We start from the raw sequence: 121,896 nt of genomic DNA, 5'->3' as shown, positions 1-121,896 counted from the left end.
ATCAAACTCGAATTTTATAGTGGTTCAGCACTTTCTTGCCTACGTCCACTTTCCTCAATCTCCTAACTGAGTGAGGGTTCCACTAGCTTGAATCTTCAACCAATCTTCTAATCTCCTTTACACTTGGATTCCGGCTCTAATGGGCTCTTACACATTATTTTCAAGATTCACTCACTTGAAGGCTTTAACACTCAATTAACAAGAATGAATTTTTCTCAACCTAGCTCAATAATAGCTCAAATACAAATCAAAGGCTAGGACGAATCACAAAGGTGCACTAAAATATATGCAAGTGAAGATTTAATGCACCAAGAAATAAGTAAGAGCTTTGAAGACAAGAACAAGTGGGTAGACAAAAAAATGCAGGTGTTTTTTTATCTCATAAATGAAGTGGAACTATCTATTTATAAGTTTCTAACCTCGGGAGCTAAGAAAATAAAAAAGTAGCCTCAACAAGTCGAGCTAGAGGTCGACCGGATCACTAGTCGCTGGAGCATTTAATGTTTTTGACAGGTTACTGTTACTTCAACCAGACCTTGACCGGAGGTTGACTGGGAGGGAAAGACTACTGAAAGAGAGAGTGTGTATGTTTTTTGCACTCCTCGACCTGTCAAAGGGAATCGATCAATTGGTACCTTGGACGGTTGAGCCGGTTGGCCTAATGCCTCGACCGGTTCAACATTTTAGCCTCGAAAACTTATATTTTTACGTTCTTTTATTTTCTAACACTTAGGCAAAGTCTTTAGGTAAATTGATATGCCAATTTTGAAACGTTTTACCTAAGGTACATTTGATAAAACTCGGGCTTTAATGAAATTGTAACTTTAAAAAATAAATCGAGTTTTCCAAAGATGCATGAAATGATATGTAAAACCTAAGTGCACCCATGCGTTCATCTTACATTTGTTTCCTATGATTAAATGTTTTCCAAATGTCTTGATCTTGTATCCATTAGGTCATTTGATGAATTTCCAAATTAACACCTGAGATTCTTTACAAATCAAACAAATTAGTAACTTAATCATGGTTTGTTATCATCAAAACCTAATTAGGAGAACCATTGGGCTAACAATCTCCCACTTTTTTATGATAACAAACCTTGGTTATCTAAGAGAAGAAGAATCTCCCCCTCAAACCAATCATGGATCAACAAGACAATCAAGACATGCTAGAGAGAATGAATTGTCAATAAGAAACAGTATAAGTCATGAAACATACAACATATCATATATAAGTTAAATGTACACGAAACATATAAGCCTTTCATATATACGATCCAAACAAATGATATGACAATGATATGCATGTGAGTCTCCTAAATCCTAAATATCTTTCCCTTTTGACAACGTAAAAAATAAACAAAGGGGGTCTCTATGAAATCAAGGTTGAGAAGGTGGAGGTGAAAACACAGAGCGTAGGTAAGTCATCATCTCCTCATGCTGACTCTCCAAACAACCCTCAATGTGCTCAATCATCTGTTGGAAATGTTCAAACACAGCCTGATGCTGATCCATGTGAGCCTCAAGACTATCAAACCATGAGGTGAAGCCAGCATGCTGCTGATTCATGTGATCCTCCATAGAGTATAACCGAGTATCACTGACTACAACAAGTTCCTCCATGTGAGTGTCTAGAAAGCTAATCTGAGCAGATAGATCCATCCAAGGAGCATGATCAGGAGCGTGAGGTGTCTGATGAGGTGGTATCTCTGTGTGAGGAGGCTCAGTGAATGATGGTTGAGAAGATGGTCCCACTGTAGATACTTAAACTGAGAGGTGAAACCAGTCTGATACTGATCCATGCGATCTTCCATGGAATAGAACCGAGTATCACTGACTACAGCAAGCTCCTTCATGCGAGTGCCTAGAGAGCTAATCTGAGCAGATAGATCCATCAAAAACGCATAATCAGGAGCGTGAGGTGCCTGATGAGGTGGTATCTCTGTGTGAGGAGGCTTAGTGAATGATGGTTGAGAAGATGGTCCCGTTGTGTAAGTCGACTGGAGTGGATGAATGTCAAGCTCAGGCTTTCTTTATTGAAAGTCTCTCTGAGGGTCTACTCCAGCCTCCATCTCTTGTATCTCGGCCTCTTCATCTACTCCGGGATGTGCCTCTCCCTGTCTTCGAACCTGTGCTGGTGGTCTCTCTGCTCGTCTAACCCAAGAACCATCGGGGGCCTTCTCAAATTCATCCGCCCCATCGATAGATCATCATACGTGTCATAACTGTTGGGAGCCTCGAAATCTGTCTCTCGGATCAAATCAACCTCGATATCTTTGAACACTCTGGTGAGGAAGTGGTCATAGGGGAGTACTTAGGTCGTGCTCTCGCAACATGAGATCATGTGCATCATTATCAGGTACCCAAGTTGGATTCGTCTCCCCGTCAAAATAAAGTCCATGAGGAATGCCTCATAATAGGAGACTTCGACTCAGTGTTCGCCCCATGGTAGCAGGATAGAGCAAATCATGTGGTGTAGTATTCTAGTAATCACGGTCAAGTTGTGAGCCAATGGTTTGCCCATCCCCTAGGCGTCTGCAAGTCCGTAAATCCTCTGAACGACCTCTCTAAGCTCGAATCCCGACACAGTGGGCCAAATATTAGACTCATACACCCTAAGTCCAACCGGAGCAATATCTTTATGCTCTTAATCTAATATTGTTGGCATTAAAGCTTCCACTTGCACAACAAATTGGTATTAGAGTTTCGGGTTGAAGATTTATGGAAAAACAAAATATTACAAATCACACAAGAATTTCAATTAAAGGTAGATTCGATTGTTCTCTCATGGTGATATGATATTGTGCTATGGAGAGATTAAAGATTAACTTCATGGAATTTGGTACAAGGTAGAGATTGTTGGGAAGTGTCACAAATTCCTAATAGTAATTTTTTTTTTTTTAAAGAATAATGTATAAAATATTTCTTAAGTTGATATATTATTGTAATACTATATTTCATTATAGAATAAAAAAAGTTGTTGAAAATATCTCTGAAGGGAAAAAGTCATGAGATGAAGATGATCTCGTAAAGACTATATGAGAAATGATAGAGATGTAAGAAAAAATGGGAGATACTACGTGGAGCAAGAGGGCTTGTGGTAGGGTATGGATACAAGGAGTGTGGAAACATGGAATGTTTCGAAAACCTAATAGTTGTATATGATTTTGTCTTTTGTAATAGTCTCTATTGTATAATGGAATAATTATCTATCATACGTGGACGTAAGTATGGTTGACCGAATCACGTTAAAACCTCGTATATCGTATATGTCATTGTTTTATTTTTGTGTTATTGAATTAATCTCACTTGTGTTAAAGCTTTCATTGGCACAACAAACTTATTTTTGTGTTTTTTAATTAACCTTATTTGTATTAAAGCTTCCACTTGCACAAAAAATTTGTATTAAAGCTTCAGGTTGGAGATTTCTAGAAAAACAAAAGATTACAAAGCACACAAAACGAAAACAAAAAGAATTTTAGTTGTTGAAGGTGGAGTTGATTGCTCTCTTGCGGTGATATGATACAAATAGCCTGTGTCATGGAAAAATGAAAAATTAACTTGATGAAATTTGATTAAAGGTGGAGATTGTTGAGAAATGTCCCAAATCCCTAAATAGTGAAGATTTATTTTTGTAAAGAATATTATATAGATTATTTTCTTAGTTGATATATTATTGTAATATTAGATTTTTATTTTTTATATTTTTATAAAATAAGGAAAGTTATTAAAAATATCTCTATATAAATATTTTAGGTTATGAGAGAAAAAAAATCATACAATGGAGATGACCTTGTAGAAACTATATGAGATGTGAGGAATAATGAGAGATACTTGACGGAGTAAGAGGGTTCGTGGTAAGGTATAAATACAAAGAGTGGGAAACATGAGATTCATCTATAAATGTAGGCATGGTTGATTAAATCACATTAAAACCTCGTGTATCTTTGTATTAATTATTTTATTTTTGTGTTCTTTATCTAATGTTGTTGGTATTAAAGTTTCCATTGACAACAATTATCAATAATTTAATAATCTTAAAATAATAAAATTATGCTAATAAACAAGATAAAATAAAAAATAAAATCTAAAATCGTAAAAAAACATGTAAAAATGTAAAGTTAGAAGTGTAAAAAAAATTAAAAAATGAAATTGTATTTCGTATAAAATACGAAATTAAAATGAGATGGCTTTGAAAATAATAATAATAATAATTTAAATATTAATTTGTTAAAGCACGAATCTGGCCCAAAACCATATATTTCAATGCAAGCCTCAATGGTACAAGGAACACAACCTCGAGACTGTCATGTGCACTCACCGGAACCTTTTCCCTTTTAAGAGACTTGAATACTGAAAAAGTAATTTCCAAGGATATGATTCATGCTAACTTTCTATGAAGAATAAAGTAAAGGTAATATTAAATATCTTTATATAAAGATTATCAAATATTTTATTTTACATGGTAGATGTTGTCAAATATCATTATATGCCCAGTTCCTTAACATTAAACAAGTTAGAATTCAGTTATAAAGGTGTATTTGGTTGCTGTTCTTTAAAACGAAAAATAGTTTTTGATATTTTCATAAAAAAAAATTGTGTTTGGGAACCAAATTTTAGAAAATAGTTTTTGTTCTCAAAAATAGAAAAACATATTAGATTAAGTTAATAAAAACGTTTTTTTACAACAAATAAAACAAAAAATATGTTTGAAAGTTATTTTTTAAAAAAAAAATTAATAAAGTGTTTTCTTTAGTTAACTTGATATTATAAATATATAAATAATTTTTATATTTACAATTTATTTAAATTAAAAAAATGATTCATTTTAATTTTTTTTACACCAATTATAATTTTTCTAAATAAATGATAACTTTATAATCATGTTAGTATATTAATTTTAATAATTTAAGGAAGAAGAAAAGAGTTGGGGGCGTGGTTATTGGGTGGAGCTCATTTTCGTGGAAACACGATAAGCAGTTAGGGGAACACAAAAATAATGAAGAGAAGATACGAGAATAATCTATTATTTAAATAGTGAAAAAACAATGAAAATATGTTTTTATTATTATAAAAAAAAAGTGGTTTTTGAAAACACAAAAATACAAAAAACAAAAACATATCCATTTTTTCTAAACATGTTTTTAGTGTTTTTGTTTTCAAAAATAAAAAATAATTCTTAAAAACAGTCACCAATAAGACTCAAAATATTATAGAAAAATGTATTTTTAAAAAATATTAGATATTTAATAAAATTTAAAAAATCATTTATAATATTAAAAACTTATTTAAAATATTAAAAAAAAAACATTTACTTATTAATGCTTTTTCCTAAAAACACTTTAAAAAAAACATACTTCCCTTAAAAATATAAAACAGAACGCATTCTTCGTGGCGAAGGCCAAATGGTGACATACTTGGTTGAAATTGGGGGTCACGTGACTCTCACGTGCAAAAGGATGGCGGGAAATATTGCTTCTCTCACACGCTTCCTTCCCAGCCCGCGATTTTCCTTCGTACGCGCCACTGACCTCGTCTTCTTCACTTCAAAGTTCAAGCCACTCCAACAGAGGCCCTAGCGCATTATAGCACAAGGGCTTCCAACTCCATTATTCTTAACCTCTTCTCGGACCTAGGGTTTCACGGTTCTCCTGTGACTCCGCGCTCCAATATATACTGGTGGAATTAGGGTTAGGGTTTCATCGGATATGGGCAAGAAGGTCACGGATGAACTGTTATCGACCGTCCGTTCCGTAATTGGCCTGAACTACTCCGATATGGACATCATCCGTGCGCTTCACATGGCCAACAACGACGTCACCGCCGCGATCAACATCATCTTCGATACTCCAAATTTCGGAACTAAAATGGGAAAAAATACGGAAACTTTTCGCCGCAATTCGAGCTCCGTGAGTGGAATTGTCGTCTCAGATTCGTATCGAAACGAGGATGAGGCGAAGAAGTGTTCTTTAGGCAATGGAACTGTCGTCTCAGATTCGAATCGAAATAATAACGAGGCAAAGAAGTGTTCTTTAGGGTCTAATGAAAATGATACTCCAACTCCTAGCCATTTGGTTGATAATAGTTTTGAAGCTTCGAGTCGGTGCTCGGGTTCCATTGGGAGTGAGTGGTGGTTTTTGAATTGCAGTGAACTCGCGGGATTGTCAACTTGTAAAGGGAGGAGGATGAAATCTGGGGATGAAGTGTTTTTCACATTTCCATTGAAGAAGAGCCCAAATTCTCCTTCTCCAGGGAAGCTTACTGGACGAGGACGACAGATGGGGGCTTGCTCGGAGATTGTGAGGTTCTCCACGAAAGAGTCCGGGGAGGTAATTTGACAAGGCTTGCGTTTGGCTGTGAATAGTTTGTGGAGTAAGAAGGACCCACTTCCAAATGTCTGGTTTGGTTAATTTATGGACCATTAAATCAAATTTTACAGAAACCAAAGATATAAAGAATTTAAAAAACTTGTACTCTGCAGAATTGAATTTATTGAATTCTGGATTAAATCCAATTCCTTGAGATAAATGCAGCTGTGATTATTTAAAAGAATTCAAAATAATGGTTATAATATTCTGATTTTCTTTTAATATCTTTATGGTGTTTATGGCAGGTAGGTCGCATCCCAAATGAGTGGGCTCGGTGCCTTTTGCCGCTTGTGAGGGATAAGAAGGTTAAGATTGAGGGGTTTTGTAAAGCTGCTCCTGATGTGTTGGGCATCATGGACACTATTCTTTTATCAATCAGGTGTGCATATTGTCTAGAAATAATGTCTTTTTCAAAATTATTAGTTACTTTTTGAGTGGCATTGTCTGATTCAGCAATTGCCAAAGGGCTCTTCAAGTGCACCCTTTAAACCAGGCTTGTGATTAATCCTGAGCCTTGGATTGGACCTGGATAAGGCTGTCAGGTGAACCAATCTACTGAAGCATGGCTTTACCAGAGGCTTGTTTAAGGTCTGTTTGAGATGAAAAGGCTGTCAAGATTGTGCTTTTGGAGCTCCTTTGTCTTTTATGTGAAGCTTGGGCAGCCTACCATTTGGCTTGCTTGGCTTGCGTGCAGTCAATGACTTTCAAGACAAATGGAGCTTCATGAGTTCAGCCTGACTATATACTTGAGATCAGTTGTGTGATAACCAAGCCAATTGAATTTTTTGCTTGTGGAAATTGCAAGCCAACTCAAGTGGCCTGCCGCTTGTCTTTGCTCAACCCATTTACCACACTGGAACTAGATGTCTTTGTTCTCATTTAGATCTAGAAGCCTTTGTGAAAATGCTTTCTGCTGTGTTTATTGTATAGGATTACATATGAATATATAGAGAATAATTGTATAAAAATAGCCTAGGAAATAATGCCTATCATCATGCCATCAAAGATAAATAACATAAGTGAAGAATGCTAAGAAAGGAAAGAATCCTAGAAGATTCTGTGTACAACTATACAATTGTTACAACTCATATGGGCTGGAAAAATATTCAATAATCTGCCACCCAAGTTGGCTGGATTCCAATTGACAGATTTTACAACACTCCCCCTCAAGCTGAGGAATAAATGTTTCTCATTCCTAGCTTACTTAAAATAGTTTGGAATGACTGGGTGGGAAGCCCCTTTGTTAGAATATCAGCCAACTGGCCCTTTGTAGGAATATAAGGAGTACAAATCAACCCATTTTCAAGTTTCTCTTTTATAAAATGTTGGTCCACTTCCACATGCTTAGTTTGATCATGTTGCATTAGATTGTGTGCAATGCTGATGGCTGACTTGTTGTCACAGTAGAGTTTCATAGGTTCTTCCCATTTGATTCCAAGGTCATTTAGTATTATCTTGATCCAAAGAAGCTTACAGATTCCATGTGCCATGGTTTTGAATCCTGATTCTACACTAGACCTTGCTACCACCTATTGCTTCTTACTTCTCCAAGTCACTAAGTTTCCTCCTTAAAACATTCAATACCTTGATGTTGATCTTTAGTCTATTATTGACCCGACCCAATCAACATTCGTGTATGCTTCTAGGATTGAACTCCCTCCCCTTTTAAAATGAATGCCTTAGCTAGGTGAAAACTTTAGGTACTTTAGCACTTTAAATACCATTTCCATGTGCACTTCTCTAGGATCATGCATGAACTGGCTTACCACATTCACAGCATAGGCTATGTTATGTTTTGTGTGAGCTAAGTATATCAATTTCCCCACTAGGTGTTGATATATTTTTTTTTTAATTCACTGGAGTGCTTCCTTCTCCTTATTTAGCTTGTGAGATTGTTCCATTGGAGTCTCTGTTGGTTTGCAACCACTAATTCCTGTCTCATTTAGTAGATCTAGAATGCATATCTGTTGTGAGATTACTATTCCTTCATTAGAGTGTGCAACTTCAATCCTTAGGAAGTATTTGAGCTTTCCTGGGTCTTTGATTTCAAATTCCTTAGCTAGTTGCCTTTTCAATTTCTCCATTTTTGCGGGATCATTTTTGTGAAGACTATGTCATCAACATATATAATAAGGGCTATTACCTTGTTCATTTTTGTTTGTTTGAAGAATAAGGTATGATCCCTTTGACTTTGGTTGTATCCCATTCTCTTCATTGCCTTTGTAAATCTTCCGAACCAGGCTCTTGGTGATTGTTTAAGTCCATAAAGAGCCTTCTTGGGCCTGCACACTTTGCCTTTTTCAAATTTTTCTTCCAACCCCAATGACACTTCCATATAGACTTCCTTTTTTAAGTCTCCATGTAGAAAAACACTCTTAACATCTAGTTGTTGCAATGGCCAATCAAGATTAGCAGCCTAAGGATAGTAGAATCTGAATAGTGTTCATCTTTGCCATAGGTGCAAAGGCTTCATGGTAATCAATTCCATGAGTTTGTGCATACCCCTTTGCAACTAGTCTTGTTTTGTATCTTTCTAGTGTGCCATTAGCCCTAAACTTTGTGGTAAACACCCATTTGCAAGCCACCTTCCTTTCATGTGTTATTTTTTTATTAGTGCACTCATTTCTTCCATCATTGCTTTCCCCCCAATTGTCATTTCTAAGTGCCTCTTGGACAGTTTTTGGTGTCTCTATAGAATTTAGCTTTGAGAGAAAGGCTTGGTAAGAAGGTGATAGTTTTTCAAGGGAAACAAAATGGATCAAAGGGTGTTGAGTACATTGTCTTTTTTCTTTTGTAAGGGCAATAGGCAAATCAAGATCATTAAGGCTAAGGAAATCATTGCCTTTTTTTTGTGTATCAGGATCAATTGAATTAGTACCTTTTTTTGGTTGAATGATTGGGACATATGGAGTTTCTAGGGCCAGTTGCTTCCTCCTTGAATAGACCTTGAGTGACACTTGAAAATCCTTCCCCTTTGAACTTTGCAAATAGGATTCAAATCTGGGTAAGTCAGGGACAGCTTCTGGTACAATTTTTTAGGTGTTCTTTGGGGCAATTGCTTGGGTATTTTCTGAAGTCACAGCTATAGAAAAATCTGGCATGACTGGTAAAGTGTTTGAGGCATTTCTGGGGCTTTTTTTTTGGTATTTTCTGGAGTGACGACTATGGAAAAATCTGATCCCTTAGTTTGGACAAGTTTGGTGGAGTTCTCCAAGATAGGAAGAGTAGATAGGCTAGGAAAGAATTCCTTATCTTTGGCAAAAGGTTCCCCCTGAAGATAATGATTGGGGGAAAAGGTTGTTTTTTATTGAAGGATACATCCATAGTGACAAAAAACCTTTTAGAAGCTGGGTAATAACACTTGTACCCTTTTAAGGGCCCTTGGGTCAAGTTTACTCCTTTGGTGAGCATGGATATGTACAAAGGCCACACACCAAAAGATCCTTGGGGAAAGGCGGTTGAAACTGTCAAATTTTGGAAAAAAATCTAGAAAGTGCCTCAATAGGGCTAGAATAGTTAAGAATCCGAGAGGGTGACTATTTATGAGGTATGTAGTAGTTAGGACAGCTTCTCCCTAAGATGACTTTGGAACATTCATTTGAAAAATCAGTGCTCTAGTGATCTCCAATAGATGCTTATTTTTATGCTCTACTATCCCATTTTGTTGGGGAGTATAATTATAGGAGGTATAATGAATGATTCCTTCTTTTTGGAATAAGATGTAAGGTATTGATTGAAGTACTCTTTTCCATTGTCTGACCTTATTCCTAGGACCTTGACATCATTCTTATTTTTTAGCATGTTATGAAAATGAGGAAGATTGTGCTAACCTCAGATTCTTGTTTCATGAGATATACCTAAGCAAACCGAGTGCAATCATCAACAAACAAAACAAATCAACTTACCCCAAAATGCTATGAACTTTGGTAGGTCCCCAAACATCCATATGGATCAAACTAAATGAAACAAAGCTTTTCTTATTACTTAAAGAAAAAGACACACAGTGATTTCTAGCATACTCACAAACATCACAATGGAAGTTTTGAACATTTAGTTTTTCAAACATATTAGAAAATATTTTTTCAATAATAAAAAAGGTGGATGACCAAGACGAAAATGGGATGATCAAACTTGTTCCTCGGCTGGAGGATGATGTTATGATAAATAGGTATGAGGAGTAGGACATGTTGTGCCACTTTGAGCTTGAAGGAGAAACAACCCCCTTTCTTCTCTAGCATGCCCAATCACTTTCCCTATGAGAAGGCCCTGAAAATAACATCCAGATTGTGTAAAGTTGACTAAGCAATTTAGGTCCTTAGTAATTTGAGGAATAGACAATAAATTTACTGAGAGTTTTGGAACATGTAAGATATTTCTTAATGTTAGAGAAGATGTTAAGAAGACATCTCCTTGACCAGTCACAATTGCTATAGTACCATCAACAATTTTGATCTTTTGATTTCTTGGGCATGGAATGTAACTAGAAAAGACTTTTGAAAAATTGGTCATATGGTCTAGTGCCCCTGAATCAAAATGATCCAAGGGCTGGAAAACCTAATTTTAGAGGTACTCACGGAGATGGAATACTTACCTGTCTAAGCAAAATGACTATGTCCCTCAGGTTTTTCCAACTTGAAAATGAATCATTTGAGTTTGTCAATTTCCTCCTTGTTGAGCTCCATTTCTTGGCCAAAGCTTTCTTCCTGCTGTTTTCCTCAATTTTCAGCAAGATTGACTTGTGATTTATAGCCAGAATTAACCCCTTTATCCCCATTCCCCTTAAAAAAATTTAGGGGCTTGCCATGGAGCTTCCAACATGTCTCCCTTGTGTGCCTAGTTTTCTTGCAATAGCTGTACCATAAAGAGTCTTTCTCACTTGTTTTCTTACCTTTGCTTGTACCAGAGTTTGCAACATTAGTCGCAGCACTTCCTTCATTTCCACTTTGTTTTGAGATGGCTAAAGCAGATCTGTCCATGGTGCTTCCCTTTTCTAACATTATATTTCTCCTTTCTTCTTCTCTTCTAACGATTGCAAAGGCTTCGTTTAGAGATAGCAGTGGCTCTTTGTACTCTAGTTTCTTTGTAAATGCCAATGGATTTGGAATTGAATTTATATTCCATAAACTCCAAATCCATGGTATAAGCAACATCTCTTTTGCGTCGATTCCAGCTTCCAAGTTCAATCAAATTGCATGCAACAAAATCTGGCCTTATGGAATTGAATACTTTTTGTGGCTTGATAGAAGGGTAAAATAGAATTTTTCAGTGATCTTGATCTTGTATTTCTAGTTAACTCATTGAGTATTTGATGAATTTTAATTTTGTTTACATTTCAGTGTATATATCAATAGTTCTATGTTCCGAAAGTGCCAGCAGACCTCCCTTAGAGCAGCCAGCAATTCTTCTGAGGAGTCAGTTGTTCATGCTCTCCCAACCTTGTTTAGGTTGCTGGGATTAACCCCTTTTAAAAAGGTGATAGTTTATCCTTTTAGTTGCAAACCCTTTTTTTTGTGAGCCTATTTCTCTCCTTTGATTATGTCACTAACTTGTATAGTTGATATGAAATTTTGACTTTGGATCTATTTCAGAGCCGGATTGTTTTGTTGTTTATGCTAGCTTCTTTTAGAATGCAATTGATACTTTGTTTTCGTTATTGCTTGATTATAATTAGGCAGAATTCAGTCCTGATGATCTGTATACGAGGAAGCGGCCTTTAGAATCAAAGGTACAATAACGAATTTATTTGATTCTTTAGTTACGTTCTTAGTGGATTTAGCATTGAAACTTGCTTGAACAGGACAATTCTGGTATTCCTGGCTTACTGTCACATGTCAAGTTTAAGAATCCATCTCCAAATGGCAATGAAGTTGAAAATGAGGAGTCCATTTCAGACACTGATCTTGACAATATTGTTGGCGTCGGAGACAACTCTTATCTTGAGGTATTGTAATTTCTTAGAATATTTTCTTGTACTTTTGGAGCTTACATGTGCATTTTTCTTCATCCCCTTCCCCCACCCCTCACCATGCTTTGTGCAGTTGAAGTACTCCAGATTTTTTTGTATTTCAGGAAAGGGATCCCCCTAGCACCCTTCAGTGTGAACTTCGCCCCTATCAGAGGCAGGCTCTTCACTGGATGATCCAGCTGGAGAAGGGACCATGCATGGATGAGGCAGGAACAACCCTTCACCCCTGTTGGGATGCGTATCGCCTTGCAGACAAGTATGTGGGACGAGCATAACTTTTTATGCTTTATGCTTGCTTTGAGTCTGGAACCTCATACAGGTGTTTGTGTACACAGGAGGGAGCTTGTCATCTATTTGAATGCATTTACAGGTGATGCCACAACAGAATTTCCAAGCACCCTTAAAATGGCCAGAGGAGGAGTATGTGTTATATATATCTTTGATATCCATCAGTTGTTATCAAAAAACCGCTTTACAGTATTTTGACTTGACTACATTTGAAGATTCTGGCAGATGCAATGGGGCTTGGGAAGACAATTATGACCATAGCTCTCCTTCTTGCTCATTCAGAAAAAGGTCTACTAGCCAGTAGTCAATCTACAAGTCAGCACTATCATGAAAGTAGTGAAATCAGCAGTATTTCAGATCAATCTCCAGATCTTTCAAAGAAAGCAGCTAAATTTTCAGGTTTCCATAAGCTGAAGAAGCAAGAGAATACCCTTACTAGTGGGGGCAATCTGATCATATGCCCTATGACACTTCTAGGCCAGTGGAAGGTAGCCATTTTCCCATAATGATCTTTACTTTTCTTAGATATACTTATTGCCATTTTCCACTGCTTATTAAAGGAGTTGGTAATTTAATGGGTATCACAGGCTCACCAGCAATCATGTACTTCTCCATTTCTGAGATTATTCTAAACATCTGTGTGTTGACAGGCAGAGATTGAAACTCATGCTCAACCTGGTTCTTTGTCTGTTTATGTTCATTATGGACAAGGTAGATTGAAGGATGCAAAAATTCTAGCCCAAAATGATGTTGTAATCACCACATATGGAGTGTTAGCCTCAGAATTTTCACCTGAGGTAGCTTTGAAATGCTCTTGTTTGATTTTATGGGAATTTGCTGTGTGCTTTGCATTGGATGTCCTTGCATAGGTTAAAGGTTATTCTCTATTCTCTTTCCATTCATGTGTTCCATTCGTAGCATGCTGAAGACAATGGGGGACTTTACTCGGTTCATTGGTTTAGAGTAGTGCTTGATGAGGCGCATACTATAAAATCCTCTAAAAGCCAAATTTCTATGGCGGCGGCTGCTCTAATTGCTGATCGCCGATGGTGTCTTACTGGTACTCCTATCCAGGTGAGTTTAGTGGAAAATTTTTGTGATGCCATCCTTACGTTTAAATGATTGTCCCTTTTGTTTTCTTCTGGACAAATTTTTTAGGTAAGTTTTTTGGATTTTTTTGTCGTCTGCATTATCTGACGGATAGCATGTTTTGTGAGACTGCCCTGTATTATTTGATAAAAGCCACAATAGTTTTCTGTGATTTGATGTTACATTGTGTTATTCCAATGAACACATTACTACACTGAATGACAAACCCACATGTAAATTGGTTTTATTCATTGCATTAACTCCTTGCTCTTATACAATTAATGTTGTTGCATGCATCATATCCTAAATAGTTTGAAGGAATTTGTACTACTTGCAAGTTACATCCGATGGATTTTTGTCTTTGCAGCTGTTATTCCTTGACATTTATTTTTTCCATCACAGAACAACCTGGAGGACATTTACAGCCTTCTTCGGTTTTTGAGGGTGGAACCTTGGGGAAACTGGGCATGGTGTGTTCTCCCTTGTTTTATATTGTGATTATACATTATATTAGGTGCTTCTTAATATATCTCTTGCTTGCCACCAAAAAAATTGTCATTATAAATTATTTTAGTTTTTTTAAATTTGAGTTTTTGTTATCCATATGTTTCAGACATACACCTTGAGTGTCATTGCTGTTTCAGGAGCAACAAAGTTGCTTCTGACCATTTCTCTATAATGTTATTCAGATTTCTCATAGTTATGGTCCAAGCTTCTTGGGATGAATTTTGGATTTTAACATATTAAAGTGTTAGTCAGACTGAACCATATTGTTCTCTCATGCCTAATAGCTTAAGCTTTTGGGCTGAATGGTAGTTTAAACTTTAATATGATATCAGAGCTCTATTTTTGGAGATGCTGGGTTCAAGATCTCTATTGTTTATCCCCCCATTTGGTCATCTCTGAAAGGAAGCTGTTAGGGTGGAATGTTGAATGTTAACCAACTTGGTATACATTTATGTTTGTAGGAAAACAAACATTCTATTAACAGAGCCCATAAAAAAAAGACAAAGTTGGCCTATTTTGTAACAAGTTATGATTTTGTGCCAATTGGTGGTTTAGGCAAATATGTTTAGGTTTCAATTGCCCAGAGTTTGATATATATATATATATATATATATATATATATATATATATATATTTTGATCAGTCCCAGAGTTTGATATTTATCTTAATTCATTTCCCTGTGGACCAAGTTTTGCTTTGCCAAATTAATAGATTGGTTTGTCATCTTTTAGCTTTCTTCCGGAATTTGACATCCCAGTATATTGTTGGGTACTTGGTGGGTAGGCACTCATTTTGGCACCTGATGTTCCATCCAGGGTTAGTGTAGGCCTGGAAAAAAAAAAAATCAATGCCTAAGTGGTCTGCTTTACATAAGATGTAGGCTTTCTTGAAGTGAAGTGCATGTTTTGGTGTCTGTTTTCCACCCTGGATAGTATAACCCTGAAAACAAGGTGTCTTAATGGTTTACATGGCACACAATGTAGGTTTTCTTCAAGTGAAGGGGGTGATTTAGATCTGGAAAATATAACAGACAGCCAATGCTTTGCATTTCTGGAAAAAAGTTAGTTTTAGTGTTGAATAAGTGAAGCTTAATGGTGATACATGTTAAGGGATGAGGTGCAGTTGAGACACATATTGCAGCAGTGGGGGAGGGTAACGAAGGTGGCGAGGAAATCTTTAAAGCTTGTTGATCTGATGAAGGTAACATTGTGGGTGGAGATGCTTCCATATGTAGTGCTTCCAGCGCTATTAGAGGTAGAAGATGGAGAGTGGACACACATGGTTGCAGTTACAGTCACCGGAGAAGATGACGGAGAAGACTCTATCAGGCCTGAGTCGAATCACAACAAGGACGAGCTGAGGTCAGCCGGGGGTTGCGTCTTTCAGAAGCCACAGAACGCTGAGGGGCTACGAGCTATTGACAGGACCTTTGAGAGCCATAGCTGGTTGCCTCGTCATCGTTCCCATTTTCGTTCTTCAGATTCAAAATCGGCTAAGGGGGAGAAAGGAAAGGGAAGGTGGAGGCTGGGCCCAATGGCGGGAAGCAATATTGGGCCAACTCCAGACGCCCTTGAAGCCCGTTGTGAACGGGCCCAACTTGAGGCACAAGATTTTGGGCCCCTAGCGGGTCCAGCCCATAAAGGATCCTCTAATGGCGGCCCAGGTGCATCTTCGTCTTCAAAGCTCCTAAGACCAGGGCTCACTGCAAAGAATAAAATGTCGGAAGCTCTTCTTCACGTGTCGGCAAAGCCGAAAGGATCTTCAGTCTCCGTAAGGCGCAGAGCAAGAAGTGGGCCGCCGAGTTTTGAGGAGGCGTCTTCTACCCCGAAGCGAAACTTAGAAGGAGGTGGCTCACTGGAGACAAATCGAGACGCTTCTCGGGGCAAATCTCACTCCAGAAAGAGCGATCTCTCCACTGGTTTTGAAACACCCAAAGATTCTACCGGCGAGGCAGAGGGAGAAGAGGGGATTTTGCAATGCGATTTGTTCAATGAGGTGCGTACCCCTTTCTCAGCTGTTTCTGAGCGAGATCTTCCTCTGTCTGGGGCTTTTGAGCCAAATCTTTTTCCCGAAACCTCTGTCTCTTTGGTTCATCCTTCTCGCTATCAGTCTTTCTCTTCGATTCCGTTGGAGTCAAGCTACGCCGTTCAGCGTGGTTCCGTTTCTATCTCTCCTGTGGTGTATAATAACCATCGTGGTGGTGCGTCCTGTTCGGAAGGTGTGGTGGTGCCCCTAGAAACCTCTAACCGTAAATTTAAAGACCAGCCTCTCCTTAGGGAAACTCTTAGCAACCCTGAGGTGCGTGGTGTCTCAGGTGAGGCCTCGTTCCCAGTGCTAGAACCTTCCACCCTCCATTTGGAAGGTTTTCAGGTTGAGGGGCTTACGCCTCGGAAGATGATCAAGGTTCAGTCGGTTCTGGAGAGTTTGAGGGTTAGAATTGTCAGGGATAATGGAAAAGGTATGGAAGGAGAGAGCAAGAGTGCTTTTTCTGAGGACAAGGTTTATTCCAGAAGAAAGAAGAAAAAGGACTTTGGAACTGGAGGAGAGGATTAGTTCTGGGTGTGGGTTGTGTTGGGTTGTTTTTGTTTTCATGAAGATCTTAAGTTGGAATACAAGAGGTTTAGGATCTAGGAAGAAAAGGAGGACTGTGAGAAGGTTTTTAAGTACTCAAAACCCAGATGTGGTGATGCTTCAGGAAACAAAGCGTGAAATTTGGGATAGGAGGTTTGTGAGTAGTGTTTGGAAAGGTAAAAGTCTGGATTTGGTTGCTCTTCCTGCTTGTGGGGCGTGGGGGGGGATTGTGATATTGTGGGATTCAATTAAGTTCAAGTGTTCAGAGAAGGTGTTAGGATCTTTCTCTGTTACTATAAAATTGAACTCTGATGAGGAAGGGTTTTTTTGGTTAACCTCAGTGTATGGCCCAAATAAGGCTGTGTGGAGGAAGGACTTTTGGATGGAGCTTCAAGACCTGCATGGTCTGACTTTCCCAAGGTGGTGCGTAGGAGGGGATTTTAATGTGATCAGGAGGTTATCTGAGAAGATGGGTGACTCTAGGTTAATAGCCAACATGAGGTGTTTTGACGAGTTTATAAGGGAAAGTGGTTTGTTGGATCCCCCTCTTAGGAATGCGGCTTTTACATGGTCAAACATGCAAGTCGATCCTATTTGCAAGAGGTTAGATAGGTTTTTGTTCTCTTCTGAGTGGGATTCTTTTTTCTCTCAAAGTATTCAAGAGGCCCTTCCTAGATGGACCTCTGACCATAGCCCAATTTGTTTGGAAACTAATCCTTTAAAATGGGGGCCGACTCCTTTTAGGTTTGAGAATATGTGGTTGCTCCATCCTGAGTTTAAAGAGAAGTTTAGAGATTGGTGGCAAGAGTGTACAGTTGAAGGTTGGGAAGGTTACAAGTTTATGAGGAAATTAAAGTTTATTAAATCAAAGTTGAAAGAGTGGAATGTAGTGGTCTTTGGAGATTTAAGAGAGAGGAAAAAGCTCATTCTTACGGACTTAGGCAGAATTGATCGAATCGAACAAGAAGGGAATTTAAATCTTGATCTGGTTTCGGAAAGGACCTTAAGAAGGAAGGAGTTAGAGGATTTGTTATTGAAGGAAGAGGTACAATGGAGACAAAAATCTAGGGTTAAGTGGATTAAAGAAGGGGACTGCAACTCTAAGTTTTTTCACAGAGTGGCCACTGGAAGAAGAAGCAGGAAGTTCATAAAGTCTCTGATTTCTGAGAGGGGGGAGACTTTAAATAACATTGAGATTATTTCTGAGGAGATTGTAAATTTCTTTGGGAATCTCTACTCCAAACCCGAAGGTGAATCTTGGAAGATTGAAGGGATTGATTGGGCCCCTATTTCTGAAGAGAGTGCAATTTGGTTGGATAGACCGTTTTCTGAAGAGGAGGTTCGAATGGCAGTTTTCCAATTGAATAAGGAAAAGGCCCCTGACCCTGATGGCTTTACTATAGCAGTTTATCAAGAGTGTTGGGATGTGATAAAAGAGGATCTTATGAGGGTGTTTTTTGAGTTCCACACTAAGGGGGTAATAAATCAAAGTACAAATGCGACATTCATTGCTATGGTGCCAAAGAGAAGCCAAACTTTTAAAATCTCAGATTATAGACCTATTAGTTTGGTTACAAGTTTATATAAGATAATTGCTAAGGTCTTATCAGGGCGTTTACGCAAAGTTCTTCATGAAACAATTTTTGGCTCTCAAGGAGCCTTTGTGGAAGGGAGACAAATTTTGGATGCTGTATTGATAGCCAATGAAGTGGTGGATGAGAAAAGAAGGTCAGGGGAGGAAGAGGTTGTCTTCAAAATTGATTTTGAGAAGGCCTATGATCATGTGGATTGGGGCTTTTTAGATCATGTGCTTCAAAGGAAGGGGTTCAGCCAGAAATGGAGATTTTGGATGAGGGGCTGTTTATCTTCTTCTAGTTTTGCTATCCTAGTTAATGGGAATGCAAAGGGTTGGGTTAAGGCCTCTAGAGGTTTGAGACAGGGAGATCCTCTTTCTCCTTTCCTTTTTACTCTAGTAGCAGATGTTCTAAGTAAGTTGATGATTAGAGCTGAGGAAACTGGGTTAACTGAGGGTTCTTAGTGGGGAGGGATAGGACTAGAGTGTCCTTGTTACAGTTTGCTGATGATACCATATTTTTCTCTAAAGCCTCTTTGGACCTTCTTCAAAACCTTAAGATTATCCTTTTGGTTTTTGGGCAAGTATCTGGTTTAAAAATCAACTTAGAGAAAAGCTCCATTTCAGGTATTAACACTAGGCAGGAGGTGTTGTCTAGTTTGGCTTTGGTTTTGGAGTGCAGAGTATCAGAGTGGCCTTTGTCTTATTTAGGCCTCCCTTTGGGAGGGAACCTAAAGACAATAGGCTTTTGGGATCCAGTGATTGAGAGAATTTCGAGGAGGCTGGATGGGTGGAAAAAGGCCTATTTGTCTTTGGGAGGGAGGACTACTTTAATTCAGTCTTGTCTGTCTCACATCCCTAGCTACTTCCTCTCCCTTTTTAAAATCCCTGTATCTATAGCTTCAAAGATTGAGAAGATGCAAAGGGATTTTCTTTGGTCTGGTGCCGGGGAAGGGAAGAAAGATCACCTAATCAGATGAGAGGTTGTTAGTAGACCAAAGGAGATGGGAGGTTTGGGCTTTGGGAAGACTTCTATGAGAAATATTGCCCTCTTAGGGAAATGGCTTTGGAGGTTCCCTAGAGAAAGGAGCGGTCTTTGGCATAAGGTTATTGCGAGTATATATGGGACACATCCTAATGGATGGGACGCCAACATGGTGGTTAGATGGTCTCACAGATGTCCTTGGAAGGCTATTGCTCAAGTTTTCCAGGAGTTCTCCCCTTTTGTCCGCCTAGTGGTGGGCAATGGGGAGAGAATTCGGTTTTGGGAAGATCTTTGGTGGGGAAACCAAACTTTGTGTTCTCAATTTGTTGATCTCTACAGAGTTATTTCTGTGAAAAACCTCACTATTTCAAATGTTCTTGGCAATTCCTTACCATTGTCTTGGAATTTTAACTTTCGCCGCAATCTAACGGATTCAGAAATTGATCTCCTTCAGAGATTAATGTCCTCCCTAAATTCTGTGCTTCTTTCCCCTTCTTCATCAGACTCAAGAGCGTGGTCTTTGTCTTCGTCAGACTCGTTTTCAGTGAAATTTTTTTTCTATGCCTTGTCAAGAGTTTCAAGTCCTTTAATGTTCCTTCCGGCCAAGTTTTTATGGAGCTCAAAAGTCCCTTCAAAGGTTAAGGCTCTCGCTTGGTTAGTAGCTCATGGGAAGGTAAACACTAATGACAAGTTGCAATTGAGAAGACCCTACAAAGCCCTTTGTCCTCAATGGTGCATTCTTTGCAAAGGAAATGGAGAGTCGGTTGATCACCTTTTCCTTCATTGTCCCATTACCATTGGACTTTGGCACAGGTTGTTCAATCTAGTAGGTATGATTTGGGTCCCTCCAAGGAGCCTTGAAGACATGTTGGTTATTTCTTTTAAAGGCTTGGGGAAATCATTAAGAGGCAAGACACTTTGGCAGATTGCTTGCCTTACTTTGATTTGGATGGTGTGGCAAGAAAGAAACAACAGGATCTTTGAGGATAAAGGGAGAACGGAAGAGACGATTTGGGATTTGATCCGGTTTTATTCTTCTCTTTGGGCTTCTTGTACTGAAGCCTTTAGAGGAGTTCCTCTAAGCATTCTACAACTCAATTGGATTGGGGTTTGCGTTTCAAGAGTTTGAAGATTGTTGGGGTTTCTTTTGTTTTTAGGTTTCTATTGTTGGGTGTTTTCTTTGGTATTTGTGTAGGAAGGACCTCTCATCCTTCCCTTGGTTTTTTTCTTTCTTTTGTCTCTTTTTCCCTCATGTATTTGTTCTTTTATTAATATAATCTTCTTTGTTTCTGATCAAAAAAAAAAAAAAAAAAAAAAGTGAATATCTTTAAATTTCTGGAAATTATTGACAATATTAGCCTCAAGTAGTGGAGTTTCATAATGCCTAAATGATAAACTATGAAAAGGTGAATTCCCCTTCTCAGTTTTTGTCTTGAATGACTCAATGTGGCATGGTAGTGATGTGGTGGTTCTATTTTCTTACCTAATCTAGGTGGAATAAACTCATTCAAAAACCATTTGACGAGGGTGATGAGAGAGGATTAAAGTTGGTCCAATCCATCTTAAAGCCAATCATGTTAAGAAGAACAAAGTTTAGCACTGATCGAGAAGGCAGGTGAGTAAGCTAGCTGAGGACATTATCCCATTACAATTTTTTTTTCTTTTTTTAATGTTTTCTGATCCTTTTGCTCTTTCGTTGTCCCAGGCCAATTCTAGTTCTCCCTCCAGCTGACATTCAAGTGATTTATTGTGAACTTACTTCAGCTGAAAAAGACTTTTATGAGGCTCTATTTAAAAGATCCAAGGTATTCCCTGACTTAAATGATTGTATTGACTGCATTTTTCTGATTTTAGTATGACACCTTTTCTTTAATTTGATTGAAACATTCTTCAGGTGAAGTTTGATCAATTTGTTGAGCAAGGACGGGTTCTTCATAATTATGCTTCTATTTTGGAGTTGCTTTTACGTCTTCGCCAATGTTGTGATCATCCATTTCTTGTGATGAGGTTTGTCTCTTACTTGGGTTTGCTCCATTAGTGATGGATTCATGCCCTAGTGCAGTGGTTCTGGTGATGATGCTGTTGATAATAACAATGATGGTGGTGCTAAACAATGGACAGTGGTCTTGATTGACTGTAGTAGCTAGATTTGTGCTACTTATAAGATTCAATATATGCCTTTGTCGTTTCCAATCAAAAAAAAAAAAAAGATTCGTTTATGTTTAAATCATTTTTTGTTGAAATTGATCGGTTAGCTTAAATAGTGTTTTTATTAAATTTTATTTTGCAAAGAGAACAATTATTGACTAAGGATGTAAAGGTCATCATAGACAAGAAGTGACCCCTGAGGCGTGGCTCAAGTGGTGAGGGGTTGGGGTGGGGATGTGGGAGGTTTGAATTTCTCTTCTAAACAGGGGAAAAGTTTCCAATCAAAAATAAAAAAAAGAAGCAAAGATAAAAGCCAAACATCAAGCATAAAGAGGAAAAAGGACCATTTGTAGATGGATTATTCCTGCAAAAAATTTTATGACAAGCTTTAAGATGCCAATTTTAGAAGAACAAATAGTGCTAAAATTTATCAAGAAGCCTTCAGTTTCTTATACATACATACATAGGTCAGAACTCAACCTGATCATCATCATCATCCCTTATGGCCTTTGTTGTCTGGGGCTATTCACTATACTTATTTTTCTACTGTCCCTGAAATGCAGCCGCTACTCACTAAAAATATATATATATATATCAAACAGCTTGAAGGATTCATTATCTCTTCATTCTCATAGCAACCTATAGATTGCGATCATATAGTTTTCTTGACGTCCTCTTTTGTAGTGTTTTACCATTGCAATGATTGGTAATGGGAGGTTTTGATGTGTCCAGTCGAGGTGATACACAGGAATTCTCTGATCTGAATAAGCTAGCTAAGCATTTCCTAAAAGGTGGCCAGAATGCCCTGGAAGGAGAAACCAAAGATCTGCCTTCATGTGCTTATATTCAAGAGGTTGTGGAGGAGCTGCGTAAGGGGGAGCAAGGAGAATGCCCTATATGTCTTGAAGCATTTGAAGATGCAGTGTTGACTCCTTGTGCTCATCGTTTATGCCGAGAGTGTCTCTTGGCTAGTTGGCGAAATCCCACTTCTGGATTTTGCCCTGTTTGTAGGTACCTTTTAGTTAATGTCAGTGGTTTTATTATTTGGCTTTTAATGCATTTTATTTTTGTACTACTTATATTTTATTTTTGTTTTTTGTTGTCCTTTTTATAATGGAGTTTTATACTATCTTTGAACATGATCTCTCTCTTTACAGGAAGACCATCAGTAGGCAAGATCTTATTACAGCTCCGACTGGAAGTCGATTCCAGATTGATGTTGAGAAAAATTGGATGGAATCATCCAAAGTTGCTGCTCTCTTGCTCGAACTAGAAAATCTCTGCTCTGTGGGCTCCAAAAGTATTTTATTTAGCCAGTGGACTGCCTTTCTCGACCTCTTGCAGATTCCCCTTTCTCGGTAACTATCAGTTGCTGTTAAATGCTTTCTGACAAATTTATTTGGTTTTTATGAAGGCATCTTGTTTGTTGGGTTAGCGTTTCTTTTCTAGGATTTCTAAATTAGTATACGCTATAAATAATACTGAGGTCATGCAGGTGCTGCTGGGATTGGCTCACCATTACTAAAAATGTCTTGCCACCCCTCTTATCAAAATTGATAGAGAAATGTCCTGATAGAACTATTTGTCAGCTTTTTCCTTATGTGGCAAAGGAAAATGCTTTAAGAAAACCCAAAAAGGATTCCACCTATGTAGACCTGGAGGTATACAAGCAACACCCAAATGGAAAGAAAGAGACACAAAAACAAATCTGCACCAGCAAAACATGACAGAAAAGAGAAAGCAACAGAATACAAACAGAAGTCAATCCTTCCCAGCTTATCAATGAAGTCCTATAAAGCCAATGCCTCTTTCCTGGAGAATCCTCTGATCCAATGAACAAAGATCTAAGGGCAAATTCCATTTGTCTAAGTTTAAACACCTGCATCCCTTCACAAGTCCTGCTATTCTGTTCCTTATAGAGACACCATGTTTAGTATCATGAGGCTGTCCTTCACACCTTTCTCTTCTGATGACAAACCTACTATGCCATCTTGCTAAAACTCCTTGAACAACCTTGACATGACCCAAGCCACCTCAAATTGAAAACATGCTAAAGACCTACAAATGCTGAGCCACAGAACAGTTGATTAATGAATGGCTTGTTAGCTCCTATTCTCTCTTGCAAAAGTAAACATCATTTCACAAGTGTCCTTCCCTCTCTTCTGTGCTGACCAATAGTTTAACATTCTCCCATCCAGCAGAGTATGCAGAAAGGGCTCCTTTCGAAGGAGCACAAGGTCCTCACAAATTTAGAACTGGAAAACTGTCTTGGCCCTAGAAGTTAAAGCCTTGAAAAAGAATTTAGTTAATTAACAGAAGATTGACCATACTTCATTGCCTTGCACCACAAACTATCCCCCCTATTCCTTGAAAGCTGCAAATCAACATGGCAGCCCATGAAATAATCCACCATCTCCAATTCCTAGTTATGAAATTTTGTAACAAAGCTATGGTTCCAATGCTTCTGGCCCTCCTCAATACTCCAGTACCTTGCTAAAATTGTATGGGTTTGTTAAATCTTTGTGCAAGTTGATTTTCACCTTAAGGATCTTCACTTTGGCAAAATCTGGATCACAGAATTTAAATTCTTAAACGTGGTTTTCTTTTTTTCATTTTTGTCCTTTGTTCCTTGTTCTGTCATTCCCTGGATCAGTGCCTTGGGAGTTCATATGTTTGTCATGGAAATCCCAGTGACACCAGATCCTAGGTATGTGTACTTTCCATCAAATGCAACAATATGTTGGAGTTCACCATCTTGGCAATCTGTTGCATATGCCATTGATATCAGTAGTTTTTCATCTTCTGAACAGGAGTAACATTTCATTTGTTCGTCTGGATGGAACTCTGAATCAGCAGCAACGGGAAAAAGTAATTAAACAATTCTCAGAGGAAAGCAACATCCTGGTTTGTCAGAAAAAATGTGGCCTTTTTTTTTTTTTTTTGTCCCTTTCTCTGAAGAGAAAGGAGGTGTGGGGAAGAGAGGGTTTGGGTTTAATAGTTGACGCACATTTTTGGTGTTTGTTACATAGGTCTTGCTAATGTCGTTGAAGGCTGGTGGAGTTGGAATAAACCTAACGGCTGCATCCAATGCCTTTGTTTTGGTATGTACCGAAGATCCAAACTTTTCACCTTTTTAATTGTGACATGATATAGTGCCTAGTTGTGGGCACTATATACAATAGTAGAAAGCATTGGCATTAGTGTTATACATTTTATGGAATAAGCAGCAACTTTTAGTTTTAGGCTTCTCTTTCAGCAAGTTGTAGACAATTTTTGTATTGATCATTGGAAGCTTGTTTAGTCAAGTAAAATTTTTCTGGAGTATCGGCCAAATAGGTAAAATCGTATACAATGAGCATCAGAAAGGGCGCAACCCGTGTACATTTTTGGGAGTATTAACACCCTTCTATCTTGTTTGAAATTGGGGATCCTTGCAACTTCCCAAAATTGAATTGACATTGTATACTAGTATGATGTAGGTGGTGTTTGTTTTTTTAGCTTTTTACTTGAAACAATTTGTTTTCAGAATTTAGGTTGTTTGTTTTTCTATTTTTTCATGACTTAATATAAACTTTTTATTAAATAGAAAAAGCCAAAATATGTAGTTTTTCCTAAATAGAAAAAATGACATATTGGTTTTTTTTACTTTTTAATACTTAATAGAAATAAAATACTATAAAAACAAACAACCTAATATTTAATACTATTAAGCATTAAGGTTCTATTTAGAATTAAGTAAAAAAACAAACACCACCATAGTGTAAGAGCACCTTAGATAATAATCAGGGATCTACCTTGTACCATCCAATAGCACACAATTATAATCAACCTAACTAATCAAATGCACAGAGAGCGTAAACTCTTAATAAAATATATAAAAAACAAAGGGTTTATTACAATAAAGTCGCATATCATTGAATTTAACACTTATAATATCCTTTCCTAATAAATTAAATATAATATAGGTTACAGTCATTCTCTTATGATTCCATAGCATCTTGGATTGTCCTCCTGTTTGGCTTTTGTTAAACTTTTGGGTGATACAACTATATATAGTTAACCTCAAGTTGTAAAGTTTATATCGTAGGCACGTCATACATGTTGTCTAAAAATAGTAAGTTGATCAAGATTGTATCTTGAGTTGCCATGATGGGGGGGATCGGTGTCAGCATGATGGCATGGATGAGGTGCAATTGTTGGTTTCCCATACTATTAAAGGCCTGTATGAAAGGTTTGTCATTAAAATATTATCTAGTAGGCCTTGGATTTGGATGTTCTTGAACAACATTTTGATCAAAATGATCCAGAAAATCATGCTTTAAGAGTGCCTGTAAGATTTCAGTCTTTTCAGCTTGTAAGGGCAGATTTTCTGTTAAATAAATGAATTAATAAAAAATAAAAATAAAACTAAGAATAAAAAGAAACAAGGAAAAGAACCAGTAGTATTCCGTCTCTCACTGTTCTGTTTCCATGTTCAATATGTTTCTTGTTAAGTAACTGAGTGTTTGATAATAATTTCTCATGGGCATTTTCTTTGAAGGATCCATGGTGGAATCCAGCTGTAGAGGAACAAGCTGTTATGCGGATTCATCGTATTGGACAAACAAAAAGGGTAATGATCAAGCGGTTCATTGTGAAGGTAACATCATTCTCCTTGGCTTGCAGACCATTCAGATGGAGCTTTTCTGCCCCAACCCCCCTAATATCCCCTCTGGTCATTCACTAGTAAGAGTAGTAATGGCTGGAAGAAGCTAGAGTGTCTGAGCTGCATGTTCAGAACTTAGATGGATAATAGTATAAATCTGATTAAAAACCTTATAACCTTGAAATTTCATAATCAAAGCTATGAAAAAAATGCATAGTGAACATTTAAATTGGGATAACAATTACACAGGCATATGGCTAATTATGACATTTGGACATTTCTCTAAGATGAGTAGAACTTTGCAACAACCTAGTAAAAATATCTTGGATGGCAGGGAACGGTGGAGGAAAGGATGCTGGCAGTGCAAGCTCGTAAGCAGCGAATGATATCTGGTGCCTTGACTGATCAAGAAGTCCGAAGTGCACGCATTGAGGAACTGAAGATGCTTTTCACTTAAGAGCATCAAGTAAAGCTTGGATTAAATCACCATGCTGAAGATGGGTTTTTGCTTTGGCTTCCAGAGCTCTTGAAATCTTGATGTTCAGGACTAAGGAAACTCAAAAGCCGTCCAACCAGCCTGGATCTCTAACTGAGTAGTTGAGGTGGTCCTCTTATTTATGGCACTGGGCAGAAGCTAAGTGGAGGCTGAAGAGATTTTAACCATTCAATCACATTATTTTTGTAACTTGTTCAAACCTGAAGTAGTGTTCAAAGCGGAAGTATAGAGTGGTGCAAGCAAAGTAGATGATGTCCCTGACCTCCAGTCAAAAATTGAGACAGGTCTGTTCAGGGCTAAGTCACCAGCTGACTCCCAGGTGTGTTAAAGATTTTACTTCCAAATGTAGCCCTTAAAAGAAATGGAGAAATGTTAATAGATTTCCTGCAATATAAGCTTCATTAATCAGGAATAATACTCTTCAATTTAATGTAAGGATACATCACATTTTGTTGTTAGGGTTGTAAACGCCAATCTTTCTCAATTTTTTTTAATTTTATATATAGATATATGCATGTATGTGCTTGACAGTTATAAACTAGGGTGTTTGATAAAATTTAATTCTTATTACTCAATGACTTAAGTTGATTTTAAGTTAAATTATATTTAAGTTGTTAATTTAAAATTTATTATTTAATTTTTACTTTAAGTTTTAAGGTTGCATGATAAAATTTATTTTAAATTATTAAATGATATATTTATTCTTATAAATTATAGTTAGGGTAAAGAAGATTGTAGAATAGTAAAAGAGATTATTGAGGTAATTATGACAAATACGAATAAAAAGTTAAAATTAAAGTATGAAATTAAGAATAAGTTAATTATTTTTATCTATTATTTAAAGTTGTTATTGATCTTAAGTCATATTATTAAGTTATTTTGTCAATCATATTTAATTTAGTTTAAATTAAGTTATTAAGTCATTTTAATTCATTAAGTTGGTTTATGTCTAGTTATTTACTCCAATTAACAAGTGGAATAAGCACATTCCTGTTTTAGATTTCACTTGATGACTTATTGGGTGAGTTGTTCAATTTCATAAAAGCCTTACTATAAAGAAGCCCAATTTCATAGGTATTTATGATCTAATTGGCTGTCCCTGAATAAATTCTTATATACTAATGAAGGAATGTATTTAGAGAAAATAATTATAAATACATATATTTATTATTCAAATGGTAAATGCTTAGCACTCATACCTCCATTAATATACTCCATCACATATGTTTGGAATGGGTACATGTGCTTTTTATCATTGTGTTTTTTTCTTAATATTTATTGTAATTATCTGCTCAATTATTTTTTAGTTCAAATCCATTGCGTTGGAACAATGTAAACCATTATTTCAAAATAAAAATAAGTACAAGTAAATATTAAAGATTTTCATCTAATTATGTGCTAAAATTGAACTTATGGCTTTTAATTAAATAACATTGTGCTCTTTTTAGAGTAATGCTAAATAATTGGACTATAATCAAATAAGTGAATGATAATTTTCTATTTTTAAATTTTTTATAATTTTTAAATATTATAAAAGAACATACCTAGAGATGGTGAATGTCTTTTAAAATAATAATTATTTAGGTAAAGTAATGCTTAACACTCATTAAAATATCTGTAATTTTTATACTCAAAATAAGATCATCGGTAAGGGGATGTTTAGTAAAACTTAATACTTAATGATTTAAGTTGACTTGAAATTAAATTATACTTAAGTTGTTAATTTAATTTTTTTTACTTAATTATTACTTTTAAGTATTAAACTTGTTTAATAAAATGAATTTAAAACTTATTTTAAATTATCAAATTGAAATATTTATTATCATAAATTATAATTATGATAAATAAGAAAAAAATATAAAATGAAGATAAGAAGTTAAAAGTAAGTTAAATATTTTTACTTATTACTAAAAGTTATTTATTTAATGACTTAAAAATTATTAAGTCACTTTAAGTTATTAAGTTATAAATTTCATATTTTTAATATTTTCTTATTATTTTTCCTTAGATAGCTAGATTTCTAATGAAATCCAATTGAATCCAAATTGATCATCTTTCCATCATTGTCATCACATTTTGAGTTAGGAAAATTCAAAATTCAAAATTTGACTTTTACAATGGTCAAACTTTCTCACTATTAATAAATATATTAGCATACCTTCATTTGTTTTTCAACCCTCTATAATGTAAAATTCTCAATTTTAGTAATTTTTCATTTTTAGAAAAGTATTTTTTTACTAAATCTATCGGAAGGAATACATTACTCTTCCTACAATAATATTATTTTTATTTAATTTATAAATATTTATATAATATAAGAATAAAAATAAGAATGAAAATAAATCATAACAATAACAGATGTAAAGTGTGTCTTGGTTTTTCCGAGAATAATTTTTTTTCTTTAATTTTTTATTCTAATAAATAACCTAATTATAAATAATAAATTAAAAAAGAAATAAAATTTTCATTGCGGGGGGCCGGTGGCAAGAGTGAAAGTAATAGAAAAATCAGAAATAGAAAAAAATAATTTTTTTTCTATATAGAAATTTGAAATGGAAAAGGGTATTATTGGAATATAGAAAAATGGTGCACACGCATCCTGTCGATATATAAATCATACAGGAGTTCAACCTTCCATGAACGTACGGAAGGAGGTAGAGCAAATCTGCGTGCTGTGGCAGGTGCGATTCTTCTCTTCTTTCACTACCAAGTTCCAACCAAACGATATCTTTTGTACTTTCTCCACTCTTTCTTTTTAGTAATCTCTTCTGAGTTTCTCATTTCTTTCTTCTATCAGTGATACTGCTGTTGTATTGTAGGGAATTCGTTCGGGAAAGTTTTCGGTTGATTCAATGGAGGATTTGTCTTCTAACTCCCTCTCCGATTTCTCTGATGACTGGGTGATGGACCAGCCGGCGGAGAAGGAGACGGCTGTTGACCAGAGCCTCCCCGAAGTTGTGACATTCCCGGCCGGTGACATTGCCGGTCCTGCGGTTGTTGTCGCAGAAGAGGTGTTTGGAGATGGAGATAAGGCGGCCGAGGAGGTTGGCGAAGGAGAGTTGGAAGAAGTGGTGGTGGTTGAGGAAGCGGTTCCGAAGAGGAGGAGGAGGAGGAGAACGGGGAAGAGGAAGGCGGTCGAGAAGTCGGAGGTTCCGACTTCGCCGGCGGAGGTGTTGCAGAGACGGAGTAGAGGGCGGCAGAGACGTGCCGGCAGAGCGGAGGTTTCTCCTCCTTTTGGTGAGTTCTCTTTGATCAGTACAAGTAAAATTTTGGCTTGGGAATTAGCTTTTTATATATTGATTTTGATTTTCTTTTATGTATAGTTGTTGTTGTTATTATTATGTCAGTTTGATTGATTTGCTTTCTGAAGATTTGATTTGTTGTCGGAGATAAGTCATTAGTGTTTTAAGTGGTCTTGCACTTCTACAAGTTAACCGGCACAGGTTGTCCGATTTCATTTTCCCGCTTATACAACGGCTTGATTGGTATGTTAGAAAAAAGTGGATGTAGTTACGTCTACTTGGAAGCCTAAATTCTATTCCGACCTTTAATCCGAGTATCTCATTTCTCTAAACTTGGGTTATTTATGCTAGATTTGGGTTGGTTGGATTAAATTTGAGTTAGTCGGTTTCATAATTCAAAATCTATTTATGATATTTTTTACAAAACCTTTTTTGTGTATTTGTAAATAGTAATAGTACAAAATTTCAATATAGTAATAATATATATATATATATATATATATATATATATATATATATATATATATATATATATATTTAAAATATAAAAAGTATATGATATAATACAATTTGATTTTTTTAAATATAAAAATAAAATAAATATTATCATATACAATAGTATGCCTTATAAATATTATAAAAACATTATATTAGGTTAGACTTAACAAACTTGGTTCGAGTATAATCTAAATTGAACTCAGGTTGAAAAAACCTAATCAAACTCAATTCCGAGTGTTGAAAATGTTGTCCAAACTCACTCAAACTTCAGATTGAGTTCAGATTGAGTCGGCTAACCCATTCAAGTTGCACCCCTAGCTGCTTACCACATCTTCTAAACATTATTAATCCCAATAATTCTAAATGCATCTATTTGAATAATTCCAATATATCTAAATAGTATTATTATAGCTCTCTTCCACACCATACTTTCTTCTATTTTCTTTTCTTTTTTTGCTTTTTTCCTAACAAAATTTTAAATGCATAAATTATATACTTCCAAGCTTCTTTGACAAACAAAAAAATTGTTTTGGAAAAGTCAATTCTAATCTCTTGTTTTCTATTTTTTTTTAGAAATCATATAATAATATTATTTGTGTTTCATATGAATGTATTTAAGACTTATTATTTATATAAATTTTCACAAATATTTAATTAAGAAACATTTAGTAATAATGTAGGAGAGATTTGGAGGTGAAAGGTAATTGAAAAAATAAAAAATTGAAAAAAAGAAAATGTTTTGCAACCTACTAGTCAGACACCAAGATTGTGTTTGACATGCATGTGTTGAACACCTTCCTGATATATCTGGCCCTTCGGTTCTGCACCTGCACCTTCTTTTTTTTTTTTTCTTTGTTTGTTTTATTTATTATATATATATGAAATTTTAAAGTGACAATTTTAATTTACAAGTATAAATTTGCTTTTTAAAAGTCCACTTTCTTATTTTTATTTTATTAAAAGTTTTAGATTTGAATGAAATTATGTGTTTTAATTTTTAATTTAATGAATGTTTTAAATTTGAATAATTCATTGTTTCACTTAGATGTTTCTTTCATAGTACTTATGGTTAGATGATCTCCTATATTATTTGAAGATGTCACTTTTGACACAATGTTCCAATGCTAATTTGCCTATTCAAGTCGGGAGTGGGTTTGAGAGGTCCAAAATGGATTTTATGCATCTTCGTGGTGGAGTTAATTCTTGAACCAGGAAGTATTTTGAAATTGACTTGAACATCTTTGTCGAGATGGAATTACTACTTACTCAATTGGTCTAAACCAAAGTCAGAGAAACAATGCAAGAGTTATCATTTTGAATCACCGGAAGAAGGCTCCATCTCGCATCAAGTAAGAGGAGGATTTTCTTTCCTTACTTTCTTTGTTCCACAATCGCTCTCTCCAACCTTTTCTAGCCCTCACTTTGCTTCTTTCTCCTCTTAAACTTTTGTCACTTGACTGTTCCACATGATTGACCTCTAACAGTACATCACTGGGTTTAGAAAAGCACAAGGGTCTTTCAGAATATCATAGCTTAGATAAATCATTTCAGGTATAATGGCATTTTTTTAGAGTTCGATGAAAGTTTCTAGTGGTCCTTTTGTTGATAATGGATTATTCTCTATCAACGATTAAGGTAATCTTGTTGAACCATGTAAATCTGATGCTCCTTTTGTGTTTAATTTTCTTTGACTGTGATTGCAAAAGTTAACAATGGTTTAATAGAGCTTTTCAGCTACTATAATTTTTGTTCCATGTTTAAAAGGTGAGATTGATATTTAATTTATGTGAGGTAGATTAGTTATGGATTTTGTTTTTATTGAATGAATTTGTTGTTTTATTGTCTCCTATATATAGAAACAAAGGGTGTTTGCCTGATTAAAATTTGTGTGGGCATGCTGGAACCTTTGGGCTCAAACCTATTGTCACCATTTACCCTGATGCCTTCTGGGCAGAGAAGGCGAAGTAACTAATCTCTGGTTCACTTACTGGCTATCACTAAGCTGGTCAGAGAAGTTAGAGTGAAGAGAGGGTTTGTCCCTCCATCAGTTCTTTCTACCTCAGAGCTTAAGATACGTTTCAATTTTTTTTAATTGTTGTGGGGCTGCAGTAAAATAGCATTTTGAAAATTTTGATTTTAATCTAATACCACAATTTGAAAGTATTATTTGTGTTTTTAATGCAAATCTATTCTAAAATGTGGATTTAGTTTTGACAATGCTGTTTTAGGTCAACGTAAAGGAAGTTGCAAATTAGGGAAGAGAACTTCTTTCGCTTGTGTATCAACACAGTATAAGAAGACTTGATTTCTTACCAAATAAAAAAAATGCTTCAAAAGATCTAATAATTGATTGGATAATCTTCTTCCTAAACTTTCCAGGCCAGCCATTCTTCTCCTGTAGCATCCTCAATCAATATATTTTGTGACAATATCTGCTATAAATTGCCTGACTGGAAACCAGAAAAGTAATATCTTCTGTATTTGCAGGATATCTAAATAGATGAAAGTCTTCACAAAATCAGTGGTTCTTCATGTTCAGCTGATGTGACAGTACAAAACAATTTCTCGCCTTTGAGGAGCTCATCAACCATGAGTCCTGATGCATTGTTTGATGCTTTAAAGATGTGGGAAATTTTAGAAACTTGATCCTTAATATTCTCTAGCTTCTTAGATTACTCTTGATTGAAAAATCACCTCAAGTACCGTGGGCTGACTTCTATTGTTGATTTCATTTCTTGTCTTGATGGGGTAGAGTTTTTGATTTTAGCTTGCTACCTTTCTTCACTTTTGTTTATTAAATCATGTCGTTGGTCCACATGCCCACAAGTGCACTTATTTAATCATCTATTCCTATTAATGTCACATTCACCAATTCGCACTCGTCTCTCAGTCACAGCTCAATCCCTTCCTCATGGTGTTACCTAAAATTCTTTAGCAGAAAGAGAAGCTTCTCAAAACCTTTTTCCAATCCAAGGTGAAGATCTCTTGTTCAGCAGGGTGTTTGTACCAAAGAAAACAGAAAAGCTAAAGTTCTTGACAAACACATTTCTAGGATGGGAGCCTCTGCCTCTTTGGAGCAACAATCATGGATCTTCCTTACTCAATCTACATTCTTATTCCCAATCAACCTAATAACCATGGTTTAGAAGCTACAAGTGAAAACCCTTAATGAAAATGGAAACCAAGAAGCAAAGCATTGACAATAAAAGTGGGATTATTCATGATTCTCCTCTTCTGACCATGGATTCCTTAATTTCTGTGAACAAGAGTCAGGTCCTCTATTCATCAATTGTGCTGTCTTGGTGAATTGGGTTAACCAGGTAAGCCTCTTTCTACTTTGGATCCTGCAACTTCCAAGGTGAATCCACTCACTGTTGATGTAGACCACTATAGGATCAAATTGAAAGAACTTCTTTCCGTGAAGTTTGAAGAAATCTGCTTTTCAGGAATAGTCATTGATCTTCTCTAGGTGTCTGGAATACTCTAATCTTGTACTAACCTTGCTTCTAGCATCAAGCAGAAGTTTCCTAAACTTGCTCGTTCCGATAAACTCAAGATTTTGGGTCTGCTTCCAAGGTTCAGTAAGAAGTTCTCAATTTATTTAAGATTTGAGAAACCATTAAACTTGCCCTTGGAACTTCATACATATTAGTTTACTACCAAACCGAGAATGAAGAATTTGTTCTTAACCTGATATTGATCAAGGGAACATTGGCATTGCTACCATTAAAGCCTGAATCAAGGATGTCATCGAGAAGATGAAGTCAAGTAAGGCTCTTTTGGACCAAAAGGTTGTGGAGAAAACTATGTCATTGATGCAAAAAATTGAAGAAGGAAAATTTGATGATAACCTCCTAAAAGTATCAACTTAAAATGATTGAAGTTCTTCTATTGGAGAAAAGCAACAGTCCTTAGCCTCAGTCTTTGGTGGCATGAAGCACCAATAGGCTATGATTGTCACATCTAATTCCATTTATTGGGTCAATGATTGGGCAATAGATTTTTAATCATTTCATTGATCATTTAATTTCAGTTTCTTATTTACTTTGGTCTCTTCTTTGTCTTTAATTGCTTTGGTACCTTTTGGGTTTTATGTTCTGTTTTGTCAAGATCAATGAGCTTTTTTACTCCCTTGTGGCCTGTTGAACCAGCAATCTGATTTTTGCTCCATTACTGGTTATCCTCCTATTAATAAGGAAGTTAGTGTTGGGTTGCTTCCTACTCTGGTGTTGCGTTTGCGCCAAAGGTGCTACCATTGCCCATATACTTGTCCTTTAGTGAATAGAAGACTGGAGCCAATGTTAGTAGTGAATAACATTGTGCCTTTATATTCATGTAGCTTTGCAAGTTCATTTTTATTTCCCTTATGGTAGAATAATTACACATAAATTTATAAATGCATAGCAATCAAATTGTCCTCCAGCCAAATCCAACATCATTCAGTTTGATGTGATGGCAACTTTATTATCATAATACAACTTCATGAGCTCATTAGTCAAGAACCCAATTCTCGTGACAAAATTGTCAATTGAAGCATTGCAAGAGCTAATAAGTCTTCTATTGCTCTAAACTCCACTAATAAACCGGAGCCAATAGCAACTAATTGTTTCTTGCTCTGCTATGTTTCCAAGTTAACCCCGGCAAAAGTACAGTAGTATGAACTTGATCTCTTATTAATAATGACATCAGCCTAGTTTGCATCTCTATCCTTAAATGATCCTGTTTACATAAGATAGCTGAATTCAAGTATCCCATAATTATATGGATTACCTCCATATATACCACAATGTATTCAGAAGCACTAATGATTGAGAGAGAGGTAGATCAATTTTTCCTCAAGCCTCTAGTATGGCCCCAGATCAACAGTAGAGCTTTCACTACTATGGCAGACAGTAATTCTGAATGCAGTGTCCACAAGCTTAAGCTGTGGCATCCATCTCCTTTAAGAGGTTTAGGACATGCTTTTACTGAGAGGTAAGTATGCCATTCTTAGACTTTGTTATACTACTGAACTCCTTGATCTTGAACTCCACTAATTGAATCCTTGGGGTCCTCCTTTTGTACATCTCATTTCTGGTCATGATATTGTCATACACAAAACAAGCATTAATTTTCCCCGAAAAGCACTTAAGGAAAAAGGTGTTTTTGCTTGACTAAGCGTAATCAAGATTTTGATACTACTTTTTTCTAAAGCATTCCAACGACGCTTGATGAGACTATTTTAGGGCATCCAGGGCCCTCTTAACCAGGAAATGTTGTTATGGTAGTGGTGACATAAAAATTATAATGGTGGATACAATTGATCCTTTTAGCCAAACCATTCCACTGTATGTGCCTGGGCATGTTAATTTTTGTTGAATTTTATATTCTTTTGTAACTTGAGGATTCGTTTGACACATCCCATCTCATCATATGTACATGTGCATTTAATCTCCCTTGCTTCGCTTTGGACCTCATTTTAAAATCTATTAGATTTGCTTAAAAATTCCTACTTTGTTTTAAAAAATATACTATAAATAAAAAAGAATATTCCACTAACTGATGCTTGCTTTATCTAGCTGAACACATTTGTGTGTATAAGCACTAAGGATGGTTTGGATCTAAACATCAAATCTTCATATGAAATTGATGTGTTTACAATATTGACATCCAAATATAAATTGTATTTCGGTTGAGGAAGACCCTTAAGCATTAACCTGTGACTGCTAACATGTCCAAGGAATGCAACCCACTAATCCACAATTTTTTTTTTCTGTATCTTGTTTATGTATTCTGATTCTATGCAATTGATGTGTTAGCCATATTGACATCCAAATATTGTTTGTATTTTGATTGAGGGAGACCCTTAAGCATTAACCTGTGACTGCTAACACGTCCAAGGCATGCAACCCACTGATCCACAGTTTCTTTTTTCTGTATCTTGTTTATGTATACTGATTCTACTGATATCACATAGGACTCTAGCCTTTCTCATTCTGTGATTGGCACCCTTGATGATTTAAGGCTTTGATACGCCTTGATATTGTTTGGACCAAACACCATGTTAGTTACCAGACTTCCTCTATTATGATATTGGCATCTGATTTTCCTTCATCCAAGGAAAATTGAAGCCTTACTTAACAAGGACTAAAGTGGGGCATGATAGCTTTCTAACTTATGTGAGTCTAGAAGCCGTGACTTCTTAGTAGTCATTAGTCACTACCATTCCATCTACTTTATATTTAGACATACTAGATGGTTTTGACTTGTCACTCATCATGTGATTGGAGCCAGAAATTTTGGTGGGTAGGCAAAATATAAAATTTGTGTATTATAATAAATATAAATAAATTTTAATATTTTAGAAATGGTAGTATCAGTATCATTCAATAAAATAAGTAATTATTGATATTAGCTATAAAAGAAAAGAAGAATTTATAATATGATAAATTAATTAACAAAAATACTAAAAATATTGACAAGAGAGTCTTGGATTTTATTAAAAGTTTATAAAAAAAATTCAAATAATATTTGCGAATTTTTTTTAAAAGATAGTAAGAGATTTGACCAAAACATTTTTAATAATTTTTAGAAATATTTTGCTATAGAGCTTTTAAAAAAATTTAATAATTTAACTAATAATTTTTTTTTGGATTTTTTAAAATAATTAAATATAAATCACTTGATAGTGATAAATTTTTTATTGAAAGTTATCTATGATGTAGGTATAATGTCATTATTAAAACTTAGGTTGTCAACTATAAATTAATAAATGCTGGATTAAATCTAAAAATCTAAAGAATTATAAAAACTTTGAATTGAACTAAAAATAATCTACCAATAAAAAAGATATTTGATAAAATATCAAATATTTAAACAAAATTAAATTTTATCAACAATTAAATAACATATATTTGAATAATTGTGTACGTATTCATGAATTAACAACTACTTGATTAAACCTAAAAGTCTAAATATTTACAAAATTTCAAATTTAAACAAAACATAGCCCACAAACAAAAAAATATTTAATAAAATATCAAATACAAAATTGTAAAAAAATTTATTTTGTTAAATTTATTTTATGTATATTAGGATTTATATAAATTTACTTTTATTAACATTAAATAAAATTAAAAATGCTAACAAACCAATATTTTATAAAATCTATTCAATATTCATGCTTATCTAATTTTTTATTCTATCTATTTTATTTCACACACAAAATTAGTTTTTTAGAAGGGGCAAACTTGCATTTTTATTTTTTTAACTTTCTAAAATCCCTAAATCAACAAAAGAAAATTTTTAGTTTTAAAATTTGAGGGGGCATGTGCCCTCCTTGAGCCTATGGTGGCTCCGCTCCTCCTGATTGGAGCACCATGGCTGACAATTTTCTGAATGGATAAAAGGGGTCTTTAGGTGTTTATTCAAATGGGGCAAGACAGAAGCCTCAAGGCAGTATAAGGTCTAATCCTCAACTCAAACAATAAAATTTCAAACAATAAAAAAAATACTAATAAGTTCACATAAAATGAAGTAATAAGAAAACCATAACAATCTTAATAAGGTAATTCATTTTTTTCATTGTAGTTTCTAATTTAGCTTTTTTTCTCTCTTCCAAAATCTAACTCTCTATATTGTGGTGGCTCCATCAAATTTGTCTTCACTCTTTTGTATCATCATCATTATCAATTATAGGATCATTTGACGAATCATCGTTATATCTAATTGTTCCATCATTCTCTTTATTAATGTCAATGTCCACCTATTTTTCTTCATTCACCAATTGCAGTGGTACAGGTTCAAGCTTTAAGCAAAGTAGTGACTATAAGGAGGTGGTACAACAACTTCAACAGTAGCAACTGACAATTCCAATATCAAAGTAGTTCTCGTCCAAAAACAAAAACCCAACACCCGATGACCAACAACTCTTCTTTTCTCCTTCTGAATCTTTATTTATTTTATTCTTTTTTGAGGGCTAATAGAATCCAATCAAGCATTTTTTTTAACTAACCAAGAAATTGACCTAAAACCCAAGTCCAGGACCCAAAATGTACAAAATAGAATACCAAAAAGCCCAAAGACATTGAAACATGTTGGATATGGATGCCCAAAAGACCTAGGACTCATAAAAAAGCCATAACTGTCTGAGGCTTAAGTCTTAACAATCCAGTAACCTTAAGTTGTGCACATTGGTAGGGTGAGGCTTAAGCCTCAATGTGGAGTACTTGAGGCTTAAGCCTCAATATGGAGTACTTAAGGCTTAAGCCTCCTTAAGGCTTAACCCTCCTTAAGGCTTAAGCCTCAATAAACAGTACTTCAGGCTAAAGCCTCAAGGCTATTTCCTAGCACCTCGTCTTGAGGTCAGCTTGAGGTGTAATCCATGAAAGCCTTTTAAAATATTAGTGAATGGTGGATGTCAACAAGTTACTTTTGACTGACTTTTTTCATAATCTTTGGCACAGTAAGCTTTCTTACTGTCATTGTATCATTTCATTGTCATTTGAATCCTTTGCATCGTTTTTGTCTTGAGTTTGTTGAGCTCTCTGCCTGCTAGCTTTTCTACACTGGGATATTGATTTTACACTCCTCTTCCATTTGTTTTTGTCCTTGTAGCTGAATGCCTTCTCATCACACTTTCATGAGATCCCAGCAATAAGCTTAGCCAAACTCTTGGTTGGCCAATGTTCCACCTCTAAGAGAGATGGTTGAGTTGGTCAACCATAAATTTTTGCAATCAATCCATTATATTGAGGTTGTAACCCATTATTATTTCCTTATGCTTTACTCACACTTTACGCTTTACTCAATTTTTATGGTTTAAAAATCTAATTGTGAGGTATGTAACAAAGAGAGTTTACCTTGCTATCATCTTGCCTTGTGAAAATGAATGGAGTCTAACACATTTGTTCTTTCAGAGAGAGATGCAAAGGCGCTCCATGCTACTTTAGGTCTGACCTCACTCGGTTTAGACTTTGAACAAACATCTTGATTCAATTTCATGGCTTAAACTGCCCCAATCTCAAATTCAGCAAAGTGATCTAAACCTAAGAAAGTTTGTGTCAGTATGAGTGCGACAGTGCATGCGTATATGTGTTAATAAAGAAAGTGGTTTATTTGAATTGCATTTGGAAACTCTCAACTCTAAGTGCCAGATCAAGGAGTTCAGGAACTGTTTATTGGAGGTTGTTGTGTTTAGGAACCAATTTTTCTAGCTGCTATAGTGTCAGGAACCAGTTAGTACTACACAGTTGGGACCTAGCTGTTATTGGTGCTATCTTGAGATTGTGATCATACATAGTTAAAGGTCAATGTTGATCTCAATAGATGCATTGGTTAAATCTGATTGCTTCTCAACTGCCCTGGGCACCTATTTAAGAGGGAGATCTGGAGCTTGGAAAGCCTGCTTCTTAAGTGGTCACACTACTGGAAATTGGGGACTTAGGCAGCTAGCGTTTCTCCCCAATAGGGTCCTTACTTAGTTTTGGTGAAGGAATTTTAGATAAAGGAGCATCTTCTGTTTATGGTGTATCCCTCTGAATTGTTGTTGTGGCAATGTTCCCACTGAAATTCATTCTTGGACTTTCATCTTTGCCACATGTGCCACATTTCCTTCCTTGTTTATCCCATCTCCCAATGTTCAAGGCATGACTTTGTTTTCTGTTCATAGTCTGCTTGGAACATGATCGAGCTTCAAGTTTGACTTTCGTGGATGCTGTTACTGCTAGTATGCTTCATACAGTATCTAAATGTTGCAAACAATTAGGAGAGAGAAACTTGTAAAAATTCAATTTGTTAGAGGCTCCAAAAAGAGGCACTAACTGAGTATATGCAAGATGTTTGCTTTTCAATTTAAAATATGATTTTTTTTTTTGGCTAGATATATTTTTTTTCTGCAGAAAAGCATATTGTTTCTTTCATATAAAACTTCTTATTTGTCATTTTGGGCTTGCTGCAGGCACTGTAAAAGGAAGACTCAATGCTTATATATTGACTGTAAATATAGGAGAGGTAATATTAGATGCACGAGAAGAAAGTTTGATTTGTTGCACCAGTGAAGTTATTATTGTTTCTATTGCATGAAGAGATTTTATTCTATATTTGCAGGATGTCGTCAACCAGATATTATCATTTTCCAAATTTGGTCCTCAAGCAATCTGTACTATTCTCTCTGCCACTGGCATTGTATCCAGTGTTACTATTAGCCAACCTAGTCATCCTGGCGAACTTGAAAGTTTTGAGGCATGATCTCAGATGGACCCCATCTTATGTTTATTATTTCTAAATTTATTTGTCATGGCAGTGTAGATATCTTTTTAATATTCATGCTTAAAATTGAGATCTTCCCTGTTTGTTCTACTTGTGAATTCATGTCCCTGTCATCTTGGCTATCTAGTACAGAAGAAGGAATGCACAACTTACTACCCCAATAGAAAAGTGCTACCTGCCTTTGGGTCATTTGAGGGAACCTAAAAATGGACATTTTTTTTCCAAAATTAGTTAGCATCTTGTTCTCAGTTTTCTTTATATTATAAACTCTAAATTAGCTTGTTTAGCGGCTTCACTTTCGGTTTTTTATCTTCCCCTCAAGTGACCTTCTACCAAGTTATAATGATTATGTCTCATTGTCCTAATTGCCTTTAAAGTCAGAGTTGATTGAATTAAGGGGTCAAAGTACGGTTTATAGAACATGCTGAAATTAGGCAGCCGATGAACAATGACATATACTATCAAGGGGACCACTTTCCGCAAGATAGAGGAAATTATGGTTGAGAGTGTAAGTTGGGAATCAACTGTTGATAGAAGAAGTTCTTGAGCTAGATTATGGCAGATATTGCAGAAGAAAGTAATGTCGTGAAGGAGTTGATGGGTGCAAGGACCAAACAATCGAAGATCTCCCATATTCCCTGTTAATGTGGTGGAAGATATAAATAGAAAAAAGATCTCTTAATCATAATATCCTTGATTTTCAGATATTTCCATGATATTTATTGAGGTTTCCATAATTGTCCTCATGTCAGCCTTTGTATGAGGAATTCATGAGATATCCTTAAGATATCTTCAAAGTTTCTATAATCTCTCTACTATATCTGAAACCATTTTTTATAATTTCTCTGTACTATATCTGAAACCATTTATCCTTTAAGATAATTGTCACAAACATACTAGACATAATACCATAAATACAATGCAACCGATTTCATTTAAATTGATACTAGGTAGGTATAGCCTTTAAAATATTTACCATTCAAGTGCATTTGACTATCTTTAGTATATATTCTTTTAAGAGGACTCAAATTTGAAATATTTTCTCTTAAACAATTTTTTTTTTATTTTATTTTTTATTTTTCTTTAGATTGTATTTAAGATTAGAATATTTCTTTTGGTAGGGCAGATAATGCCAAGAAGTTTCATTTGGTCCATTGTTTGTGCCTCATCAAAGGATGAAGATTTTGGTTTTAGAAATTTGCTTGCTCTCAACAAATCATTGTTTGCTTATGATCATAGAGACTTGCGATTGAAAGAGATAAATTATGGAGGCACATGATAAAGGAAAAATGTATGGTTTTAGAAATGAGTTGTGCTTGAGAACGGGGGGAGCTTGATTAGCCATGGTACATGGAAAACAATTTAGAAGAATAAGATGTCTTTGAAGTTTCACTAGTATGTTGATTGAAAATTGACTGAAAACTAAATTTTGGTTTCATTTTTTATGTGGGGAAAAGCCTCAAGTATCGATTTTCAGGCATCTTTCTGTTTTGGTAGTTGATAAACCCTTCTATTCCAAATTGATTAAACTTGAAAGTTGCTAAAAAGTTTCCAAGATTGGGAACTCGAGAAGATGGTAACTTGCATGACCTGGATTTAAGTCTTTGGCCTTTGGAGATGATGAAGAGGGCCCTATTCCCTGGACATCTTTGAAAAAAGAAGTGCTTCTTTATAGAATCCTTTTCTATGGTACTATTTCCTATTACCTTGTCTTCCTTTTCCATTGTTAGGGTGTGGCATTTTGTGGCCCATACCAATGTGGGGCTTTTGCATGGAAAGTAGGGGGCTATGGTGAATTGGTGTAGGTTGTTTCGATTGGTTAAAGAGTCTACAAACTATATACTCTTTCCTTCCAAAGGTAGCTAGATTTTTGTTATCTTCATTATTCTCTTTGTTTGACATGTTATATGTAACGACCCGCACCCAATCATGTAGATATTGTCCGCTTTGGGCCCAAGAGGGCCCTCACGGCTTTAAAACGCGTCTACTTGGTTAAGAAGAGCCTTTACATATATAGCGCCAGGAACTTCCTCCCCTATCCGATGTGGGACATCACAAACACCCCCCCATGCAGACACAACGTCCTCGTTGTGTCCCATGGGATTGCGGTGCCAAACAGGCAAACACCCCTTACGAGGCCAAACAAACCCCCACACCAGGGTCGGGGATCGGCTCTGATACCATTTGTAACGACCCGCACCCAACCATGTAGATATTGTCCGCTTTGGGCCCAAGAGGGCCTTCACGGCTTTAAAACGCGTCTACTTGGTTAAGAGGAGCCTCTACATATATAGCGCCAGGAACTTCCTCCCCTATCCGATGTGGGACATCACATTATAGGTGTTGTCTTTTGTCTAATGGAAGTTTCAACATGTTAGCTTGGGTCTTTGTTCATAAAAGGCTGAGGAAAGCATGGAAGATCACACTTTTAAGTATGTTTGAGTTTGTTTGGAAGGAAAAATAAGAGGAGCTTTCAAGAGACGGAAGGTGCTACTTATTTACATTTGAAATCCTTATTCTTGTGGTGTGTTTTTAGTGGAAGTGGAATATCTTATATAATGCTTTTATTTTCTTTGCTCTAATGATTCTTTGTATACTCTTTATGTGCAAGGCTTCACCCCTTTCATGGAACTTTCTTTTATATATCTATCCATAATTACCCATAAAAGTTTGATGACAAAAGAAAAAGAAGTAAGAGAAAAATACCATGTTAAAAAAATGTACCCCTATTGGATCTTAAATGTAGTTCCTAAGAAAATTGAAGGGGCATTGGGCTTGATCTAGGGTGCTCAATTTAAGTCTTTATAGGTGTGGGTCCCTATTGAGGAAAGCTTTAAAAAGAATTTTGTTTGATCCATGGAAATGACAATATCTTTCAAATGACATAAGGCTTACTTTGAATAAGAGCACACTTTCCAGTTTATCAATATATTTCTTATCGGTCTTTTTAATTCCAAGGAGGTTGAGGACCAATTGAAAAGGATTATATGGAAATTACCTTGGAGAGGAGGTTATTTAGACAAGAAGATTTATTTAGTAAGTTGGTTCACTGTTTCTTTGGTAAGTGGGTTGGGATCTTAGGTAAGATATCTTGATCCTTGTAATAAGACTTTATTGGGCAAGTGATTTTGGAGATTTCCTTTTCGATGTAGAAACTCTTAGAGAAAGGTGATTACGGGGAAGTGCGTGGAATTGGAGGGATTTGGTTTTCTAGAGGTGGTAAGGATACATGTGGTTCAAATTTACGGAAAGCCATTAGGGCATATGAAGTTGATTTTTTCTTAAGGACAAGTTTTGATATTGGTAATGGTCTAATGGTCAAGTTTTGGCAACATCCTTACTGCAATAGGGACCCTTTGATTGTTTTTCTGGGTTTATTCAATCTTGTGGTCCACAAAGAGGCTTGGGTGGCAAATTATGAGATGGTAGTTTATTCAATCTTTGGTGGATTCCTTGTTGTAGCTATTGGCCTATTCTTTATTTCTGGTAAGTTAGAGGACAAGTTGGTTTGGAAGATTGCTAAGGACTCCTACATCAGACCCCATTACCTGTTGGGTGATGTCTCTACCTTCTCTACTAAGCCAATTTTAAATTTAAGAGTGAATTCCAAGTTTATTATGTTTTATTTTTTGTTAAAAGTAGAATGAGAGAATTCTGATTATTGATCAGCTTATGAGGAGAGGTTGGAGTATTGTTAAACAATGGCTTTGCAATGAATATTTATTGATCTACTGACTACATACTCATCCACTAAAAATGGACTTCTGGGTCATAGACTTTGGTGTTCTTCTTCTTGTTTGGCGTTTCTAGGGTATTTCCTCTTTGGTTGGAGATGTTCTCTAAGTCTCATGGTGCCTTGGGAGAACTAAGTGTAAGGCAATTTGGAGGTTGATTCCTTTGTCTTTTTTTGAATCACTTGGAAAGAGCTCAATAGTAGACCTTTGGAAGGTGTGGAATGGTCTTTACTTGGGGATAAAAGATGTTCAACTTCAGACCTTTTTTGTGGACTACTAAGGGTTTAGCCATTAAGGTTCTCCCTTTTTGTCCTTTTTGTGAATTTTCTGATGGTATGAGGATTAGTTTGCTAGGCAGAGATATTGTTTATTCTTTTTTGTGTTTGCTTGTATACATTGTGTGTCCATGGATTGAGCCGCTCCTTTTTGGTGAAGGTAGTATTTTCAGAGTGAAACATATGAGAAATATAATTTGAATATTTTTATTGATGATGATGATGGATGAAAAATGAAGTCGCTAAAGATTATAGTTTTTTCTTTTTGAGTTTTTTCCCGATTGGAGGGTTATAATGAAATCGAAATATTTATATGTCAATAGTCCATACAAGAACATATTTATAGTTGTATATCATGGTAGATTCTTATCATATCGGTTGGGAACTATTGGAGCTTAGAACTTTTGGCACAATAATATTAGTGGCAGACTAATTGGATTGGAACAAACAAATTATAGTTAAAAGAATAGAAAATATATTTTGTGCATTATCTATGCATTAAATATCATATTTAAATTGATTTCATATGCACTTCGATGATCAATATTTTTGAATTTATGATATTGATGAATACCTATGTTTTCCTCTTTTAAACTTGTCATCAAGTGATTATATAATACTTTATACTTCATTCTTGTAGTATATATATATATATATGAAAACACACACACACAGAGATACATATATATATATATATTTATTTATTTGTTCCTCAATATGTAAAAAGGGAAAGCAAAACATGATATGATTCATGAGTTGTCACTTTAGTGTTCCAAATTATACTTCTTTCTCTGCAAGTCATTTATATCTATCAATGAGTTTTCACTTAAACATCACACACTAGCCATGTGGGTATTTTCTTTTGGTAACATGTTTAAATTCCCAATGATGTTTTTCTGTTTGTCTTAACAAATTCCTGAAACTTTCTTAATAGTATCATGTTCTGGTAGTAATTTTCATCATCAATCTACGAATCCCTGATAATTGATATTTGTTTCATATTTCTGTACCTTTATATAATAATTTTATCCTTGGATGGGTGCCTTAGCAAAATGACCTTTTGTCAACATGAATTAATAACTATATATGCTCAATATGCCTTCAATTGCTGCAACTCCATGTTCACTTGTAATATCCTACTCTTTTGTCACTTGTCATTATGGTCTAATCCAATTCATGCTCGGTGTTCTCTTTTTCTCAGGTTATCCTGTCTATTTATCTTGTTGATGGTCTACTTATTTATCTTCTGGTGGTTGTTTCTCCCTTCAAAGCCATAGACCTTTTCTTAAGCTTCCATGTGACCCAACCATTCTCTTGTATTTGGTTGGAAAATCCTGGTATAAACATAGTGAGGAACAATTGTGGTCGAAGTGCCATTGTAAAAGTTAGGGATGAATACTTTTATCATACTTTTTGAGTGCAACAATGCCGCTCTTGAGCTTGGGGCATGGGTCACCCAAATGATGGTGGATATGATGTCAAATGACATAGAAGATTTGACCTATCGTTGTTGAACACCAAGATTTTCAAATAAGATGGTTAAAGATCGATCTAAGAATTGGTATTGGAGCCAAGGGTTATGGCAGCATCATGATGGGGGAGGGGTTGTTGGGGTGTAACAATGCCATTCTTCAGCCTAAGGGATAGGTCGTCCAAATGATGACTTAGAATAGACCCACGAGGTATGGTGTCCAATGCCATACAAGGTTTGACCTATCTTTGACACCAAGTAGTTTTCAAATGACATGGTTAAAGCTTGATCCAAGACATTTGAATATCTAGAAGATGGAGCATACCATTATAGAGTATTGAAATGAGTGAGTCTTAAGTGCATTTTCTAGAAATTGGCTTATGAAACAAAAGAATGATTTTCAAACTAGCTTATCCAAAAGAGAATGGTTTCTATACTGGTGTTGCTTTCAACTGTGGATAAGTATAGATGAAGACAACAAGTTTTGTGCTTCCTTATGGAGTAAGGTGGAAGATATAGATATCTCAAATTTCTCAAATTTATTGTCAAAAATATATATATACAAGGATCAAATAGAGCTTTTCCTCTACCTATGATTTTCCAAATATTTTGTCATAAAATCTGAAGATAACTTGTTTTTTTTGTAATTTGTATTTTATCTTAAGATGGATAAATTTGGAAGGGAGATTTCCTTTTCTGAGCTTTTCACTTGAAAGAAGGCTGGGGCTTCAAGCCTATGATTAGATATGTAACATGAATAGAATGGTAAAGTAGCCCTTAGTTGGATCCATCCGAGGAGATTGTCTTGCCTAAAATTAGAGTAGTAGTCTGATTTAGTGGAACTCAGCATCAAAAGGGGGTTAAGCATATATTTGTACCATTTTGGGTTGTTATCATGCAGATCTCTTAGGACATGCCTGCTTTCTGGGTATTTTAACTAGGAAATTGATCTTTCATTCTCAAATGTGAGATGACCCTACTTAGAAAATTTTAATCTCCTTGAGTACGAGATTTTTCCATATTAGGTAGGATCTTTTCTAATATAGCAAAAAAGAGTTATTTGTTCATTTAGAAATAAATCTAACTTTTATAACTACTGTTTGAAGAGTTACTTCGTAAATTTGCATTAGTTCAAAGACAACTTCTAAGATAACCAAGTGTTGTCATGGAAATTATAGCAATTTCTTGACCTATTGAAGTGAGAATTTAATAGCTATTCCATTTTGGGGGACCTTTTTTACAAATAGGATTCCCATTCTTGTACAAAATCAATAGGTATCATCTCATAAGTTACTAGTTCATTATTCCTCATTACAAGTCATGCAAACAACATATAAGGGCTAGTAAAGGCTTAATCAGATCTTAGGTCGTACTTCAACCACACAATTGCCTTTTCTTTTTTCCTTCTCTTTCTAAATTTCTTCTTATTTCATTTTCTAGGGCAAGGGCTGCCAATGGACAAGTGTAAAAGGAACTCCTTTTTCCAGACCTTAATCCTTTAATGGAATGGTGTACCCCATTTCTGTCCTAATGCCAAATTAGGATAGGGTAGGAGAGGCAGCCTGGAATAGAAATCTTCTTGCCTTTATGCCTAAGGGTGTCAACTAGGTAGGCTTGAGAAGGGTAGCAACCTTCTCAACCCTTTTCCTATTAAGAATCATTGACTTTACTCTAACTCAAATTTGGGATGAGTTGGGATCATGAATCCCATCCCTCCATTGGGATGGGGCAGGTCAGGACTGGTGTCTGGGTATCTAGGTATCCATCATAAGAATGGTCTTCAGTGGATTAAATGAGAGTGGAGGATATCTTCAAGCATCACTTTGATGGCCGAGGGAACATCTTGTATTCAATATGTACTCAAAAGGACTAATTGAAGGCCTCAAGGATGGAAGGTAGGGTGTTCAGGCTCTCTAGGGGCAACTGGTGACTTCAATAATGTAGAAATAGGACTTAATCTTCAATTAAAACTAACTGTTGAATATAATGTATTTATAGTATATAATTTTTCCTTGTTAATATAGGTCACATGTATGGTAGTTAGGACTCCTAGCCTTGTATATATATATTTCTCAATTGTAAATAGATAACACATGAATGAGAATTAAGGTTTTTCTTCTTTCTCTCTCTCTCAACATGGTATCAGAGCTAAGGGAGAAAACCTAATTCTTTCCTGTTTCCCGTGTCATCAACTTCGGGAAACCTTCCGGTGACCGTGTTTCATTCCGGTCACCTTCCCCATCTCCCAATACTTTCCGGTCAGTCGGATCGTCGTTAGAAAACACTCACCGCCGGCAAAATTTTCCAGCGAACTTTCCGATGACGTCTTTTTCCGACACCGACCATACCAGAAGAGCGCCTGGAGGAGATCTCCAACTTTTGTGAAGGCACCGGAACCAAAAGATCATCCACACGCCGGCCACGCGCAATTTTCAGGCCGGCGACTGCATCTCACGCGCCGGCGCGTGAGGACTTTTCCGGCCACGCGCCTCCTCCTCCAGCCTCGCCTGACGCCGACTAGCCTTCCTTCATCCCTGGTTCTGCCATCCGAGCCCTGCACGTACCTCTTTTTGGGTTTTTTGCCTCCGCATACCCTCCAAACAGTTTTTCCGGCGAGCTTCGGCTACTTTTTCTCCATCCTAATCCCTGCACGTGCCTAAGGAAGTGTTCTTCTACCTTTCCGGTGGTGCCACGCCGCGATCTGCAGCCGCATTAGGGCTCTCTTCAATCCAAATATACTTCATTCTCCAGATAAGTAGATATGGCTACTAAAACTTCCATTTTTTCCTCTGTTATATCTGGATCTCCTATGATTACTTCGGAGAAATTGGTTGGCAGTGACAATTATCTTTCCTGGTATGCTTCTGTTGAACTTTGGTTTATGGGTCAAGGATATGAGGATCACTTGATTACACAGGAGGCAGATATCCCTGAGGTTGACCGCGTACAGTGGAGAAAGATAGATGCACAGTTATGTAGTGTATTATGGCAATCGGTTGATCCCAAGATTCTTCTTCATCTTCGGGCCTACAAAACTTGTTTTAAATTTTGGACTCAGGCCAAAGGATTATACACGAATGATATCCAGCGTCTTTATAAGGTGGCTTCTGCTATTGTCCATATCAGCCAACAGGACTTGGATCTATCTACTTATATTGGCCAGATTGCCTCTCTTAAGGAGGAGTTCTTGACTGTGATGCCTCTTACTCCTGATGTTGGGGCTCAACAAACACAGCTTGACAAGTTCTTCATGGTTCTTACTCTTATTGGCCTCCGTCCGGATCTTGAGCCTGTCCGTGATCAGATTCTTGGTAGTTCATCAGTTCCGTCCTTGGATGATGTGTTTGCTCGCCTCCTTCGTATCTCCTCCACTCTGACTTTGCCATTTGATAGCACTTCAGATTCTTCTGTGTTAGTTTCTCAAACTAGCTCTAGAGGAGGCCGCAGTGGTACCCGAGGTAGTGGTCAATGTCCTCATTGCACCTATTGCAATAAACTTGGCCACACTCGCGATCGTTGTTATCAGTTACATGGACGGCCTCCTCGCACTGCTCATGTGGCCCAGTCCTCTGATTCTCTGCTGCCTTAGCCTCCGAGCTCTTCCGCATCTCAGGCTTCTGTTGCCTCTGTTGCCCAGCCTGGTAATGCCTCTACCTGCCTTATCCACACATCTTCTCTTGGACCCTGGATTCTAGATTCTGGAGCTTTTGATCACCTATCTGGTAATAAGGATCTTTTCTCCTCTATTACTACTACCTTTGCTTTACCTAATGTTACCTTAGCTAATGGTTCTCAAATTGTGGCTAAAGGTATTGGTTTGGCCCTTCCTCTGCCTTCTCTACCTCTCACTTCTGTCCTTTATACTCCTGAATGTCCTTTTAATCTTATTTCCATCAGCAAAATCACTCGTACCCTTAATTGCTCTATTACCTTTTCTGATAAATTTGTGACCTTGCAGGACCGGAGTACGGGGAAGACGATTGGCATAGGACGTGAGTCTCAAGGCCTCTATCACCTCACCTCGGATTCATCTTTTGCAGTTTGCATTTCCACTGATGCTCCTCTCCTTATTCACAATCGTCTGGGCCACCCTAGTCTCTCCAAGTTCCAGAAGATGGTCCCTCGTTTTTCCACTTTGTCGTCGCTTCCGTGTGAGTCATGTCAGCTTGGGAAACATACTCGTGTCTCGTTCCCAAAGCATTTGAATAATCGGGCAAAGTCTCCTTTTGAGCTTGTCCACACTGATGTTTGGGGTCCTTGTCGGACTGCGTCTACTTTAGGATTTCAGTATTTTGTCACTTTCATTGATGACTATTCTCGATGTACTTGGTTATTTTTAATGAAAAATCGAGCTGAGTTATTTTCTATTTTCCAGAAATTTTATGCTGAAATCCAAACCCAGTTCAATATTTCTATTCGTGTGTTACGCAGTGACAATGCCAGAGAATATTTTTCAGCCCCATTTACTTTGTTTATGTCTCATCATGGGATTCTTCATTAGTCTTTTTGTGCTCATACTCCTCAACAAAATGGGGTAGCTGAACACAAGAATCGACATCTTGTTGAGACAGCTCGTGCTATCCTCCTCCATAGTAATGTTCCTTTTCGTTTTTGGGGGGACGCTGTTCTTACCGCTTGTTATTTGATTAATCGTATGCCCTCCTCTGTCTTACACGATCAGATTCCTCACTCTCTTCTCTTTCCTGACCAACCACTTTATTTCCTTCCTCCTCGTGTCTTTGGTTGTACTTGCTTTGTTCATATTCTCACTCCTGGACAGGACAAGCTTTCCGCCAAAGCCATGAAGTGCCTCTTCGTGGGATATTCCAGACTTCAGAAGGGTTATCGTTGTTATTCCCTTGAGACTCATCGATACTTTATCTCCGCTGATGTCACCTTCTCTAACCAAATCTCAGAAACAAAATTTGAAGTTCCAAAGAAACCAAATCTCAGAAGCATAATTTGAGAAGCAAAAACAAACTCAAACCACACCAACCACGGACTGCAAAGGATGTGAGAAAGGCAGCACAAGGAGGTTGTGCCAGAACATTTGCAACAACTGATGCTAATATTTTCTTTTCTGTGTTTCTGAACAACATAAAGGAAAGATTGAGAATGAATTAAAAGCTTTGGGCCCACATATTGAATAGAATGGGAATGGCCTTTGATTTGTAAAACAAGAGGCTGGTTATGGAGATGGCAGCACCAGTAATCAGAGAGGAGAATAAAGAGAGAAAATGAAGAAGGTTGTGTTTGTGATGTGGGAAGGAGAGAATTTATAATTTTAAGGGTTTGGGAGACGCTGAAATGGCAGAAAACTGTGTCCTAACCCGAACCCATTTAGGGTGCCAAACCTTCCCCTTCTTTGTGGGTCTCCTTTTTCCAACCCCATCGCCTATACAGGGAAAATTTAGAAGATTAAACCTGTCCTAACTCGAACCCATTTAGGGCCCAAACCTGCCTCTTCTTTGTTTATCTCTTTTTTCCTACCCCATGCAGGGAAAATTTAGAAGGTTAAACCAAAAACCCTACTCCATTACCATCATTGATTGTCATGTTCTGTCCTATCCCAGTTTTTAGAAACAAAAAACAAATGTAAAAGAGAAAAAAAAAAGAAACACTACCTTCCCATTTTCATAATATGTTTACAATCTAAGGTTTATATTTTTAAATCAATTTTTTATCACCTCTCATTCAAAAGATTGTCTCAGTTGTGTTCAATTCAAAGAAAAAAAAGTTTCAATTCCTCTCTTTCATTTCTCACATCTCCTCAGCAACTAAGTTGATATAGATTACTGCTTTGCCAGCTCCTCTACGCCTTAAACAATGGAGGAATAGCTCAGGAAGGAGAGGGAAAACTTTAGAGGAATGGTGGTGGAGGTGATGACTAGTGGGATTGAAGATTAGAGTTAAGGTATCGAAGTAGGTTGTTTATATAGGATTATATATTTTTTTTCTTTTTTTTTTTGTAATTAATTGTAAATGTAAGGGTAGAGGAGGAGCATATCCTAGAGTAATAGTGTCAGTGGTGATGGCTAGCAGGAATGGTGTTAGAGGCAACAACTTGCAGGATTGGAGTTCAAAGTTAGGGTATGAGAGTAAGAGATGTTTATATAGGGTGTCATTTTGTAATTATCTGTCCATATAAATGTAGAGGAGGAAGCCCTAAAGGAATGGCTGTAGTGGAAGTAACTAGCAAAACTCAAGATTACGGTTAGGTTATGAAGAGTTGGTGATGTTTATATAGGATAAAAATTTTGTAATTAATTCTAAATTAATGGAAGTAAGGTAAACTAATAGTGTATCTGAGGTTGGGTGGGATAGGGCAGGGTGCGGCTTTCCTGTACCTCTCTTTAGCCTGAAACCAAGTCAGATTTTGGTTTCTTATCAAAATGTTTCCAACTGTTAAAAATCCCTCAGGCTCATCATAATAGGGTCAGGTCAGTTCAGGGTTGGTTACCTGGTAAATAAAAAAGTTACCATCTCTAGGCATGGTGAAGCTACTCATGCATCCACTGGGAAATGCGACTAGTCCATAGAGCCTCTGCTGAACCCACTCCTGCAAATTCCCATAATAACAGGGAATGACAATACAACCATTTTACAAGTACAGTTGTAAAAATTCTTATTTAGATCCATTCTTTTCTACAATCTGGGATTAGTCCATAATGTCAGTTCTTCATCTAGGTATCTGGTATGTTGTGGTTTAGACATCTAATATGAGAAGATTAGTTGAGCCCATTCGATTGCAGCTTTTTGTTTTTTGAGAATTTGGTTGGTAGGAAATTACTATCACAGAACTTAGTTAAATGGAGGTATTGAGTTTCCAGATGATGATTACATTTATGCAGTTGTAGCTTCAATCCTCTAGAATTAACTTTTGTTTCTTGCAGTTGTTTCAATACACATGAGATCACTGTATTTTGGACTACACTGCATCTATATTTCTGGAAAGACTTTGACCAGGCAACCAGCAGAGTCACCAGTGTTGTGGTTGGAAATGGGAAGAATCATCCAATGGAAGGAGAAAAGAAAGGCAAAAAAAGAAAAAAAAAAAGAGAGAAAGACTGCATTGGATGACTGACAGTGGATAAAAAATTTCAAGTAGTGGAAACCTGTTCTTTGGTATCTTATGCAAAAAAATAAAAGAAAGAAAAGAAAAGAAATTATTATCCCATCCATATATTCTTTGTAAGAATAAAAAACTGAAAATTTCATTCTTTATGTGATCCCTGGTATAATCATAAAGCTGCAAATCCTTTTGTCATAAGATCATTAATATCTCAAATGTTTCTTGGTATGGATTTTTTCATAATTTCTCTTTATTGCCCTTTTTTATGACAGTTCATGAAACATACATCATAAATGTTTATTTTTTTTACAATTCTTGTTATTTCTCTGAAGTTTTCATGATTTCTCTTTATTTATAGTCATATGTGCATTCTTCCATAACATTCTATGCTAAATTGAAGTATTATTGTCAGGATTAGTAACTCTTATTTTTTCAATTCAAATTTCTATGTTTGGTACTAAATCCATCATTTCTTTAAATTTTTCAATGCTGTTTTGTAAATGTTTTCATTGTCCAATCAGTAGATATTTCCATCAGTGCTGGTGTTTGGTGCTAGATTACTATTAGAAAATAAATGTTTTTAGTTCTGTTTTCTATTCTCCTTTGTGCAGGGACGCTTTGAGATCATATCTTTATCCGGCTCATTTACAGCTGGTGAAATTATTGGTGGGCCTGAAGATGGTGGCATGTTAAACATTCTCCTGGGGAATTCTGATGGGGGAGTTTTTGGTGGTGGACTTGCAGGCTCGTTGATAGCAGCTAGTCCAATTCAAGTAAGGACTTGATTTCCTATAACCACATGAATGTCCTTGCTAAATGCCCTGTCTTACTGTTTTAAATTACATCTGTTGAACTCTTACTAGTCCAATTCACTTAGGAAAGCTACCAAAGTGAGGAAGTCAGCCTCACTTCCATCTATAAGACTAAAAAATAAAAAGTACCGTCTCAGAAATGATTTTGAAGGACCATTATTGGTTTTTTCATTTATCCCATGCATAGAGGAATATGGTGTTTGGTTGAGCTGCTGACTGTAACTGTACATTATAAACATCAGTGCAGTACAGCAAATATTATATTTTCAGCATGAGAATCAGGTAATTTTTCAGGTATGGTTTGAATTTAAGCTAAGGGCAAGACTTGAAAGCATAAAAAGTTTGATCCAAGTGTGATAGCATATTCTAGTATGACATCGAGCAATCTCTGTTCATATTATTCCTGAAACAAGCTTGTGTGACCTCTTCTTGGAGCCATGGAGAGATGTATGTTTTGCAGCTTTTGGAGAAATACTTTTCTCTTAAAGTTACATGCCAAATTGCTGTAGTTTCAACTTCATCCTTTTTATTAAGACATCTCAATATAATTGTAGTTGCCATTACATAAACATCCTTCAGATGCACTGCACCTGTTACTTGGTCTCTGCTGAATTTTTGATGCTGTTACTCATTGGTTAAGTTACATCCAAGTTTATGTGGCACTTGGAGTGGCAACTTGAATTGGCCATTGTTACTGGCATAATTTGGCATATAGTTTGCTCTAGCAATCTATCTGGTCAGGGATTGCAAAGACACTTGTTCAACAGGTTCCAATTGCTCTTGTACTGATATCTATTGTAGGACTCATGTTGTGCTCTTTTTTATTTACCAGCTTGTGTGTGGGGGCTTAGAGAAGAAACAGACACATCGAGGACCTAAAAGGAGGCGTGGTGCCAAATCTTCAGTGGCTGCTAGTATGCCTGGTAATTTGAAGGCAGAAAGAGTCCTTAAGCCAATGCTGAACCGGCAGATGGGGACAAGAGCTCAATGACCCTGGCATCTGCTGTCTCTGAACTGACCAATGGAGCAGGTGATGCTACTTTTGTTGGCCAGAGTATGATCCTCACTTGTCTTGACAGTGTTGATGAGAATACCTCACAGTCCATTTTAGACCAAAGGACATCTACCAATAATTGAAAAGGAATAGGGCATGGGAACCGATATCAGCACCAGTATCCCTTCTTTATCAGAGTATCTATCTCCCTCCCCTCAGTTTTTTATGGGGAATAAAGTGACCTTTTTTCTGCCTTCTATGGGATGGCTGGAGCAGCTAAATCATGGCTGATTGTGCAAGACCTTTAGCTGCAACTTTTGAACTTTGGAAGCTATCATTGTTGTTAGTGTGTTTGTTTTGTTTAGATAAAAACCCTGCACTTAAAGGTCATAACTTATAAAATTCGTTTTTGGGGAATTGCTGCCCGAAATTGCAAGGTTTTGGTATGTTGGTGCTGCAGGTGAATTCTTCAGTATGGAACTTATGACCATCTGTATCATATTCATGGCATATGGAAAGATGTCAAGGGCAATGCACCATCATATTATGTTTTGAAATGACTTACAGTAACAGAAGCAGCCATTTTGGCTTCAGAACCTCATTTCCTTGGCTTTATTGCAACGGCTAGGTTATTTCTGCACTATCTCTTGTTTTAGTTCTGCAATATGATGACAACACCCTCTTCCATGGGCAAACGACAAGCTTGGCTGGTATTGTTTTTATTATTATTATTTTATTTTTCGGCATAGGGCAGACCAAATCAGAATGCAAGATAATGTGCTCTCTTTGGATCATATTTTTCCTAATAACTGATTTTTTTTTTTGCATTAAAGACTTATTTTCTGAATTGCTGCTATGATCTCCTCCCCCCCACCACACAACTGTGAAAACGTTGCTCATGATACTGAACTATTTTGGCACCAAGGCTTTGCCATTGCCTAAGAAGTTGCTCAGGATGGTAAAAAATGTTTGAAGTGGTATAAAAAACAATTTCTTAATTTAAAGTCTATTCTTTATTTTTCTTTACTTTTTTTTTTCTTTCTATTCTTTTTTCTCAAAATTTTCTAGGACCAAATATAGCGTTAAATTTTCTATTCAATTTTTTTTTTAAAATTTAATACTATTTTTTCAATATTTCCATATATCCAACTATTGTTATTTCCATCACCAATAATGCTTAGTCTTGATTAGTATTAGAAATTTTTTTGAAAACTATTGTTGAAAATATATTTAAAAAACTTATGATAGAATATTTTTCAAAAAATATTTTAAAAATAAGTCATATTTTAGAATAAATTTGAGGGTTATGTGTAACTGTTTTCAAGAACACTTATTTATTTATTTTTTTAAATATAAAAACACGTTTAGTTGTCAATTATTCACAAAACAAGTTTTTTGAGAGTTGTTCTAAAAATAGAGTATTTTGTGATAATATATTATAATTATTTTCAATTTTTTCACATTTTTTTTGAACTATTTTAGAAAATTATTATTATAGTTAATTTTAAGAAATACTTGTAAAAAAAGAAAAAAAAAAGTTGAGAGCATTTCAAGGTTATTCTAATAAGGGTAAAAAGAATTACTTTTGAGAATTGTTTTTAAAAGCTACTTTTTGATTAATGTTTTTGAAAAAACTTTGAGTTTTTTTGTATAATATTTTAAGCAAAAATTGAAAAGATAGAAACTGCTTTAAAAACTTTTGCATTAGTGTTATTTACAAAAACTATTTTTCACATTTGACTTTTTTTTGAGATTATATCTTTATCTGGTTCATTTACATTTAGTGATTAATGCCTGCATGTTAAGCATTTGCATAATTTTTTTTGTTAAGCTAATTGCCATTGAACTGATCTCTATTGTAAGACTCATGTTGGATTTTTTTTTTTTTTTTTTTTTTCATTTACCAGATTGGCTGTCATCCAGGAACCTCATAGGACGTGTATGCTGCCAAATCTTCAGCTGCTGTAAGTACATACACCTGATACTTCAAATGCAAAAAGAGTCTCAACATGAGCAATAGCTGAACCAACAGACGGGGACAACGTACAACTTCATGACTCTGGTAGCTGATCGGAGCAGTTGATAAAATGACAATAGTGCAAGACTTTTACTAGTGACGGTTGAATTTGGAATTTATTAGTGTTGTTTGTGGAGTGCTATGTGTTTCATTTAGACAAAACCCCTGGATTTGAAGTCTAACTTACCATATCGGATTGCCTTAGTACCTAAAATTGCAAGGTTTTGATAGGATAGTGTTGCAGTTGAATAATTATAATTAGTGTGGAACTTGGAACCATCTGTATTATAGCAGATGGAATCACTGAATGTAATTAAATTACTTACTTTTTGTCTAGAACCTCATTTCAATGCCTATATCCTAAAAGGTTGGTTATTTCTGCCTTATCCCTTGTTTTATTTCTGTAATATATGATAACTCTCTTCCATGAGCAGCTGACAAGCTTCATAGGTATTGTGTTCTATATTTTCAACTTAAGACGGACCAAATCAAAGTGTAAAACAATCACCTAACCTAACCAAACAGGCTCTCTCTTTTAATCATACGTTAGCAAATAACCGATAATTTTTTATATCAATGACTTATTTGCCAAACTGCTACTACTGCTGCGATAACCCCCAATGTTGAGAAAAGCACAGTGACAGTAACATTTAGCCAGAAAATGAGACCTCGTTTTGAAGGCTTAAATGTCAAGTTGAAGAAAACCACATGTAGGACAAAGTCGAGGGGTGTGAAACCAAAAGCTCCAATCATTGAATTGATGTCTCCATAGAATGGAAGCACAACTACAATAGTCGTGGTTGTAACTATGGACAGTGATCAAGTAATCATCCTATTGGAACGTGCATGTGGGAGGTTGTGTTGGATTGCATAAGCTAAAGTGGACAATCCCTAGCTAATTCAAAGTGGACAATCTCACATCAGAAATGGATTGAACACTTTTGGTGCCTTATATTATGGATCATTTCCTAAGTCTCATGGGCTTGTGAAAAGGGAAGTAGAAACCTCATGAGCCTATAACCCAAGCTAATTTCAATAGCCAAGTAGAGTAGTAACATTGCAATATCTAGCACATATCAATGGAGACTAGTAAACACTAGACTAGTATTCATGACAAAAGCTCTATAACATCAAGTGCGATTTGGTTAATATAGTGAGTGATGGCTCCAAAGGTTGTTGTAAACTTCTATAATGGAAGAACCAAAACTGGGAGACTAAATAGCAGTACCCAATGTAGTGGAATAGGGTGACTCCCCAAGTGAATTAGCCCATATGTAATTTTTTATAGTACTATGATATGATTTTTAATGCTTATGGTTTAATTATGGGTAACTTTTTCATAATTATTGATTTAGAAAAAAAAATTCTTAGTGCACTATTTTAAAATTTGAAGGTAATTTGATCATGTTTAATTTCCATAACAAACTTAGAAAGTATATGGTTTTAAGTGTTGCAATGAATGAAAAATATTAAAATTAGAAATGACTTAGGTGTAGAATATAAGGAAATAAAGAAGGCAAACCCTAATAGGGTCTTGTTTTGGAGAGAGGTTATAAATTCTTAGCAGGTAAACGATGGACTCTCAGAGATGCAGGAGCCTACAAGGTCATTTTCAAGTGAACTTCTTCAAGATCTTTTAGTTATTCTTGTGGAAAACTCATCCAATAAGGTAAAGTATTTTTCCAAGTAAATGCTTAGTTCTTTGCATGAAGATAATCTTTTTCCATAGGATTAGATATAACTATTTTGCATCCATCTAATATAATTATAGATGCAATTTTATCTAGTGATGATTTGATTGTTTTAAAATCCTAACTTACTATTCTTCATAACTAGAGCTCAATTTTGTTATATTTGATGTTTTAATCAAAACCTTCATTTAACTTGCAAAGAAGGCGTAATGAAAATAGACAAGTGTAGAGTGAGTGAGTTATAACTAGAAAACCCAATCTCTCGTACTTTCAAAACAATCATTAGTTATTAAGGATTTACTCCCTAAATCGTTGTTTTTGACAACAATTAATCACAAGGCTTATTGATAAAAAACAAGTTTAGAGTGAGTTGTAACCTCGAACATCCCAATCTCTCATACTATCAAAGGAGTCACTTATCGAGAAATTAAACCCCTAAATTGTTATATTTGACAAATTTGTAAAACCTAATGATAAAAGTTGTGTAGAATGAGTTGTAAACTTAAAAATCTCAATCTCTCATAGTGCCAAAACACTCACTTAACAAGGATTTACCCACTCGGGGAGAGAGAGAATCCCAATTCTTTGTTGAGAAAATTTTCGATATAATTTTTCCCTTGTACGAGAAACTTTTCTCATGACTTGTCTTGGCTTGTTTTTTTTTCCTTTATTAGGGAACAGTTTTCTCCTAAAGTCTAAGTTTAAAGAGGCAATCTTAGCATTATCAAAGTTCAACATAATTTTGATACCATCAAAGTTTTGTTAAAGATCCAACAACAACTTCTTATATAAGCTAAAAAAGATCTATTAGTCAAACTTCCTTGTATTAAATTTACCGATTATAAATTAAAGTTTTTATTGGACTGTAAAAGAAGCTTCTAATGTAGGAAAAGCCAATTTGAGGTCCATATCATCTGTAATTGTTATTTTTCTATTTAAATGATTAAACTTCTAAATTAGTATTTAATTAATCTAATTACATCAATTATGGTGCATACTATTGGATCAATTGGTAAAATCCTAAAATACTATTGAAGATGCTATTGGGCCTTATTAATCTTTAGATTAGGAATTATCATGATGTACCATATATGTTTTAAAATGTATACATGAAGATACCGTGTTGTAACTAGGAGAGGAATTATTATTCAATTGGTTTAGTCATCTTGTTAAAATGGTCTTTCATTGTGAATGATTATTTTCTCTATATATTGTCATGCCCTAATTTTGAATAAATACCATGGTATATACTATCATTGCCATTAATTAGCAAACTTTGCTTTCTAATGCTTTTGTATTGAATTATTTATGTGGTGAAAAATATTGGTAGCTAAGACTATCTATAGAACGATAAGTATTGAAAATCATACAATAATATATTGACTTTTTTTTTTATTTATAATAAATAGTTACTTGGAGGAGAAATAAAAGCAGTTCACATGCAAAGAATTTCTCGATTGAGTCAATGATTTAGCAAAATGATTCAAAAGGCTTGCACGGTGAGAACATTATTTGGGTTTCTGTATATGTATTTTCCTTTCATAACATCATTGTTATATGTATATTGTTCTCTACTAATCACTATTTGCACTCACGAAAAAAAAAGAAGAAGAAAAACATGAAAATTTATACTAAAGAAAATGATTTTCTCATCTTCTGATTTATTATATAAATAAATAATTAAAATTAATTAAAAATTATACATTTTTAAATTATTTAATATTTTTTTAGAAGAAGTTAAAATAAGTGAAAAAGATTTAAAGTAGCATAAAAAATTAATATATTAACTTTAAACCTTTTATATATATATATATATATATATTTCCTTTTATTATATTTTTTTTTTCTTGCATTATCTCTCAAATTTTCTGAAACAAACATAGCAACAAAAGTTTTCATTCAAATCATTTGTTTTAATTTTTTAATCCTATTTTTTCAATATATCCATGTATCCAAACTATCTATTTCCATCATCATTGATGAATGTTTAGCATATTAGAAATTGTTCTTGAAAATATGTTTGAAAAACTTTTGATAGAATTTTTTTTTTTGAAATTTTGTTTAAATAATAAGTTGTTGTTTAGAATAGATTTGAGTGGTATATGTAACTATTTTTAAGAACTGTTATTTGTTTTTTAGAAGGAAAAAAATATGAAAACATATTTGATTGTCAATTGTTCTCAAAACAAGTTTTTGAGAAGTGTACTAAAAACAAAGTATTTTGTGATATATGTATTTCAATTATTTTGAGTCTTTTTAGAACTATTTTAGAAAATGATTATGTAAATATGAAGAAGGATTAAAAATAAAATATTATAGTTATTTTTAGAAATTAAAAGAAAAAGTTAAGAACATTCCAAATTTTCAAACAGATTTATATTATAAAAGAATATATATGAAAAAAAAAACAATTTAAAAAACAGCTTTTTGAGGTGTTGTTTTGGAAAATACTTCCAAATAAAATCCTAGGTGTTTTTGTATAATATTCTGAGCTAGAATCGAAAAGATGGAAAGTGCTTTGAAAACTTCTGCATTAGTATCATTTATAAAAACCTGCATTAGTACTTTGATATAGGGTAGCTTGCATGTTAAGCATTGTACTGGGAAATTCTGATGGGGGGTTGTGTTTTGGTGGTGGACTTGCAGGTTCCTTAATGGCAGCTAGTCCAATTCAAGTAAGGCCTTGATTTCCTGTAACTGCTTGTGGGCTTGTTAAATATATCTTTTATTGTGAATTATACTCCTAGTTCTCCTCAAAATTCCATGAAAGCTAGGCAACTAAAACTAAGAAAATGGGGTCTCTAAGAAGCGCCAAGGAAACATCCTAGAATCAGTTTAAGCCAATTACAATTGAACTGATCTCTATTGTGGGACTCATGTTGTGTTCTTTTTCTATGGTGGTTTAGAGAAACAGAATCATCCGGGGTAACCTAAAAGGACATGTATGCTGCCAAATATTCTTCAGTTGCTGCAAGTACTTCCGCCTGGTAATTCAAAAGCAGAAAGAGTCCCAAGTCCCAACTCCAACAGCGGAAGCAGCAGATGGGGACAAGAACTTCATGACTCTGGCATCTGCTGTCTCAGAACTAAGCTATCTGGATGATGCTACTTTTGCTGACCTTTATCAGTGACGGTTGAATTTGGAATTATCATTGCTATTTGTAGAATGTGGGTTTCATGCAGACAAAACCCCCGGACTTGAAGGTTACAACTTACGGTATCAGATTGCCTTAATACCTGAAATTGCAAGGTATTGGTAGGGTGGTGTTGCTGTTGAATAATTATAATTGGTATGGAACTTGGAACCATCTGTATCATAGCATATGGAATCACTAAATGTAATGAAAGAAGCTATTTTTGCACTAGAACCTCATTTCCTTGGCTATTTCTGCCCTACACCCTGTTTTATTTCTGCAATATATGATAACCCTCTTCCATGAGCAGATGACAAGCTTCACAGGTATTATAGTGTATATTATCAACTTAAGACAGACCAAATCAGAATGTAAAACAATCATAACAATCTCTCTCTCTCTCTCTCTCTCTCTCTCTAATCATAAATTAGCAAATAACCGATAATTTTTTGCATCAAGACTTATTTGCCGAACTGCTGCAACAGCTGCTATAACCCCCAATGCTGAGAAAACCACAGCGATAGTAACATTTACCCAGAAAAGGAGACTTCGTTTTGAAGGCTTAAATGTCAAGTTGAAGAAAACCACAGGGAGGACAAAGTCGAGGGGCATGAAACCAAAAGCTCCAATCACTGAATTGATGTCTCCAAAGAATGGAAGCATTGCTGCAATAGTTGTTGCTGAAACAACGGATAGTGATCGAGCTATGACCCTTGGGATGACATTGCGGGCAGAGAACTCATCGCTTGTTGGGTCTCCAAACGTTTTTTCAAGCACTTCATTTGTGGGCTGCAGGTAAACCTGTGAATGAAACCATGTAGTTAGCTATAGTTGTTGGTCAATCTTATAATGGGCATGAGGGAGAAAGATTCAATTCTCACCACCCCAACTGCTGAAAGTTGGATGATTGTGAACATGTTACTCATCAAAATAAACCATTTTGGCACCAAGGCTTTGCCATTGTCCAAGAAGTTGCTCAAGATGAGACTGTCGGATTGGTTGCCGAATGCCCAGTAGCCAGAAATGGCGACACTAAAGAAAGTCACTGTAACCACTGTATAACAAATGCACAGTCCCTTGAACATCTTCCCCTTCACTGGTGGTGCCAGCGTTGCCTGCAACCAAGAAATCCATTACATCCCAACAATTATCATTGGAATAGGACTTGAAAAATATAATCAAGGGGATGGAGCTAGTTAACCACAAACCTGAATTTCAGGGATGATACCATTCCCAAATGTTGTGGCAATGATAGCAATGGCGTTGAAGATCCCAAAAAGGCGATCTTCAGCGTCACCATTCACGGAGTAGTCTTTCTTTGGCCCCTTGGATGAATTTCCTAGGGAAAGTGATCAATGCTTTAACAAAACTTTGTGCAATTATAAACAATGCTCTAAATGTAATATTTCTTTTCTGTGTGTGTTTTTTACCGATATAAATGGAACCGCCTGTGGCACAAGCACTGTAGGCGAGGCAAAGGACCAGGGAAACCATGTTGATGTGCCTGAGTGAGTGAAAAGATGGGAGTTGAGCTAAAATCAGCATTAGGCCTCCAAATATGATCACAAATTCGAAAAGTTTCATACTCCCATCTGGTTGTGACAGCAAATAAATTGTCTGTAAAAACATACATTACAAAACTCTCAATTTAGATGTTGCATCAAACATGCACAAATTGGCAAAAAAGAAGAATTGGGGTAGCTTAGAAAGTAAATGTAATTTTTAGTTTCTGGCAAAATGAAAAATGATCAAGCGCTTAGAGTAGGAATGACCTTCAGGCATTGTCCTCCTAGCAGAGTAGAGGCAACAACGGCACCATAACAGACCAAGAATTGAATTGGCCCCACATAATATTGACCCCATCTTGGCCCTGCCAAATCCAACGTGTTAATCAAAACCAAAATAAATGAAAATAAATGCACCCAGAATGCTTAACTTCTCATCTCGCATGTTTGTTTCCCTTAATTTTCTCCTTTCAGCCAGCTTGGCCACAGAATCATAACATGATCTCATAAATTGGGTGTTTGGTACGTCAGAATAGGAAATGGAAATGAATATTTTGTTTCTATATCTTAGTGGATAGAAATAAATTTGATAATTCAATTTTTAGCATTTGAATGAACTTAGGAATGCAAAATTGGAATAATTATTTGTTTCCATTCCAATGTTTGATAATAATAGAAATGGAAATGAAAAAGAAATAAATTTACAATAATATCATTCCATATAATTTAAAATAAATTTTTTATTTTTATTTTAAAAAAATAAATTTGAGAGTTTTTTTGTTATTAAATAATAAGACTAAATATATATATATATATATATATATATATATATATATATATATATATATATATATATATACTCAATAAATAAAAAATTAATCATATGAATGATGAATGAGTCTCTAATCTTGCAAAGAAGATAAGCATCGGGTTTAAAGAATGAGATAAGAGAGTAAAATAATAAATTTAGGTTATTTTATATTATCAAATAGGTTTAATGAATCATAATACCACCAATTTTTAATAAATTCAAATCCAACTTATAAGTTGGATTTGATTTTTACCTAAATAATTTTTTATTCCATTTATATCTTCTTAATATTTATTTAAACATAGGAATAAAAGAGAAAATAAAAGAGATATTTATTTTCAATCACCATACACTTTCTTTACCAATTTGGTTGGTTTGAACGGTAGTCGAAAGCAACTTCAAAATTTTCGGCCACATATGCTCCACCTAAAAGTGGATCCCACCTCCCCTTGCCCATGATACGGATATCTGTAAGCCACGAATGCAGGCAAGGCACTGGGAGTTGGTGGTGTCGAACATGGAATAGTCATCGCCCACCACTTCTAATAGTCAATTCAAATGTGTGGATAGATGAAAAAGGAAAAGCATTTTACAGTTTACACAGTACTTATGTATTGCTGTATTGATACGTAGAGATTCATACCTAAAATGTCATGAGCCATGTCGCGGAAGCGGAGGTGTCTGCGGCCCATGTTGGCATTGTGTTCAAGAACCAGGGAGATCAAATTGTAAGAATAGAAAGTGACGAGAGCCCCCACCACTAGACAGAGGATTCCAGCTGCCCATCCCAAGAATGTAAATGCATATGGGAGACTCAAGAGAGGTGGAGCAACAATTGAAGTTGTCAAGTGGTACCCACAGTGCACCCACGATCCTGCATTTCATAATCGTATTCACATCCCACCAATCATATGATATTTCTGTTCTGTATATGTGTGTGTCAGCATTAGTCTACTAGTCAATTATTGGAATGCCATTTATTCCGGGTCTAAGCAATCAAACCCACATGGCCAGGGCCAAAGATTATGTGGTAGCAATTTTTCTTTTTTAAAAAATAAAAATAAAAATTTAGAAAAGTGAAGTTAATAAATATTATTTTAATTTCTTACATAGTTTTTTTTCAAAATTACTTCTACTTTTACAACATATAAATTATTAAAAAAAAAAAGAGTTTAAGATTTCTTTCCAAGCTTTTTTTTTCCATTATTTCTCCTAATTTCAATGTAGCCCAAAAATATCTGGAATCTCATGAAAAAAAGATATTTTAAGGAAGTATTCCCACCAACCCTTTGTGGAGGTTTTGCTGTAGACTTGTAGTTGCAACTAGGATTAATGCTGTTGGGTGTGGTAAGGTGTGTTTGTAGGAGGAAGGATACATGCTGAAGAATATGGGATGAGATGAGAGAGAGAGAGAGAGAGAGAGAGAGATTCATACAAACACAAGAAAACAACACCCACCAAAGCTTCAAATCCCATCCGTTATTTGTCTAGATATGTGAAGTAAAGCAAGAAAAGGAGGAAGAGTGGGATGATAGAGTATGCAGCAAATACCTTTGGATTTAAGAACGAAGAGAGCACCGGCATCAAGGTCCTTTTGCTGCTGAGGAGCGGCTGCCTCTTCTCCTTCATCCGCTGCAGTTGAGCCTGTATTAAATACACCCATCTCTCTTTTCTTGAAGCAGAAATGAGAAGCGGAGCCAAATGAATATGGGATGGTCATATACATATATATGTAGTATCAGCCCCCTCTAAAATTTAAGTTGGCAACGACATCAAAGCCCATGTTTTTTGACAATTCCCACTTAACATTCAACCCAATCTTCCTCCCTTCTCACACGTGGAGTCAAGTGTTATGGTCTAATCAAATGCTAACTTAAGAATTCAATCCCAATTTTTATGCATCGTGGACATCCACCAAGTTGGATTACTCATCGATTGCGTGTTGAAAAAAGTCACCCTAATAATTCTTCCTATTTTTAGTCATTGTACAAAACACACTACGAAAAATAATTAGAAGTGTTCCAAATTTTATCCAAAGTTTGTTAGCCTTGTTTTCTAAAAAAAGAAGTACGGTATCCAAACAGAACTTACACCTTGAGATATGACTTGCATGATTTGGGTGGAAAAGAAAGACAAAAATGATTTATTGAACTAAAGTTTTATACATATTTTATACAATCATTGGAGCAACCACGTGCAACCATAATTATTTCTTAATAATTAACCGTTGGAAGTTGTGTTCGCAAGTTTTGGAAGTTCATTTTATACTCGAAGGACCTAAAAGTCTTTTACGTAAAGTGGAAGATAAAGTATTGAGTAAGAAAAAAAAATTGTTATATACCAATAACAACCTGTTTTACACAAAGACTAATGATAAGTTCATACGTAAGATTGACGCAATTCAACCTCACGTGAAGCAATCATTTTTAATATTGGGGTTAAGTTTTTTTAATTCAAACTTAATTTGAGTTGAGTTTGGGTTAAGATTCAAACCTATTTAATATTTTTGTAATATTTATAATGTTTATTATCTTAAATAATAATATTTATGTTTTTTTTTCTATTTTTAAGAACAATATATAAATTTATATTTATTCTTTTATTACTATCTATAGATTTTATCATATTTACTATTTAAATTTTCATATAAATATATTTTAAAAAATTAAAAATATTATAGATGAATTTTAAATTATGTAACCCAATCAATCTGAAATAAACCCCATTAACCTGAATTTAACCCGACCAACTTGAAACTAATTTGAACAATTCAAATTAAACTTAAGTTTTAGATTTGAGTTGAATATTTCACATTAGAGTTCGAGTTGGGTTGAACTCAGGTTGATTGTTTCATAAATCGGGTTAAGCTTGGGTTAGTCATCAATCCAACCAAACCCCAAGTTGCAACCCTAAAAATGGAAAGTTCTTAATTTGGAAGATTTAAAATTGATTATTTGTACCATTAAATATGATTCAACTAGGAAGTTTCATACATATGAAATAAGCATATGTTTTTCATAAACTCTCATTATTGGGTCTGATTGACAATAAATCCAAAACCCAATTCGCATATAAGCTTATTTCCCAATACACCATATCAATGGAAAATCATATAAAACTTGAGTTAGTAAGTATATGTATATATATATATATATATATATATTAATTACCAACCAAAACGGTTTAAAAAATAATTAATGGTAATTAATTAACCCATTCGGGTCAAACCACCAAGTATCCAGCATCCACCGACTCTCTCTCTCTGCCCTTTACGGAGCCTGAGGTTTTACCAGAGAATTTCCTCAGAAAAAGAGAAACCACTTTTGAAGAAACGTTTCGAAGTTTATCTTGGGGCATTTCCTCCTTTAACAGTAGAGAGATCTCAGCGGGGAATTGCTCTCATTCAGGTGAACAGATTAACCCATTTCCCTCTCTCTTTCTCTCTGATTTTGAATGGATTTTACATTGGCATTTGTACATTGTTATGTCTTAGAGCTTCATTCTTGTAATCATTTTGATATTAATACGTATGTTTTGGTTGGAAACTCAAAAGAGGAAACCCTTTATAGATTTAGGAGAAGAAGTATAATTTTACATTATTGCCTTAATTTTATTCCCTGGTTGATTCTGTCGTAATTCTCCCTAAAGAAAAAAAAAATCCCTCTTTTTTATACTCTAATGAGTGGATGCTTATGGTGAATTGTGTTTAAAATCAAGTGCCCGAACACACTGAAAAAGTTAGATTTTTGATCCCTGAGATGAGTGAGGGGAATTAGGGAAACGCAGTTTGCTTATGCAGCAAGTGAAATTCTGCTAGTTGAACCAGAAAATGTGAGGAAAATTATGCGGGAACTAATGTAGGTGTATCTTCTGTTGTGTGGGCTTGTATTGATGACCCAGATGGGTAGTGGGGGCATTTGTTAAAACTTAATTGTAGTCTTGCTTGTTTCAGCATGAATTCTGAAGAATGTTTAATGTCATATGCACAGCTGTTATCAGTGTCAACTGTCTGTGTATAGTGTTCTTTTTACCAAATTATTTAGGCTAAGTTTTATTTTTGGAAAATTGTTAGGAAATAAAATAAAAGGGAAATGAAGAAGGAAAGAAAAAGTAAAGGAAATAAAATCTAAATTTAAAGTCAATAATTAATTTTTATATGCTATTTGAAACTCTTTTTAGTTATTTTGATTCTTTCATATAAAGATTAAATAAGTATAAGTTTCTAATTAATTTTAATTATATTTTATTTTCTTTCATATTTTCCATGATAAAATCAAATATGAGAAAATCATTTTCCTTTATAATTTTTTCTTTCCTTAGTACTTTCCTCGAACCAAAAATATCATAAAATGATAAAATTTTGGGATTCCCATTCCTTCTCAAGTATGCTGAAATTTATTTACATAAACTGCAAACAAACCAAACGTTAATCTCCATGGCCCTTACCTGGGTAGCAATGGTTGATGCCATATTGTTAAGCTCAATAAGAATGGTTAGTTTCATGCATACTTATCTTTCAGTACCTCAAGTTATAAAGTTACCTAGATAAAATGGTGACAATATAGGATTAATTGAAGTTACTTGAAAGTCAAAGCATTGTGTTTTGTCTTCACTTATGTAGATTACAGGATTTTGATATCTTAGTAGTAACCTTGATTCATTAGTCACTTAAGATGGAGTTTATTTTACATCTTCTATAAATGTATTTATTGTAGACCAGGAGCTCATTTGTACTGGCTTTTATAAAACACTTGTAGCATAAAAAGCGCTTTTGAAGAAAAATCAAGCATTTGGCAAAATTTATACGACACATTTAAAAAGTTGAAAAATCACTTGTAGCGTTTCCTAGAGAAAATTTGATATGTGATTCTCCCGGAAAAGTTTCTTGAAAAAACATTTCAATTAAAAGCACTTAAAATAGTAACACTCCCAAACTCACTCTAGGAGTTCCTTTGGGAGAGATTCTTGGAGGGTTGGAAGCATTTTCTAATGCTTTGAAAAAAATAGTTGTTTGGAAAAGTTTTACAAATATTATTTAAAAGTCTAGAGAATCACTTGACGTGATTTTTGGACCAGCACTTGGTAGGTGCTTCTTCCAAAATTCACTTACACTTTGTGACTCATATCTAAACACTAACTAATACTCTATTGAAAAGAAAATTAAGTTTCCGAGTGTTTCATATATTTCAAAAACAAAAAAGATTACAAGGAAATATATAAACAAGCTGTACAGAAAAATAGGAATCCAAATAGATCTTAAAAATATGCAATACCTAAAATTACTTACAAATCTAAGACTTGCCTAGAGTATAGAATATAATAAGATTTGAGAAAATAAAGAGAAATATGGTCAAATCTACAAAATCAACCACATATTCTAACACTCCCCCTCAAGTTAGGGCATAGATATCATGCATTCCCAGCTTCCAACAATATAATCAAATGTGATACTTGGGATTCCTTTTGTGACAATTTCTTCTAATTGTTGTTTGGTAGTCACAAAAGGTGTAGAAATCTTTCCACTTTCAATCTTCTCCTTTATGAAATGCCTATCCACCTCAACATGTTTAGTCCGATTATGTTGAACTAGATTATGTGCAATGTTGATAGTTGCTTTATTATCACAATAATCTTCATTGGGTCTTTAGGCTCTATATGCAATTCTTTGAGTAGGATCTTAATCCATATTATTTCATATTTGCCTTGTGTTAATGCTTGAAAATCAACTTCAATGCTTGATCTAGCTACAACAGGTTGTTTTTTACTCCTCCATGTCATAGATTTTCTCCCACGAAAGTGCAATAATTTGATGTTGATCATTAATCCCTTTTAGAACTTACCCAATCTATATCTGTGTATACTTCATATCATTTTCTTAACAACAATCCTTTTCTAGGAGTAGCCTTTAAGTATCTAAGAATCCCTTGAACAACATCCATGTGTCATTTCCTTGGTGCATGCTAATTGGCTCACCGCACTTACTACGTTTGCTATATCGGGCCTGATATGTAACAAATAAATAAGCTTTCCCCCTAGCCTCTTGTATCTCCCTTTATCAACAAGATTTTCATCAACATCAGATCCTAATTTATGATTGGGATCAATAGGTGTGTTCATAGGTTTACAACCTATCATCCCGGTCTCTTTAAGCAAATTCAATACATATTTTCTTTGAGAAATGACTAGACCTTGCTTTAATCTTGCTACCTCCTTACCAATAAAATAACTCAAATTTCCCAATTCTTTTTTCTAAACTCCTTTGCTAGAAGATTTTTCACACTTTTAATTTTTTTACATCATCACCTGTAACAATGATATCATCTACATAGACAATAAGAATTATGATTTTCTTGAGTGATGAGTGTTTAATGAATAAAGTATGATCCCCTTGACTTTGAATAAAGTCATGTGTTTTCAAGAACTTCGTGAATCTCTCAAACTATGCTTTAGGTGATTGCTTGAGCCCATTCAAAGGCTTCTTTAACCTACACACCTTATTGTTGGACAAATTCTCAAATCTTGGAGGAAAGTCCAAGTATATTTCTTGCTCTAAATTCCCATGCAAAAAAAGTATTTTTCACATCGAGTGAAGACACCGATCTAGATTAACAGCTAGAGATAAAAGGATTCTCATGGAATTCAGTTTTGCCACGTGAGTGAATGTCTCTTCATAATCAATTCTAAGAGTTTGTGTCTCTTTGTAATCAACTTCCAACATGTCTCCTTTGTGTATTTTGATTTATGGCAATATTCATACCATCTATTATCTTTGTCTCTAGCCTTCTTTTGCCATGGTTTGAAGGAACCCAAAGGACAAGTAGGGTTACCATCTTGACCAACTTTGAGGGCAAAATTTTGTTGAGAGGCTAGTGCTAACATGACACTTCTCCTACTTTCTTTACTATGTACATAAGAATAAACTTCAGTTAAGCATGAAAGAGGTTCTTTTTAAAGTCCTCTACTTCTTACCTCATCCAATTCGAGCTTAAGACCAGTATGAAAGTCAAATACACGATCTCATTCCAACATCTCAGCCAACATTGACACATTTGTTGCAGATTCCATCTCAAAGTGTTTATGAAGATCCAACTCTTGCTATAACATTTTTAGGGTGTTGTAGTAGGTGGTTACTGTTAGATCTTTCTTCTTTGTCTTGTGAATCGTAGTCTTCAACTCATAAATCCGAGTGACATTTCCTTTCTTTGAATAGGTTTGTAAGACAACATCCCAAATTTCTTTGGCTACGGAGAGATATAAGATTGGTTTTCCAATTTCTAGTAGCATAGAATTTAGCAACCATGACATAATCATGGAAGTCTTAGCTTCCCACGATTCATAAGATAAATCGAAGTTCTCTGGTTCCTTAATGGTACCGCGTAAATAGTTCATTTTCTTCTACTTATGAAAAAAAGTTCGGCTGATTGGGACTGCTTAAAGAAATTTCTCCATTCAATTTTTATGTTTTGATCTGCAACGTTGAATTATCTAGATGAGTGATAACTTTAATTTGAGATGAAGAGACATTAGGAAGGGTATTTTTAAAGATTTCTGACATGATCAAGGAAGATAATGGACAAAAAAAAGGGTATGAAAAACTGATGGCAATGAAGGCCAAAAAAAACAAGAATTTAATCTTGGCAATGAAGACCAAGAAAGAAGATTTTGCTTCAAGGCCGCAATTTTTTTTTCAAGCTCTAATACCATGAAAAGAAATGAAGTTTTTGAATGATTCATATATTTCAAAAACAGAGAGATTACAAGGAAATATATATAAAACTTGCCTATGTGTTACAATGAAATAGGAAACTAAATCAGATCCTAAAAATATACAATCCCCAAAATTACTCCAAAATCTAAGACTTGCCTAGAGTACAAAATATAATAAGATATGAGAAAATAAAGGGAAATATAATCAAATCTACAAAATCAACCACATATTCTAACATCTATAAAAGTTTTTTGATAGAAGTGTTATAGACAAAAGCGCTGTGTTAAAAGTGCTTTCACAAGAATCACTCCCAAACGGGTCCTAACATTGGTTATAGAACTATGAAAGTTTTTACTTTGTTCATATGATAAGAATGGCATTTCATTGTTTTCCTCACTTGTTTTAATAGACATTGATTTGTTCCTATTCTTTTTGGTTTGTAGGTTATGGTATTTCGGTCTTCAAAGTATGCCATCAGAATCTGATAAATGGGGATGGAAACATGTTAGTGTGTTTGGTGGGTTTGACAAGGGAAGTGGTACAAAAAGATGGAAATGCAATCACTGTAATCTACGATATAATGGATCTTATTCACGTGTTAGAGCACACCTTCTTGGGTTCACAGGTGTAGGGGTTAAAAGCTGCCCAGCAATAGACCGGTCTCTGAGAGAAGCTTTTCAGATCCTTGAGGAGGAACGCCTTGCTCGGAAAAAGAAAAGAACTTCTGGAAGTGGAAAGACTGGCAAGCGTATCCGGACTTCACAACCAAGTGTTACTTGTGTCTGGAAAACTATTGCAAAAGAAGATGTAGATGACATAGTAGCCAGATTTTTTTATGCTGATGGGTTGGATTTCAATATTGTCAATTCCCCCTACTTTCTTGAAATGACCAAAGCAATTGCTGCTTTTGGCCCTGGATACGAACCACCAACAACGGAGAAGTTGTCTGATTTGTTTCTGAGTAAAGAGAAGGCTAAGATAGAGAAAGCCATGGCTCTAGTTAGGGAGTCCTGGCCTCACACAGGCTGCACGATACTCTGTGTCAATCGGTTATGTCGTACGCAAGGCAGGTACTATACTAATATCTTTGTCTCAAGTCCAAGAGGGCTTATGTTCTTGAAAGCACTAGATATAAATGATGGTGATGGGATGGACAACATGTTTGTTGATGTTCTTAGTGATGCAATCATGGAAGTTGAGCCTACAAATGTGCTTCAGATAATCTCAAATCTAGGCCATGCCAGTGAATCTTTTGAATCCCTTATATTGTCAAAGTTCCCTCATCTATTTTGGTCCCCTTGCACTTCACATTCTATCTGTGTGTTGATGGAGGACATAACTAAACTGGATTGGATAAAACCCATTGTGTTATGTGCTAAGGAAATAGATGAATGCATCCTGACGTATCAACGTTCCTCTCTGTGTGTTCTCGCTCTAGAGAGCTCTGATCCACTTTCCACCAAGTTTGCCCCTTCATATTGTATAGTCGAGCGAATTTTTGAGCTAAAGCAAGCGCTCCTAGGTGTAGTTGTTAGTGAAGAGTGGAAACAATGGAAGCTTACTATTCAAGAGGATGTCCTCAATGTTGAGACCGCCATTTTAGGGGACAATTTCTGGAGCAGGGCCTGTTCATTGTTGCAGTTTTTTGAGCCCTTTGTAAGATTACTTACTACACTTGATATTGAAAAATCTGTCATGGGTGATGTTTTTAATTGGCGGGTTCAGGCACTGGAAGCTGTGAAGAGTAAGGGAGTCGATGACATTCTGTTGAATCAACTGGAATTGCTGATAGAGAGCAAATGGGACATGTTATTTTCCCCTCTTCATGCTTCAGGTTATATACTTAACCCTAAATATTTTGGGAAAGGGCAATCCAAGGATAAAACTATAATGAGGGGTTGGAAGGCCACTCTAGATAGGTACGAGTCTGACAGTGCCACCAGAAGGGTTCTTAGAGAGCAGCTGAGCTCTTACTGGCGACTAGAGGGATCCTTTGGGGAGGAAGATGCTGTGGATTGTAGAGACAAAATGGACCCAGTTGCATGGTGGGAGAATTTTGGTTTTGAAACACCCCATCTACAAACACTAGCTATAAAAATTCTGAGTCAGGTTTCAAGTGTTTCCATGTATCAAGAGACTTGGCAAGATAATGAGTTTTTGTGTCAAACAGCAGTCAACAGGTTGGGAGTGGAGAGGGTGGAAGATCTAGTGTTTGTTCGAAACAACCTTAGACTTCATAGTCAAAGAAATGGGAATTCAAGCTCTTCACCCGGCAACAGGAATCAAAGTTCAAGCCCAGCATCTGGAGATAAGACATGGGAGAGTGTTCATATTGATCAAATGAAGGGGATAGTAAATGTCCATAATATATTGTAAATAGAAACTACTTCTATATCATCACTCTACTTGAAACCTGGAAGAGAATTACAGCAGAAATAGTGATGCATTGAAGTCATGAATTAGAAAGCTTAGTTTTTTGCTTCTGTGGACAACATACAATAAAACCTGGCACTGGAGAACAGAAAAAAGCCGGTTTGTTTATGATATAGGCTCAATTGATGTGTCCTACGTTTCCATCTAATGCAGGTGTCTTTCTAGCACTTTTTCAGGTTGTCTTTCTATGTATGTAAATTGAAATGTATTTCCTCTGTGTATAAGAAAAACATTAGGAAAAAAAGTAACCCAATTTTAGTTCAATTAATACTTCTAATTGTCATTATTAGGGAGAGTACCGTCAAGATGAGTGCTGACTTTACACCTGTATTCCATTTTGAGAGTTCTTGTGTGCCTTGAACACAATTACACCAACTCCTTGTAAAAAGTGCTTGTCTATGGTGATTACAGGGCTAACTTCTATGTTGTCTTTGTTTGTCATGTTCTTTTATAGTTCCCAGGCAGCTGTTTCTTCAGCATACTTTTTTCTCAATTTGTGTCTAAAAAAATCGTGGTTTTTTGTATCCCTAATTATTGCAGCAAATTAAAATTTTGAATTCAAAAGAATTTCAGAAGATGGGAGGCTGGACTTGATGGGACAGAGTGAAGGAACTTCGATAAAAAGGTATAGTTTTCAATCTTGAGTTCTTTCCATAAGTATTTTCAGTTACAAAGCTGTGCCTTTATTGTTACTTGGCTCCGAAATCAAGATTCACTTTGTTATCCCAGGCAGAATAGGCAAAAGATGAAATTATGAATTTAGCTGGTGACATTATTATCATATACCAGCATCATCATTTGAATGTCTTTTACCCGCATTGAATAGGAATGAGCAAATGGCATCTAGTTGGTGAATAACCTTAATGAGCTAGGTCCACTTATCTGAGAGTCAATAACTCCCAAGTGAGACTTAATTTGGCTGCAATGATATGCAATCCTCAATTGCCCAAAATGATAACTGCATCCCTCTTCTATGCGTACTGTCATATAAATAAATGTATCGGTATGAAATTTGCCAATACAGAATGTGAACTGACTGTTGTTTGGTTTGTTTTGTAGGTTATTTTAACATCTGGGTGTAGCTATAAAGGCAACCCACATCCTAAAAGGAATTCAATGGCACGTTTCAAGTGCAGCATGTGAATGGGTTTATGTTTTCAATGCAGAGAAAGATGCGTCAACTGACATTACTCTACTTAAAGATTTGACTTATATCCGAGGCAACTCTACCTTCTGACTGATGCTGAGCAACTCGAAGAGGGTTCCCAGCTGGATTTTGCAGTGAAAATAAAACCTTTGGCTGATGGTACAGCAAGTTGTGGTGATGAAGTTGCTGCAACAGTGTCTTACTTTACCCATTGAAGATTTCGAGAATTAAGGCCAAATCAAGTGTCATTTGGACCCAATGACACATGGGTAAGTTACCTTTCTATGGCTATAACATCTTAGTCTGAGAAAATTCCTTGTTTCTTTATTGTGAGGTGGAGAACTAAATGACACCAATTTTACTAGGATGGAGCAGCTGATGTGTCCAGAAATTGAGCAGTAGGAAACCTTTCATGGGAATGGATGATGGATCAATCCATAATGTGTGTGTCCACACTCCTTGGGTTGGAGAGTGCTTTATACTGAACACCTTTTATAGTGGTGCACTCACCATGAATCTTTGTAGCAATGTATAATGTATTTGTTTTTTTTTTTTTCCTTTTTCTAGTGGGAAAGCAAAGTGTTAGGAGTAGATTATTGCAGCTGCTTAGAGAGGAGAGGGGTATCTACTTTATGGGAGTTAAGTACACTACAGGATATATCAGCTGGTCATGGTCAAACCTCATTTGGAACATGCAATTAAAAAGACAGAACAAATCCACCTAAGAAAAAGGAAAGATTGAATAAGTGGACTTAAAAGGAAGAAAGAAGGGATTATAAAGAAGATTCGTATACATGACAAATACAAATAAAGGCCTAAAGGTGACATTAAGAAGATGGTATAAAGGCAAAGGAAGCTATTGGGTAAGTGTGTTTACACTTAAAGACAATTTTGGGGGATAAAATATGTTAGAAGCCCAACTTGCGTTAGCTCCATGGAAATTAATAAAAGACATTGATTAAAAGCACACAAGTTGGGAAATAAAAAAAGAAGAGAAAAGAGAAAAGAGCATATCTTGAAAGATCTGTTATGGGATGTGAAAATTGACTTGAATAGCTGATAAATTAGGTGTAGTGATCAAAAATAAAAAAATAAATAAATAAATAAAACCCTCTCTCCTTGGATTTGTAGTTGGAACTACTGATGCAAATACACATGTTCTCACAGAAATATACCAAGAAACGGTACCCCAATACAATTGTGCTAGGTACCTCCTCATATCACAGTTGATTAGTCTGGAAAGGAAAATGGACTTTTGTTGGCCACCAGGGTTCAGACCCCATCAATTATTTTCCTCACCATGTTGATGATGAGAACTACCCAGGAAATTGCCCTTAAAAGTGGTTCCTTTAAAAAGCAGGTGGCATATGTTTTCTTTTTTCTTTTTCTCATTCTTTTTAGTCAGGAATTTATAGGGTCTGTGTCAAAAGTTGTAGGGGAAGTATCCCTTTGAAAAAGAAGAACAGAATCCATTCCCACGAAGTGTGTTTATCTTTAAACCAGGCCTCATAAGAGGAAGACCCTCAGAAAGCAGGAGTGTAGCAGTCACAACCCACAACCCACAACTTTCCTTTTCTCCCCATGTCATGAATAAATGCCCATCAAAGGATTCGAAACGAATCGTGGGCACTTCCTTAAAACATGCGAATTGATTAAAAAAAATCATATATTTTTAATACATTTTTCTTGCTTCCATGGATCCTTTGTTTCACCAAAATGTGGGTAACAATAGAAAATAGTAATCAAGCGAACATAAATTTCATCTTTGTTATTAATTTAGGAAAAAAAAAAACAAATGGTAGGGCCTGGCTATCAGCCATTTTCCCAACATGGTGAGGCAACATGTACTTTTTGATTAGGCATCATAGAATGGTGCAAAAATTGGAAGGGGTCACGTGGAATCACTGCCAAAGCCTCGTGGGTCATCAGTCATCAGTCATCACCTCCCTTGTACCTAAAATTCATGCCTTCATCAAATTAGATGCAGTTACGTGTATCTACCTCTATCACACTTTCCGTTTGTTTATTCCCACAATCACCCCTATTTTGTTTTGTTTTATTTTTCTATTGATTTACTAATTGTAGTTAGATGCTGAGTACATTCTTAGTGTCCAAACAGACTCGTGAGAGTACATTTACAAGGTCAAGCTATTGGCTATTTGAATAATCTTACTCGTCTCATAGAAGCAAGGATGGGCATGCAATTAATGTTTGAGACTTCACATAATAGATAGACAGATGACTTCTAACATTGAGTATTTGCTACTCCAACAAATTAATGGAGAATAAGTCCATGGTCCATACAATGGCATATGATCACAAGGCCAAAAATGAATAGAGAAATAGCATTGGATAACATGAAATAACTTTGTTTGATTCTTGAAAAGTATTATATATATATATATATATATTAAATCTCGTATAAAATTTAAAAAATAAATAAAATAAAATTAGAATTAATTAGAAACTTGTGTATTTTTTTATTATATAATTTTTATATTCATGGGTTAAAATAAATAAAATGAATTTAAAATAATAAATAAAACAATTTATCAATTTTAACTCTATTTTTTATTTTTCTTCTACTTTATTTTTCTATTTTTCTTTCCTTACATTTTTTTTCAAATTTTTTGAGAACCAAACATAATCCACATTTGATTTTGGGACCACTCAAGAAAAGGAAAGTGTGGAAAAGAAGTTTTAAAAATTGATATTTTTATTTAAAAAGTGATTGATGTGAGATCGAGATTAAAAAATTATTGAAGGGGTAATTCCAATTATATTTCATGTTTTTAAAAAACAAAATTCATTCATTAGATTTGTATTTTCAATGTCTCTTTTGATATTTAATCATTTATTACATTTAAATATATTTTTTTCTTTCAATTCTTTCTCCCCATGAATCAAACACAGTGGAAAAGAAATGTGAAGAAAAAGTTACAAGTGCATGAGAATCATGGACATGTAAAAGCAGAAACTCATGATTTGGCTATTGATACCATGTTTCATTTTTCTTGCGTGTCCATTCTAGTGAAGGTTGAACCTTAGGATTCTTTGTTTGTGAAAATGACAAAGTGAGGCAGAAATGGTCAAGTGAAAGCGGTGGTTCAGTGGTCTCTCTCTTTCTGTCTATCTATCTATCCATCTTCCATCACGACTCTAACAATGGGTTAGCACTTCTCTTTCACAGAAACTTTAAAACGGAAACGGGAGGTTTAGTTTGACTGCAACACTTGCAATTCCTCAATTGTTTTATACCTTTAAACCACCAGCAGGAAGGCTGAAAGGGAAGAAAGAATCTAAAGGCAGAAGAATCAAAGCATGCATAGTTTAACATAAAATATAATAACAGTGTCAGTTGGGAGAGAGTTGTCTAGAAAAGGAAAGGTCACATATGAGGCGTGGTATATAGAAGAAGAAGCTTCATCACTGATATGAATTCTGCTTTCTTGTCCTTTTTTACTGGGGTTTTGTCTGTAAGAAACGTCCATGTTCCACCGTTTCTGTGGATCCTTTCCTTCCATCCCCATGTCCAAACATAACCCATATATAATAGAATTTACTATTTAGATTTTAGAAAGTAGAGAGGACAAGCTGGGTGGGGTATGGGGTAGGGTCCAGAGCCCACACCAACTGGTTGTGAGGCCACCCTTTCAAACTTGGGGGGCATGTTGTCCTCACCTCCCAAGTGCTTTAAGATAAATGTGGACTGGATCAGTGGCATATGACCCCAGAAAGAAAAGGGGCATTAGTCCTAAAGCTATGATACTGAAATCTACCAAAACCCAAAACCCTCAAGAAAACTCCATCTGCCAAAGCTAAAACCCTAAAATCATGTCGCAAATTTTGCGTCATTAGAGGGCTGCCGACAAGTGGGGGTTGGTGGACGTAGGGTTTGAGCTTGGAATTCAGCAGACTTTGTGACTTTAGAATGTGAGTTAACCGTAGAAAATCTATGACACGAAGGCAATGTGTTTTTTGTACACGTATGACCCCAGTGGTGAGCGCCGACGATTGTGGGCAGAGCTTGACACTGAATTAACTTGAAAAATATTTGGAATGAGACAAGCACAGATCAGTTACAAGTCTTTGTTTCTTGGTTCTCTGTCGGTGCCCTCAATGCCTAGCGTCGCGATTTTCGCGTTCCAATTTCCTTTTTCTATTTCCTCTGCGTGATTGACTTAAAAAATCGGAAGAATGGGAGTAGAATAATTTTTTTTTTTATTTAAAAAAATGATAATTAAAAACTATTTTTTATCATATTGGTTTTCAATTGTTTTTATTTATTTTTTAAAAATTATTTTAATAAATAATTATATAAATATGTAAAAGGATTAAAAATAACCAATAAATGTATAAATTATTTTTAAAATAAACTTAAAAATATTAAAAATAATTTAAGTTTCTAAATAGATAGACTTTTATTATATTATATCAAATAATAATTTCTTAAAATTATTTTTTATAACCATTTTCAAAAATAGTTACCAAACTGATTATTATTATTTTTTTCATCTTTCATTCTCGAAGATAGAAATTGAGATTTTGGGCATGATAAGGTGTTGATTTTTTGGCCCACCGACAGTGTGCATAGGGTGGACTGATTGAGTGACGTTGGGTCTAATATTTTATTCATTTTACTAGACATTTTATATATATTTATATATATATATATATATATAATCATCCATGAAATAGGTCGGTCCATATCATAGGAGTCGTGAATCCCATGAGTGGTTACAGTTTGTTTGCTAGAAGAGAATACACCCAATTTATTTCTGTGATTTGTTTGGTTGGATCTTGGATCCCCAATTATAGGGGCCCCATCACAAAATTTTCATACATTTGATGGTTGAATAATCATCTTAGAAGGATGACTTAACAACTTAACTTTGATATCTTTTTTATTTTTGTTTTTTAAAAACTATTTATTTATAATTTTAAAACAAAATCAAGGGTATATCCGACGTGGCCTTTTTTTTTAATCAAACATGCCATGAATTTGTAGCATTTAATAATGAAAATTTATTATGCCCCCAAACCGTAATGTCAACGTCATTAATGATATTGTTTTAGTCCCCTTTCATAATTATTCTTCTTTTTTTTTTTTTTTTGGAACCTCACACATTTATCAACATTAATAGCCTATACCAGTGAACATGATGAGAATAAAATTAGAAAATAAATGTGTTGCCAAGAAAGCAAAAAATAAAAAATAATAAAAAAATAAAAATAGAGGCATGTTCCTCAGTCCCTGCATGCTTACTTAGTAACAGCTCATTATTTGTTTTTTACAATAATTGAAGACATGGAACCACATCTCTGATTCATCTCATTAATATCTCACGTGATTAGCATTCCCAATGGGCAATTAACTCCCTAGTTTGGAATAATTATGGGTTTCATGCTTGGGTCATCTTGAGGGGTTGTTTAATTTTATTATTTTGGTACTTCTTACCAGGTGAGAATGATTAACATTGAACTAATAAAATGTTAGATTTAAGGAAATGGAAACAAAAGACTAACTCAAAATACACAAACAAAGAACATAATGAATAAGAAGAAAAATTTATCGGCTGAAGCGTGACAAACGTTGTCCTTAAAATAAATTCACCCTCCTCGAAGACGAACTCAATGCACTAGGGTAACAATGGTCTACCTCCAGGATTCAACACATTCTGTAAGCGAGATGTGTACAACTCAGTTCTAAAAAAATTCCTCCAGATAGATGTATGAAAGACTCTCTAAAAAAATAGTATTTGTATATAGAGAGTGAGGGGTGACCTGTTTTTATAGGCCACTAATACAGTCCCAATGAGACTCCACTTGTAATCAAAACATGATTCAAAGTGGAAGGGGAATCTACTTATAAGTGGAATATGACTTCACTAGCACAATCCCAATAAGATTCTTTCAAAAAATATAAGACTAATAGAAAAAAATAAAATAAAAATAATTCACAATAGGACTCTTCCCAAAAATATAAGACTAATAGAATAAAATAAAAATAAAAATTATTTACACTCTTCCTACAATCCCCCACAGTGTAAATGTGATTTTTTTATTATTTTTTTTTTAGGAAAAAAAAATCCAATCCATTAGTATTGATGCCCAAAGGCTATGAACCAGTCTTAAGACAAATAAGTATTGAATCACAAAACACGGTGAAAATAAATTTCTATGAACCAATGTTTCTTGATGTAACTCAATGGACTTTTATCCACATTGATTTTTTCAACTTCACTGCGAGCTATACAAAACGGGTTGGCATAAATAGGTCATGCGCCCTACCTGGATATTCATAAGAGCTCTAGAGAACCTGCCTAAGTTCTCATAGGAAGCGGCCCCACCTCCACTCTCATATAAGTGAATCCATCAAGTATGGTCTACATTTAAACATACCATCCATAAGGAATATGATATTCATTAAGAGTAAACACTCAACCTTAATCATTGTAGAATATGCTCTATCTACACCATAGGGATAGACTCTCATACAATTAGAGTTGATAAAGCATTTCAAGTCAACAAGTGATTTGTTATTACCCATATGAACTTACTTCATGGAATTTCCCTTCTAATAGGTTGGGTTGCCACCACTCTTGGCTTTTGTAATAGGCATAAGCCCCATCCCCCTCGATGTTTCTTACACTAGTTTTTTATTTAGTGGTTTGGTCAAAAGATCGACCAAATTCAACTCTGACCTCACAAATTTTAGGAATATAACCCTTGTTTCAAGCAACTACTGCACAATATTGTGCCTTAGGCGTATATGTCTGTTCTTCCCATTAAATATTTTACTTTTAGCCTTAGCAATTGCAGCTTGGCTATCACAACGCATAGACACAGATAGGGCTAGTCTCGTCCATAAAGGGATATCTGCTAAGAGGTTTCTAAGCCACTCAACCTCCATAGTAGACCGAGTAATGTAAATTTGCTTGGCAGACTTCCAAGAAACTGCACTTCCACCAAGGATGAAAACATATCCACTAGTGGATTTCATCTCATCTGAATTTGAGATCCAATTTGCATCACTAAATCCTTCAAGGACACTTGGAAATCCACTAAAGCACAAACCATAGTTAATGGTGTCTCTCAAATACTTAAGGACTCTACGAACAATAGTCCAATGGTCCTTATTAGGACTTTGGGTGTACCGACTCAATCTACCTACTACATAAGCAATGTGAAGTCTAGTACAGTTCATTAAGTATATTAAGCTCCCTATTATCTAAGCATACTTTATTTGGGCAACACTATGTTTATCTATTTTTCTTCAGCTATGAGCTGGGATCATAAGGAGTTGACACTGGTTTACAATCAAAGTGTTCAAACTTCCTTTGGATCTTTTCAACATAGTGCTCTTGAGAAAGTTTAAGCCCATTAGGTGTTCTAGTTATTTTAATTCCTAGAATCACCTCTATCTCTCCTAGGTCTTTCATATAAAACTTATAACCTAGGAATTTCTTGGTCTCACGCATAGTCTCCAGGCTAGTTCCAAAGATTAACATGTCATCAACATAAAGGCAGATCACTACACATGTGTTATCCTCATACTTGCTATAAATACACTATTTAGCATCATTAATGGAATATCCATTAGTTACTAACACACGATCAAGCTTGTTGTGCCACTGTTTGGGAGCTTGTTTTAACTCATAAAGTGATTTAACCAACTTACACACATTTTTCTCCTTCTTTGGAACTACACAACCCTTAGGATGTTCCATATAAATTTCATCTTCCAAATCTTCATTCAAGAATGCACTCTTGGCATCCATTTGGTATATCACCAAATTATGATTGGAAGCTAGAGCAATCAATACTCTAATTGATTTTATTCTAGTAACAGGGGCAAAGGTGTCAAAGTAATTTGCATCCTTCCTTTGTATAAAGTCTTTGCCAACTAAACGAGTTTTATACTTCTCTATGGACTCATCTTGTTTTAACTTTCTTTTAAAGATCCACTTACAACCAATAGTCTTTGCACCAGGAGGTAAATCTACTAACTCCCATGTATGGTTGTACATGATTGATTCGATTTCACTGTTAATGGCCTCCTTCCAGAATGGTGCATCAGGAGAAGTTATAGCTTCTTTGTAGGATCTAGGGTCCTCATCTATTAGGAAGGTGTAAAAACCATCTCCAAGGTTTGTTTGTTTCCTATCTCTTTTACTCCTAGGTTCAAATTCAGAAGGTTCAATAGACTTGTCTTTACTTGTTTTCTGAACTTGTTGTTCACCATTTAGTTTCATAGGAAAGATGTTTTCAAAGAAATCTGCATTCTTTGTTTCTATTATAGTATTGACATCTACAAGACTGTTTTTTGACTTAGTAACAAGAAACCTATATGTCGCACTGTTCTCAGCATAGCCAATGAACATTGTATCAAAGGTTTTAGGACCTAGTTTTCGTTTTTTAGATTCAGGGAGAAAAACTTTAGCTAAACACCCTCACACTTTCAGGTATGCTACATTAGGTGCATAACTCTTCCACAACTCATAAGGAGTTTTACCAATTTTCTTGTAAGGTATTCTATTTTGAAAGTGACATGCGGATAGGATAGCTTTTCCCTACAAGTTCAAGGGTGCTCCTAAACTTACCAACATTGGATTTTTTTTTTTTTTCTAAGGTCCTATTTTTTCTTTTTTCTACTCCATTAGACTCAGGGGAATAAGGAGGAGTAGTTTCGTGAATGATCCCATAATCTTCACAAAAATAATTAAAGGGGTTGGACTCATACTCTCCTCCTCTATCAGTTCTAAGTCTTTTAATTTTCTTACTTAGTTGATTTTCCATTTCATTTTTGTACTTGATGAAAGCATCTCTTGCTTCATATTTGTTTCTCAAAAGATATACCCTTGTATACCTTGAGTGGTCATCTATGAAAGTTATGTAGAATCGTTTACCACCTTTAGTCATTATATTTTTTAGGTCTCCTAAGTCACTGTGGATTAAGCTTAGTAGATCTAATTTTCTTTCAACTGATTTGCAAGATTTCTTTGTGGTTTTAGATTCTACACAAGATTCACATTTTCTATGGTTATCTAAGGACAGATTAGGGATTAAACTCAATTCAAACATTTTCTTCATATATGAAAAGTTCACATGTCCTAGTCTACCATGCCAAATATCACAAGAATCAACTCTATAAGCAGAAGAAGAACATGCATTATTATTGATAATATAAAAAACATTCAACATAAATAAACCCTGATTACAATAGCCCTTTCCGACAAATGCATCATTCTTGGTTAAAACTATTTTATCAGAGTCAAACAAGATCCTCACTTTTGCTTTTCCAAGCAGAGATACCAACACCAAGTTCCAATAGATATCTGGCACATGAAGAACATCACTGAAGGCGAGCACTTTTCCAGAGGTTAGCTTGAGGAGAACTTTCCCTTTGCCAATCACTAGAGTAGATCTAGAATGACTCATGAACACTTGTTCATCTCCTTACTTTATAGTGGTATAGGAAGTAAATGCACTTCCATTCTCACAAATGTGTTTGGTAAACCTAGAGTCTACCACCTAGTCCTTAATATTGGTGACCATGCTCACCTCAGAGGAGATTACTACTGTGATCACCTCTGCCTCTTCCAGATTTGCCTTTGAATTGGACTTCTTAGTTCTCTTCCTATGGCGACATTGAGTTGCATGGTGTCCAGACTTGCCACAGACAAAGCAATTACCTCGTTTTTTAATAGTTGAGTTCTGGACCTTGTTTGATGCATTGGGCTTGGTCCTAGAGTTTTGTTTCCTGGACTTATTGTTTTTAGGTTTAGGTTTTTCTTCTACTACATTAGCCTTAGAAGACAATTCCTTAGCTTTCTCAATATTGTCCCTATTTCGGTTTTGTTCCTCAATCCTAATATGGATTATGACATCCTCTAGGAACATTTATTTTCTTTTATGTTTCATGTTATTTTTATAGTCTTTCCAAGACTCTAGAAGAGTCTCTACTAAATAACCAACCACAAAAGGTTCGGGTAATTTAATGTCTTCAATAACTAAGTCATTAATCAACAAGTGGTAGTCATAGATTTGAGATGATACATCTCTATCCTCGGTCATTTGGAAATTTCTAAAATTCCCTATGACATATTTCTGAGTTCCTGCATCTTCCAAAATATATTTTTTATTCATTGCATCCCAAATTTCTTTTACAACTTTAAATTGACAATAAATATCAAAAAGTTCATTAGGAAGGGTACTTAAAATAGCATGTCTAACTTGTTTATTTCCAGTTTCCCAGGTTGGTAACAGATGAGAACCATCTTCTGTTTTTGGATCAATCAAAATGTGTCCCAAGTTCACTACATCAATTGAAAAGAAAACCCTTTCCTACCATCTCTTAAAGAATGTCCCATTGAAGGGATCAATTTTAGAGGTGTCAAGACGGGTGTGAACTAGGGAAGCTTCCATTTGGATATATTTCAAGATTGTTGGATTTAAGGGTATGGAAACAAAAGACTAACCCGAAAGACACAAACAAATAACATAATGAATAAGAAGAAAAACTTATCCGTTGAGGCATGACAAGCATTGTTCTTGAAATAGATCCACCATCCTCGAAGACAAACTCAGTACACCAGGGTACCAGTGATCTACCTCTAGGATTTAACAGCCAGATCTCGCATTGAGTGCACTCTGTAAGCGAGATGTGTACAACTCGATTCTGAAAAAATTCATCCAAATATATGTATGAAAGACTCTTTGAAAAACTTTCTGAAAAATTGGTATTCGTATATAAAGAGTGAGGGGTGACCTGCTTTTATAGGCCACTAACACAATCCTAATGAGACTCCACTTGTAATCAGAACATGACTCAAAATGGAAAGGGAATCTACTTATAAGTGGAATGGGGCTCCACTAGTACAATCCTAATAAGACTCTTTCAAAAAATATAAGACTAACGAAATAAAATAAAATAAAAATAATTCTCAATAGGACTCTTCCCAAAAATATAAAACTAATAGAATAAAATAAAAATAAAAATTATTTACACTCTTCCTACGTAAAAATCAAAATAATTTCCTTAGTATTTGACTCTCATCATATTCATGCTATTATACCCAATTTTTATACCTTATAGTATTAAATTTATCAAAAGCCAAATCTATTGTTTTGGTTGATTTTTGTTTTTTAAAAAAGTTTTTTATATTTCGAAAATAAAATAAAAGAAAAAATATATCTCACTATCAAAATAAAATTAAAAAAAGAAAAAAAAAAGATGTTTTTAAATAATATTTTTTAATTGTTTTTATTTTTATGAGTATTTTAAAAATAATTATATAAGTATAAAAATATTTTAAAATAAAACATTTTATTTTTAAAACATATTTAAAAATATATAAAATGGGTTAATAACAATTTAAGTTCTTTTTATTCTACAAAATATCATAAAATAGTCTTTAAAATTATTATTTTTAAATAATTCCTACATAATTGTTTTTTCCTCAAAAGGAAGGTTTATAAAGCAATGGAATGAAATGTACTCTCTAGGGTCAAACCTCTTTATCACACAATTTCCAATAAATGTAAATAGGATCGAAATATAGAAAGTAGGAGAGAAAGGCATTAATTATTCAAGAAGGGTGGATGGAGTTGACAACTTGTCACAATGACACAGAGCTCTAGGCTTAAAACAGGGCAGGACTTGAGAACTTGAACCATACCACACATGCCCTAACCCTTATTCTAAAGTATAAAAGTATCAATGTGTGTGGATTAATGGACATACTTGCTTGTTTTCCTCCTCATTCCATCATAATTTTTCCCCACTAATCACTCTCAACTCAATTAATGCCTTCTTTTCGCTTTCATAATTTAAGCGGCTGCTTGTTTTTTTGCCCTCTTTGAGATCATGTCATGGCCCAACTCTTGGAAGTAGTAAAATAAATTGACACTCAACACTTAGTAGTTCCATTTGGTGTGATGGTTATTGTCCATAATTGGCTAAGGCATCAAATACCTCTCTCACTTTATTTGCTTTGCCCTTTTTGATATCGTGCACGCAACCCTCATCCCTTATCCTCACATAAAGTGAAATTAATGGGAGAATTTTTGGAAATTTGTTTGAATAATTTATTTGAAAATTGTGTGAACATTTTGAATTGTGGAAGGAGCGAAGCATGGATTATGGAGTGAGGAGCGGGCGTGATTTGTAGGGGCATTAAGAGGATTCCAAAAAGTGATGTACGCAATGCAATGCATGTAAAATAATAAAATTATACATTTTTTATTTTAAAATTTGAAATGGGCGTAATAACGGTTAGGTGATAACGACAACGTCTTTAATTGTTTTTTTCGTGGCATATACTTCCAACTTGGCGAGAGGAGGGCCAGGCAAGTTTACGGTACGGATTCATAAATTATTGGTAGATTAAAATATTTTTTGAAAGAATGATTTCAATATAAATTTATAAATTGTGTTTGTACTGAAATCTCATTTTGAAAAAATGATTTTATGGCGTAAATTTATGTTTCTTTGTTTTTTTTTTTTCTCATTTAAAACTTATTAGTTCATTTTGAATAAATATAAAATCTTCTAATATCGTATGAGTAAGGGTAACAACGGAACAGATTGCCCTCATTCCAATCCCACTCTATTTATTCAAAATAATTATAATATTTATTGGTGTTATGCCAACTATAGGTTCATTTAGTTTTACTGAAGTCGGATGGACTTATTTTCTACACAAAAGAATGTTCGGACAGGTGGTCTGGGCACGTCCCTTTGAAACTTAAGTTATAATCTAATAAGAGTAAATACAACTGTTTTGAATAATTATATGTGCACGTACCTTTTTCACACTTCTGGAGGGATTTTTATTGAACATATGATGTCATCATCACAACGTTGATTATACATTCATGTCTTTCTTGCATTGATGATCACCGTTGTGGCAGATACTAAGCCTTAATAAGGTAGTCAACGCCACCATCTCAACGCAAACTAGGCAATTATACCAAACAAGAGTTGTTGATTGGTGTCATGTAAGAATCTCGGACCATATCATTGATTGTGCATTTATGTTTGTCAATGTCGTTGATTGCGTATAACAACTGATTGTCATTGATTTTTGGATGTAAATGTCGTTCAGGCATTGGGTGTGATTAATCATCTATCCAACGCCTAGAATTTTCAACTGGGTTGGTTTGTTTGTCTGGAAGTCCCAATCGGCTTGATCCATCCATTTTGTTTGGGGAAAAAGGAAATTTATATCTCCTCTTGCGCCAGACAGAGCTTATCTTAGTCTAAACGGATTGATCCAGACGAATTATCTGCTTATCTTGGACGATCAAATGGTCTTGAGCTTAAGAAAGATATGTTGAGGGAAGCTTCTCACGATCTTCATCTCATTAAAAAAATTAAACGGGGTGGGGTGGGTATGATAGATTCTCATACTCGTCTCGTTCGGTCTTGTTTAACTTTTTTTAAAATATATATATATATTATTTTTTATTTTAAAAAAATTAATTACATTAAAATAAATATATTTTATAAATAATTAAAATATTATAATTTTTTATAACTTATTTTATTGGAAAATATATTATTATTATTATTATTATTATTATTATTATATATTAAAAATAGGAAAATAAAAATTAAATTAATTATATAAATCAGGGTGGGTTGGACAGGCGGGACAAAAGAATACTTGAACCTGTCCCGGGATCTCAAACTCACCCCAAACCAATTTATTTAAAATTTAAACTCGTCCCTAATGGGACGGGTATCTAAAAAAACTCGTCTTATTGTTATCCTTACGAATTTGTTTAATTTTTACAAAATTTGAGAAAAAAATATCAATAAAAGAAAATGCAAAATGAAAGAAAAATAATAAAATAAAAAATAAATTTAAAGTTGATAAATTAATTTTACAAGTTTTCCTAAACTCATTTAATGTTTTCTATATAAAAATTAAATAATTTAAAATTACATAAATTTGTAATTGATTTTAATTACATTTTATTTATTTTTTGTATTTTGTATAATATACCAAATATGACAAAATCATTTTCCTTAACGTTATATGTTTGATTCTTAAAAAAATTTAAGGACAAGTACGAGAAAAATATTTTTATACACTTTTTAAAACTATTTGCATTTATTTTCCACTTTTATATAAAAATTAAATAATTTAAGAATGTATTATTTTTTAATTAATTTTAATTATATTTAATTTTTTTTCTTGTGTTTCCTAATAAATCAAAAATGACAAAATCATTTTTTTAATCATTTTTTCCCCGTTTCTTAGTACTTGCCACAACCAAATATAGCCAAATTAATCTTATATATATTTTGTACAATGAAATATTGTTACATGAGAATGATAATCATAAAAATAATAGAAGGATGAATTTGTAAAAGCATTGAAATTTTAGATTCAAATATACCATTCATTGTAATAATTTTTTTTCACTCACAATTTCTAGCATTTATGATTCAAAACTAGAATTTCAACATTTAATAAAAAACACTAGCTTGGTCCTACATTTTAATATCAAGGAGTAAGGTCACAATTGTACTACACTTTTTGGACAAGACATCTTTCAAAATGAAAATGAACATTTGATAGCTCAACTCATTAAATTTGTAGGACTTTTTGGTACAATAGAGAATCGAAATCAAGGTGCTACTCCTTGTTATCAAGAAGCCAATAATAATATCAATTAATTAAGAGAAAATTGGTATAAAATATTAAAATACATTTTATATGATATATTATTTTATATAAATAAAAATTAAAATTTTTGGTTGTGACTTGACATAAAAAAAAATTAAAAATAATATAAATAATAAAATAATATGAGAAATATATATTTATTTTATTTACATGTTATAAGATTTACAAAATAAATATATATTTTATTTAGTATTAAAAAATCTCATATCTTAAACCTCTAAATAATAAAACATAATTTTTAAATATAAACCCTAGATTATGAAATGTACTATTATAATTAATATTTTAAATTATCAAGTGTATTATTTGTAGGATAGTATTTTTCATTTTTTGTCCATTATTTATTTATGTTTATATTAAATTTTTTCTTATTAATTATATAACATGTATTATGATTTTGTGTTTAATGTGTCTAAAAATTTATTAAAGCTAATAAATTTGAGAAAAAAACTGAAACAATGAAGTAATAATAATTGATATTAAAGAGGCTTTTACTTCATTGGATTTTATCTTTAAAAGAAAAAATCATCAAATTTATATTTAGATAAAAAGGAAAAAAAAAAAAAGGTTGCTGAATATGCTTCGAAGAAAGATTTTAAAATTAGAAAACTTTGGACTCCTAAAAAAATTCAAACTTTTTTCCAAAGAAAGTATGATTGCAAAATCCCTCTTTTCACCTTTTCTTTTCTAAGATATTTAATGGATATTTGATAACTAGCTTAATAATTTAAAGTGATTTAATAACTTAATTTAAATTATTAAGTAAATAAGTATATTTTGTAAAGTAATTTAATGGTATAACTTAAATTTAAGAACAATTTTAAGTAATAAGTAATAATTAACTTATTATTAAGTCCACATTTTCATTTTTCATTCTTACATCTACTTATCCTAATTATTTTCTTGATCTTTTTTGCTATTCTACAACCTTCACGGTTACTTGACCTCTTTTACCTTAATTATAATTTATGAGGAAAAATATGTCAATTTAATTATTTAAAATAAGGTTTATGTTAATTTTATCAAATAACTTTAATGCTTAAAATAAAAATTATATAACAAGTTTTAAATTAACAACTTAAGTATGATTTTACTTATAAGTATTAAGTTTTACCAAATACCCTTAGGGCATGGACTTAAATTTTGAATTTTTTCTATTAAACAAATAATAAAAAAGATGAAAAACTGTGACTCAAAGCAATTAAGTTGGTGTTTTTTTTTTTTTTTTCTAAGTAGAACTTAAAATTAAATAATGCTTAATAATGTTAATATTAGGTTATTTCTTTTTGTAATATTTTATTTCTATTAAATATCAAAAAATTAAAAAAATTAAAAAATTTTAACTTTTCTTATTCAGTAAAAAATTTATAATAAATTATGAAAAAAAAAATAAAAATAAACGATTAAATTATGAAAATAAATTTCTTTTAGTAAAAAGTAAAAAAAAATGCCTCAAAGTTAAAATGTAATTATTTTTAAATATTATACCAAAAATAAAATAAAATCTTTAATCTTAATATGAAATTAATTATTGGAGTGCATGCGGAAGAATTATTTTTATTTCCCTTTTGTACCTACTCTATAATGGAAAACTTTGGGCTCCTAAAAAATTCATTTAAAAAAAAAAAAGAAAGAAAGAAAGTATGATTGCATAATCCCCACCCACCTTTCCTTTTTTAACCTATTTAGGTTGGGACTTAAATTTTTTATTTTGCCTTTAAATAAACAAAAAAAAAAACATTTGTTTTATTTTGTGTTTTAACTTAAATGAATTGTTTCAAATATTGTACTATAAAATAAAATAAAATATCCTTAATCTTAATTATGATTAAACTTTTTTAAAATTATTGGAGATGATTTGCATTGATATATATAATAATTATATTTTTGTTAAGAAGGGACAAAATAATCCCCGTATTGGAAAAATAGTTTTTATTTATTAAAAATTATAAATATAATAATTTTTTTTTTCTATATTTTTTTTTTCAAAAAATATATGAGGACAAAAAAAATTAATGCAGGATGTTTTTATTAAGAAAATATATATTTCATATTTATAAAATACGGAGATTATTTTTCTTTTATCCTTTTAATGAAACAAATAAAAATAAAATCAATTTTCCTTAACGGTTTTGGCCATAGAGTGGCAGGTGGGTGATTCAAATAGGGATAATGTTGTCTGTGAACAGGTAGACTGTCTGACGTGGCAGATGGGTGGTAACAATTACCGGAATCTGAGGACCATGGTTAGTCGGCGGTCATTGACCGTCTTTCCAACAGTACGTTTATTGTTAACGGACAGATGGAGGCGTTAACCCCATGTACTCTAAAGTCTACACTTGAAAAAGGAGGAAAAAAAGAGAGAGAGAAAAAGGAGAGAGAGTGTAGATGTGGGGGAGAAACAAAATTGCAAATGACACCAAAATTTCCTATATAACTCCCTCTTCTATCTCTTTCTCTCTCTGTCCCTCTCTCTCTACTTCTCTGCTCTGCTTTGCTTTGCTTTGCTTTCTCACTCCTCTCTCTCTCTCTCTTCCACAATGCTCCATTACTCTTCTATCCCTGTTGTTTTCTTGTGAAGCAAACAAACAGAAGTAGTATTGTTTGGCATCAGTTTGGAGAGAGGAGGACTTGAAGGAGCAGGGATTTTGATCTTTTCTGTACTTGTTTTCTCCTGGGAGAGAAGAGAGAGAGATCTGAAGTGGGTATTGTGTTGCTTTGCATGAGTATTGGGGGTCTTGGGTGAGTGATTTGGATCACAGCTGGACCACATTGTTGGGTAATTGGGAGGGTAAACCAGAGAGATCTGATATCATCCCCTGTTTTGCTGTGGTTCTGGGAGAGAGATGGCTGAGATTTCTGCAAAGACGCTCATTCCAGAGACGTTCCAGGGGACGAGGCTGGACATTGCGGGGCAAATTGGATTGGTGTGGGAGCTGGTGAAGGCGCCATTGATAGTCCCTCTGCTGAGAGTGGCGGTGTATATATGCTTGACCATGTCACTGATGCTGTTCGTGGAGAGGTTATACATGGGAATTGTGATCATCCTGGTGAAGATCTTCTGGAAAAAACCAGATAAGCGTTACAAATGGGAGCCCCTGCGTGAAGACTTGGAGTCCGGTAACTCAAATTTCCCCCATGTGGTCGTGCAAATCCCAATGTACAACGAAAAAGAGGTATCAATCTCCACTCCCACTCTGTCCTTTTCTCACTTCTTCTGCCATCGTTGATTTTCTTATGATTCAGCATTATCGTTTCTTCTTTTCCTTTTTCTTTTTTTTTTTGTTTTTTTCTCGCAATTTTAATGTTGGGTTTCCGGGAAAACTCTAAAGTCGATTGCTTTTTCTGTTCATGGGTGTCTGGGTCAGGTTTACAAGCTCTCCATTGGAGCTGCATGCGGACTTTCTTGGCCGGCCGATCGTCTCGTGATCCAAGTCCTCGATGATTCAACAGACCCTGCTATCAAGGTAGATATATAACCCACCCATTTATCCAGGAAATAAAAAGAATTCAAAGCAGAAATCTTTTTTTTTTGTTCCCCTGATCGTTGTCTTCTCATTGCTTTTGCGAGAAATCAAAATCCTGTTCAAGAAAGGACCTTACAGTGTTAACATTCTCATATTGAGTATTAGTGTCAATCCTTCAATGAAAACGTGGACTACTTTATGGGGCATTTGACTTAACGTTCGGCATCTTTCAATCTCTTAATGGCCTGAGATTGTGTTGCTTCCGTCTTTCTGTTTTTCTGACACGCTAATTACTTAACACAAATTCCCAAAAAAACACCACCATTTTCCCTCTCGAAAGGTTGAATTTATATCTGTCTAGTGCTAAATTGGTAATTGGATACTTCCCTGATCAATAATTGTGTCATTTACTCAACACTATTTCACACATTACCAAACTCCACCGCAAAACCATTGAATTCCCCATCTGCGTCTTTGAAAATCACGTATTCATCACATGGGTTTTGTCTCAGAACCTGGTGGAGACGGAATGCCAGAGATGGGCGGCCAAAGGCATCAACATAAGGTACCAAATCAGAGAGAACAGAGTGGGGTACAAAGCAGGAGCTCTGAGAGAAGGCCTGAAGCGGAGCTACGTCAAGCACTGCGAGTACGTGGCCATTTTCGACGCCGACTTCCAGCCGGAGCCCGACTATCTGAAGAGAGCCATCCCCTTCCTCGTCTACAACTCGGATATTGCTCTTGTTCAAGGTCGCTGGAGATTTGGTAATCACCCCCATTTCCTTAATCTTTGTTCTTAATTGCAAACATTTTCTCACTTGATTAATTATCTTGGTTAAGTTTCTGACTGTCGGTGCGCTTTGATTCTATTTTTATTGTCATTATTTTATTACGGGGGTTACCTTTTCTAGTTGGTTCTCGTCGGCGGATTTGTTGTAGACCGGGAGGGTGGGGTCCACCTAAAACCCATCAATCACGGGGCTGACTGCCATTGTTGGCCACTCTGATTGTGACACTTGTTTGTCTTCCAACCCGTCCATCACGGGTCCACGCCGTGGACCCACACCCAAACACTCACACCCTCAGCACTCTTCCACTGCCCAAACAGTGTGATGAGTGTCTTTTGCCTTAGCACTAATTCTAAATAATTATTCAATTTGCAACTCACACCCTCACGCAGTCTTCCACTGCCCAAACAGTGTGATGAGTGTCTTTGTGGCCTTGGCACTAATTCTAATTAATTATTCAATTTGCCATCTACCAGTCTTTCCTTAATCGTAGAACGAGTCCCCATGAAAGAGATATTTGTAAGAAGCGACCGTGAATCCGGAATCAGCTGCCCGGATTGTACTCTAATTTCTAACCACTGCGTCATTTTCCGACGTCAAAATATCTGCCCCATATCGGGGTAGACTCGTCATTTAGCCAAAAGCAGAGGGGTTGGTAAATTGTAATTTAATCAGAAGACCAAATGAATGGTACTGGCAACATGGTCAACCCGCCTGAGATGAGACTGATAGGGAGTACAAGGGTGGAATAGTAATTTTGGGCTTCTGCTTTTTAATTTCTATACCCAAAACCACGTTCATCAGCCCCCACTGGCACGTGCCTCAAATACAGTCCTAACTCACCGACACACATATTTTTGGCTTCTTCCTATAATGTATACAAAACCAGCCAACTTTGCCCCCTATGACGTGGCCGCATTATTTTGTGCCACTTCACGACAAATGCTAAACGGCTATTTTTTTTTTCCTTAGAATAATGGGGTTGGCCCATGGCAAATGAGAGGCAGCCAACTCACCATCCTCTTTGGAGCCCCATGCCTTTTCGTATATATGGTTTTCTTTCATTTATCCTGAGTAAATCCTTTCCAAATTGGACAAAAATTATAATAAATTAATAATAATAATATTTATGATTGGTTGATAAATGATACTAAAATGGATTTATACGGGTAATTTTGGCAGTAAATGCGGACGAGTGCTTAATGACAAGGATGCAAGAGATGTCATTGGATTATCATTTTACAGTGGAGCAAGAAGTTGGATCAGCTACTCATGCCTTCTTCGGTTTCAATGGTAAATACGTTGGTATTTATTGAACAAATGACAAATACATCCCATGATTCTTTGAGAGAAGCTAAGAAATGAAAAATATTAATGGCATGCAGGTACAGCTGGTGTGTGGAGAATTGCAGCTATCAACGAGGCTGGTGGGTGGAAGGACAGAACAACCGTGGAGGACATGGATCTTGCCGTCCGAGCTAGTCTCAAGGGCTGGAAATTCGTTTATCTTGGTGATCTTCAGGTACATTTAAATAAATGTCTTAAGTTGGGGACCATTGCATTTAAATTGATAGCTTCTTAGTTGATTTAATGGCTTCATCAATAGGTGAAAAGTGAGCTGCCTAGTACTTTCAAGGCCTTCCGCTTTCAGCAACACAGGTGGTCCTGTGGTCCAGCCAATTTGTTCAGAAAAATGGTGATGGAGATTGTAAGAAACAAGGTTAGTTTAGTTTATATCTTTGTGATAGAAATATAACTGATAGTGTAATTAAGATAATGGGACTAAGTTGTTAATCGATAATCTTGCAGAAAGTGAGGTTTTGGAAGAAGGTATATGTGATCTACAGCTTCTTCTTAGTGAGGAAGATCGTGGCCCATATGGTCACCTTTTGCCTTTACTGTGTGGTACTTCCCCTCACCATTTTGATCCCAGAGGTTGAGATTCCTATTTGGGGGATTGTTTATATCCCCTCCATCATCACCACATTGAATGCAGTTGGAACTCCAAGGTCCACTTCTCCTCTCTCCACCATCTTATGTGATTTATTTGGTATCGAAAAGCTCCATAACATATATGTTGTTCCTAAGCTCAATTTCTTAAATTTGCAGGTCAATTCACCTACTGTTCTACTGGATTCTTTTTGAGAATGTGATGTCTTTCCACCGGACCAAGGCCACTCTTATCGGTCTGCTAGAAGCAGGGAGAGCTAATGAATGGGTTGTCACTGAAAAACTAGGCGACACTCTCAAGAACAAGGCCAACACCAAAGCAGCAGCCAAGAGACCTCGATTCAAGATCGGAGACAGGTAAAAACTTCCTTAATATCATATCATCCTTAAATGGTTGAGTTAAAACATCTTTTGTCACACATATAATCAAATTTTGTTTGCATGTACAGACTATACTCAAAGTCAATGTTTTCACAAAGTGGACAAATGGACAAATAAATGGCATATCTTAGGGAATATGCATTTGGCAGTATTGCAACCAAAACCACACCTAAAGTAATAAGACTATCATTGTGTGGTGGTCGAAATCTGCAGAGAGAGGAGTAGAGATTTTTCTTCCATCTAATTTTTCTTTGTGGTTTCAGTGGCAAAGAGATAAAGAATAGTCCAACCCACCCCTGACTCCCCTTTTTTATTATCCTCTGAGCACATATGTTAGAAGATTTAGGTTTAACTGAGAATTTTATAACCATTGAAATATTTGGCTGTTATCATCATCAACAACTCTAACATCTGCTCAGAATTTATTTTATTGTATTTTTACATGAACTTGAATCTCATTGTTTGTGTGGTTTACTGTGAACAGAATCAATACCATGGAGCTGGGATTTTCTGCTTTCCTCTTCTTCTGCGCATGCTATGATTTTCTCTATGGGAAGTACTACTTCTATGTGTACCTTTTCCTCCAAACCATTACCTACTTCATCGTTGGAATTGGGTACGTGGGGACCATTGTCCCTAGCTAGTGGAGGTGGCATCCCTCAGTCAAACCACCCCACATGGACATGGATTGGCACAAATCCACCTTAGTATTCGTCTTACTGCATCTCTATTTCTCTTCAACAATACATATGTGGGCTTCTGCTAGCAACAGTTGATTGCAAATTACTACTATCTTAGCTCTTAAAAACAAAAATAGGTCATTCATCATGTCGTGCAAAAACCAAAAAAAAAAAAAAAATCCCAAAAAAATGCAAGCCATGACTTCCTTGGAACATCTCATGTGATCACTTCGGGAAAAACCGGGGAGATACAACAACAAATGGTGGTAACATGTGAACACATTATAGAGAGTGGTGAAGGAGGAAGAAGCAGAAACAACATGTGGGTTTAGAGAACAAAATAGATGTTGTTATTTTCTTTGAATAGATTGTTTGTAATTGTGAGATTTTGTATTTCTTGCTTGTTTGGCCTTCCATTTGTTAGTTCCTTTTTTCTTGGTTTTGAAAGGGAATAAGTTGATGGCAGAGAAAGGTTTAACTTGTAATCAAAGCTTTTATCATTTTATAGTCTGTTATATGTTTCTTTGGCATTAGACTGAACTAGGTTTCAAGTCATCATATGGTGAAGAACAACAGTGTTTGGCTACTCATTTTTCCCTTTTCTTCTGAAATCAATACTCAGCTACTCTTAACTTCCTCTGCAACCTCGATGAGCAAAATTCTTCGATCATTCTTGACAACTTTCACCAATTCTGATTGAAGAAAGAATCCTGCTTTTATGTGGTCAAATCCATAGACCGTCTAATTCCAAAATTCCCATTTAAACTCTTAACCATTTTGCCAATGAATACCCTGATTCAAAATTTCACTTCTACCTTTTAATAAATCACATTACACCTAAAACCTGAATCATTATGCCTCCATCTGCATTTGCCTTATGAATTACGCTCAAGAAACCTTTTCTCATGATTAGTCATTAAACATATATAGGGGTGCGCATGCATTAGATTCCCAGTGTTGTAATTATCCCTGTAGGTTTGTTCTGAGAGGCATCAGATCTCATCACCGGAACTCACTGCCTAATGTTAGTAAGCCAAGTGTCCCAAAATATATAGTAGCATAAACCATCATTCTATCTCTCACAGTTTCTTGAGAGAAGGTGGGGGAGGCCACTGGGGAACATCTTTATGATCACTTTTTTCTGCATTGTCCCAATCATTGAGTTGTACTCTCTCATTTCATCTTACCCCCAGCGTTAGTTTACTGTGAAAATTTGCTGTTAATCTTGTCTTTCAAGGGCACTTCTATCATCAAAAGGGGCAACGTTCAAAAAGAATTAAAACAGAAGTACATTGATTATTCTGTAATGGGAAGTGTCATTATCAGTGCAAATTTTTATCTTTTACTTGTACGAATGAGTGTGAAAGGGAGTTCATCTCCGAGGATTTTTCCCTTTTTACATGCACCAATGTGAGAGAGAAAGCCCTGGACACTTGTATTTTTTATTGTAAGGCCAAGGCATAATTATAAGGTCTATTGAGAGCTCTGGGAAGGCCAACCCTTTTCTCCTCCTCAATTTCAAAACCCCAAATGATATCAGTGGGTGTGCTCTTAGAATATAATTTTTTTTTAAGTGCATTGAAGAGGAAGGAAACTTCCAAAGCAAGTAGTTTTGATAGCTAGCTAGGCTTGTTAATAATCTCAAAGAAGATTCCATAAAGCAAAAGGGTTTCAGTCTTCCAGTCTTCAGAGCAATTCCAAAACCATTTCCTCCCTTGATGAGAGTCAACTCAACCTCCATAGACTGAAATATGTTGCTCAATTCAGCTAATAAAAAAAGGTATACAAATTTTAAAATGATAAAACAAGTAAAGGCTGAGATTCCAATTTGTTTTTTTCTTTTTCTGTCTTAATTGTTCATACTATTGCCAACTACTCAATTAATAATGGTGACATAGAAAATGGGATATGACATTTTATAATGAAAACCCACATAATATGTGGTAGGTTGCACTCATGGTTCTTTTCACCTGACAAAGAAAACGATGCTTGGGAGTAGCCAGGCCAACTGTTGCTCAGAACTTAAATTCCTTCAGTCGGGTGTTGTTTTATCTAGAGTTAGATGGCATTAGGTTTATTTTGTTCTCTAATGATACTTCGGTCTCAAAGCAAAACCAGACACACACATGGAGCCACACTGGAAGGCTGACATTATTGAGCTGTTGTAGACACTTGTAATCACTGCAGAAGCAGGCCCCACAAACTCCCCTAGATGGGATAAATCAGAATATGCCAAGATACCACAACCAATGTGGTTTTATATATATGGGGTTTGACAATATTGTTTACTGACATATCATATAAAGTTTCTTTTTTCAAATCAAGCTAAAGAATTTGCCTTTGAACAACTATTGACCTCCTCCTCCTATTTCCCAAGTTTCTCACGTTTCTTTTTTTGACAAAAAATTTCCCCAGAAATCATGCCACTTTCACATGGCACGACATATTATATATACACATATATGTATGCGTCTCCATTGATTAATGAGAGGGGTAGGGTCCAAATTCCCAAGCACATGCATGGTCCATATGGATTTGAGTAGACAAAAATCTATTTGATTGAAATAACATTAATTAAAAACATAAGCTTGAACGTCTCTGTTGAATAGATTGAAGGCATGTGACAGTGGGAGTGAGAAGTATTTGGGTGGTCCAGAAAAAGAAAAGGAAATGGTGTTGGGAGATTATAAATTGTCCATATGAATTTGGGTAGGCAGAAATCTATATGATTGAAATAACATTAATTAAAAACATAAGCTCTAACGTCTCTGTTGAATAGATTGAAGGCATGTGACAGTGGGAGTGAGAAGTATTTGGGTGGTCCAGAAAGAGAAAAGGAAATGATGTTGGGAGATCATAAATTGGTTAGTTGAGGTGTCTTCTCATACCGCTGTAATGTGCCTGGCCTTTTGGAGCTAGCCTTGTCTAGTTTCCCATCCATTGCCCCCCATCTCAACACCCATTCATCAAGCTGCACCACCGACACTTGGCTTCTCTTCTCCCATCACCCATGATTCTGGAAACCCTACTCCCACACTGGGCCCATTCTCTGTCGAATATTCCGCACTCCCCACGTTGGATTCTGTACTATTCCGCAGCAGTGAGCCAATTTTTGGCTGTGTAGCAGCACTTGTATTAAATTAGGTCTGTTTGGGTCTGTTGGAAAAGTAAATTACTGCAAAATATCTTGGAATTGGGTCTGAGATTTAGAACAGTACTTTTAAACTCGGACAACATCTACATGATCAAGAGCGAGACCAGATTGTTATAACAAGTCCCGGGAAAATGGGATGAAAATATTGATCATGTTTTTGCTTAATGAAACTAATCTACTTCTATATCATTGATGATATACTCGTTAACCCAACCACATGGCCTTACTTATTTTCGGGATGTGAAGAAATTTGGTGGAGCATGGATTTGAATATTTGTGTTAGGTATAGGATGAGGATGACGGACAAGAAGGACATGGGTGATCTGTGGCGACAGTGACTCATCACTGGTGCATACGAATCTTGCATTGTTTTGGAGGTTGATGATGAATTACTTCCAAAGACTTGTTTGGTGGAGAGGATAATGCCATATATCTCGTTGGAACCCCAATGATTGGGTGTTGCCTGTTGGCGTGCTTGTCTGGCACTCTCAAAACATCATGCCTAATCCCATTTTAATCACAATGGATTCAGTCCCTCTAATTTATTCAAAATCTTCCTTAATTGACGTTGTTCCTGAAAATGTTGCTAAATTTGATGAGCTTGAAATGGGCTGATCATGATTGATAAGTTTGCCCATGGAAGCCCAAATCTAAGATACTAACGGCCAGGAGTGAGCCATTAAGGCCCAATTTCTATTGACCAACGCAAATACTGAGGTTGAACCATAAGGCCCAATTCCAAAAGACCAGCATCAGGCAGCCCACCAAAATCCAAAATGAATGTCAGGAGTGCCGGTAAAAAAGTGCTGGCTGTGGGGTTCGAACCCACGCGCACTTATGTGCAGAAGATCTTAAGTCTTCCCCCTTAACCTCTCGGGCAAACCAGCTGAATGGCAAGGGAAGTGAAAGCAACATATATATTCCTTATACTTCTCTCCTTATATCCTACTTACCTTGCTGATGGTTTCATACATGGCACTTGTTTGCATAAATCCATTTTGAACTTGTAAATTCTAATAGGGTTAAACTAGGGCCCACATGTTTAAATTGCTTATATTTTATTTTTCTACTTATAGACATTACACCACTTCACTCTTACAACCAACAAAGGAAGTGACTTTGGGTAGGGGTATAAGTAAAATAAATAAAAAAATTCATCAAAATTAATCATATCGATTCGATTGGTTTGATTAGAGAATTTAAAAATCTACTTTCTCAGTTCAATTTTTAGTTTTATTGTTTTTTAATTAATAAAAATCAAACTAAATCGATATTTTAAAAGTAAAATATAATTATCCAATATTTTGATGAATTTTTTATATTAAATTTTATTAGAGTAATTGAAATTCATTGTTCTTAGACTATGGTAACATTACTTTTTAAATGCATCAATTATATTTTGGTTAAAAAATTAAATATATTTTGAACTTTAAATGGAAGTTGGTTTTAGATAATTTTAAAAACAAATATATTTAAAGGCCTAAATAATTATGTCTATTTGTGCATGACCAACAAAGTAGAGTCTGACTAGCCTCTAAAGGTTAGACTGTGATTCGACCTGCATAAAGAAATATCCAAATGGGTTTTTCGGGTACGTATTTCTGAAGCTTAAGTCAAAAGTGGAAGATTTGAGCAAGAAAATGGTTTTTAGAAAGAGTGACAACATACCTTTCTTACGACAAAGAAGGGCTATTTAACCCTGCTTAGATGTAACATCTTCTCAGGTGCCTTAAGTGTGCCTTTGATTATGCATACCGTCTTTAATGCAAATGATTGTCAGCTCATAATGATTATCATGCCTTGATGAGCTTTGTATTTTGGTCTCGTAACCATTGCACCAATCATGGCACTTTAATGCCTACCATAGTTAATGTTTGATAGGCGAGAATGCATAATGTCCAGTTGGTTTGTGTATGTCTAGTTCTCTTTTGGTATGTGGGACGGACGGATGAGGCTACATAGTTTTTTTGTTAGCATTCCTTGCTCTAGACAACACTTGGGAATGATTCTAGACGACAATAAGTCTCCCACAATATCCAATCAATCATCTTTACTGAATCAAACTTATCTAAGTCAAGTTTTGATTTAGCTTTGATTTAATATAAATCAATTATGTCAGTTTGACCAATTTTGCCCCAAAAAATCAATCGAAGCACATCCTTTTACACTTGTAATTTTGGGCCAACTTGGTTTGCAATTTGCATCACATGATGAAGAAGCACAATTCGTTCATGTGATTCCTAAAGGGGCAATGAAGAAGAGAAATCCAACAAAAGACTTTTGAGGCTTGTATCACATATGAACATAATGCAATTGTATCTACATTGTCGAATAGTTTTAATCAATTGCTAAAGCTATTACCAATTTAGGCTATGTTTAATGAATTTTAAAATTAAATATTAGAATATTTTAAATTGAAATAAATATTCAATTAATAAAATTGAAAAACATTTGATATTATTTTAAATTTAAATGTTCAATTTAATTTGAACATTTAGTGTATTTGGATAAGCTTTCTATTCTTTTTTTTTTTAAAAAAAAAAGAAAAACAATAGTAACTTCTAAATAAATTGGGTTATTAAATAACTTTTATCACCTCATTTTTTTTAATTAATTTTTAAGGACAGAAGGTGAGCTTATATTTTGTACCCAAAAATTTCTACTTCCATATATCAATCTAGCAAAGGAAAAAATGTAGAAAATAATCATTTTCCCATGTTTAGATAGTATCGGAAAGGAGATAGGAATATAAATAGGAAAGAAAGTAATAGAGATGGGCTTGAAGATATATAATTTGCATGTTACAAACACACGCCATATGAATAAAAGCAGATGATAAGTTAAGTTCATGGGACAACAAAGACTCAGATATGACTAATTGCACAACCAATAACTAGAAAATAAAACTTCCTAAGACGCCAGAGACGGGGTACAGGAATAGCAAAACGTTAACAAAAATAGTAATTTAAGCCAAAGCTTTCTCCTCTCCTCTCCTCTCCCTCTCTGTTGTGACAAAACTGAAATACTTGATGCATAATAATCAGCTCATCCTCCTCTACAACCCAACCTCAAATTCGACAGACAGACTTCTTTTGCTCTAAGAGACAGCATGCTTAGCCTTGGAATGGGATTGCAGCGCATTTTCTGAGTTGAATGTCCTGTTATTATTAACAAGACAAAGCATATGAGTTATTCAAACAACTTTCCATTGTTTGTAGAATCAAAAGAAAAGGAGCTTAGTGAGATCAGATGACGAACTTGCTGCAAGATTTGCAAGAGACTTGGCCACCAGATTTTGGGCTCTGCCCCTTGCCTTTGTCACCGCTAGCAGGAGTTTTCCCAGCCTTCTTGTTAGGATGAGGAGTTGCTGTATGAGCCCCACCCTTCTTACCATCTGCACCCCATAAGCAACACTCTTTTCAGCATTAACACAAAATTCAAGCCATAGAACATTTTAACAAAAAACATTTTAATTGCTCCATGTCAAGTACTCTCTCAGTTCACATCATAATTTGTCAAACATCATACAAATCAATTGACCGGCTTTCTGGAATTATTAACCTCTAAGAGTAATCATTTGTTTAGAAAAAAGAAGAATCATGCAAAAAGTGGTCAAATGAACTTGGGAATGTAGGGTGCAGGATATTGACAGACAATTAGCAGACAATCAACAGAATATTGACGAGCAGATAATGAGTTCCACCACAATAGAATGAATTATGGATAAAACTAAAGGGTAAAAACGGAAGCTGTCAGAGGAGACTCCTACTCTCAATAGATGAATGAGAAATATATCAAAATTTTGATAAATTTATTAAAATGCAATATCAGAACAAAGGAGATTTCAAACATATTTCAAATAATATTTGAAGGCTATTTGGGATATGCTAAAAAATTTATCAATGGATGTCCAACAAGGTAAAAACAATTTTTGGTGGAGAGATGAATAAATAGAAGGATGACAGTTCCCATGAAAATACCAATAAAACAAAGAGATTAAAAAAAAACTCAAGAGGAAAAATAACAAGTTCAGATAGAAATGAACCTCCTGCAGAAATGCTCTCATAAATCACAAAAATGAATAGAAATTATATCATAGGAGAAACCACAAAATCAATATATCAATTACATATCATTTTTTAGGATACAACGATTATATTCCAAACGATGCTAGCCACATAGGATACAAGCAGTACTCAAATAGCTGCTTATCTGATTTGAGTATTGGTTTCAAATTATGGTAAGGTAAGATGAATACCTTATGAATGGGGCACCTATGCATTCCAAATTTACTCGTATTAAATTATTTAACTAGGGCAAAAAAGCACATATCAGGATAGTGTGGCATAGAAATTATATAGATACACTCATAAAACCATAATTATCCATAGGCCTTGCATCAATAACTAAAGACAGCTATAAAAACCACAAATTACAAACATTGAAGATCACCTGTCTTTTGAGGTGAAACTAATTTAGCCTTTTTAGCTGGAACTGGTGTTTTTGTGGCAGATTCAGTTGGCCTCTTTTTTCCTGGTTCAACCTACACAAAGACAAATGCCATGATTATAGGTAGCAGGTAACAGAACAAAAAAATGGTTTAACATAATACCCAACAGAAGAGATGCAGGTTCAACCTTCTTCTTGGGTGTCTCTTCATCTTCACTCTCTGATCCTTCATCACTACCATCTTCAGCATCACTCATGATGTCCTACAACAATAACCAGGCAAATGCCAAACAAATAAGTCAATTATTCTCAAACAAACTATATAAATAACAATCAAAGACAACAATTTCTTTTTTTTTTTTTTGATGAAAAAAGAAGCAAGACAGGGTTTGGCAAATTCATAATTATCTACCATAAAATTACAAGCTCATTAATAAACAGGAATATTACTGGTCCTTAAATGCTGCAGAAGTTGGCACATATAACTCCATCATCAGCCTTCCAATGAATCAGAGGAGCTCATACATATGACACTAATTTATACAAAAACTTGTATCATCCACGTAAATTTCAAAAAGCCCCAACTTCTACCAACTAGAAATATTCCTCAACAGAAAGTAATTGTTGAAGTGATTCTCCGCATAGACACCATACCAAAAGGCAGTGATTTTTCTGATGAAAACAAATTTTACAGACAATAATTTTTGCACTTTAGAGACTCTAGAATGATTCTTACGGATGCTCCTTGTCAAACTGGAGCATGCGAAAACACATCACAACATTTGCTGCTATTTGTAAACAACTAGCCACACCAGCAAAGCAAACACCACCATGGAGTTTTCATTTATTTTATGCTGGTTACCCTAATAAAACAAAGAAGCATATGTGCAAACAGTAGCATACCTCATCAGAATCTTCATCAGAATCTTCATCAACCATATCCTCATCACTGTCGTCATCATCATCTTCTTCATCCTTGGCATCTTTGGGTGGCTCTTCAACCTTCGCCTTTGCTTTGCCAGCATTAGCATTGGTTGGTACAGCCTTTGCTTGCTCAACCTTTGGCTCAGGTTTTCCTGAAAAGTAGAAAGGGAAAAGACAAAGGATTAGATGATAAAGTTATCAATTATTAACATTCAATTTAAATAGAGGAATGTCATTTACCATTTTCTATGGCGTTAACTGGGAGATCTTCCTCTGAATCAGAATCATCAAATTCTAAAAAACAGGGAGAAGCAAATATGAGCAATTATGTAGAAAAATGAATTAGAACCTTTAATGATTTTATATATATCTTTTAATACTCACCAGAAAACTCTTCCGTGGCAATGAGAAGACGAAAAATGGTTAAGGAAAATGTTTCCCGTAGAATAAAGTTGAATAAAAATGATATACAATTGGTAGCATAGATAAAGACGCAAAACCTAAATGACCTAAAAGTACCCATAAAAAAATTATTTAAAAAATAAAATCAATGAATAAATTATCAGATATTTACAATTTCAAAATATATTTTTGAGCAGCATGCTTAGGTTCCCTGTACTGCTAAAATTAAACAAAAACCAGAATACATAGCACCACAATGTCAAAAAACTTATAAACATCTAATAATGAAACCTTTTCGATTTGAACATTAGGTTTGTGTAGATTGCAGGTTCATAAACGGTATTCATATGTTAACTTGACATTAACACTCAGACACCACATTGAACAGCAAGAAAAAAGCCTATGCAAGTTGAACACCTTAAGCTACATTTTGTAGCAGTTCATATCATGATGTAAGCTCTCACATATTTGAAAACACTGATAGTTATGAAACTCTCAAGTAGATAATTGGCAAACAAAGTACAAAATCAAAAAATGAAAAATGATAAGGATATTCATCAGGAAGAACAGACTTGTAACCCATGAAGAAGACACTCCCATTTTTCCAATTGTGAGAGAGCTCAAACTCTTTATCAAAAACCAAATCAAAAGATAGCTGAGGAATATTTGCTGGAGAAAGTGTTCCCAAAACAAGCTTTTGTTGATCAATTTTCAAAAAAAGAGGAACAGATTCATTTCCTTTCTCCTTCTTTGACTCCCCCAATGATGCCTGTGAAAAAAGCAGAACTCAAAACTCGTTATCACAAACAATCTTAATGAAACAAGTGGAAAATAATTCAACTGCAAAATAGGGAGCATATAAAACTATTATAACCTGTGAAAGATGCAAAATCTTGTCATCCTCGGATTTTACTTTAAAGGACTCTCCAGCCTTAACTTCAACTCCTGTAGGAATTAAGAGAATTGTCCACATTACACACTAAAATAGAATAATTAAATGTGCAACCTCGATAAATGTCCCAATTATGGTTAAGATAATAAATGTGCTGAAAGCAAGTGAATTGAAAACATGTTACCATTGCGTGCATTTTTCCCAAAACAAAAATAAATACATTGGAGATATAAAGAAATAAAATAAGTACCAAATCACCAAAGTAGGAATAAATATCAGTACCTAAAAGGCTTAATAGCTATTTTCCATAAGTAACATCATAGAGACCAACTTGTTGGAAGGGCAGTTATCAAAAAACTTTGCAATATATAACACACTCACTAAAATGAATTTATGCAGCATGATATGAATGGCATAAAGTGCATCTTAAGAAACACATATATGATATAACTAAATATAGTTATTCTTAAGAACTCAAAGAAAGAGAACTTCAAGTGTTTTCCTGCCACTGTATGTTAGGCAATGTGGAAAACAAAAACGAATCCAATGGCTGATGTTAATCGTAGTTGAAAGCTATATATAGATAGCAATCAACAAACACAAGATGCCACTTCATATCATAACTAAGATTTTTTTCAAAGAATGACGATGACAATGGAGTTATTATGGTGAAAAAAATTACATTATTATTTCAAAACTCAATCATATATTGTTAAAATAACATAACAGATAGTATTTACACCATGGTCATCACTAGTTCACACATTATAAAATGTGAACTGAGAGACTTTTAGACATGCAAAATAAGGCATTAGCTGAATGTTACCAAGAAAATGCAAATTATACTGACATAGACCCCTGATAACATTCAGCTAATGTTTGATAGAATCCCGGAGATTACAAACACACCAATTCATTGGAATCACCAAGCTTCATCTCAAATCAAATCAAAGATGAGTAACTTCGAAATTCAAAATCATAAAATTGACATAATATGAGCAGGATATTGTTAAGAAAATAAAAACATGTGAGCAATTTAACAAACAAACAAACAACAAAATGCACAGAAGCATCGAGTCCCGTCCTCAACTCTCTGTTCGGCTGCTGGGAAAATATAATAATTAAAACTTCGACTCTTAAATTTCTAATCATCTATAACCCATGAGATAAAAACCAGAAAAAAGGGGCAAAAACTCCGCTTAATATAATAAAACAACTGTTCATAGGCAACCAAGAAACAATTTTTGGTTCTATTCTGTCAGCAGTGGCAGAACGGAGTTTTGGAAAGCACAAATGACAAATCAAAGGCAAATCCCAACACCCATCAGGTATAAAAGACCAAAGAACGAATACAAAAATAGTATTTGAAAAGGAAGCAGAATACAAAAAGCACAAAAACCCAATGACAGAGGAAAACCCTAATCAGAGACAGCAGCAATACAGAAGAAATTCCAGTTGGGATGCTGAAAAACCATGTTTAAAGGAGAAAAAACTTGGAATCTTACAAGAGCCAAGTGTACAGCGACGCTGGTAAGATTTCAAAGTTCTCATTTTTTTTTTTTTCGAAGCGATTTCTAAACAATAAAACACACAAAAAGGAAAAAGGACTACTACAAGGGTGCTTACCCCAGAACTCCATGAGGGATGTGAGGGATGACAAAGCGATGAATAGAGAACTAGGGTTTGCAGAGAGAGACACGGAGAGTCTTCGAGAGTTGACAGAGGCGGAACTGAGTGGTTTAAAGGGCCATTTATAACTGAGTTGCCGCGCTAGGGTTTTGTAAACTAGGGTTTTGGGAATAAAATAAATAAATAAATAAAAATTATTTTTTTAATTGAAAAAAAACCGGAAGTTTTATTTAATGGGATAGAGAGAGAACTTTTAGGGTTTGGAGATGTCGGCTTGGATATTTAGCCGTGGCTTAGCTTCTTTAGGGTTCTTGATAATTAATAATTAATTAATTATAAGGAGAATTTAAAAAAAAAAACTAATTTGAAAAATTATTTGAAAACAATTTATAAGAAGGAGATTAATTTTTAATAATTCTTAAAAAAAAATTCTAAGCAAAAACATCTCTTAATTAAATAATAATAATTTACATATCTATTTTAAAAAAAAATATGATACATCAATTATTTTCTCAAAAAATCTTAAATTATATATTTACCATAAAAATTAAAATTTATTATAACAATATATAGTATTTTTCATAGTAATCTTCATTTAATTTTAAATTTTATTTTAAAACTGATAAAAAAATTATTTTCTCATTTTTATATATTTAAAAATCAAGTTAATTTCATTCACCTTCCATAATTAAAATTTCATTAAATACCTCCCTTCATTTTTTTTATTTCTTATTTTCATTCACCTTCCTTATTACTCAATAATAGCGAAGATATATGACAAAATTTAAAATTTACAAGGAATATGATAAATAAGAAATTAGATTTTATCATGTTATATAAATAAATATATTTAAAAGTTATGTTGAATGTTAAATAGGAAATTAATTAATTTAAAAATTAAAACAAAATAAAATTATTTATTTTTAAAAAATAATTTAATGCACTCAAATAAAAAATTGATGATAGATTTATTTTTCAAAAGCTTGAATAAAATAAAATCCATAATTAAATTAAAATATTTTAGCTTTTTTCAAGATTTTTTTTTTTGGATAATAAGTTAAATATAAGATAATTTAATATAAGAAAAAAAATATATGATGGTTTATAAGAAAATTAAAAATTTTAATGTCCTCGAGATTTTAAATTGAGTAAAAATAATTGTGATGCAATTAAAATTTTTATATTAAAAGCGGATATGAAGAAGTAATTTGAAAGTGAAACTTTAAAAATAAAAAATACATATATCATATATATATATAATAGTTTTATTTTTAAAAGTAATTAATTATAGAGATAAAATTTAAGGTAAAGATTAAAAAAATTAATATCAAAATTGTATTATTTTAATATAAAATCAATATATCATGAGGATAATTTATTTTTTATAAATATTATTATTTAGATATAAATATAAAATAATTAATTAGTAATATTATTATTTATAAATAATCTATTCATAATAATTAATAGTTATTTTTATATATTGAATTTAGCACATAAAATTTATTAATTTTGTGTTACATATATTTTGAACAATTTTATTATTAGAAAAATATAATATTAGTTAAAATTGTTTTTTTTTTAAAAAGAAAAGAAAATATCTCTTCAAGAGTTAGCATAATTGTTTTTTTTTTCCTTTTGAGAAAACTTGAATCGTTCCGTTTTTAAACCTGCAATAGATTTTTGTTTTTAATAAATTGTCTTTCAAGTGAAGATTTTTGCTTGTAATTTTTTTTAAAAATAAATAGTCTCTTAAGGTGCATTTTTGGGATGTCAAGTCTTATTGCTTATGGGCCCATTTTGTAGGCCCATAAGTAATTTGGATCTATTATTAGTTTAATGGATTATGGTTATGGTTGCAACATGGACGAGGCCAACCCAATCCAACGTTCGGATTGGGTCAAGCAAGGTTTGAATATGTTAGAATCAAACTTGGGCTAAACAAATACCAATTTGAAAAATATTAGGGTTGGTGTGGGTTGAAGGTTCAGGCAACGGTTGAAGCCTAAACCCATACATTATTTATTTATTTATAATTATATTATATATTGTTTTATTAACATATTTTAAAAAAAAACATATAAAAATTATTTAAAAAAAAACCTTAATCTTTCTTAGCTTTTTAATAACATTAGAGTAATAATTTTGTTATATTTTTTTCATTTAATTAAATACCCTAATTTTCATTGGTTTGAAATTTCTTCAAATATCTCCCGTATTTTTATATAGAGGGGTGGTGGGTGAAAATAAATAATGAGAACGATATGAGAGGTATTTGATGAAGCTTCAAATTAATGGGTTGGGTGGATTTAATCAAAACCTTAGAAAAAGTCAATGAATTTAACCTTTTTCTTTAATTGTTAAATTATCTTTAACACTTGAACCTTGAGTTCAAGATTAATTATCTATATTAAATTAGTAACTAATGATTTATTTTATGGTTTTGAGATATTTTACATCATGTTTGGTAACTATTTTCAAAAACAATTCTGAAAAATGGTTTTTTTGATTTGTGTAAAACAAAAGTTTGTTTGAAAACCTAAGATATTTTTAAAAATAATGTTTATATCTAATATTTTATTTTTAATCATTCTACATGTTGTACAATTATTTTTTTAAATAACCTTTAAAAACAAGTAAAAAAATTAAAAAATATTATTTGAAAACATCATATTTTCTATTTTTAATAACAAAAAACATAAAACAATTTTGTAGACCCCCATTTGCGGCTCGTTTTTCAGCAGCTCAATTTTGCCAGTTGTCACTATCCCAACGGGTCACGTGTCACATCCTTAGTGGCCATAAGGAATCAACCTCGCTTTTTGAAGCTGCAATAGGACTTTGACACGTGGAGGAGCTTTCTGGAAGGGGGTCCCGCAGACCGTCAAGAGGTGCGGATAAGAAAAAAGGAAAGGTGGCTGCTGCAGAGATCGTTTGAGAGGACAACATTGTAGTGCAGCCACAGGGAGAGTGGTTGGGGAGAACCATGCTTGTTGACCAGTGAACAGAGAGAGAGAAAAATAGAGAAGAACAAAAAGAAAGGACGAAAAAGAGGAAGATGGAGAGGAGAAGAGGTTTTTTTTTTTTAGAGGGAGAGGGGCAGTATTGAAGAAAAAGAGGAGAAGTTTTTATGAGAGTTTTGAGGGAAAGAGTATTGGTTGAACTGCAGTAGGAAGCTAAGAACAGAGAAGCCCGGTAGTTGCTGTAGTTGGAGAAGAAGCTTTCAGGTATGACTATCACTCTTTTACATCTCTTGTGAATATTTGAATACTCGTTGATCTGTTTGGGGTGGATAATGGAGGCCATCAGTCTGCTTGTTGAAGTATGACCCTGCATTTGTGTTTGCCATCGTCCATTTTAACTTGCTCTGATCCTACTGTGATTATGAAACGCTTGAGAATCATGAGGGTGGTTGCATTTGATATGGTTTACCCACTTGCTCAGAAGATTCATGGATGATTCATGAAATGGATTTTCTGAGATTTTTCTTTATTTATTCGTCTTCTTTCACGCCCTGTTTCTCTGCTTCCCCTGTTTCTTAATATCCGTCCATGGTACGCATCCATTTTCTCATCATTGCTTGAAGGAGATCCTAGAAAATCTGAAGTAGTTGTCATGGCAGCAAAGCTCACTTCACCAGCATCCCCATACCTGTCGTTCGTCTATCCACCTCTCTCTAGGTCGTCATACCCATTTCCTCACTCACGCTTGCAGGAATCAAGCATCCTCCACCACACCCATCTTCCTCTCATTCATTCTCCATCTCACTCCCTCGCTTACATGGAGTCTCACGGGTGCATGCCATCCTTCACTCCTTCACATACCCATTAAAACCACTCACCCAAGCCCCCATATCCATACAACCCATACCTATCCTTCATGCTACTCATAACCACATTCCATCCGGACATTTCACATCCGGAATTCTTCATCGCCCATTCCACCTGGACATATCACATCCGGAATTCCCCCCTCTGCCGCCATTCCACCCGAACATCTCACATCCGGAATTCTTCATCGTCCATTCCACTCGGACATTTCACATCCGGAATTCTTCATCGCCAATTCTACCCGGACATTTCACATCCGGAATTCCTCCCTCCGCCGCCATTCCACCCGGACATCTCACATCCGGAATTCTTCATCGCCCATTCCGCCTGGACATTTCACATCCGAAATTCCTCCCTCCGCCGACATTTCACCCGGATGTCTCACATCCGGAATTCTATCCGGCCGACATTCCACCCGGACATCTCACATCCGAAATTCTATCCGGCCGACGTTCCACCTTCTCCGGATATCTCACATCCGGAATCCCATTTTGTAAATTCTTTTAAACCCTGGTATTCAAATAGTCTCAATTGTCTCATACTTCATCCTTAGAGTTTCTTTAGGTTCCAAAATCACATTTTTAATAAAACTTTGCTGCCACTTTCATTTCTGGCAAGCAATTTTCATACTTCCTCTATTTTTAAAATGTTTTGAAGTAAGCAAGGAATCAAATTCCGTAATTCCGAACAATGGAGTTATCGGAATCGATTCAGGCAAGATAAAATGGGCTTTGGTGGGGGCCCCACATATGTGAATTCATGACTAATCGATTGATTGATTAATTTAATTGTCATGCATAGTTGATCTTATTCTACTCTCTGACATGCTCAAAATTATTCCTTAATTGTGCGCTAACCTCTCTCTTACTAGTGTATGGTGGCTCGTTGCCCAGGTATGCACCTACTTTCACTCTGGTCATTGTCTAAGCATATTTTGATTCTCACGTGTGTATGATTTATTCTGGGTACTCATTGATTTACTCGTCAATTGCCATGATTGCTTCATTTTATTAGTAAAGACCCGACTTTAGGGGCTTAGAGGGGTGCTACGGTCTTTACCGTACCTTCCCGATAAGTAACCTGACCCCCGAACCCGATCCGGTTTTTCGCAGACCGTCTTTTCCGAAATAAGGAGTCACACTTAGGGTTTTTCTTTCTTATTTTGTTTACCCTTTAAAAATAAAACAAAAATAAGTGGTGACTCCAAGTCATTTTCCTAATCAATAAAAAAAAAATTTTCAAACAAAAATCGAGCTCGTCATTCGAGTGGGAAACACATTAAGATTAGATCGAAATGCGGGGTCCACAAGTTTTTTTATTATCAAACGGGTTTTTTTTGTATTTTTTTGTTTTGAAAAACAAAAAATTATTCTCAAAAACAGTTTTCAAATAGGACCTTAGCTTAATTGAATTAATATTTTCTAAGAATCATAGTATAAGATTTTCCATTTATAGACGTTAATATGGTGCATAACATCTTGCAAAACCTTTCATGTTGATAATAATATTAGTTAAGCCCATTTATAATTCAATCCAACCTAAACCAATTCTTTTTAATGGAGATCAATTGAATTGAATAATGCTATTAAGGGAAAGAATTAAGGTAAAATAATTAAAGAGATATATAGGATTAAACATATATTAAGAAAAAAAAAATAGATATGTAAAATAAAAATAATAAAAAATATACCCAACATAAAGCGTCAATAAGAACACTTCACTCAGTCAATAATTTAAAAAAATTAGAGCAATCAAGGCCTTTTTTTATAATTGTTTTCGAAAATAGTTATCAAAAATAATTTTTGAGAGGAGTTTTTAAAAATTTTTTAATAATTTTTTATAAAATAAATTCTATTTGGAAACCTAAAATGTTTTTAACCTATTTTTAATATTTTTAAATATGTTTTAAAAATAATTTTTATATTCAACATTTTATTTTTTATCATTCAACATATTTGTATAATTATTTTTAAAATAATTCTTAAAAAAAGTGAAAATAATTAAAAATGTTATCTCAAAATGTCATATTTATATTGTTAAGAATTGAAAATAGAAAATAGAAAATAATTGTCGATTTTCAAATGTGTTTTTCTGTTTGAAGAACAAAAATTGTTTTTGAAAACAATCACCAAATAGATCCTAAGTTTTAATCATATATGATGATTTTTGTCGTTTTAATAATTTCTTTGCATAATTCATTACACATTCTTATATAAAGTTTGGAATAAGAAATAATGGAATGGATACTTTTATTGCCAAATTACCGGACTCTTTAAAAATGTTAGATGGATACTTTCATTACCAAATTATAATTTCAAAAGGTGAATATTTATATAATAAAATTTTAATTAAATATGAAATAATTTCTTACAATGATTCATTAAAATAAATTTCCACCTTAATTTATTTTTTTTGTAAGTCTAAGGCTCCTTTAAACTTAAAAATGAATCTATGACTATATAAGGGTCTCCAAAAAGCCCGCGGCCCGGCCCAAGCCCGGCCCTGCCCGAGCCCATTTCTGGATGGGTCGGGCCATGGGCTCCAAATTAGGCCCGCCACTTTAAAAAAAATATATATATATATATTAAAAAAAATATTCAAGAAATAGAAAATGTTACATTAATAAAAATATTCATTGTTAACTATTTTATTCATTGAATGTATACATTACATTTGAAAATGTGGGAAAAGTTTACATTACTACAAAATAAATACATCCCAACTAGGTTGGCACCTACTTATTTGTCAATCATTTGTACTTTTCAACCATAAAAATAAAAATAAAAATATGACATACATTTAGTAAAATATTTTAATCATTATCTCTTGGCGGTGATGGCGAACTAGTGAAATTGAAAGGTTGTTATGCTCTTATTATATAACCAATAATTTTTTCACGACAATAAGATTCATCATTAGAAAATGTTTTTAAATTTCCACTTTCATTTTTACCTAATTGCATATAATTTTTAATATCTACATTATTTTTAGTTTTACAATTTTCATGATGCCTTTTTAAATGACTTGTACCGGCATTTAAGTCACCACTAAGAAGTTTGTTACAAATTTTACATTTTGCTTTTATTTCTTTTTTATTATTTTCTAAATTTATTTCTATTCTATAAAAAAAATTCCATATATTTGAAGTAAATTTTTTGCTATCACATGCATTAGATGAAGAACAAGAACCACTTGCCATAATTATAATTATTGATAAAATATTATGCTAAAAATAATAAATATAAAATTAAAATGTAACAAATAAATAAAAGAAAAGGTTAAATATGTTACTAAATTGGAGAACCGAAGCAGAAATTCCTTCAAATTTGAACTCTTTAAACCACCAATGCTTGTTTTTCACCACCAATAATATTGAATAATTTGAGACAAAATGCAATAATCGGAAATATCGTGGAATGGGAGAGAGCTTAAGAGTTGAGAGAATAGAAAAAAATTGAGGGTATTTAATATTTATAGGGATTTAAATATTAGGATTTAATTTTTTTTTTTTTAATTTCAAGACCGTTCATCAGTCATATATTTGAAATTGAATTATGAGTGGCATGTTCAACGGTCATGTAACCGTTGAACAGCCAACTCACATTTATTTTTTTTCAAAAATCATACAACATTTCTAATATATATATAATTAATGCAAAATAGTTACACAAAAGAGGGTCAGCTCAGTTGGTGGCTAGGGTCGTTCCATAAGGGAAAATTTTCGAATCCCCTTTCCTTCAAAATTAAAAATTATTTTAATTTTTACTCCGGCCCGCCAAGCCCGCCCAGCTTGAGGGCCCACGGGCCTTAGATATATCAAGGGCCCGGCTCGGCCTAGCCCGTTGACTTGACCAGTCAACGGGCTCAGTGGCCCGCCCCGGGCTGGGCCATGGGCCTTACTCCTCCGGGCCGGGCGGCCCAGCCCGTTGGAGACCCTTGTGACTATCCAAGAAATGAATCCAAACAGCCTTAGAAAATCACCTAGGGCTATCTGGGCCGAAGATTGGACCTTTATGCTTTCCAACAACAGTGCATTTGTATTCCAACAAGGTCCTTAGCCATATATTTTTTTAGTGCATTAGGTCCACCCACTTAGCCAAACAATAGAGATGAGCTCAACCCATGGATACCGTCCAACAACCAAGCAAAATGTTGCTCAATGATATTGATAATTGTTTGGTAATTAAAAAAATAATTTATAAAAATGATGGTGAAGAAAATATTTTCAAAACTACTATATAGTTTCAACCATATAATAATGGAACACCATAAAAGTAGTCCCATAATAAAAAGTGGTACGGCGATGAGATGATTTTTTTTCCAAAAAAAAAAAATTCCGAAGCAAAAATCATCTCTTCAAGAAATAATTTCTAACTCTTTTTTGAAAAATTATTAAAAGAATTCCCCTAAGCAAAAGCATTTCTTGAAGAGATAATTTTTTTTCTTTAAATTATCAGGCTCTCCAAAAAAAAAAAAACGTTTTGTTATTTGTAATAATATCTTTTACTGATAATATATTTTAATAATAAAATTATTTAAAATATATGTATAATAAACTAGTTAATTTTATTTACTAAATTCAATATCTAAAAATAATTATAATTATTTATAAATAATATTATTATCAATTAATTATTTTTAAATAATAATATTTATAAAAGCATAAATTATGTCGGGATATATTGATCTCATATTAAAAATAATATTATATATATTAAATTAGATAATGATTAAAAAACATTTTAGTCTTTATATTGAAATTTACCTTTAAATTAAATTAATTAATTATTTTTAATAGTAGAATTTAATTTAGTTTTATATTTTTTTTTTTTACTCTTTTCATGATAAATAATGAATATTTTAATTTTTAAACTTCATTTATTATTATTATTCTTTGTTTCACTCTCACATTATTCGTAACATCTTTTTTTTTTGAAAAAAAAATAATTTTTAATTGAATCACAATTATTTTCACTCTAGTTAGAATCTTAAGGATAAATAAATCTTTAATATTGTTATAAATGATGATATTATTATTTTTAAATTATATTATATTTAACTTGTTACAAAAAAATATTTAAAAACTTGAAAAAATAAAAAGCTTAAATTAAATTATGGGTTTGATTTTATTTGAGTTTTTTAAAAATAAATTTGTTTTAAAATTTATTTTATTTGAGTTTTAAAAGAATAAATTTATTATTGATTTTTTAATGTATTAATTTATTTTTAAATGAATAATTTTATTTCATCTTAATTTTTAAATTAATTTTATTAGGTAAATGTAGACCCATTTGTAGACAGGCCTGGGGGAGTTGAATTTTTCTTCTTTTCATTTTTGGAGGGGGGGACCTCCTTATGCCGGGAGGAGTTACATGGGCAAGTGGCAAGAACACACCACCACCTCGCCATGGTGGTGGTTGAGATGAGGTTTGTTTAGGACACGGGATGACGGATGATGAGTATGGAAGCAGTGGAACGGGTGAGAGGGAGGTCTTCATTCTGAGGAGTTGTTTGAAAATGAGGGGAGGAGGACGTCTGAAAGAGTGTGTGGAGAGACAGAAGGAGCTTCCCTGGAGGAGCTCAGGTATGGCCGTTATGGGTACCTTCGCTTTGGGATTTCTTGATTTTCCTTCCTTGTCATTACTGATCTTAAACATCGCTTGTTGTGGATTGGATCTTGTTGAATCTAAGCTTGCTTCACACTTGCTCTGTTTTGTTCTCTTTTTTTAGTTTCTTCGATTTCTCCTATAAATGAGTGGGATATTGGGTTGTTTTCTCAGAATTTGATTATTGTTTAATCTCCAAGTGCTCACTGTTTGATCCACCCGCTTGTATCCTTTTAGTATACATCATGAAAAAGGGTTTAGTTTAATTTTAGAGCATGCTCTGTTTCTTATAATCCGTCCAAAGCTTCCATCAAAATCCCAAATTCATGCCTACCCATTCATCCCCATCGTGCACGAACTCGTATATACGTCCCCCATAAATCATTTAACTAATCCACTTTCATACCCACCAATGCCCATCACCACCCATATCTTCATCAACATACCCCTCATACCCATTTCTCTCACTATCTTCCAATCACCCCTCACACTTAACCCATTTTTAGTCTATTTCCTTCCATCCTCCACGAGTATAAGTTCTCATTGCACATGACCTTCTTCTACCTCTGACCCATTTTCTCTCACCCTCTAACGTATCACCCGTAACCAGCCTATCGTTTTCTCTCTTCAAGTCTAACCCCATTCGGCTTTCTAAAACCCGTTTTTCTCACTCTCAAATTCCTGCTCTCTCTGGAGAATGCATGAAATCCTGCATGTCCAAATGCTCAATGTGGGAACTAGATTGAAGTCAAGTTCTGGAAAGTGATCTGTGCCAGGCATGACGTTGACTCCACGGTTCACTATCACAACGACGCAGAACTGCAACTGGAGCGAGTAGATATTGACGTGAGTTATTGAAGGAGCAATTATAGAAATAAAAATATTCTAGTTACCAAGTTAGTTTTATTTGATTGTAAATCATCCAAGATTGTAGCCTAGATTAGTGTGATTAGTTTCTTCCAAATTAACTTCATGTACAGGTTATATATAGCCCTCATCTGCTGCATCTTTTAATATATAGAAGAATACCATTTTTCTTTTCCTTAACATGGTATCAAAGCAGAGATTCTAGGGCCATAGAATTTCTGGAAAAAAAAAACCAGAAAGAGGAAAATGGAAACACCTCTTATTGGGGTTGAAAAACACGAAGGGGAGAGTTCAATTCTCGCAGATCTTACGACAAGAATGACACAAGTACTGAACCACAACCAAACTCAGAACAAGATCACAAGTCATGAACCTGCTACACAGATTGGAATCAAGTTAGATGGTACCAATTATGCACTATGGTCCCAAATTGTCGAGATGTATATCTCAGGTAAAGACAAGTTGGGATACATAAATGGAGATTTTCCACAGCCTCTGTAAACAGATCCTGCATTCAGAAAATGGAGAACCGAAAACGCAGTGGTGAAGGGATGGCTAATCAATTCTATGGATCCAAAGTTAGTCAGTAACTTTATCAGATTCTCAACGGCTAAGGCTGTTTGGGATAATATTGCTATTACGTACTTTGATGGCACTGATACATCACAAGTATATGATCTCAAAAGAAGAGTAACCAGACTCAAACAAGAAGGAGGATCTATCGAGACATACTACAACAATCTGCAAGGCTTGTGGAGAGAAATCGACTTTCGTCGACCAAATCCTATGGAATGTGATATTGATATACAAAAATATAACTCTATTTTGCAGGAGGATAGAGTCTACACTTTCTTAGACGGACTTGATGATCGGCTTGACAAGATCCGAGCAGATGTGCTGCAGATACAACCATTCCCAACAGTGGAACAAGCTTATACACAAGTTCGAAGAGAGGATTTGAGGCAATCCGTAATGATGATGAATGAAGATACCATATCTGGTGGTGCTATGCTTTCAAGAGGAGGACATAAACCTCAACACCAATTATCTTTTCAAACGCCATCAGATGGAAAGCCTAACACAACCACAAAACCAAAAGGGGAAGGAGGAGGCTGCACACATTGCGGGAATACAAAAGACACCAAAGAAACATGCTTCAAAATACATGGTTATCCAGATTGGTGGCAAGAACTCAAGGCAAAGAAAAAGCGTGAAGCAAGTGGAGGCGACAATCTTGGTCGTGCAGCTCTTATGAGCGTAGAGCCTCAACTATCTCTCGTACCACAACAAGAATCTTCTATCTCCACCAGTGAACAGATTGCTCAGAATGACTCAGGTAACCAAGGTTATGTTTTTTCTTGCTTGAAAACGGGAAACCATGATGGCTGGATCATTGACTCTGGGGCAACAGACCACATGACCTTTGACTCTTGTGACTTCTCTAAAGCCACCCAACCAAAACGAATATGCATTGCCAATGCTAATGGAGTAACATATCCAGTAACAGGGGCTGGAACAGTGGCTCTTTCTCTTTCTTTTTCATTACCAAATACCTTACTAGTTCCATCACTTTCCAATAAATTGTTATCTATTGGACAAGTGACTGAGGAATTGAATTGTTGTGCTCTAATGTACCCTAACTTCTGTTTGTTTCAGGATATTCTCACCAAGGAGATTATTGGTCGTGGTACTAAAAGGGAAGGGTTGTATTACATGGATGATTTCAGTTATGGTTGAGCAAATAATATGCATTCTGCTGGAATTAAGGAAAGACAGATTTGGTTATGGCATAATCGGTTGGGGCATCCCTCATTTCGGTATTTGAGATGTTTATTTCCAGATTTATTTACGAAGTTTAATGAGTCAGATTTTAAGTGTGAAGCTTGTATTCAGGCTAAGAGTCATCGGGTACCTTATTCAATCAGTTTGAATAAATGTGACACTCCTTTTTTGATTGTTCATTCTGACGTTTTGGGCCCTACTCCTATTACTATTTCTTCTAGTGTTTGTTGGTTTGTAACCTGTGGACCCGTATTTTTCACGTGCACCCTCACTTGATCGGCGAGACTCGCTTTTTATTTGTGAAAAATTAATTTTTGGAAAAAGTTGGAGTCACCACTTATTTTATTTTTATTTTAAAGGGAAAATAAAACAAGAAAGAAAAACCCTAAAATGTGACTCCATAATTTTTGGAAAAAGCATGTCTTTGAAAAACCCGAGTCTAAGTCCGGGGATCAGGTTACCTATTGGGAAGGTACCTTTAAAATGTAGCACCCCTCTAAGCCCTCTAAAGGTCTCTACTAACTAAGTTAAGGGGAATGTGGCAATTAATCGGTTTAATTATGGATACCTAAGTAGGCTAGGTGGTTCCAAAAAAAAAAATAGCATGCCAAACAAGATCAAATCATAATAAAGGAAGGTTAGGATGTGTACCCGGACCGCTTCTCAAAGCGCTATCATAAAACATGAAAGTTAGTATTGAGATACATCACGCAACATGCATTTTATCAAATATAATCAAACAATCATCAAATATATATCAAGGCAATCAAACAGGATAGCAAGCATGGACATAGTATGCAACGACAATCATATTCATAGGGTTTAGAAAGTGGGTATTAGGGACATACCTGGATAGCATAGATAATTTGTAACGTGCTTCCTCAAGTTGTAAGGGGTTAGATAACAAATAATAAAATATAGAAATCCTAGCATGCTCGTTATCTAATTAGCATAGCAAAAGTGATCAAAG

The 121,896-nt window shown here is 34.6% G+C and overlaps 6 protein-coding genes, 1 long non-coding RNA gene and 1 other non-coding gene across 14 annotated transcripts; 5 read left to right on the top strand and 3 right to left on the bottom strand.

The window, feature by feature from the left end:
* The first annotated feature begins 5,484 nt into the window (after positions 1-5,484).
* On the top strand, positions 5,485-27,153 carry LOC117916244 (DNA repair protein RAD5A). Of its 3 annotated transcripts, XM_034832191.1 has the most exons (20): positions 5,491-6,328; positions 6,613-6,746; positions 11,704-11,839; positions 12,039-12,092; positions 12,165-12,308; positions 12,437-12,588; positions 12,668-12,752; positions 12,836-13,108; positions 13,271-13,417; positions 13,539-13,694; positions 14,112-14,179; positions 20,838-20,960; positions 21,051-21,150; positions 21,240-21,352; positions 22,226-22,504; positions 22,651-22,851; positions 24,304-24,397; positions 24,523-24,594; positions 26,034-26,132; positions 26,473-27,153. In XM_034832191.1, the coding sequence occupies exons 1-20, from the start codon at positions 5,708-5,710 to the stop codon at positions 26,593-26,595; spliced, it is 3,174 nt and encodes a 1,057-aa protein (XP_034688082.1). In that variant the 5' UTR covers positions 5,491-5,707; the 3' UTR covers positions 26,596-27,153. The 3 variants fall into 3 exon arrangements, 2 of the variants coding, with proteins under 2 accessions (XP_034688083.1, XP_034688082.1); XR_004651538.1 differs by lacking the exons at positions 24,523-24,594; positions 26,034-26,132; positions 26,473-27,153 and adding an exon at positions 22,989-24,200 and having other exon boundaries at positions 5,485-6,328; positions 24,304-24,392; XM_034832192.1 differs by lacking the exons at positions 24,304-24,397; positions 24,523-24,594; positions 26,034-26,132; positions 26,473-27,153 and having other exon boundaries at positions 5,486-6,328; positions 22,226-22,500; positions 22,651-22,723.
* A 2,307-nt stretch (positions 27,154-29,460) lies between these two features.
* On the top strand, positions 29,461-55,537 carry LOC117915895 (AT-hook motif nuclear-localized protein 7-like). 2 transcript variants are annotated; one of them, XM_034831637.1, is made up of 5 exons: positions 29,461-29,871; positions 40,312-40,364; positions 40,461-40,595; positions 53,786-53,947; positions 54,819-55,537. In XM_034831637.1, the coding sequence occupies exons 1-5, from the start codon at positions 29,487-29,489 to the stop codon at positions 54,975-54,977; spliced, it is 894 nt and encodes a 297-aa protein (XP_034687528.1). In that variant the 5' UTR covers positions 29,461-29,486; the 3' UTR covers positions 54,978-55,537. The 2 variants fall into 2 exon arrangements, with proteins under 2 accessions (XP_034687528.1, XP_034687529.1); XM_034831638.1 differs by lacking the exon at positions 40,461-40,595.
* A 3,059-nt stretch (positions 55,538-58,596) lies between these two features.
* LOC117915626 lies at positions 58,597-62,073 on the top strand. The gene is made up of 3 exons (XR_004651424.1): positions 58,597-58,666; positions 61,335-61,363; positions 61,595-62,073. It is a non-coding gene; the product is annotated as an uncharacterized LOC117915626 (long non-coding RNA).
* On the bottom strand, positions 62,043-65,841 carry LOC117915624 (GABA transporter 1-like). Its single transcript, XM_034831236.1, has 7 exons — positions 65,690-65,841; positions 64,782-65,012; positions 63,595-63,692; positions 63,253-63,439; positions 63,031-63,161; positions 62,704-62,937; positions 62,043-62,623 (listed from the first exon to the last, which is right to left on the bottom strand). Exons 1-7 carry the CDS (start codon positions 65,799-65,801, stop codon positions 62,243-62,245), a joined length of 1,374 nt encoding a protein of 457 aa, XP_034687127.1. The 5' UTR covers positions 65,802-65,841; the 3' UTR covers positions 62,043-62,242.
* Positions 65,842-67,397: 1,556 nt separating this feature from the next.
* On the top strand, positions 67,398-76,110 carry LOC117915608. 3 transcript variants are annotated; one of them, XR_004651423.1, is made up of 5 exons: positions 67,398-67,545; positions 72,290-74,432; positions 74,820-74,904; positions 75,339-75,695; positions 75,802-76,110. XR_004651423.1 is itself a non-coding variant. In XM_034831207.1 (2 exons), exon 2 carries the CDS (start codon positions 72,315-72,317, stop codon positions 74,220-74,222), a length of 1,908 nt encoding a protein of 635 aa, XP_034687098.1. In that variant the 5' UTR covers positions 67,398-67,545; positions 72,290-72,314; the 3' UTR covers positions 74,223-74,711. The 3 variants fall into 3 exon arrangements, 1 of the variants encoding a protein (XP_034687098.1); XR_004651422.1 differs by having other exon boundaries at positions 75,792-76,110; XM_034831207.1 differs by lacking the exons at positions 74,820-74,904; positions 75,339-75,695; positions 75,802-76,110 and having other exon boundaries at positions 72,290-74,711.
* Positions 76,111-92,582: 16,472 nt separating this feature from the next.
* On the top strand, positions 92,583-97,977 carry LOC117916268 (glucomannan 4-beta-mannosyltransferase 2). Its single transcript, XM_034832219.1, has 9 exons — positions 92,583-93,301; positions 93,494-93,592; positions 94,105-94,357; positions 95,563-95,673; positions 95,766-95,902; positions 95,987-96,100; positions 96,190-96,389; positions 96,490-96,687; positions 97,196-97,977. The coding sequence occupies exons 1-9, from the start codon at positions 92,972-92,974 to the stop codon at positions 97,353-97,355; spliced, it is 1,602 nt and encodes a 533-aa protein (XP_034688110.1). The 5' UTR covers positions 92,583-92,971; the 3' UTR covers positions 97,356-97,977.
* Positions 97,978-101,349: 3,372 nt separating this feature from the next.
* On the bottom strand, positions 101,350-101,432 carry TRNAL-UAA. The gene has a single exon. It is a non-coding gene; the product is annotated as a tRNA-Leu (tRNA).
* A 1,862-nt stretch (positions 101,433-103,294) lies between these two features.
* Positions 103,295-108,945, bottom strand: LOC117916544 (histone deacetylase HDT1-like). Of its 2 annotated transcripts, none has more exons than XM_034832630.1 (10): positions 108,839-108,945; positions 107,195-107,265; positions 106,875-107,089; positions 106,303-106,316; positions 106,159-106,212; positions 105,898-106,070; positions 105,183-105,257; positions 104,998-105,088; positions 103,804-103,939; positions 103,295-103,703 (listed from the first exon to the last, which is right to left on the bottom strand). In XM_034832630.1, exons 1-10 carry the CDS (start codon positions 108,849-108,851, stop codon positions 103,643-103,645), a joined length of 903 nt encoding a protein of 300 aa, XP_034688521.1. In that variant the 5' UTR covers positions 108,852-108,945; the 3' UTR covers positions 103,295-103,642. The 2 variants fall into 2 exon arrangements, with proteins under 2 accessions (XP_034688521.1, XP_034688522.1); XM_034832631.1 differs by having other exon boundaries at positions 105,183-105,259; positions 105,912-106,070.
* Between the last annotated feature and the right edge of the window lie 12,951 nt (positions 108,946-121,896).

This window comes from Vitis riparia, chromosome 6, assembly GCF_004353265.1.
Source record: "Vitis riparia cultivar Riparia Gloire de Montpellier isolate 1030 chromosome 6, EGFV_Vit.rip_1.0, whole genome shotgun sequence".
In the NCBI taxonomy this organism is placed as follows: domain Eukaryota; kingdom Viridiplantae; phylum Streptophyta; class Magnoliopsida; order Vitales; family Vitaceae; genus Vitis; species Vitis riparia.
The sequence above is the reverse complement of the archived record's forward strand: the minus strand, read 5'-3'. Positions and strand labels throughout refer to the sequence as shown.

What these genes read in the sequence shown, in the direction of transcription:
- LOC117915895 (XM_034831637.1), top strand. Translation starts at nt 29,487, where the DNA reads ATGGAGGATTTGTCTTCTAACTCCCTCTCCGATTTCTCTGATGACTGG. An exon ending in TGACTGTAAATATAGGAGAG is followed by an intron (nt 40,365 to 40,460) that starts GTAATATTAGAT and finishes CTATATTTGCAG; the next exon opens with GATGTCGTCAACCAGATATT. An exon ending in GCGAACTTGAAAGTTTTGAG is followed by an intron (nt 40,596 to 53,785) that starts GCATGATCTCAG and finishes TCCTTTGTGCAG; the next exon opens with GGACGCTTTGAGATCATATC.
- LOC117915624 (XM_034831236.1), bottom strand. Translation starts at nt 65,801, where the DNA reads ATGGGTGTATTTAATACAGGCTCAACTGCAGCGGATGAAGGAGAAGAG. An exon ending in CTTCGTTCTTAAATCCAAAG is followed by an intron (nt 65,013 to 65,689) that starts GTATTTGCTGCA and finishes TATGAAATGCAG; the next exon opens with GATCGTGGGTGCACTGTGGG. An exon ending in GTATCATCCCTGAAATTCAG is followed by an intron (nt 62,938 to 63,030) that starts GTTTGTGGTTAA and finishes TCTTGGTTGCAG; the next exon opens with GCAACGCTGGCACCACCAGT.
- LOC117916544 (XM_034832630.1), bottom strand. An exon ending in AGTTAACGCCATAGAAAATG is followed by an intron (nt 106,071 to 106,158) that starts GTAAATGACATT and finishes TCTACTTTTCAG; the next exon opens with GAAAACCTGAGCCAAAGGTT. An exon ending in AAGAGACACCCAAGAAGAAG is followed by an intron (nt 105,089 to 105,182) that starts GTTGAACCTGCA and finishes GTCTTTGTGTAG; the next exon opens with GTTGAACCAGGAAAAAAGAG.
- LOC117915608 (XM_034831207.1), top strand. Translation starts at nt 72,315, where the DNA reads ATGCCATCAGAATCTGATAAATGGGGATGGAAACATGTTAGTGTGTTT.
- LOC117916268 (XM_034832219.1), top strand. Translation starts at nt 92,972, where the DNA reads ATGGCTGAGATTTCTGCAAAGACGCTCATTCCAGAGACGTTCCAGGGG. An exon ending in CAACAGACCCTGCTATCAAG is followed by an intron (nt 93,593 to 94,104) that starts GTAGATATATAA and finishes GTTTTGTCTCAG; the next exon opens with AACCTGGTGGAGACGGAATG. An exon ending in AATGCAGTTGGAACTCCAAG is followed by an intron (nt 96,390 to 96,489) that starts GTCCACTTCTCC and finishes TTAAATTTGCAG; the next exon opens with GTCAATTCACCTACTGTTCT.
- LOC117916244 (XM_034832191.1), top strand. Translation starts at nt 5,708, where the DNA reads ATGGGCAAGAAGGTCACGGATGAACTGTTATCGACCGTCCGTTCCGTA. An exon ending in CACTTCTAGGCCAGTGGAAG is followed by an intron (nt 13,109 to 13,270) that starts GTAGCCATTTTC and finishes GTGTGTTGACAG; the next exon opens with GCAGAGATTGAAACTCATGC. An exon ending in GGATTTTGCCCTGTTTGTAG is followed by an intron (nt 22,505 to 22,650) that starts GTACCTTTTAGT and finishes CTCTCTTTACAG; the next exon opens with GAAGACCATCAGTAGGCAAG.